The following is a 121,896-nucleotide window of genomic DNA, read 5'->3' on the forward strand; positions in this document are numbered from 1 at the left end:
ATATTTAAAAAATCTGTGTTTGTATTTATTTGCATACATATCTATGAATACAATATATTAATAATTTAGATTTCATAGTTTATATTTTTAACAAATTCTCAATGTTTGTACTTATTTGCATATCAATGAAAACATGATATGAATTATTTTATGGGATATATATATTATCTTTTCATATCTGCATTTGCATAAAGGCCAATGCTTTATGGGTTATTTACACTCAAGTGTTTGCAAATATTCATAAGTTATTGTCATTTCATGGCCATCCTTTGGTGCTTTAACTGAGTTTTACACATTTAGAGACGATAGACAAAGAACAGCCAGGCGAGCACATCATCAGTTCAGCCATGCAGAAACAGAGGAAAAACACTGTCGAAAGTTCAAAATGTTAAAGTAAGTACGGAGCTTGTGCTGTGCAGAGAGCAAGAAAAAAAAAACAAATTTGTGCTCGGCCGAACTTTGTTGGAGCTCAAGAAGTGTGGCGTATAAAATATGAACTAACTATGTGATTATTAATTGGGCCCCATTTTGATTTCTGTATTCTGGGCTGCATATTGTTCGCCGGCTCTCCACGGGGTCCGTCTGAGCGCGCGTGTGTCGAGGGGTTCGACCGAGCCGTGCGCCTCAGCCATTTAGAGAGCGCCTCACTGCACGCGCTGCAGAATACCAATGAGCGGGGTTAAAAAGGCACGGCTCCTCTCGGAGACGACTCTCCTTCTTCCGTCGGGTCTCCACGGACTAATTTTCAAAACCACCTCTTAATGCGGGCTTGTGTCAATCACCTGAACAGACAGCTTCATCCCCAGATATAGAATAGTTCTTACATTAGAGCAATGCACACCGGCTCCTGCACAATGGGGCCCTGTCTACAGGAAGAAAAGCCACTTTAATGCCAACCGGTTTTCAAATAATGTCTTATTCATGTGTTCATGCACACATTTACATTAGAATGATAAAAGAGAGTATCAAAACATGTAAGATACCAGTTTTTCATTTTTGTGGTTGAGCACACACATGCACGCACACTAAGAAGTACACATTTCAGAAAGCAAGGAACAATTTCTTTCCTCTCCCTTTCTCCCCACCCGCTCGTCTCTTTCAGATGAATGACCACTCTGTAAACTTTCATCTGTTCATGCCGCACGTCTGCTTTCTGACATCTCGCCGCTGTGGCACTACCGAATCAAACTTCAAAAGAATCGGCCGCAGATAAAAAAAATCAAATAATAATACTATGGGAACTCATTTGGCCCTGAAAGCTGTGTGTTGTAGTCATTTCACTCCAGACTTCATCACACGTGCTTTCAAAGGCAGAATGGTGAGGACAGGAGACAGAAGCGCTAGAAGAGAATCACGTTTATCGCAGTGTCTTGTTATTTTCAAGGGTCTGCGTTTAAAGAGAGTCATTTGTCTTGCATATTAGAGCTGGAATGATGCTTGATGTATCTCATGAGATAAATGATCATTTTTAGGGGATATAAACTGCACTTTTGATAGTACTTAGGTAGGTGAAGTCAGCTAAAATGGGCTATCAGGTAAAATGGGCAAAATAAGGTTGTAGCATCATATAAATACTTTATAGTCAGTCACAACAACACTTGCATTGTTGCTTCAACACTTGATAACATGTAACAATAATTTTGATTGCTCTGAGTTTCATAAGGCAGGCAGGGCAGAGTGTAAGTGAGCCTGACATAGTGAATTTCATTTATCACCAATACATTTTTTTTTATTAGTCGTGTTGTTTTTCTTGTTTCATGTGTCAAAGTAATGATCAATCTACAGGTTATTTAGTTCTTTAACACATCCTAAAGTTTGCATTTTCACATTTTTTTTTTATATAAAATTAAATCGAGTTTAAATGTCAGCAGTTCCTGTCGGGACGAAAGTAACAGTTGTTACTTTTGTCCCACTACAGTCACAAAAAGTATTTATTTTGTTCCGGTGCATGCTATATTGTGAATTTCTGTGTCTTGCATCATTTCTGACAAATGTTAATGTCATATTATACCAAATGAATATGTCTAAGTGAGGTTCAGAAAGACAGACAGAGGTCTGGTTTTATCCAGATGTTTTTGAGAGGGTGTTTCTGGACATAGAGGAACATCTCTGTCTGGGCAGCTGCTACGTAACATTTATATTTAGGTTTTAGCCTTTACACCTCCACCTGTAAATTTGCAGTGTTTCCAGATGTTTTAATGCACATTTTTAATTCATGCCTAAAAACAACTGGATGGAAACATAAATAGGCCTACTGTTACATTATGTTTAGAGGTTTTTTATTATGCTAATGTGATTAAATTTTTATATTGTGCATTCTGTATAATTTTTTTTATTATATATATAAAAAAAAATACAGTCAGGTTTTAAGACATCTGATGAAACTTAAACTTAAATTTAAAATGAAAATATGAAAATGTAATTTAATAATTTTTTTGCAAAGATAAAGGACAAAATATGTTTGCAGTTATTTATTAACAAGGTCACAATCAGGTAAACTTTATAAAAATAAGAGTAACAGAAAAAAATCTAGCTTATATTGTTGTGTTACTTTTGACCCACCTGTGTGTTACTTTCGTCCCAACCGATGGGGTCGAAAGTAACAATGTGCAACTTATGTTCAAAGTGAAATTATACTGAAGTCTTTCTACATTTCTACAAAAAACCACCTGGTATTGTTAGACCACACTTCTGAGTTACTGGCCACAGCAAAAATATATCTCTGTCTACAACAACATCTTCTAAAATTATGTTTTTCTGAAAAATGTTACTTTCGCCCCTGCTCTCCTCCTAATTTAAAAAATAATCTTCAGTTTTCATGAAAAACTGAATTTTAGGTAGAAATGGCCGGTTAAGCTAAAATGGGCCACAATTTTCAGCTAAAATGGGCTACACACACTTTTACACAGGAACTGAGATTGAAAATAGGTTTATAGGCCGAGATGTGTATGCATATAAATTCTAGTCTTGAAAAATAATACCAGTCAAAAGTTTTTGAACAGTGAGATAAAAAAAAATAATAATAATGTTGAAATGTATTTGCTATTTAAAATGCTTCATATTTGAATATATTTTAAAATGTTATTTATTCCTGTCATCAAAGCTACATTTCTAATATTCTGATTTGCTGTTCAAGAAACTTGTTTTATTCAGCTGAGTAAATTTTTTCAGGATTCTTTAATGAATAGAAAGATCCAAAGATCAGCATTTATATAAAATAAAGCTTTCCGTTCAAAAGCACGAGTCGATGTTAATTAGTAAACATATTTAAAAATATGTCTGTTTTGATATGGCACAATAAAGACAATAGTGTCAATTTACTGTTAAAAATAAAATGATTTCTGCTGAAATTACCTGTGTTGTTCTCTTCTTATCTTGGCCCATTTTACCTGAATGGTAAATATCTCAAGAAGGTACCTACGGATAATCTAACTCTCATAATTTGAAATCAGTTATACTTTTTGACATTTAAAAAATGTATAAATATTTATGAGACCCATGGTAATTTATAAAAATATCATTAGATCGCATGCATAGCTTATTTGATGGTATTATAAGTCATTTACCAAAACGTGGCCCATTTTAGCTGACTTCACCTACAAAGCAACATTCTGGAAAATTCTTATTCAGATAAATCATCCACCAAGCTATATAAAAGAAAATACAATATTAATATGAAAAATTATACATTTTCCAATTTATAAAGTCTGACATCTGTTAAAAATTTTTTACAAAATTAAAAAATATCCCAATCACCATCGAAATCAATCAACAACGTCCTCCTCCTTCTTTTCCGAGAAAGATACATATTCAGCCAGTCTGTAACTGTCAGGCAAATCGCTTTTTTTGTTTTCGGACAGCTTTCTTTCCTCTTGTCTTGTGACAAAATCTCTCAAGTCCATCAAAACTGTTTATGAATGTGTTGTCGGGAGGCTTTAAAAGATTCGGGAGAGGCAGTGAGGTATGACAGGGCTCTACTCATCAGCATGTGAGCGAATGAAAACATACAGAGGGACAGGAAGGCTTCACACACACACACACACACACACACACACTCTTGTAGGCAAGTTATGAAAAGAGTGGTCCAAGGATAAGTATATTTTTATAGAAATCACAGATGAGTATTTTCATTCACCTCAGTGTTAATGAAAATAGCATTTATCATGCCTTTCACATACAGTACGACAGTGCACACACACACACACACACACACACAAAGTGCATACAGTGTATATCAGATAGAATTGATTGTCCTTGTATGTGGTGCATTGCATACACAAACGTAAATTTAATTAAAATGCAATTCAATAGCAATTCAATGTTTTGCAGCACCAAAATCCGAATCATTTCTCTTTTGGGTTTTTAATTAATACAACATACAACCAGACAGATTTTCAAAAACCCAAGGTCTGCTCCTGCACCAATGGGCATTACTGAAGAAATTGCCTTGTCAAGGACTGAAATAAATACAGAAAAATATAAGAATCCATGAAGAGGAATTCTTGTGAGAATGTAAGCACCAAATACCAAAGCAACGTTAAATCCACTAACCAGTCAATGGGGATATGAAATAAAATGAAAATGAGAAAAGAAGAGGGAAGATATGTTAAAACTAGAACATAAAATACATGGTATGAATGGCCTGGAATGCTTCACAAAGTACTAATGCTGCTTTACTGTAAGTGCACTTGGTGAATGCCTGCTGATGGGTTAACCAGTAGATATTATTATATGTCATGTATTCAGGATGGCAAAATAAAATAAGCAACATTTAACCTGAAAAGATCCTTAATTCAACAAATAATAAATGCATTTGAAAAAGACTCTTCAGAAATGGGGTGCGCATTGGTATGTTTTTAAAGCTTAACTATTAACTTTCAAAGTCTAACAGAAAAAAATGACCTACTTTTCTTGCAGTGCTACATTTCAACTCATCCAATGTCTGTATCTCACATTAACATGGTGATTATGGCCTGTCCAAAACAAGGCTCTGTTCTTCTTGACTCCCATGCAGCAATTAAAATTAAAGTAAAATGATCAAACAAATATTTACTCTTTAATTGAATTTCCAAATAATAATCACAAAAGTGACTACCCTATATATACTACTATATATATATACATATATATATATATATATATATATATATATATATATATGTATATATATATATATATATATATATATATTAGGGCTGTCAAACGATTACAATTTTTAATCAAATTAATCAGAATTTTCAGTGGATTAATCATGATTAATCACTATTTGCAATTACACCTGAATCCTAACCATTTTTTTTTTCTGAAATGCATACCAAAAGATAAATAACAGGACACAGATACATAATTTTCATGTATTGATTCATCAGGTGGTTCTTTTTTTCTGAATTTCAAAAGTTTAACATTTACTTAGATCAAATTTACCTGAGTACTATCTCAAACCATGCCATTTAACTACAGATAGTGTAAGAGTTTTAGGTGAACCAGTGGTTAAATATAGCCACATATCTATGAAATTATGCATAGAGAAACTGGAAAGAATGAACTCAGAAACAAACATGCGCCACCATCACATAAGCAGCACTCTGGGCACTCTTGTTTTTGGGAGGTGTTCATTTGCTCTGCCACAATACTTTAGGATCGATATTCTCACGTTCTGAAGGCTTCAAGTGCCAGTAAAACCAAGTAAAAATGCATATGCTTTTCCAAACAGCTGTAATTTTCGCTGCATTGCATGTAGGCGTTCTGCACATACGCAGTGTGAAACACAGGACGCTATAACAGGAAGAAGCTCCAGCGTATCAACTACCAAAGTCGTCTCTGTTTATCGAGCTTGGCATGAATGTATTTGAGATTAACTGGGGTAAAACCTTAAGCTTCTCCGGTGTTTTTTATAGAATAACTTAAAAACATCAAACATTGAAACAATTTATATTTGTATGGATGAAAATAATTATTATTTTTTAAATGTTTATTTACGTTATTTAATAATTATTTCATATTTTATCTAGTTAGTTATATAGTTTGCTTTTATTTTTATATTACTTATAACAATATATTTATTATATTACTTTATTATTATATTATAAATCTCAGTGTTTGCATTCTTATCTATCTGAAAATTCTACATTTTATTTAATATTTTAATCTTATGTTTTTGTAAAAAATAATAACCATTATTATAATAAAGTTTACCATTAGCTACAAACCAATTATGTTTTATATGATTCAATTTTGATGTTAAATTAAATTTGATAGTATTATTTTATTTTATATTATATTTTATTTATTTCGAACACCCACAAGACATAAACCTAAAAAATAAATAAATAAGGTCATATAATATTTGGTTTGACCACCTGAGCTTGACGATCACACTTTCTCAAGGTTAAGCATCGAAGTTCACTGATCATTTGCTTAAAAAAGTTCAAATATATTTACCTTTTTAGGAGTTTTGTGTAAATTTCATAAAAAGAAACCACAAAACTTCACATTAGCCAAGCTCTGCCATACATTAAATACATTAAAAAGTGAAACTCATTCCCTTCCATATACTGCAGAGGTACCTACCCTCTTTCCAACCTCCTGGTTCTCCACTGGTAAATACAACTTCTCTTTGTCATGTGCACATAACTCATAATTATGTTTCTGACTCCACTTGAAGGCTGCATGAATGTGTGAGTGAGTCTCCGGTCCCTCCAGAACGTCCTTGTACTGTATCTTAAAGCGAGGGTTTAACAGAAGGGAGTGACTGTCAAAGTAAGGATTCCTCAAAGTGTCAGCACAAAACTGAATCATTGATTCAAATACAATACTGCTGAGGTGGTTCCAGTCCTCACAGCCTGAAATATACACACTGACGAATGAGACGTACGCTACGGTACGGTACGGGAGAGAGGCCCACCACAGGCCATTACAGACTCCATTTCATCTCAACCCCCTTTAAAAATAAGTGATTAATCTGTGATCGCCTCAGCCAACCTTAAAACTCTGTCATTATGGCTCTGTTCCAACACGCAGTTAGCTTATTACACAGGCTGCATTTTGAGGCATCATAAGTGCACCTTCAACACAAAGGATGTTCCAAAAGGAACCAGCAGCATGATTACTCCTCATTTTGAACAATGTATACTTAATAGAACGACAGACAGACAGAAGAACGACAGACAGGTAGAAGAATAACAGACAGACAGACAGATCAACATAAAATTTTACATAAAACATAAAAAAGTCAAGAAAAACACAACCTTGGAAGTCAGTCCAAAATAATCATGCTAATGATGTTAGGTGACCATGTTTAGCAATTTTGAGCATGCAACAGACGTGTATAGTGAATTATGCATTATTCAATTAAATTGAAAGTAAAAAAATAAAAAATAAAAAATAATAAATTTTATATATATATATATATATATATATATATATATATATATATATATATATATATATATATATATATATATATATATATATATATTATTTTTATTATTATTTCATGTTTATGTTTATTTCATGTTCACAGATAGAAAATAATAAATATAAAAAATAAATAAAATAAAAGATCTTTTTAAATTGTATTCAGACTGGGTTGCAAAAATTGCAAACCCCATGTCAAACAAATCTAAATTAAAACAGCTCATATAATAAATGTATTTAATTTAATACATTTATTGTAAAACTTATTTAAAAATATCATATTATTTTATTATATTTTAGATATTTCAAATACCCACTAAATACAAAATAAATCTAAAATAAATAAGCTCATATAATATTTAGTTTGATGATCATCTGATTATGAAGGTTAAGCACCCCTATTAACTGATAATTTTGTCAAAAACATTAAATAAAAATAAATACACTGACAATTGTGAAAAGAAAGTCATAAAGTAGTAAACTTCCCCTGCCAGTTTCTTGCTGGTAAATTACAATCTTGATGGCACAATGGTTTGTAAAGATTAACAGAATTCAGCTAAACAAATCAAGTTTAAAAGGCAATCGAGGATTGTTAGCACCACAGAAAACAAAGCAGACTTGTTAAATACAGTACGCTCTGCTGCATCACACTCTAGTGTTCTGTGTAAAGTGTTTCTGGCCTGAAATCTCAGAATGACACACTGAAGCTTAAACAAGCACGACGTCTGCCGTCTTTAGCAGTTCCCCGGACGCTCAGGGAAAACACGCGAGCTTGTGAAGTACTCATCCCTGCTGTGAGTCTGAACACAACTTATCTCCCTCACTCATTCCATCAAAATCACTCTTTTTCCTGTTTTCTCAGTCCGTAGTACTATAAAAACCCTTCATCCCACATACTGAGTTTGTTCTTTTCCCCCGTTATGGACAGAGATGACACACGGCACGAGAAGTGATGAGAAAACTGTGGGGAGGCTTCCAGTAGATTGATTCTCCCATCTCCTCATTCTTTTCTAGTTAGTCTTTTATTGACTACAGAGGTAGGGGCGAAGCGCGGGGAGAGGATGGGCCTGGCCCGTTTAATCCTGAGGGCATAGCAGGAAGGTGATCACTTCTTAAGGTCCTACAAGGAAATCAGCGGCATGGAGGAGCACTTAAGCTGCTTTAAAACACAGGATGGGAAGAGTTCAGCGCCGCTTCTCACCGGGGAGGACAAGAGACAGACAAAAACAATGAAGACGACTGAAGGAGAAAAAGAGACTGTAAGGTAAACTGGTTCAGTCAACACATTTCCCTTCCACAGTGTAGTATATTAAGAAGTCAAATGGGATATGAAAGGACATGGAAACCGGAATATAGTTGGAGAACATTGGTTTTCTATCTAGCAAAATCCCAGCGAAAAAATGTACAAAAGCCGTCACTTCTCAAAGTGGATCTTTCTCAAAAGGATCACCTTTGTACCTTAAGCATTCATATGTTCTTTAATTATTTCATTTCTTTAAAACTAAGTCTTAATAGTGTATATACAGTAGCTTTTATTCTCAAATAAAGGAAACAAAAAGAAAACGAAGACCTTGAAATGTCAGCGAACTATTCCAGCGGTTCACGGTGTTGTCGATGTAATTGTGGGCTCAGTGGATTTCAGGGATTTAGATACACAGATTAAACATCGGAGCCGCTGTCTAATACCAGTGCTTCAACTTTTACCAGTTTCCTCCCGCTCCACGTCCCTCTCCCCCCGGCCATGTCAAGCAGACAGCGGCGGTGATTACCCAGCGTCCTCTGGGAGAGAGAAGAGGACATGCGGTAAGCTCTCACCACATAGCTTAAACTCTATTGCACTTCAAGGCAGGTCAGTCGTGTTTATTCAGGGCTAAACCAAACGCTTTGCCAAATGTAATTCTTTCTTCTTTCTATATCTGACACACCGTGAAGAAATAGATATCACAGCCATAGTATTTTTGATATAAATCACATGCATCTTATATTACGTTCAGACACCAAAACTAGCACTCACTAGTTATTTTGTAGCAAACTGGCTTTGGAAAGTGATCGCTTATTTTTTTTTCACTCACCATTGGCAGCTGTGAGAGAAAGTACAATTTGGACCCTGCTTACATTTGCATGTCATGTTATCAGCTAACACAAAGTTAGCACAACGATGCTGGTTTATTTTCTGTTTCCACCGCCGTTTTTCAGGACTACTTGATCACAGGCCACACGTGTTCCTTTGAGCCTTTACTTTCACGCCGTCAAATGTGTGAACGCAATGCACAAAGCATCTACCGCATTAACCTGTTCACCTCCACGCATCTGCAGCACTCGTGAAGCAGGAAGATCCATCCCACACAACAAATCTCTCTGATAATGATGCTTTTTTTCTTCTGGAAAACCGCAACTTTGTAGCATCTATTACAGAGGAAATGAGTGCTGTTTAGCACTAAACTCTCCTAAATAGCCCCCTGTGAGACGTGTATCAACACACAGCTGAGCAATGATGATAAAACGCCCACCATACATTTGAGGGGATAAAATATGGAATTAAAGTGTGTAATAGATACGACTTCAGTGGAGTGGGAGAACAAAAAGTAAACTCTAGATAGAGCCGAAAGGTCAGCGGTCGCCGTCATGTTTGAAAATGATGAGCGACACGTGGAAAGCGTTGGTGGGCTCTCAGAGTCTTTGTCGAGGCCACGCTGAGACTGAGCAAAGAGCCGGCTGTCCCAACACATTTCCAAGTCTGAGAGAGCGACTTTAAAATTAATGAAGGGGGAACTCTGACTTTTAGCCAATGTAAAATTTTCATTAATGTTATTATTCCGTTGTCTGCATGGTGCTGAATTTATATCACTTCACATTCCGCGCTCGGAATTTTTATGCCCTGAAACATGAAAATTACTGGAGTCTCGGAGGTGGGAGTGAAAGAAAGAAACAAAACTTCTTTTCTACAGTTCTTTTCCTAGATTGTATCCTGAATATAAATGCATTTGGTCTTTCTGCACTGGCGGTGGTTTCTTTTACTGTTAGTGAAGTACTGTTAGTATTACAAATTTGTTATTTACTCACCCTAAAGTTGTTCCAAACCTGTATGCATTTCTTTCAGGGTTTGAACACAAAATAATTAAGCAGGCCTTCTTTGAGAATGTTTAAATCTACTTCTTAAGACAGCATATACATTTACATTTTACATTTATTCATTTAGCAGATGCATTTATCCAAAGCAACTACAAAAATGATGAATACAGCAATTGATTCATCATAAAGAGGCAAAGTGTTTGTAATACAAAGTTCAGAATATTAAATCACCATGCACATAAACCCAATTAATAAAACTCAACCACTATATTTTAATCCATTATAGTCACAGAGTAAACACAAAGTGCACACTCACACATACTGTCTACAAATCATCAGTCCCACTATCAGAGCTTCTTTCTGATGCTGTTCATTAAATCTGAGGTCTGTACGATTTTCCCTGCTTGATACAATTACATTTATTCCAGAACTCAGAAATTCTTTAAACTCAAACTTGAAACAAAAATATGCATTAAAGAGAGACAAAAAAAAAAGATCTCCCCAGCTGTACAGAATCAGTTCTCTCTGGTGTTTAGGGTGCTGATGGCTGTGACTGAAGAGGCCTGAGCTCTCGGGGAGAAAACCTTCTCTGTCAATAGCTCTGAAATGCTATCCTTGTCTCAAGTAGCGCTCCACTTCACGGAGGACTGCTCCATTCTGTGGAGCCTCTAATACCAACTCTCTTCAGATATGAGGAAAACAGTGCCTACTCCCCAAAAGAGCGCTAGCAGCTAAAAACCATCAATTTTTCATCAGAGGAGTAAAACTGGCAAGAGGAAACTTCAGAAATTAAATTTGAGTTTGTGTTAAGATTAGAATATACTGTAGATGGGTTGAAAAGAATGTCCATCTTTATGTAATCTGTGATTGGAATTACTGATATGATTTATAAAGGGATTGTTCACTGCTCAAAAAAAAATATTTACTCACCCTAAGGACATGATGTAGATGAGTTTGTTTGTTCATGGGAACAGATTTGGAGATCACTTCCTCAGCAATAGATGCTCTGCAGTGAATGGGTGCCGTCAGAATGAGAGTCCAAACAGCTGACAAAAACATCACAATAATCCACAGCACTCCAGTCCATCAGTTAATGTCTTGTGACTAGAAAAGGTACATGTTTGAAAGAAATAAATCCATCATTAAGGCATTTTAACTATAAACCATCGCTTCTGGCCAAAATAGTCTATAATCCATAATAATGCTTCCTCCAATGAATAAATCCATTCCAGTGATCCTCTCATGTCAAAATCAACTTACATATTTGGACTGTTTGTAGCCAGAAGCAACAGTTTTAAAACCTGTTAAAAATGTCTTAATGATGGATCTGTTTCTTCTTTTCTAACATGCATCTTTTCACTTCACAATATGTACTTATGGACTGGAGTAGTATGAATTACTTGTGATGTTTTTATCAGCTGTTTGGACTCTCATTCTGACGGCACCCATTCACTGCAGAGGATCCATTGGTGAGCTAGTGATGGAATGCTATATTTCTCCAAATCTGTTCTGATACAGAACTATTCCTCTAAATTCCACACACACAAAAAAAAAAAAAAGTGCTGCAAATGGTGTTTAATATTGACTCTGAAGAGAAAGACAGAATAAAATTGTTTGCAGACAGCAACGCTCCCCTGTTGCACAACAGCTGCATGTGTAAGACGGTACACAGATGGTGTTGCCATGTAAACAAAAGCAAAAAGCTCCAGAAATGCACTGAGCAATTACATGCCAGTAGACAAGTGAGCAAACACATACATTTAGAAAAAGGCTATGTTTAAAATAGCACACTACCATACTATACTTACAATTCCTGCAGTAAAGGGGGATGTATATTGTGTAGAATATACATACTGTCTGTATACTCTGGCAAATTAAGAAAAGTGTTGTTTTTGACAAGTGTTTACTTGATCCACCTGAAATATCTAATATTTTTCATACAAAACATAATTTTAAAATGTCAAATCAATAATTTAATTTCTCAGATAATAACTGGACATTACTACTAATGAGGTCATGATGCAACTGCATCATGAAGCAAACTGCAATTTTTCTATTAAAAAAACCGTTTTTTATACAATGAGCATAAAGTAAATAGTAAGTTTGCATTCCTATCTGAACATAGACAGTATCTCCTTTCCCGAAAAATCTTCACTTGCTTAGACAGTACCTTTAAAATGTTTGAATGAACAAACTCTCAAAGTAGACATGATTTCTTTCAATCGGATGGCCTGCAAACTCTGTGACCCTGAGGAATCAGCGTTCTACCAGCCATCCTGCTTCCTCTTTAATCTCAGGGATCAAAGTTTGGTCAATAAAATCATCTTAGCATTTGCTCAGAAGGAGAAAAGAGCATTTGCCTTTGCACTAATTGGGAAGCATCATATTTGTTCGCAAGAGTAAGCTCATTTAAATCCTAATAAGCTTTGTAGATTCTTGTTGGGGGATTTTGCAAGCACACAATTGTGTATCGTGTGTTGTTGGAAGTTTGTTAGTTCGGCCTAAATCAATGCTCACTTCATGGGTCTAATTTGTGGAATCTGTAGGGAAAGTAAAGCTGGGAAATTAAGTAGGTATTGAAGTTGTAATAGGCATGTCAATGTCCTGCTGTTTGTCTGAGCCTTATAAACACAGCTGCTCCAAGATCATGTTCATTAATTCAAATCCCGCCACAATCTGGGAACATGCTGAAACTGTGGGAGGAAATGTGCTTGAGAATGGCAGCATGCATACAGACCAGGTAAAGATGGCAGATGGGTTCAACCACAACTACTGGTAAAAAAAAAAAATGATTGTAAATTTGACAGTAAAAAAGACTGTGAAATTATACAACAGGTGCAAAACTATTCTATTATTTTTCTTAAGAAAATATAATAAATACTTAGTTACACTTATTTAGCAGATGCTTTTATGCAGAGCAACATACAAAAGAGAAATAAAAGTAATTTGTAAAAAAAAAAAAAAAAAAAAAATGAGCCAAATATGTGTTTTATTATACAATGGTATATTATTGGCATTGTATATCACAAATATTGCTGTCTCTTTGACAAATTCACATCACATCATAAAGGAGAAATAGCAAAACTGAATTTTGTATAACACTGCAATATAAAGATCTGGAACAAAAAGAAAAAATTTGGGGTGAACTATTCCTTTAACATGCATTGACTTTAACTAACTCACAAACACAGTTATACAGCACAACCACTAGCAGTCTGCTGACCAATCACCTCACAACTGAGTGAGTGCTCACGGTGTCAAAGGTTATCAGTCTGGAGAAAGAACCGCTGGGCACTGATATCCAAGGGGGTGCATTTTGATCTTGTCTGGCTCAATATTTGACAATTTAACAAAACGTGTCACATGTTAAATGCGTATGCCATACAACCCTTCGCATGTGATATGATGGATCACTCACCGCTCCAGGGGTTTGAGCAGAAGACAATGTGCCAGTGCATTTCATCCATAACCAAAAATGACCCTACAATCCCAGTGGACCACTGATTCAGGCAGTAAAACATGTCTTATAACTCATTTCTCTGGCAGGTAATGGGATTGAGGTTAAACCAATGGCTGCTTTACAGTTTACAAAACATATAAAGTGTTCACACACTTTTGATCAATGAACTCCCATGATTGTCTACACAACACAGGGACTCGACAAACAAAGTGGAAGGTCTGACAAAAGAGCAGAGTAGGATCTAAACTCAGCCAAAAACCAACCCAACTCAAAATACACCAATCCCAAAGCAAATACACACATTATTAAGAATCTAACTGGTTTCCTTCCTTAATTTAGGTCGCATTAAAAATGAACAAAGTCTATGTTCATAGACATAAGGTAAAAGCCTGATGTCAACTTTGCCTGATGTTATGTTTGGAGAGGATTTAGACATTTTTCTACCAACTATCAAAAATCGACTTGTCGGGCAAATCAAAAAAGACACATTCACAAAAGACATGCACATATTGAATAAATTGACTGAACACAGATAAAAGTGTTGTAGTGAAAGGGAAATTAATGTAAGTACAGTATGTCTGTTTAATCTACAGTAAAAATTGGACTTAAACTTGAGCTTTACATGTACATTACCTGCTTATTAGTCATAATCAGTGCTAGATTGTGAATTAAAAAGCTATCAATTGTAGGAAATTGAATACATTTTTTTATTAATTTGTAATTGCCGTGACTTTTTCAGGTTGGAAAAGCAGATGGGAGAGAATAATAAAGTAAAATTCCATAATATTTCATGGAACCATGTGCACTGAACAAAGAAATTTGATGAAAACCATAAATGAGAATCAATAATCTATTTCCAATCTGTTTCCTATACTTTAGTTTACAGTTGCTTTGTCGGGATACTTGGAATTAATTTTTCCTTGTAAGACACAAATGTACAAATCAGTAAATTTACAATATGTTTTAAGATTTACATGTATTTTACAGGTCTGACGCGGATGTAAGAGAAAAATGAAATTAAAAAAAAATCTATTTTGATATGTAATACCATTATATTTCAATGTTTTCCATGTCTGTGGGAGTTCTGTGTATGCTAAAACACAAATCGATATAAAAAACACATAAAACATCAAAGCCATAAATGAGAATCAATAATCTATTCCCCATATCTCATTCTAAGCTCACGGTTTTTGTTTTTGTTGGGATATGTGTGAAGAATTTTTTTACTTTCACAATGCCAGACGATCAGGTCATTTAAGAGACCCCAGCTAATGGCACACGGCCTGCTGAGAGCTTCTTTCTGAAAACGGATCCTGGCGGCGAACAAAACAATAACAGGTTTTTCTCATTCCCTTAAAAGCTGCATAAAGCTTTATTGATAAGAAACACTGCACGCTTCCATAAGCTATCAATTTCCTCTTTGGTCTTAATAGAGAATCTCTTTCAACGCTATTCTTTCAGAATTACACATTTGGCTATTAGAAAAAAGCCACGGAGGTTCAGACTCTTTCCACAGATGAATGCATTAGTGTGTGCAGGCCAAGCGTCTATTGTGATGTCCGGCTACACTATTGTGAGGCACAGTCATTCTCGACGAAGCCTAAAAGGTGCGGGCAACATAAGGTCAGGGCCGTTCTAACTGTGTCCATATCTGAGAAGAAATCAACAAATCTTGTATCTTTTCTCTCCGACTTCTCTCCTTCCGCGCTGAACACACAAGCAACCCAGGATTTTCCACGGCTGTATCAATAGGCCGATATGTACCAAGGTCAGAGTGTAATCTTCTTGAATGGAGCCGACATCAGAATAATGTCCAGAGAATGTTTACAAAGACAACTCTGCCGTCCGCCACGAGGCCGAGCGCCGCGATGGAGATCTTTAATGGAAATAAGTGTTAACACGGACACACCTGCACCAACACTTTGTGTTTTCCATCCGAGGAGCATCTGGACAGATGAAGTGAACTCTGATTCAATTAACTCGTCCTGTAACAAGGGCCACAGTGAGAAGAGTCGGATGCTGAGTACTATGGTTGGCTCTAGCCTTCATGCCCTCGTATTGAAAGGAGAAGCTCTGGGTAAACAAATATATGAGTGAATGCGCTCTGAACAGGCAGAGCAAAGGTAACTTACTGCAGCACTGGAAATAAACGCGTGATGAGAAATAAAAATGCAATTAAATTTCAAGTTTTATATTTTATTCTGTTAAAAATACTCTGTCCCACACCAACAACACTCTCAACCAATGGCGTGCGTTTGGGGCGGGAATAACTGTTATCTGACCAATGGCAGACCTGAAAGAGCATTCGGAAACCTGTTCGAACAGAATCATTGCACTAACTGATACACTACCGTACAAAAGTTTGGGGTCAGTATGATTTTAATAATAATAATAATAATGCATTAAATTGATCAAAATAGACATTAGGGACATTTATAATGTCACTAAAGATTTCTATTTCTATTTGTCAAAGAATCCTGAAAAAAAAAATGGTTTGAACATAAATATGATGCAACACAACTGTTTTCAACATTGATAATAAATAAGTTTCTTGAGCAGAAAATCTGAATATTAAAATGATTTCTAAGGGATCATGTGACACTGAAGACTGGAGGAATGATGCTGAAAATACAGCTGCGCATCACAGAAATAAATAACATTTCAAAATATATTCAAATGAAAACTAGTTTTTCTATAATGTTTTTTATAAAACATTTTATCAAATAAATGCAGCCTTGTTGAGCAAAAAAATACTTTTTTCAAAAAAAGAAAAATTCTAAATGATCAACTCATAATTCAGACTTTTTTGAGTTGTTGAGCTGTTAATTTCAAAATGTAGATTACATAATGTGTAACTGCGTATTTTCTTCCTTTTTCTTAGATTTCAGAGCTTAGGTCTTGAAATGAACAAATCGCAATTGCAAAATAAAATCTTAAAGTTCTGAGAAAAACGATCTGAATTGTGAGGAATAAACTCACAATTACCTTTTATAGGCTATATTTCCAGGAAATGGCAGAGATAAACTTCCACAGTTTATAAGCTTAGATAAGATGGCGTAAGTTAAAAAGTATTGCGTCAAAGAATATGAACTCAGTATTTAACATTTAACTGTGCATTGCTCGTTCTGCATCATGCAGCATTTCTGCTTTCAGTGTGTAGGCCTCCAGACAAATTACTTTGGGGCTGGAAACATGTCGTGTCTGGTTAGGCCACGGTGTAAGAATGAAACGCTGATAGTCCCCTATTGTGGTGTGACAAACCAGAGCGCCAGACCATAAATCAACTGGTGAAGGACACCAACACGAGACACCGCAGGCTCTGAGAGAAAGGGGCGGTAAAGACACAGCCAGCAGTGTGTTTGTAGCTCTCCATAACAGCGACGGCACGTTTCACACGTGTAGATCAGCTGTCATCTCACACTTCTCTCGCTGTGGATCTGGGGAGACGTTCAAAACACAAACCGTTTAATGGCGAGGAGGATTTTGGGGGGCCGCTGTTTGGCGGGGGGGGGGGGGGGGGGGGGGTTGGGGGAGAGAAGGGTCTTTTTTATCTGCGAACGACACTGTGTCACATCCTGTCTGGAACCTTTCATGTTTCACTTCACTGCACACTTCACAATCCCTCTCCTTCCCTCGGCTGCCACCGAATACATTAGTCTTGTTGTTCTGGCAGTTGTCATGTTTTGAAGACATTCAAGTAAAATACAGAATAATAACAATAGCTGTGATAAAAGCTAATGCAAGTGCAAAGAGAGGAGAAGCCTCCGCTTTATATATGTGCAATCCAAATAAAATACTATATATAGCTTAGCTTGGAATAAATACAGGCAAAAAGCCAAAACTGTAACCGTTTTCCATAGAAATATAAACATAATATATGATTGAAGAAAAAATACAAGAAATTAAACAGAACAAATAATAATTTAGGTGGTAAAAGAGGTAATTTGATATCTTAATATTTAACAGTGAAGTTATTTCTATGCACTCCTTTAAAAAAATATATAATAGCACTAACCTTCATCTTTCTACTTGTTAGTCTTTAAATGAAATTGGATCAACATGAAAAAAAAGGAGGGTGGGATTTTTTTCCTTCAGGAATTTATTTGTATTTATTTATTTATTAAGGTTTTGATAAGTTTCAGAGGCAGGGCAAGTAATTAAAAAAGATTATGAAGATAAACATGCTTTTTCTTTAGAATAACATGCACTAACACATTCACAATAAGTGTGAGTTATTAATTTTCATTTCAAACTGACTTCAAATCAAAATATTGAGATTGTATCATGTCATGCAGTATTTTACTCAAAGTGTAAAGAGACCAATTTTTGTGTTTTGTTTGTTGAAATATTATATTTCAATGATATATATTTCACATTCAAATTTTAATAATGTAATTAGCTTAGTAAGGTATAATGAGTGTCAATCCTTATAATATTACTTGAGAAAAATCTGCTTGTAAATCGTGGGGGTTTCAGTGAGAACTGTGGGAGTGTGTAAGTGTCTCTCTGATTCATGACATCTGTTCCTCCCTGGCAATCTGTGCAAAAATCTCTCAGACACACACACACACACACACACACACACACATACACATCATATACTTCAATTGATCTTATCTAAAGCCAATAAGCTAATTCTAGCTTATACACCCTAACCAAAAATAAATAAAAGATAAAAAAAATAAAGAAATAAAAAATAATAAAAAATACATAGATAACATATACACAAACATAAAATAAATAATTAAAAAATATATATCCTTCAGATCTTCTACCTACAATTTTCTTCTTAAACTACAACAAACACACACACACACACACACACACGTTTCAGAACAATGTGCCAAACTATTAATAATTTCTAGAGTTGTATTATTCGTTTCACTTATTTCCTAGCAGATTTAATGTAATCGGAAATAATTTTTGCATTCTTTTCATGAGATTGTTAATGTTGCCTGTGTGAAGATACTGACCGCACGTGGAGTGTTCAGCAGCAGTGATCTCACATCCTGTCTGGATCTGGCCTGCCCTCTAGTGGCCAACCTCACCTTCAACATGGACCAAATCATAACGAATTATAACAGATTCCAAATATGAAAACCGGATTAAAAACGAGATCAGAAACGAATTCATATGAGACTATTATTAAGAGTTCAATTAATAATGCTATCTGCTTATAAATATGCTACTTCTGTGTTACTGAGAACAAAATGTATGATATTTTGATAAAAATAAATAAATAAATAAAAACAAATATTAATGGTTCTGTTCCTTATTTCAAACAAATGACTATGATTTTATTTATTTTTTTCAGACTATTAGTTCATATTTGGGCTTGCCCTTCCAACATTTACACTTATTTTTTTATTTATTAAACAACTTATATATTTAAAAAATATTTAAAAGATGAATTTAAATATGTATGTGTGTGTGTGTGTTTCAAAGAAAAATATATGCATGTTAAGTTTTTTCTTGTATAAACAAATTAACAACAAATAATATATCATAGGCCTACATGCCTTTAGGCAATCTGACAGCTATACATTAATGCACACATTACTTGTTTACTTGTCAGTCTTCCAGTATCAGCAAAATCACATCTGAGTCTGCTAGATAACATTACCCTGTTGACAGATTTATATCAGCAGAATAATATCACCATAATAATGTTACAAATGCTGCAGAAACATGCAAACTGCCATGTCTCCTGTCAAACCCTTGATGATAATTAATAACACATCAGTATATATTTGTAATCTATACATAACCTAGTTGCTAAAGCAATCTATTATTGTGTGCTAAACAGCTTGAGAGGCAGCAGCGAGAGACGGAGAGATGGAGAGAGCGAGAGAGGCATCAGATGGCCACTGAGAGGTCAGCTCGATATCGAATTTCTTCGAATATTTCACTGAATACCTCCTGGCACTGTAAATATTTTTGACTACAGCCTGGTACTTTAGGGAAGCCGGTTCTCCCCGCACATCACTGCTGCACTTCTAGCCTGCCCAGAAAGAGAGAGAGAACAAACATCGCTTCAGGTTATTCATGGATTGACTCCTCAAATCCCAACATATGCTCCTCTGTTTCCATTCCCAAGCACCGGGAGAAATGGACCATTTCCTCTCTGCAGCCTCCTCTCTACCACCCTGTCCGCTGCTCGCGATGTAAATCAGAGAGAGAGCGATGTGAGCAAATGCAACCCAAGTGCATGTGGGGTGTGTGTGGGCTGCCTGAGTGAAGTTAAAGACCCCATCCAGCAGCCTGTCAGTCCATCGTGTGTGTGTGCGTGCATGCTATTCTTTAAATAACAGTTTCAGCTAAATCTGCTTCAGAAAGAAATTGCATTGTGTGTGAGAGAGTTTTTGATTATGCATAAATGAAATGCTGCATCAGAGATGCTTTTTATTACTCCAGTAAGTGCAAAAATGCAGAAGCTTCTAGATAAACCAAGGCTGATTTTGTGCATAAAAAGTACAGTACATTATCATATTCTCAGCATGCTTATAGCGTAATCTTACTGAAAAGATTTGTTAAATTAACTATTGAAATAGTCAAAAATGTATGCATTTTCAGTGAGGCTGCATGCTTGCAATGCATTAGCTGAGTATTAACGTCTGTATTTGTGTTCTTGTGTAAAATGGTTTTCTGCTCTTAGAATACGCAACATCAAAAAACATTAAAAGTATAAAGGCAGCATCTGTATGTACTGTAGTAAAATACACTGCTGGTCAAAAGTTTGGAATAACTAACATTTTTTTTTTTTTTTTTAAGAAATCTGCATGTATTAGATCTGAAATAGACTCAAATAGTATAGGTAAGGTAATTCTTAAATTTCTTTAAAAGCATCACAACAGCTAAATCCAAAAAGTAAAGAGCAATAAGTCTGAATGGAGGCTGTATGTTAAGTGTTGAATTATTTGCAGTAGTTTAATACTCAGCTTTTGAATAAACCCAATCCAGAACGTTTGAAGAATATCAATGCATGGCTGCCACACAAACACTGTAATCCTCTTCCAAATATTTTCATTTTGTGTACAGTTCTTTCATACGCTTCTCAATGCGTCTTCAGTTTACGTAGCTGATGTGTCACATTTAGAGATCACGTTAATAATAGTCTCTGAACTGACGATCAAACGCTGATGCAAGATAGCATGCGTCACTTTCGACAGATTTTCCAAGCTGTGTCAGAAGATCAAATCTAAAGGCATGTCAGGAAGTGGCATGTTATTTTTATTTATTTTTATTTTCTGCTGTCACACATCTCTCAGTTTGTTTTATTTATTTCTTTAGTTCTGTTCTTAAGATACTCTCAATCTTTTCTTGTTTGCAGTACAAGAGATGTGTGTGTGTGAGTGTGTGTGCTTTCTGCACCTTCCTGATCCAGCTGTGTCATTCCTTGTTCATTCTGCCTTTGATTGCCTGTAACAGCCATCCATCTTCTCTTTGCTTCAGTCTTCAGTAGAGTTTCAATTTGTTTTAAAGTCCAAACATCCTCACAAACTGCCAGACATTTTTCTAGGAGTAAACAGATATGCTTTTGGCAGAAATGTATATTTCCACTAAAAAAATCATTTTCACAAACACATACAGTACACACACACACACACACACACACACACTTACACACATATATATATACATATATATATCTTATATAATCCTGCCCCTAAATTACACATAAAGAAAAAAAAAACATAATAGGTTTATTTTAATGTCAATCAGAGTCGTTTTCCAGCTTTCCAAGTGGGTTGTGTAAGATGATGTTCTTCAAACCGGACCAGACTTTATGCTGCTAGTTAAACGTCTGGCTACATGATCTTCACTCAGTTTCATTGGAAGAGTTAATACATTTTTTTTAACAAATAAATAAATAATTCAACACCCACTCACATACACACTGTCAGACTAGACTAGTATAGAAGTCAGTGATATTTATTCAAGAAAACGCATGAACATTACATACTGAGCATAAAAAATATTGACCAGCAGCCCTTTCCTGTGTGTTACCACCCACTGCACGGTGCCACGTCTCAGGTGGTGAGAACTGACCTCTGGGTAAATAAAAAAAATGCATCCAATGCATGAGCTGTAGCTTTTTATTAAATTAGAAAAAAAATGCGGAAAGCAGTATGTTCCCCAGTAATCTCAGACACTGTACAAATCATTTGTTCAGCATCCATATTTCTTCAGTCCACAGGCTTGCGCCCCACACTTCACCTCAGAAGACACAACCTCTTTTCAAAGAACTAAATGCCACAAGCTTTTCTTCCATCCTATTTCTATTGGAGTCCCACTGGCAAATGCATAGGAAGCACTTTGAGTCAATTCCCCTCAGACATTGGTAAAAATAGAGCTTTTTTCCTTTGTCTTTTGAGACTTAATGACTCTATTGCAACTCCATGGAGAATCGCTCTCAGTAATTGATTATTAAAACTTGAAATTGCAAAGCACATCCATTATTTGATGAGTGAATGTGTTATCCTCGTAATTAACAAAGCAGGGTGCTCGCCGTCCTTCCACACCGAGACCTCGGGAATGAAAAAAAAAGACAGAAAATCCTGGGGTTAAGCAGACAAGAGAGAGTCTGCTCTGAAACACTGCAATTAGCTTCAACTACAATCTATCAGAACGAGGGAGAAAGAAAGAAAAAATAGAAAAAAACATGGCCACAAGCCTGTGTCCGTTTATTCCCTCGGCCTGAGAAAGAGAGACATTAAAAGCAAGAAAAAGTTTAAAGAGGAAGTATGTTCAGTGCAAATTGCATTTGTTTTAACTGTCTGAGTAACAAAGTCTCCGAGTACTGTGTTAATGGGCTGTGCTCTGTAAATAACTCTCGTCTTTAAAGAATAGTTTATCTCAAAAGGAAAATTCTGCCATTATTTAGTCACCCGCATGTCTTTAGGAAGGAGTTTTACACAGATATTATGCATACAACATTTGCATGACCACGGGAGTCAAGCTCTATAAATAGCATCATGAAAGTAGTTCATTTGACTCATGCTTAATATTCTAAGTCTTCATACGAAGTCAGATTATTTTACATGATAATCTGAAGCTCTGAAATCTAATTCATGTTCAGATTCAACATTCTGTGTCTAGTTTGAATGAACGTAGATAAATATCGACTGAATGATTCAGGGATATACTTTCGTGGTCTTGTACGGTGAACAAAACAACATTAGGGAGAGCAATAATGACAGATTTTTTATTTTTGGCAAAAAAAAAAAAAAGGCTTTAATTAAATTCCAATGTGACCAAATTATTTCCAAAATCTCAGTCTCATTGTGTGTTCAACAAATGAAAAAATCCTTTGAGATAATTAAAGATTAGAGCAACATAATTATCAGGTCACTGGCAGGCATCTGGTATTATGCTACATATTCTTAATAAGAAGCATGGATAGCACTTATAAACGTGATTGTTGATATTTTGCCAATATAGGCATGCAAATACTGTATTTATAGCAAATGAGACTTCAAAAATACTACTATTGAACAAATGCTTTTTTGAAAAGTACAGCATATATATAATTTTTTTTTACAGTTCACATAAAGTGTCTTGGTACCCTGTTTGCACTATACAGGCACATACTTTAAATCTAGCTTCATATCTGCAATTTTGAGTCTAAATATTAGATGATTAGTTGTAATGGCTAATGTATCATCAATCAGTGATTCATAATTAAGCAATATCATTCTCACGCTCAATAAACAAGAAATTAATACTATAATAATAATAATAATAATAATAATAATAATAATAATAATAATAATAATAATAATGCACAAAAATGATCTGTATGAAGAATTTCAGTCAGGTTCCATGCCGGACCACAGCACAGAAACAGCACTTGTTAAAAATACAAATGACCTGCTTCTTGCGTCAGATCAAGACTGCATCTCGTCTTAGTGCTGCGTTCCACACCATAGATCATGACATACTCATACTCTTCGTGTGATATTGATTAACTACATAAAATTATATAAATATATACATTTTCTAACCCCCATGTCTTGAATTTTGTGATCATTCACATGCATTCATAAATGCATTTGAATACACCGAATAATGCAGTGAAAGAATGCACTCAAATGCACACGCGCACTAGTATGACTTCATCATGTAACTTTACATTAGCCTAGATGCATGCACTTTGTAGGCACGATTTGTTTAGTTTTTGAATATACTTCCTACTGTTAAAAGGCACATCATTAAAACAAAAAATACGAATTCACATATCACACATAAACACGCTTGGAATACGTAGGCTAATTAGAACTAGCTACTAAATTAGTAAAAAATATCCATATACAGCTATGATTCGCTAACCCCGAACTGACTCAAATGATTCACGCTCCGAACTCCCAAACTGACTCAAATGATTCGCGAATCTGCTTTGAATTCCCGAACTGACTCAAATGATTCTCGAACCCGCTACGAACTCCCGAACTGATTCAAATGATTCGCGATCCCCAAACTGACTCAAATGATTCGCGAACCCGCTTTGAACTCCCGAACTGACTCAAATGATTCGCGAACCCACTACGAACTGCCGAACTGATTCAAATGATTTGCGATCCCCAAACGGACTCAAATGACTCGCGAACCCGTTTTGAACTCCCGAACTGACTCAAATGATTCGCGAACCCGCTACGAACTCCCGAACTGATTCAAATGATTTCGTGATACCCAAACTGACTCAAATGATTCGCGAACCCGCTTTGAACTCCCGAACTGACTCAAATGATTCGCGAACCCACTACGAACTGCCGAACTGATTCAAATGATTTGCGATCCCCAAACTGACTCAAATGATTCTCGAACCCGCTACGAACTCCCGAACTGATTCAAATGATTCGCGATCCCCAAACTGACTCAAATGATTCGCGAACCCGCTTTGAACTCCCGAACTGACTCAAATGATTCGCGAACCCACTACGAACTGCCGAACTGATTCAAATGATTTGCGATCCCCAAACGGACTCAAATGACTCGCGAACCCGTTTTGAACTCCCCAACTGACTCAAACGATTCGCGAACCCGCTACGAACTCCCGAACTGATTCAAATGATTCGCGATCCCCAAACTGACTCTAATGATTCACACCCCATACTCCGAACTCCCAAAATGACTCAAATGATTTGCACACCCACTTTGAACTCCCGAACTGACTCAAATGATTCACAATCTGAGGTTCCCATCCAAATCAAATGACACCCCCAGTGCTCAGAGGGGTTACCAGGATGTCATGTTTGGGGGGGCAACATAAACAACTGAAAAAATCGGCGCAAAATAATCTATAGCCTACTACACACAATCTGTTTTAGTGCATATCTTTTTCTAAGCCAGGAACCCATAGATAGGTACAGGGCTCCTATTAGACTATATGGCTGTCACATAAAAGTTAGTTAAACCCGGTCAACATAAATAATAATATGATGATGATATTATTATTATTATTCACAGATTAATATATAGAACAGATCACAGTGATTGCCTGATGATGAGTGACAGGTGTTTGCTTGTGAGAAGACTTGCTACACGAGTAGACTTTTTTAAAATGAATCTGAAGTCAGGTTTGTATAGACAAGAGGTAAATTAATTTGTTTCTTCTAAGCTGTTCCAGACCTAGGTGCTACCATAAAGTCGCCAGTTAGCCTCTAAGTTTCTTTGTGAATGCGGCCCCAGGTAAAAAAAAAAAATGCATATGCTCATTTGAACAGTATGAGAACAGTATTTGAATGGTATTCTCTGGTTGTAAGTGGCTTTGGATAAAAGTGTCTGCTAAATGAATAAATGTAAACATGTAGGCCTAGATAAAAGGCTACAGGGGGTAAGGAGACTTGATATAAAGAGAGAGGTGATATAAAAGATATTTTTGTGAAACTATAAGAATTTAATTTATGATCTCATTAGCAGAGGCAACATAACTATTTTTAAATATGGTTTTATTTTTATTTTATTTGTTTATTTAATTTTATTTATTATTAGTGGTGCTTGACATAGGCAAATGTTATTATTATTTTTCAGGGGTGTGGTGTATGGGTTTGTTCTCCCTCAGGGGGTGGGTGATATAATAAAAATCTAATAAGTCTTTTTTTTTTTTTTTTTTTAATTATGATTTTATCCTGATTTTTTATCATGTTGGTTTTTCTATTTTGCAAGCTGTTTGGGCATCACAGCCAAACTAATTTCCCTATTATAAAGCATTTTAAGGTAACAAAATATGAAAAAGTATGGCGGATATTTAGGCCAAAGTGCATGGGTGAAGATAAAAATCTTTGTCATTATTTTATCTTTGTTATTAAAAAAAGAGAAGAAAGATACACATTAAATATTATTATACAAATAAAGTGTTTTATTTTCAGGTACAAGAGATGTATTTAGCAGGAGCATTAAAAAAATTAATGAACAAATATAAAAATAAAACACTATATACACTGATTCCTATTAAAGCAACTGTATACATTTTTTTTTTTTTTCAGTCAAGAGTATTGAGTGATTTTTCTCTGTGGGTTTGGTGTTTTATAAACATTAAAGGAATAATTCACCCAAAAATTTTAAAAGTGAAGAAAAAAAACCTGAATGCGTTTCTTTCTTCTGCTAAACATAAGCATTATTTTGAAGAAAACCAAACAGTTGCTGGTTCACAGTGACTTCCAGAGTATGTTTTACTACTATCAAAGTCAATGTGAACCAGAAACCGTTTGGTTACACAGATTCTACAAAATATCTTCTTTTGTGTTCAGCACAAGAAAGAAGTTAATATAGGTTTTGGACAACATGTGAGTGTATAAACAATGACAGAAATTAAATTTTAAGGTGAACTATCCCTTTAATTAACACGGCAGCATGTACTGCCTACTGTCCCTTTAAGACCTGCATGCATACAGACATGCACCCTCTTTCAGTTGCTTACTTTCATTTTAGACATATCCCACTTAAGTCTATACATAAACCTTGTGTGTTTGACAGTATTAGCACAGAACATAACTTAGAAATCAGGCACAGTTTTCGTGCTGCACTTTGATTGTGCTTAGAAGAACCGAACGTCAGAAAAGCACACAAATGAAACTTTTAAATAAGCAGTAAGGATTTAAAGCAGATGCAAATATACAGTATTGTTCAAAATAATAGCAGTACAATGTGACTAACCAGAATAATCAAGGTTTTTAGTATATTTTTTATTGCTACGTGGCAAACAAGTTACCAGTAGGTTCAGTAGATTGTCAGAAAACAAACAAGACCCAGCATTCATGATATGCACGCTCTTAAGGCTGTGCAATTGGGCAATTAGTTGAAAGGGGTGTGTTCAAAAAAATAGCAGTGTCTACCTTTGACTGTACAAACTCAAAACTATTTTGTACAAACATTTTTTTTTCTGGGATTTAGCAATCCTGTGAATCACTAAACTAATATTTAGTTGTATGACCACAGTTTTTTAAAACTGCTTGACATCTGTGTGGCATGGAGTCAACCAACTTGTGGCACCTCTCAGCTGTTATTCCACTCCATGATTCTTTAACAACATTCCACAATTCATTCACATTTCTTGGTTTTGCTTCAGAAACAGCATTTTTGATATCACCCCACAAGTTCTCAATTGGATTAAGGTCTGGAGATTGGGCTGGCCACTCCATAACATTAATTTTGTTGGTTTGGAACCAAGACTTTGCCCGTTTACTAGTGTGTTTTGGGTCATTGTCTTGTTGAAACAACCATTTCAAGGGCATGTCCTCTTCAGCATAGGGCAACATGACCTCTTCAAGTATTTTAACATATGCAAACTGATCCATGATCCCTGGTATGCGATAAATAGGCCCAACACCATAGTAGGAGAAACATGCCCATATCATGATGCTTGCACCTCCATGCTTCACTGTCTTCACTGTGTACTGTGGCTTGAATTCAGAGTTTGGGGGTCGTCTCACAAACTGCCTGTGGCCCTTGGACCCAAAAAGAACAATTTTACTCTCATCAGTCCACAAAATGTTCCTCCATTTCTCTTTAGGCCAGTTGATGTGTTCTTTGGCAAATTGTAACCTCTTCTGCACATGCCTTTTTTTTAACAGAGCGACTTTGCGGGGGATTCTTGAAAATAGATTAGCTTCACACAGACGTCTTCTAACTGTCACAGTACTTACAGGTAACTCCAGACCGTCTTTGATCATCCTGGAGGTGATCATTGGCTGAGCCTTTGCCATTCTGGTTATTCTTCTATCCATTTTGATGGTTGTCTTCCATTTTCTTCCACGTCTCTCTGGTTTTGCTCTCCATTTTTAGGCATTGGAGATCATTTTAGCTGAACAGCCTATCATTTTTTGCACCTCTTTATAGGTTTTCCCCTCTCTAATCAACTTTTTAATCAAAGTACGCTGTTCTTCTTGAACGACCCATTTTCCTCAGCTTTCAAATGCATGTTCAACAAGTGTTGGCTTCATCCTTAAATAGGGGCCACCTGATTCACACCTGTTTCTTCACAAAATTGATGACCTCGGTGATTGAATGCCACACTGCTATTTTTTTGAACACACCCCTTTCAACTAATTCAACTAATTGCCCAATTGCACAGCCTTAAAAGCGTGCATATCATGAATGCTGGGTCTCATTTGTTTTCTGAGAATCTACTGAACCTACTGGTAACTTGTTTGCCACGTAGCAATAAAAAATATACGAAAAACCTTGATTATTCTGGTTAGTCACATTGTACTGCTATTATTTTGAACAATACTGTATATATACATATATATTTGTGAACAAGTGCAGTATCCTGTTTGAGTAACTCTACCGCTGAGATAACACTTATGTTAATGTATTATAATAGTTCCGTGGCGCCAGAACTGCAGCTGATAGAATGTGCGCTGCGGCACAATGCAAAAATATTTCTTCAAAAGCAGATCGTGGAGACATTTTTATCGTCCACAACCAAAAATATTAATATACTACCCTCGGCAGAAATTGAGGACAGGGGGCAGACCGGACCGCGAGGGCACTTTAGCGTTGGACTTCAAAGTCGTTGTCGCAAGTCGCAGAATTCTCTGACTTTCAAAAAACCCTGTTTCAGTCAAAATCACGATGTTCCGCTCTCAACGCACTTCGATCCCATACACTGTTTTGGGGTGGCAACTGGAGTTGCAAAGCTCATTTGTGCCACCCTTGTGGACACGCCACTGCTCTAAGGCTCTGCAAGGTAAACATTTCACTGGCGTTCTATTCTCACATGATGCACTTTTTCTGAGCCAGTAAGCCTGAAGCGCGCGCGCACTGTCAAACAGCGCCAAACTGAATTTTTGTTGGGTCAGACTCATCTGCAACTGATGGAAAAATATGCACAAAACAATCAACTTTTAAATGTTTATTTATCATCAGAGGGACAGTCCGTTTCTCGGGGAGGCATGGCTTATCCTAGGGGAGGCACTGCCTCCCCCAGCCTCCTATTGGCTTAGTTCTCTAATTTCATAACATTTACTGATTTTAACAAATGAAATATCAATATTTCCATTCCGAACTGCTTTCCACGTCAAAACATCCACGAACATAACCAGGTGAGCAGATCACTCTCTCACTATTTGATTGCTCTAGTCTTTATCCACTCATCATCATCATCCACCAATCAGAACACACGAGAACTCTTTGACCACAGCTGCTGTAGCCTACATGTAAAGCTCTTGCAGCAGCTCAACACTGGTTTTCTCTGAGGTGGTCGGATCACATCAGATTGTGGTTAATCTTGCAGATCATGACTTATATCTACTCTTCCTCTCCCTGCAGTTTGGTAATATAAAGATTCCTCCTTTGAACTCCCACCTCTTCTGTGGGTTTTATTGTTCTGGGTCTGAATTTGGGCTCCTGGGGTCTCAAAAAAGAAACATTTTCTATCTCCAAGATGAACGTTATGACAACACACTCTTGAAAGGGTTCATTAGGGTTCTATATAGAACCATAGGTTCTATAATGACAAGAAAGAACCCTTTTGGCACAAAGGTTCCTTAGGCTACAATATATAGTGATATTCTCAATGTTAACAGGATACAGGTTTAACTCTTTCGAAATACTTCTGCTTAATGTTACACTGTCAGACAGAAATCTAATGTATCTCTTGCTCTGGCTACTGTGTATAGACCTCAGGGCCGTGTACAGAATTCCTAAAAGAATTTGCAGGTTTCCTCTCAGACCTTCTGGTTACAGTTGATAAGGCGCTAATCATGGGAGATTTTAATATTCACGTTGATAATACAAATGATGCATCAGGACTTGCGTTTACTGACCTGATAAACTCTTTTGGAGTCAAGCAAAATGTCCCTGGGCCCACTCATCGTTTTAATCATACACTAGATTTAATTATATCGCATTGAATCGATCTTACTGCTATAGATATTGTACCTCAAAGTGATGATATTACAGACCACTAATACTCACTCTCTCAAGAAAGAAACTCGTAGTCTTGAACGTAAATGGAGAAAAACTAACTTGGAAGTTTTTAGAATTGCATGGAAAAACAGTATGTATGCTCATTTAAACTTATGTTTTACACACAATAATGCCAGCCATTTAACAAAAATGGTTCCAAACAAAGCAAGAACAAATCAACAATGTGTCTCACTCCCCCTAAACAGAGTGAATGATTCAAATGAATCCTTTATAAAGGCAGCTGAACAAACAGTGATTCTGAAAGAATCCGATGAGTAAATGATTCCATGACTCGCACAAATACAGCACATTCCTGAATTAATCAGAGTGCTTCACAACATACAATGACTCAATCATATAGATTATAGACATAACTTGACGCAACCTACTGGTGCAACAAAATGTAACTGGAAAAAAACCGCTGTAAAATACTGCTTTAATATTCTCTAAAATACTATATCTAATTAACTACTCCTAGGTAATGCTGTATGACGTCCTCAGCAACAGAATGAACCCTATGGTAGTGTCTCCTTCTGTTGTTATGTGTGTGTGTTTTACAGAAGCCCGACAGGATTGTTTACAGTAGAGTAAAGTCACTTGCCTCCTGTAATCCTTGCTTACTTTGCTGGCGGTTCACTACCTTTGGGGCTTTGCTGCCATTAGCACTGGCATTAATGGGAACTGGAGTTGTTCGTGCCTCGGGGCCCAGCTTGACTCCTTTCGAGGGAACACTTCCTGTGACACGCTCTGGTTATGTACCTTCACCTTCAGTCACAGCATGCTTCATCTCAGCTCCTGACCAGGTGCATCCAGCAGACAACAACCTGGGCACTACGGCTGATTTTCACTAAGTACTTTATTGTAAAAAAAAAAAATACAATTTGCATCATCATGCATTATTAAAAATGTGCCACTGAAGAGGCGTTTTTTGTGTATTAAACTATTGGTAATATTTCTATGAATTTTGTTAACTTTAGTTAACATGATCTAAGAATAAATAATACTTCTACAGCATCTAATAATCTTAGATAATTATGCATTTAATAATGCATTTTTAATATCAAATCATAATACAGTATATGATCTAACATGAACAATGAACAAAAGTAAGGTTAATAAATGCTATAAAATATGCATCACTCATTGTCAGTTCGTGTTTGTTTAATGCATTAACTAATGCTAACAAATGATAACTTATTGTAAAGTGCTATCAAAATGTTTTAGTAAAATAAAATATGTAAATATAGCCATTTATAACTTTGAATTGTTATTCTGGTGCATATGAAGGGGTGAAATGACCAGCTGAAGTGTGCATTTTTTTTATATTTATCAATATTTCTCTTGAATATAAATCATATGCAATGTATAAAATATCAGATAAATATGAAAATAGAAATCATATATATATGCAAACACACACACAGGAATACTATCACAAGGTTGAATAAAACATGCAAATAAGAAATAAATACTATTGTTTTGAGCTATATTGTGGAGCACTATGTATTGTAGGAAGCAGGCAGTCAGAGGAGGGCCCCAGACACTGGGCCCTTATAGCCAAGCAGATCACTGCTATCCACAGGCACTTTGGACTGCATTTAGCAGGATGAATTCATTAAGGAGCGCTTTCTCTCAAGTGCTCTCTCTCTGTAGAACCCTGCAGCCAAACACAGATCAATGGGGAAACACATCCACAGGAGCGTTTAACAGCAGACCTTGGAAGACGAGGAGTGTGTTTAAGACATCACTGCATCTATATCCTCCAGATCTGAGAAGTGAAAGTGTTCTGCCGCTCGGGGTGGGAGGAGAAGAGAGACGCGAGTTTAAACTCACAACAGGGATTAAGAGCGGTTCGACTATCACATGCACGTTATCTCATACGAACGGTGCACAGGATTTGTGATCACTACAGAGCTGCAGATTCTCACATGCCACCCAACGGGTCACTCAGCAGATGGCAGCCAGAGAAACATGCTAATTGTGCAGTGTGCACTGCAGATGCTGCCGAAGGCAAGGTCTCTGACAACCGATTTCTCAATCTTCCAATATCAAACTACTGTATCAGAATGATTGTGTTATTGTTCGGCACAAGATATTGCAAAATTATCAGTATGCACACACACAAACAGTGACATAAATGAGAAAAAGCACAAGCTATTTGCACCAAGTTAAGGTAGATGATCTTTTAGTAAACAGTGATGAATACAGTTTGGAAAAAGAATATTGTAAATAGCAACAGATAACATTTAGTTTACTCTGGTTTTTGATGGCAACATGCTGTGATACTATATTTGTACTAAGAGTAAAGTGTCTGACCAGTAGTGAGGGGTAAAAATAGCCTTTGCTATCAAGACTGGTTATTTGTACTTGGTGTTGAAAAATAAAATAAAATAAAATAATTTAATTATTAAATTAAATAAAATAAAATTAAATTAAAAGAATAAAACTGCACGTGGTGTTATTAAAGCATGAATAAAATTACTTAAAACTGTACTTGGTGTTATTAAATGACAAATTAAATAGATTAAAATTAACTAAATAGAAATATATAGAAATGCATGTAATATTTTCCTAGAAATAGAAATAGAAGTGAAGAAAAATATAATAAAAGTTGACAGTAGGGTTTCAGGAATTCTAATAAAAATGAGAATATGAATTATGCAATACTGTATACAATATACAATAAAATACAATCTATATTTATCTTATCAAATAATATTTTATATTACATACTACTTTTTAACTGTTAGTATGTATTATTTATTACAAACAATTGCATAGTATTAGAAAACATTCCTCTTTCTCTCCTTTTTTCATGAATTCAGACAATATTAAGAATCAAACAGACTGTTTAACATATACTTTTTGTATGTTGCCCTCAACTAATGTATCTGCTAAACAAAGTGTGTTTAAAAACGCAATGTCACCTTGTAGAAGTAGAACAGCACTTTCCGAAGATCATCCATCCAATTTACAAATGATTAGTCTGATTGGGTTTTGTTGCTAAATGCAGAAGAGAGAAGAACCAGTTTAACAATCATTTACTGTCATCTTGTGGAGAGAGGAATGTAACGCAGTCTCACAGTGCCCTGTCTGTGCAGTTTTACATATTTTAGATAGTTTCTTTCACTGTTCTGTTTATTTGTAAATCAGAGATGAGTAGTAACTGATTTCATGTAATATGGTTTACGTAATCCGATTACAGAAATCTAGTATTTGTAATTAGATTTAATTCTTTTTTCAATCGTAATCTGACTACAGTTACATTTTTATGGATAACATGGTTACATATTATTTACACAATATATATATAAATTATTCATAATTCCCAAATTCCTATTTATTCCTTTTTTAATGTTTCGGAATGCCAGCATTTTTTGTTTTTTACAGTAGTTCTTCTTCAATCATAAAAATAAAATAACATCCAAATTAAAAGTTTTAGAAAAAAAGTTCCATGCATGAACAATGTATACACAATGTTTTTGGGAACTAACAAACATTCTCTTAACATTACTTTTAACAAATAACCAATCAAACGTGTGGCTTACTTTCTGTAATATAAAAGTTGTTGGTTCTCTCACCATTGCAGAAGTTCCCTCAACTGTGTGGCTTTGCCCTATACCTTCTGTCCAGTTGGTCCTGAACTGACTCCATGGGGTTTGATTCTGGACACTGAGCTGGCCCTCCAGCATTTGAAGTAAAGGTTGTCCTGTCATAGCCCGGAGGTTTGTTTTGTGTCCTTTTCTTGCTGTAGGATGAACCCCTGACCCACTGTAGGTGAGTACCAGAGCGTTCAGCATTGTGTTGGAAGGATGTGCTTGTGTTTTTGCTTCAGGGTACCACTCACTTCGAGCGAATCACAGACTCTGGATCCAGCAAAGACCCCCGGAGCATCATGCATCCTCCTCCATGTTTGACTATTGGTGTCACACAATAAAAAACATCCTTTCACCTACACAAGACCCAAAAAAAAAAAAAACCTGTGCAATGGACCTTTCTTGCAATCATGAATAGATGGTTCTTCATGGGCTATTTTGTTATTCAGAAATTGCATGACTAAAACCTTTGACCTATTGATAAAAACTCAAAAGTTTGCACAAAAAAAGCATGATTATTTGGTTGAGCAAAAATAATCATGGTTTGCAAGACTTTGCATCTTACAGATGATTATATCATATTTGACTGCCTATTGTTGAAAACATAGGGAATATATATTTTTAGGGACTAATTCTAACTGCTTAGCATGCATATTAATAGCATATTTGCTGTGTATTAGTGCTTAATAAAGCACATATTTAAGCCTTATTCTGCATGACCATATTTTCGACCCCTTAATCTGACCCCATACCTAAAACTACATTTTAATAAGCAGCAAATTAAGAGTTTATGGAGGCAAAACTAATAGGCCTAAGCAAAATATGACCTAATATCATTTTCGATGGAACAAGGTTTTTTAAGTTTATTTGCTGTCAGTGTCATGAAACATACAGGAAATACAAATACAAAAATCTGTTTCATATTCATTATGAAAAACAACAACATGAGTTCAGTGCTGCACTGAAAATAACAAGGAGTTTACTGTAAATGAACAGGTTCACGGTTACGGAGGAGAAAACATTTGATCAGATATGATCTGATTGACATTCTGGAAATATGACACGTAGTATAATTAAAATGCTGTTTGATTAAACATAAAAACATAACATGTCCAAGCCAGATTTCACCTTAAAAATAAAAATCATCATAAGAAATTTCTATTTTAAGATAATTACAATAACAAAACTTTACCATTTAATCATTACTGCAATGCAGAAAATAATTTAAATGAGAAGTCTTGGGGAAAATGTGCTTAATCATATGTGTGTGTGTGGGTGTGGTATGACCCAGTTCTTAAAGTTTTGTGAGAAAATCATGAATTGAGAAGATACGCATACTGTACACATACTCCAGCATTCACACAGCTGTAAGAAAAAATATGTAGATGAATATGGCAGCAATAACAGAACTAAATATTAAAATAATAACAACAGTAATTAAAGCTGCAAGCAGCATTTTACCGGGGTTCAAGCACATTAAGGCCTCTGAGGTGGTCAGAGCCAACCTGGATGTATGGATGACAGTTAAACACATCCAAAATGGAGAACAGGCTAACAGACAGACATGCACACTGAAAGTAAATGATTAGACTAATATATGTATACTCTATAAGCATATGCACACACACACACACACACACACACACACACACACACACACACACACACACAAAGACACACAAAGATACACATATACATGCACAAACATTTTGTGGCAGATATAGGTATTTGATAAAAAGTGATAGGTGACAATAAGCTTATTGCAAGTCTTCTCTTTTTTTAGAGTTTAGATGTCATTTTCAGATTAAACTGTAATCATAATGTGGCAAAATTGTTAAAACTGATACATCTGTATGAACAAAATGGAAAACATCAATTCAATGAGATTCAAAATGTTATAACAGTTAATTTATTAATGTTTTGGCATGAATTCATAAAAACAGTACTAGCTGAAAGAGCCCATTAGTGGTCTTCCGCTGCCATCTAGTGGTTATAAATTGCATTTACTCAAACAACACTGTGTTTTTAAACATAACTGTTAAAGTGTTGTTGTTGGTTTTTTTTGCCCTATCTCTCTTAAATGTTGCATGCTTGTTTAGAATGAAATTATGCATTACTTTACACAGTTTTGATAATTTGTGGGATTTCTGTTTGTATTAATAGGTCTTTGTGCCTCTGGGGTGGTCTCGGCCAACCAGGATGTATGGATGACATTTAAATACATCCAAAAGACAGACACACACACACTGAAATTAAATGATTAAACTAGTTTTTAAGAGTTTAGATGTCATTCAGGTTTCACTGTAATCACAATGTGGCAAAATTGTAAAAAATGATGTGTCTGTATGAACAAAATGGAAAACATTGATTCAATAAGATGTAACATGTTATAACAGTTAATTTATTAATGTTTTGGCATGAATTCATGAATCCTTTCTACAGTACTGTTCATTGTAACTGAATGAGCCCATTAGTGGTCTTCCGCTGCCATCTAGTGGTTATAAATTGCATTTACTGAAACAACCCTGGTTTTAAACATAACTGTTATAGTGTTGTAATTTTTTTTTTGCCCAATCTCTCTTAAATTTTGCATGCTTGTTTAGAATGAAATCATGCATTATTTTACACAGTTTTGATCATTTGTGGGATTTCTGTTTGTATTAATAGGCCTTTGTGTACACTATGCAAATAACATAATATAAAATTACTGGTTTATAGTTGTCTAAATGCAATTGTTCAACATGTTTTTGATAATTATTGACCTTCAGAGTCTAGAGAATTGTACTTCAGTGGTTTTATTGATTTTCATCTTATACCCGATCACTAGTTTGCCAAAGTACCTTTTTAAAATAATCTTGAATGTTTAATTAACAGCTTTATTGACAACGTTGGTCCCAGAGGCAAAGTTGTTTAGAATGAGGATATTTATCAAATGATATAAAGATTTATTGTTTTTGAGTGAATATATGAGCATTTACAAACAATTTGAGGCCATTTACCATATAAATCTTGTGTTTTGAGACCTTTTCTACTGTTATAGCGCCACCTATGGTCTGATCTCCATGAAACTTTGCATGCTTGTTAAGAGTCACAAGTTAGATGATTTCACCGAGTTTCATAAAGTTTTGAGTTTTCGTTAAGGTTTTATAGGCTTTGGGGTATGTTTGGCCACACCCCTTTTTCTAAATTACCCCTTTACAGCTAACCAAAGGACAAAATTCAACATTTTTTTAATAATTATTGATCTAGAGAGTCCACAGAATATTACTGCAGTGGTTTGGTTCCGATCGGACAAAAAACCTAGGACTAGTTCGCAAAAGTAGGTTTTTAACATATTTGTGAATAACAATTGAACGATTTGATTGACAGCAATGGTTCTTGAGGCAAAGTTGTGCATTATGAGGAGATCTATCAAATGATATGCATACTGTGTTGATATGTGAAACACCACGTGATTACAGAGCCATAAAACTCGTTAGCGCCAACTAGTGGCCGATTTCTTTCAAAATTCTTACAGACCTTAAGGTTCATGAGTCGAACGTACCCAGCGAGTTTCGTTCCGATCAACATCCGTTAACCCTTTCAAATAGGTGCTTAAAATTGTTTGGCCAATGGCGGCCATGTTTTTTTTAGATATGCAAATGTCCTCATATGTACTTGTGCCCCTTCAGACCGAGACATTGCATACCAATTTTCAAGTCGATCGAGGCAACAGTTGCCTAGTTATAGCCATTTATGTGTTTTTTCTATCTTATAGCGCCCCCAAGTGGCAGAGATGCGCAATATTTTGGATTTGACCAAAGATTGAGCTTATACATATGTATACCGAGTTTGGTGAAGATATCTCATTCCGTTCAAGAGTTATAGTTAAAATAGCATTTGGCTAACGTTAGCATAGACGCTTTTTTGTGTACTGTTTCGCGTAAGAATTGAAATTTCAACTTTTTTTTGATAATTATTGATATTGAGTGTCCAGGGAATATTTATGAAGTGGTTTGGTTCTGATTGGTTGAAAATCCTAGGACTAGTTCGCAAAAGTAGGTTTCGGATTTAGCTCGATTTTGCGAGAAAACGGTTCGTCGTAGACCCCAAAAAGGCGCCGTACACTTTTGTTCGGGCTAACCCAAGGATTGCAACAATGCCATGTTTTTGAGTCTATGGCTAACGGTTTACACTTTACGGCCAAAATTGTCCAAAATTTTTGTTTTTTGCGCTGTAGCGCCCCCGTTAGGCCGATTGGGCCGGTTCTTTGTATCTGAGTAGCGAGCAAGACTACTACCATCTGACCAAGTTTCAGCTCTCTAGGCCTTACGGTTTGGGCTGCACGTTCAGTTTTAAGGCGGAAGAATAATAATAATAATAATAATTAAAGCTGCAAGCAGCATTTTACCGGGGTTCAAGCACATTAAGGCCTCTGAGGTGGTCAGAGCCAACCTGGATGTATGGATGACAGTTAAACACATCCAAAATGGAGAACAGGCTAACAGACAGACACGCACACTGAAAGTAAATGATTAGACTAATATATGTATACTCTATAAGCATATGCACAAACACACACACACACACACACACAAAGACACACAAAGATACACATATACATGCACAAACATTTTGTGGCAGATATAGGTGTTTGATAAAAAGTGATAGGTGACAATAAGCTTATTGCAAGTCTTCTCTTTTTTTAGAGTTTAGATGTCATTTTCAGATTAAACTGTAATCATAATGTGGCAAAATTGTTAAAACTGATACATCTGTATGAACAAAATGGAAAACATCAATTCAATGAGATACAAAATGTTATAACAGTTAATTTATTAATGTTTTGGCATGAATTCATAAAAACAGTACTAGCTGAAAGAGCCCATTAGTGGTCTTCCGCTGCCATCTAGTGGTTATAAATTGCATTTACTCAAACAACACTGTGTTTTTAAACATAACTGTTAAAGTGTTGTTGTTGGTTTTTTTTGCCCTATCTCTCTTAAATGTTGCATGCTTGTTTAGAATGAAATTATGCATTACTTTACACAGTTTTGATAATTTGTGGGATTTCTGTTTGTATTAATAGGTCTTTGTGCCTCTGGGGTGGTCTCGGCCAACCAGGATGTATGGATGACATTTAAATACATCCAAAAGACAGACACACACACACACTGAAATTAAATGATTAAACTAGTTTTTAAGAGTTTAGATGTCATTCAGGTTTCACTGTAATCACAATGTGGCAAAATTGTAAAAAATGATGTGTCTGTATGAACAAAATGGAAAACATTGATTCAATAAGATGTAACATGTTATAACAGTTAATTTATTAATGTTTTGGCATGAATTCATGAATCCTTTCTACAGTACTGTTCATTTTAACTGAATGAGCCCATTAGTGGTCTTCCGCTGCCATCTAGTGGTTATAAATTGCATTTACTGAAACAACACTGTGTTTCTAAACATAACTGTTATAGTGTTGTTATTTATTTTTATTTTTTTGCCCAATCTCTCTTAAATTTTGCATGCTTGTTTAGAATGAAATCATGCATTATTTTACACAGTTTTGATCATTTGTGGGATTTCTGTTTGTATTAATAGGCCTTTGTGTACACTATGCAAATAACATAATATAAAATGACTGGTTTATAGTTGTCTAAATGCAATTGTTCAACATGTTTTTGATAATTATTGACCTTCAGAGTCTAGAGAATTGTACTTCAGTGGTTTTATTGATTTTCATCTTATACCCGATCACTAGTTTGCCAAAGTACCTTTTTAAAATAATCTTGAATGTTTAATTAACAGCTTTATTGACAACGTTGGTCCCAGAGGCAAAGTTGTTCAGAATGAGGATATTTATCAAATGATATAAAGATTTAGTGTTTTTGAGTGAATATATGAGCATTTACAAACAATTTGAGGCCATTTACCATATAAATCTTGTGTTTTGAGACCTTTTCTACTGTTATAGCGCCACCTATGGTCTGATCTCCATGAAACTTTGCATGCTTGTTAAGAGTCACCTGTTACATGATTTCACCAAGGCTCATAAAGTTTTGAGTTTCCGTTTAGGTTTTATAGGCTTTGGGGTATGTTTGGCCACACCCCTTTTTCTAAATTACCCCTTTACAGCTGACCAAAGGACAAAATTCAACATTTTTTAAATAATTATTGATCTAGAGAGTCCACAGAATATTACTGCAGTGGTTTGGTTCCGATCGGACAAAAAACCTAGGACTAGTTCGCAAAAGTAGGTTTTTAACATATTTGTGAATAACAATTGAATGATTTGATTGACAGCAATGGTTCTTGAGGCAAAGTTGTGCATTATGAGGAGATCTATCAAATGATATGCATACTGTGTTGATATGTGAAACACCACGTGATTACAGAGCCATAAAACTCGTTAGCGCCAACTAGTGGCCGATTTCTTTCAAAATTCTTACAGACCTTAAGGTTCATGAGTCGAACGTACCCAGCGAGTTTCGTTCCGATCAACATCCGTTAACCCTTTCAAATAGGTGCTTAAAATTGTTTGGCCAATGGCGGCCATGTTTTTTTTAGATATGCAAATGTCCTCATATGTACTTGTGCCCCTTCAGACCGAGACATTGCATACCAATTTTCAAGTCGATCGAGGCAACAGTTGCCTAGTTATAGCCATTTATGTGTTTTTTCTATCTTATAGCGCCCCCAAGTGGCAGAGATGCGCAATATTTTTGATTTGACCAAAGATTGAGCTTATACATATGTATACCGAGTTTGGTGAAGATATCTCATTCCGTTCAAGAGTTATAGTTAAAATAGCATTTGGCTAACGTTAGCATAGACGCTTTTTGGTGTACTGTTTCGCGTATGAATTGAAATTTCAACTTTTTTTTGATAATTATTGATATTGAGTGTCCAGGGAATATTTATGAAGTGGTTTGGTTCTGATTGGTTGAAAATCCTAGGACTAGTTCGCAAAAGTAGGTTTCGGATTTAGCTCGATTTTGCGAGAAAACGGTGCGTCGTAGACCCCAAAAAGGCGCCGTGCACTTTTGTTCGGGCTAACCCAAGGATTGCAACAATGCCATGTTTTTGAGTCTATGGCTAACGGTTTACACTTTACGGCCAAAATTGTCCAAAATTTTTGTTTTTTGCGCTGTAGCGCCCCCGTTAGGCCGATTGGGCCGGTTCTTTGTATCTGAGTAGCGAGCAAGACTACTACCATCTGACCAAGTTTCAGCTCTCTAGGCCTTACGGTTTGGGCTGCACGTTCAGTTTTAAGGCGGAAGAATAATAATAATAATAATAATAATAATAATAAAAATCCTAACAAATACAATAGGGTTTCAGCACTGCGTGCTTGAACCCCTAATAATTAAAGCTGCAAGCAGCATTTACCGGGGTTCAAGCACATTAAGGCCTCTGAGGTGGTCTGAGCCAACCTGGATGCATGGATGACAGTTAAACACATCCAAAATGGAGAACAGGCTAACAGACAGACACACACACTGAAAGTAAATGATTAGACTAATATATGTATACTCTATAAGCATATGCACACACACACACACACACACAGAAAGACACACATATACATGCACAAACATTTTGTTGCAGATATAGGTATTTGAAATAAGTGATAGGTGACAATAAACTTATTGCAAGTCTTCTCTTTTTAAGAGTTTAGATGTCATTTTCAGGTTAAACTGTAATCACAATGTGGCAAAATAGTAAAAACTGATATATCTGTAAGAACAAAATGGAAAACATTGACTCAATGAGATTTAAAATGTTATAACAGTTACATTTTTAATGTTTTGGGATGAATTCATGAATCCTTTCAACAGTACTGTTCAACTTAACTGAATGAGCCCATTAGTGGTCTTCCACTGCCATCTAGAGGTTATAAATTGCATTTACTCAAGCAACACTGTTTTTAAACATAACTGTTATAGTGTTTTTTTTTTTTTTTTTTGCCCAATCTCTCTTAAATTTTGCATGCTTGTTTAGAATGAAATTATGCATTGTTTTACACAGTTTTGATAATGTGTGGGCTTTCTGTTTGTATTAATAGGCCTTTGTGTACACTATGAAAAGAACATACTATAAAATTACTGGTTTATAGTTGTCCAAATGCAATTGTTCAACATGTTTTTGATAATTATTGACCTTCAGAGTCTAGAGAATTGTACTTCAGTGGTTTTATTGATTTTCATCTTAAACCTTATCGCAAGTATGCCAAAGTAACTTTTTAAAATAATCTTGAATATTTAATTAACAGCTTTATTGACAACATTGGTCCCAGAGGCAAAGTTGTTCAGAATGAGGAGATCTATCATATGATATGAAGATTTAGTGTTTTTGAGTGAATATATGAGCATTTTCAAACAATTTGGGGCCATTTACCATATAAATCTTGTGTTTTGAGACCTTTTCTACTGTTATAGCGCCACCTATGGTCTTATCTCCATGAAACTTTGCATGCTTGTTAAGAGTCACCTGTTACATGATTTCACCAAGGCTCATAAAGTTTTAAGTTTTCCTTTAGGTTTTATAGGCTTTGGGGTATGTTTGGACACACCCCTTTTTTTAATTACCCGGTTACAGCTAACCAAAGGACAAAATTCAACATTTTTTTAATAATTATTGATCTAGAGAGTCCACAGAATATTACTGCAGTGGTTTGGTTCCGATCGGACAAAAAACCTAGGACTAGTTCGCAAAAGTAGGTTTTTAACATATTTGTGAATAACAATTGAACGATTTGATTGACAGCAATGGTTCTTGAGGCAAAGTTGTGCATTACGAGGAGATCTATCAAATGATATGCATATTGTGTTGATAAGTGAAACACCGCGTGATTACAGAGCCAATAAACTCGTTAGCGCCAACTAGTGGCCGATTTCTTTCAAAATTCTTACAGTCCTTTAGGGCTATGAGTCAAACATGCCCACCGAGTTTCGTTCCGATTGACATCCGTTAACCTTGTTAAATAGGTGCTCAAACTTCTTTGGCCAATGGCGGCCATGTTTTTTGAGATACGCGAATGTCCTCATAGATACTTGTGCCACTTCTGACAAAGACATGACATGCCAATTTTCAAGTCGATCGGACCAACGGTTGCTTAGTTATAGCCATTTATGTGTTTTTTCTGTCTTATAGCGCCCCCAAGTGGCAGAGGTGTGCAATTTTTTTTATTTGACCAAAGTTTTTGCTCTTACAAATGTCCAGCAAGTTTGGTTAAGATATCTCATTTAATTCACAAGTTATAGCCTGTTGCGTAAAATTGGTCCTCGACTTTCGAACGTTTTGGCAGCCCATTACAACAGTAAGTCGAAATTTCAACTTTTTTTTGATAATTATTGATATTCACTGTCCAGAGAAAACTTCTGCAGTAGTTTGGTTCCGATTGGGTGAAAAACCTAGGACTAGTTCGCAAAAGTAGGTTTTGGACATACTTCAAGTTTGCGAAAAAACGAGGCCTCCTAGACCCCAAATCAGAGTGACCGTTTTTAATTTCGCTTGACCCAAGGATTCCAGAAATGTTAAATTTTTGAGTCTACGACAAGCGGTTTAGGAGCTATTAGCAAAAACGCATTTTTGATCGCTGTAGCGCCCCCCACTGGCCGAATGGGCTGGATCTTTGTATCTGAGTAGCGAGCAAGACTACTACCTTTTGACCAAGTTTCAGCTCTCTAGGCCTTACGGTTTGGGCTGCCCGTTCAGTTTTAAGGCGGAAGAATAATAATAATAATAATAAAAATCCTAACAATTACAATAGGGTTTCAGCACTGCGTGCTTGAACCCCTAATAATTAAAGCTGCAAGCAGCATTTACCGGGGTTCAAGCACATTAAGGACTCTGAGGTGGTCTGAGCCAACCTGGATGCATGGATGACATTTAAACATCCAAAATGGAGAACAGGCTAACAGACAGACACACACACTGAAAGTAAATGATTAGACTAATATATGTATACTCTATAAGCATATGCACACACACACACACAGAAAGACACACATATACATGCACAAACATTTTGTTGCAGATATAGGTATTTGAAATAAGTGATAGGTGACAATAAACTTATTGCAAGTCTTCTCTTTTTAAGAGTTTAGATGTCATTTTCAGGTTAAACTGTAATCACAATGTGGCAAAATAGTAAAAACTGATATATCTGTAAGAACAAAATGGAAAACATTGACTCAATGAGATTTAAAATGTTATAACAGTTACATTTTTAATGTTTTGGGATGAATTCATGAATCCTTTCAACAGTACTGTTCAACTTAACTGAATGAGCCCATTAATGGTCTTCCACTGCCATCTAGTGGTTATAAATTGTATTTACTCAAGCAACACTGTTTTTAAACATAACTGTTATAGTGTTTTTTTTTTTTTTTTGCCCAATCTCTCTTAAATTTTGCATGCTTGTTTAGAATGAAATTATGCATTGTTTTACACAGTTTTGATAATGTGTGGGCTTTCTGTTTGTATTAATAGGCCTTTGTGTACACTATGAAAAGAACATATTATAAAATTACTGGTTTATAGTTGTCCAAATGCAATTGTTCAACATGTTTTTGATAATTATTGACCTTCAGAGTCTACAGAATTGTACTTCAGTGGTTTTATTGATTTTCATCTTAAACCGTATCACAAGTATGCCAAAGTAACTTTTTAAAATAATCTTGAATATTTAATTAACAGCTTTATTGACAACATTGGTCCCAGAGGCAAAGTTGTTCAGAATGAGGAGATCTATCATATGATATGAAGATTTAGTGTTTTTGAGTGAATATATGAGCATTTTCAAACAATTTGGGGCCATTTACCATATAAATCTTGTGTTTTGAGACCTTTTCTACTGTTATAGCGCCACCTATGGTCTGATCTCCATGAAACTTTGCATGCTTGTTAAGAGTCACCTGATACATGATTTCACTGAGTTTCATAAATTTTTGAGTTTTCGTTTAGGTTTTATAGGCTTTGGGGTATGTTTGGCCACACCCCTTTTTCTAAATTACCCCTTTACAGCTAACCAAAGGACAAAATTCAATATTTTTTTAATAATTATTGATCTACAGAGTCCACAGAATATTACTGCAGTGGTTTGGTTCCGATCGGACAAAAAACCTAGGACTAGTTCGCAAAAGTAGGTTTTTAACATATTTGTGAATAACAATTGAACGATTTGATTGACAGCAATGGTTCTTGAGGCAAAGTTGTGCATTATGAGGAGATCTATCAAATGATATGCATATTGTGTTGATATGTGAAACACCACGTGATTACAGAGCCATAAAACTCGTTAGCGCCAACTAGTGGCCGATTTCTTTCAAAATTCTTACAGACCTTAAGGTTCATGAGTCGAATGTACCCAGCGAGTTTCGTTCTGATCAACATCCGTTAACCCTTTCAAATAGGTGCTTAAAATTGTTTGGCCAATGGCGGCCATGTTTTTTTGAGATATGCAAATGTCCTCATAAGTACTTGTGCCCCTTCAGACCAAGACACTGCATACCGATTTTCAAATTGATCGAGCCAACGGTTGCCTAGTTATAGCAATTTATGTGTTTTTTCTATCTTATAGCGCCCCCAAGTGGCAGAGATGCGCAATATTTTTGATTTGACCAAAGATTGAGCTTATACATATGTATACCGAGTTTGGTGAAGATATCTCATTCCGTTCAAGAGTTATAGTTAAAATAGCATTTGGCTAACGTTAGCATAGACGCTTTTTGGTGTACTGTTTCGCGTAAGAATTGAAATTTCAACTTTTTTTTGATAAATATTGATATTGAGTGTCCAGGGAATATTTATGAAGTAGTTTGGTTCTGATTGGTTGAAAATCCTAGGACTAGTTCGCAAAAGTAGGTTTCGGATTTAGCTCGATTTTGCGAGAAAACGGTGCGTCGTAGACCCCAAAAAGGCGCCGTGCACTTTTGTTCGGGCTAACCCAAGGATTGCAACAATGCCATGTTTTTGAGTCTATGGCTAACGGTTTACACTTTACGGCCAAAATTGTCCAAAATTTTTGTTTTTTGCGCTGTAGCGCCCCCGTTAGGCCGATTGGGCCGGTTCTTTGTATCTGAGTAGCGAGCAAGACTACTATCATCTGACCAAGTTTCAGCTCTCTAGGCCTTACGGTTTGGGCTGCACGTTCAGTTTTAAGGCGGAAGAATAATAATAATAATAATAATAATAATAATAATAAAAATCCTAACAAATACAATAGGGTTTCAGCACTGCGTGCTTGAACCCCTAATAATTAAAGCTGCAAGCAGCATTTTACCGGGGTTCAAGCACATTAAGGCCTCTGAGGTGGTCAGAGCCAACCTGGATGTATGGATGACAGTTAAACACATCCAAAATGGAGAACAGGCTAACAGACAGACACGCACACTGAAAGTAAATGATTAGACTAATATATGTATACTCTATAAGCATATGCACACACACACACACACACACACACAAAGACACACAAAGATACACATATACATGCACAAACATTTTGTGGCAGATATAGGTATTTGATAAAAAGTGATAGGTGACAATAAGCTTATTGCAAGTCTTCTCTTTTTTTAGAGTTTAGATGTCATTTTCAGATTAAACTGTAATCATAATGTGGCAAAATTGTTAAAACTGATACATCTGTATGAACAAAATGGAAAACATCAATTCAATGAGATACAAAATGTTATAACAGTTAATTTATTAATGTTTTGGCATGAATTCATAAAAACAGTACTAGCTGAAAGAGCCCATTAGTGGTCTTCCGCTGCCATCTAGTGGTTATAAATTGCATTTACTCAAACAACACTGTGTTTTTAAACATAACTGTTAAAGTGTTGTTGTTGGGTTTTTTGCCCTATCTCTCTTAAATGTTGCATGCTTGTTTAGAATGAAATTATGCATTACTTTACACAGTTTTGATAATTTGTGGGATTTCTGTTTGTATTAATAGGTCTTTGTGCCTCTGGGGTGGTCTCGGCCAACCAGGATGTATGGATGACATTTAAATACATCCAAAAGACAGACACACACACACTGAAATTAAATGATTAAACTAGTTTTTAAGAGTTTAGATGTCATTCAGGTTTCACTGTAATCACAATGTGGCAAAATTGTAAAAAATGATGTGTCTGTATGAACAAAATGGAAAACATTGATTCAATAAGATGTAACATGTTATAACAGTTAATTTATTAATGTTTTGGCATGAATTCATGAATCCTTTCTACAGTACTGTTCATTTTAACTGAATGAGCCCATTAGTGGTCTTCCGCTGCCATCTAGTGGTTATAAATTGCATTTACTGAAACAACACTGTGTTTCTAAACATAACTGTTATAGTGTTGTTATTTTTTTTAATTTTGCCCAATCTCTCTTAAATTTTGCATGCTTGTTTAGAATGAAATCATGCATTATTTTACACAGTTTTGATCATTTGTGGGATTTCTGTTTGTATTAATAGGCCTTTGTGTACACTATGCAAATAACATAATATAAAATTACTGGTTTATAGTTGTCTAAATGCAATTGTTCAACATGTTTTTGATAATTATTGACCTTCAGAGTCTAGAGAATTGTACTTCAGTGGTTTTATTGATTTTCATCTTATACCCGATCACTAGTTTGCCAAAGTACCTTTTTAAAATAATCTTGAATGTTTAATTAACAGCTTTATTGACAACATTGGTGCCAGAGGCAAAGTTGTTCAGAATGAGGATATTTATCAAATGATATAAAGATTTAGTGTTTTTGAGTGAATATATGAGCATTTACAAACAATTTGAGGCCATTTACCATATAAATCTTGTGTTTTGAGACCTTTTCTACTGTTATAGCGCCACCTATGGTCTGATCTCCATGAAACTTTGCATGCTTGTTAAGAGTCACAAGTTAGATGATTTCACCGAGTTTCATAAAGTTTTGAGTTTTCGTTAAGGTTTTATAGGCTTTGGGGTATGTTTGGCCACACCCCTTTTTCTAAATTACCCCTTTACAGCTGACCAAAGGACAAAATTCAACATTTTTTTAATAATTATTGATCTAGAGAGTCCACAGAATATTACTGCAGTGGTTTGGTTCCGATCGGACAAAAAACCTAGGACTAGTTCGCAAAAGTAGGTTTTTAACATATTTGTGAATAACAATTGAATGATTTGATTGACAGCAATGGTTCTTGAGGCAAAGTTGTGCATTATGAGGAGATCTATCAAATGATATGCATATTGTGTTGATATGTGAAACACCACGTGATTACAGAGCCATAAAACTCGTTAGCGCCAACTAGTGGCCGATTTCTTTCAAAATTCTTACAGACCTTAAGGTTCATGAGTCGAACGTACCCAGCGAGTTTCGTTCCGATCAACATCCGTTAACCCTTTCAAATAGGTGCTTAAAATTGTTTGGCCAATGGCGGCCATGTTTTTTTTAGATATGCAAATGTCCTCATATGTACTTGTGCCCCTTCAGACCGAGACATTGCATACCAATTTTCAAGTCGATCGAGGCAACAGTTGCCTAGTTATAGCCATTTATGTGTTTTTCTATCTTATAGCGCCCCCAAATGGCAGAGATGCGCAATATTTTTGATTTGACCAAAGATTGAGCTTATACATATGTATACCGAGTTTGGTGAAGATATCTCATTCCGTTCAAGAGTTATAGTTAAAATGGCATTTGGCTAACGTTAGCATAGACGCTTTTTGGTGTACTGTTTCGCGTAAGAATTGAAATTTCAACTTTTTTTTGATAATTATTGATATTGAGTGTCCAGGGAATATTCATGAAGTGGTTTGGTTCTGATTGGTTGAAAATCCTAGGACTAGTTCGCAAAAGTAGGTTTCGGATTTAGCTCGATTTTGCGAGAAAACGGTGCGTCGTAGACCCCAAAAAGGCGCCGTGCACTTTTGTTCGGGCTAACCCAAGGATTGCAACAATGCCATGTTTTTGAGTCTATGGCTAACGGTTTACACTTTACGGCCAAAATTGTCCAAAATTTTTGTTTTTTGTGCTGTAGCGCCCCCGTTAGGCCGATTGGGCCGGTTCTTTGTATCTGAGTAGCGAGCAAGACTACTACCATCTGACCAAGTTTCAGCTCTCTAGGCCTTACGGTTTGGGCTGCACGTTCAGTTTTAAGGCGGAAGAATAATAATAATAATAATAATAATAATAATAATAAAAATCCTAACAAATACAATAGGGTTTCAGCACTGCGTGCTTGAACCCCTAATAATAAAAATCCTAACAAATACAATAGGGTTTCAGCACTGCGTGCTTGAACCCCTAATAAAACTAACAGTCAGAAAAAAGGAAATCTTATCATATATTGGATCAGAAATCAAGTTGCCAGTGTTCAAACTACAGTGCAATCATGACCTTTGCCATCAGAAAGTCTTTAAAATGCTTTTCTTTATTGTATTTTTGTTTTAATACACAGCTGTAAAACTATTTATAATCTTATTTTCATTTTAAATGTCATTCTACAAGAAACATACACATAAAATATCAGAGAGAATGCAGATAGTTTGTTTCTTCAACAGAAATCGCAGCCCATGACGTTGATTTGGACAGTTTTATCCAGTCTATAGCTTAGTTATTTGACAAATATACTGGCTATTCAAAACGGATCATTGGTTATTAGTTTTTACATGAGCTCTGCCGGATCTGTGTCATCAGGTCTGTTTTCATAAAAAAACTGGAAAAGATGTCACTTTTGATCGTTTTACTATTAAAAATGTTCCAAATCAGGTGCATGACATGCTTTACCTGAATTCTGCCACATGTCTATAAAAATCAATTTCAAATGAACAACAGTTGTTAGATCTGTCATCCGTGTTGACGTGATTTCTCTCACCCATGCATGCAGTTCTTGAATGTAAACCGTGTTGGCCATCATTGGCTGTCATCGGGAGGAGGTGATACAGCAGAGGATCATCTCAAGTGTTCGTGTTATGTGCGTTGGTGACAGATCGTCGTCTACGGCATGCAAAGAAACAGATTCTCTTCAGCAAACACGTCGTTTATAAAATACCTGAATTTTTCTGACGCATGATAAATAGAATAAAAACAGCAACAGTTTGAGCTTATTAAGTGTTCAGATTATGGCTATCCCATACCATTTCAAGCCGAGTGCACATGGGACCGTTTTTTCTCATCAGACTGTGCAATAAAGGTCAACTTTAGGTCAGACTGTACATCTCATACATCTCAGCTTAAACTTGAGTCATGACTAACAGCTTTAACTGGATATTTTATTTTTTATTTATTTATAACAGTAGCTCTAATATTGCCCAAATGGATGCTGGCAAATATTTTATTTTTTATAAAAATGTATGCATGTTTTATTAATTAATAATTAAAATCTGGTTCCAGTTGAGTGCTGTTACTGATATATGTTTGACCATAAACTAAAATGAAATTATGAGTTTTATTAATATTTTTTTTTGTAATACATTTTATTTAATTAGGTAAATTAAATAATGTTTGTAAAATAATATATAATAATAATGATAATGATGATAATAAAAATTATTATTATTATGAAACTGTCATGAATCTATTGGGGGTACAAAAACAAAAATTTTGTACTTATTCATGCATAAAGAAAAAGGAAAAAATTAATAAGGTATTTTTCCATCAACAATGAATGTAAAATAAAATGAAAACATGAGTGCCGATCATGATCTCCTATACTAAAATAAAAAATAATAAGTAGAATATTTTTATTAAATGAGAATTGTATCTTTTTTTCTTTAATTAAAATGTAAAAAAATAAATAATAATAATGAAAATTATTATTATTTATAATTATATTACTATTTAATATAAATATAATTGTATATTCAGTGTTCCTGTAGCTCAACTGGTAGAGCACTGCTTTAGCAAGCAAGCAAGTGCAAGGTTGGGGGTTCGATTCCCCGGGAACACATGATATGTAAAAATTGATAGCCTGAATGCACTGTAAGTCGCTTTGGATAAAAGCGTCTGCTAAATGCATAAATTTAATTAAATTTAATTTTAATTTAATATTCCCGAGATTAAACTGTGAAATGACAGTAAATCGTTGCATGTGCACCCGGCTTGACTTTGTTCACAGCGTACAGAGACCCAGGACGGTCTGCCGTTAAACATCAGTTTTGTTTGATAGCTTAATAAGGTGGTCTCATCCACACTGAGAGTCTTTGTATAAGTACATTATACATTCCCATCTACACTGCTGCACCACAGATGATCATCCCTCGCTGAAGTCCAGTCTCTTTAGTGATGCTCGCCCATCTCAAAGTCTTAGAGTTCAGACCCTAATGCTCATCAGGGAGTGGACAGTGAAACGGTTTCCTGTCCAAGGCACAAGCTGATGTCCAGAAGGTCCCGCAGCGGTTCAGAGGGCGATGCGGGCACAGTGATGTTTCAGCTTGCAGGGCAGAATGCCTCTGTTCAGCTGGTAAAACTCAACTAGCTGCAGCAGGTCAGTGAAACGCGTGTGTCCGTCGTCCAGACTGTAGAAGAGCTCTCCGTCCTCTTCAACCTGACAGTCCCACACACACACACAAACACGCATGGAAACAAGGTTGTTTGGTGACACTTTAGTTTAAGGTCCAATTCTCACTTTTAACTAACTGCTTATTACATGCATATTACTAGTATATACACACATTCTGTATGACCGTATTCTACATCCCTTAATCCTGTCCAATACCTGAACTAAACAACAACTTTACTAACTATTAATAAGCAGCAAATTAGGAGGCAAACGTCTGGATTAGACCTTAAAGTAAAGTGTGATTGGTTGTTTCAAATATCTTCCTCTCAAATTTGTGGAACTGATACTTTAAAGGTAGTAAAAAAAGTACAATTATTAGCTAATTTTGATAGTAATAAACAAATTATATTAAATATTTAGCCATGTCGCAAATTATACGACTCCTTAAAACTGTGACACCCATGCATTTATATGCATATTTTACACACACACTATAAATTTTTTTATTAATTTAAGGATAATACAAGCTTAAATATAATCACTAACTAGCCACTTTAAACCAGCACTATCCTAGTTAGCTCCTACTGAGGGACAAACATCTTAGTATACTAGTTGTTATTTGCAACACATTTTTTCTGAATAAATTATACATTTATTATAATATATATACTATTATAATATAGTTTTGATGAATATTAATAATTTTTTAGTTTAATAAAATTTTTCTGTAACATTTTTTTCTAATTTTTTCAATTAAATAAAAAAAAATATTATTTTTATTTAGAAATAATAGTAATAAATTGTAATTAATTTATTGAAAAATCATATTTTGTACCGTACTCATGGAAAGTGCTACGGTTCATTCGTGTTGGGTCAGACTTACAGGAACAATCTGAAAGTGTTTGATTTTCTGCGTGTGGCACAGTGACAGGACAAATGTCCTCGGGTTACTTTGACTGTCCCTCACCAGAAACACCCTGAGAAAAGAGAAAGAAATGACTCAGATTTAGATTCAGAAAACCAGAAGCTTCAGTTTATTACATCTTCACAATCAAGTGCTTCGAAAATGACATCATTGTGTAACTAATCAATAAGAATAACAACATCTAAAAATAATCAAATAACATTTTTAAATGAATATACCCATCGATGAGGCCCTGCTGACTTATTAGTTTCTGAGCCTCGTCCCGGGACAGTTTGCAGTGAAACCACGGCTGAGCCACATGGATAGCTAGAGGAGAGAATGACATCCTTATGTCAGACAGACGGAGGGAGGGAGGAAGGGATCATCAAGTTTTTACTCTGTTTGGTTGACGTGTGTTTGTGCGCTGACCTATGCTGGACAAAGAGCTCTGAGAGGCGGACGGACTCCCATGAGAGCTCAGCCTGTGGCAGCTTTTCCTCTAGAGAAGATGAGAACACATACAAGTATATATAAAGTATTACATTTCTTTATATAATATTTCAATATTTTCTTTTAGCAAATAATGCATCCACAAACAGAGATACAACAAAAGAAATAACTGCAGTTAACTGTTCACTTTGGAAGAGTGAACAATTAGTGGAAACAACACTAACACTATTTATGTTTTTGTTTTTGTTTAGTTAAGTTTAATGCACAGAGGCTATTAAAGGGGACATAACATGGATATTTTATGATATATATTTTTAATATTATAAATGTATTATCTTTTCCTTGAGGTTCACTGATAATGTTAAGAGTTATTTTTCACACACACACACACACACACACACACACAAATATATATATATATATATATATATATATATATATATATATATATATATATATATTAATGTAGAAAAAAAACAGGGTCATTCTGACCATCTTTTTACAATGCTCCATTTTCAAGGGGCATTTCTGATAAAGGGGCATAACACACAGTTTCTGCCAGTCTCATGTTAATCTTGAGAACCTATTCTCAAGTAGAATTACATCCTTCATATCTCTGAAGAGTCTTCATTTTTATTAGATTTAAAAAAGGCAGATACATCTTTATGCTTCTCATTGAAAACAGTTGAGCTACTAGAGACTTGTAATGGGCGGAGCTAAAGAGTCCCAAGCACAAGAAGCTTTTGCACAGCGATTGTCTGCAAGCTGTGACATTGACATAAATAAAACGGGGGCAAAATTATTTTTCGATAATTTTTTTCAGTAAAATATTTGTAACGGGAACAAACAAACACTTAAACAAAACTCTGTTGCTGCCCCGGAGAAACAAACTACTAGGAAACTTTCAGGACGCTTTAATGGTACAAAGACCTCTTATGTGACAAATTTGATTTCTTATCTCATGCCCCCTGTCAGATCATTAGCTGGAGTGCCCATGAACTTCAGTAGAGGGCACTCCACTCAGGACCATTCCACCCATCAACCACCAGATGTCACCATATCATCACTTGGACACTAGCACCTCTCATCTGTTGCACCACACCCAAACTACATCTCCCATGAGTCACTGCATCACTATCACCTTGCCACACCTGCACCTCATTCATCAGCTAATCTCCTTGCCACACCTGCACCTCATTTACACACACTTAAAAGCAGCACTCACACACAGCCACATTGTGAAGTCTTGTTTAGCCTGTCTGACATTTCAGTGTGGTTTTCCCCTTTGTTTGTTGTTCGTGTGTTTGACCTTTAGACTGTGTATTCGACTCTGATTTCTCTGCTGCCTGCCCCGATCTCTGCTTGTTTCTGGTTTCGATTCTGGTTATCCCTGACACACCTGACACCATTCCTGATTTCTGCCTGTCTGACCATTCCCTAAATAAATACTGCATTTGGATCTGAACGCCTCTGACTCTCTTCATAACACCCCTTTCTGTGCAAAAATCTGACACAATCTAGTATGCAGTGTGTGTTACCCTCCACGACAGGCCCTCCTCCACAGCCACTGACAGCACCTCTGACGGGTTCTCGATCACCCGACTCTTGTGTCCTGAGAAGTCCATGGCCACCAGCGAGTTCTCCGAGATGCTCCTCTGAAAACACATGCAAAGACGCGATAGTAAATCTCACGAAAAACATGACCATTTCGCCCCCCAAAAATGTACATTTCTGAATTCAGTTTCATATTTGATACATTAGCTTACATATTCATTTTATGGCTCATAAATCTCATACTCGAGGAGGAAAAAATATGCAATTTGGTGCATTTTTGCTATAATAATTTATATGGTCAAAAAGTAAGATGCTGGGTAGTTAGATATTGAAAATTTAAAGGCAGAGTAGGTGATTTGGTTGAAAAACATTTTTGTTATGCTAGTTAAAAGTCAGATCCCTTAAAGCAATCACTTATTTAATGCTCTATATGTATTAATATTGTTTTTGGAAGGTGTAGGACTATAACTTGTTCTTCCAATCATATTCTGCGGTCCGAGGGCTATGATAGGCTGTCCTCTCTGCCTGTAAAACGTATGTATTTGCATACCTCCATGCACCCTGTTCGCTCAGACGTGATCTGTCATCAGCTCATTCTATTACATTACTGAAGACCGAGCGAGAATGGAAGGTGTTATTATTGTAATATTATGTGCTTTGTAAGGTAATGTTTTCACCAGTGAATGAGACATGAGCTAATCTTACAGCGTTGCATTCAACCCTCATCCAATTTCATCGTGTCGCTGGTTAGCCTCTGGTCTGCCTGAACGCTTTTGTGTGTTTTGGAGGAGGCGTGGCTTTGGAGAGTAATGTGCAGGGAGTGTGAGATCTTATGCTTTCAAAGCTAGCTTGCTATTGCCTCTCCTATTCCTTTAATAATATCAATATTTAAATTTAGCTTAAGTTTTAGTTTTAGTTAACTATAATAACCCTGACTGCACAATGCATAAATTATAAATAAATTCAATTGCTTCTTTAAAGCAGCTCTACAGAAGATATTAGTGTTATTAGATCATCTATGAATTCTATGGATCTACGAATAGCCATTTGAACTCATCTATGAATTCAGTCTCACTGGTCTTAGTCTGAGATGGATTGTTCTTTTTCTACATGAACACTGGTTACTTTGTTCAGGCGCCTCTGAAGAATGCTGAGTTGAGAAGGGCTTACAGCTGTGCTGGTTTTCAAGAGCAGACTCACTTATCAAACAAAAGAAGGACTTCCTTCCACAGCGATGCCTATAGCGAGGGAAGCAGTGTTTATGACTTCTGAAAGGTCCTTAATCTCAGCCATGTGCTCGTATCCATACAACCGCACTAATACATGAGCACTGAGAGTTTATGACAATGGATGACACATTAGCTTCACCTCATTCTGCATCAACTGCTTCTTTGTGTTTGAGGAACAAAGTGAAATAAAGCTAATCCAGACACACAAATGGGACCTATAATACACCCGGAGCAATGTGACGCAAGGCAAAGCATACGTGTGTTTGTTAGTTTCAGTCCGGGAACATTGTTCACATTGTCCCGTTCCAGTGCCACATCGTTTAATTAGCAAATGCATTTGCGCTCATTTGTGCGCCCATGGGCGTGCTGGTCAAAAAAATAGGTGTGTTCAGGCGTATTGCTGGCGCGTTACTATTTTAAGGAGCTGAAAATAGACTGCGCCATAGACCAACTCAAACCTGGTCTAAAGTCTGCCGCAATGTTTTTTCTTTGTATTTAAAGAATGTGTTAGTATAGGCGGGTCCACAACACACATATATATAATTTTATGAGGAAATATATGGAGGCCATAAGAGACCGTGCATTATAATTTTTTTCTGTCTTGTTCTCTCATGATCAAAACATTATTTTATAGCAATACTGAAATAAGAAGAAGTTTTCTTGCAATCTTGATTTCATTTTCTCATAGCAGTTCACCATTTTTCAAGTCATCTGCAAACCATTTAATCATCATTTGTCAAACATCATTCTATAAGCATGCAGACGTTTTGGTCTCGTTGGCGATGAAACGGACCGCACTGACGCTATAGTGTCTGAGACGATCGTGTTGCTGCCTTCATCTCAAGTGTCAGACTGCTTCAGAAGTCTGACTATCACTTACATCAAACTAAAACCCAATTCACTCATTCATGATGCAGTTTAGAAATGACTTCTGTTTCCACAAGACCAAGAAAACAAGAGAAAACTAATTTTAAGAAACCTTTGTTAAATCTAGATTACATCTTGAACTTTTAACCTTGAACCTTTGAGTCTATTTAAAACGATAAAGTGCTTTCGAATGAAAACAAGAAACCTGCCAAGGATATTCCGAGCAGAAATGACAGTATTTTAGTGCAGGTTTCCACTGTACGACTGTACCGTGTTTATGGTTATTGTGGAGCTTCTCGTGGTTTAAACATTCTGCTGTGCTAAACATACATGACAGATTATGGATTAGAGTCTTCTCACCATTGGAGAACTCTTCTGCTTCTGATAGGGCTGGGTGAAGTTCTGGTAAAGCTGCATACCGTACTGTGAACAAACAAACACACACACACACATCACAGCTCTGTTCCACAGCCTTCATAGACAGCTGCCTTCTGAGGGAGCATCCTAACTGAGATATAACCTTAAAAGGCTCTGATTTAGAATAATACAAATGACTCTGTAGTTAAACTAAACTCCCAGGTAAAAAGGCTATTTATTTAAAATAAATAACTACATTGAAGCTTTTTAATGTAGCCAATATATATATATTTTTTTCAAACTAAAAAAATTAAATAAATATAAATATATATACATTATTAACAAAAAAATTCTAAACCAATTCTGTTATTTTGAACATTCTATTCATCAGAGAAACCTGAAAAATAAAACCATTTTCCACAAAAATATGAAACTGTTTCCAACAATGATAAAAATCAGGTTCTTGAGCAGCAAATCAGCATATTAGAGTGATTTCCGATGGATCATGTGACACTGAAGACTGGAGTAATGATGCTGAAAATACAGCTGCGCATCACAGGAATAAATTACATTTTAAAATATATTCTAATAGAAAATATTGAAAAAATCTCAACGACCCTAAACTTTAGAATGGTGGTATACATTTATTCTAAATACAGCTTCTAAACTGGATAACACATGAGATATAACTCTCAGTGATGCATATGCATTACACTAACACAAATAACTATATTACTTTGCCACTCATCTCGGCGGAAATCGTCAAATCTAAGTGAAAACGAATGACTTCTGGCTGCTTTGTTTTTGCAGTTTATTATGTCAGGAGTGCATTTGAACAGAGCCTCAGTTTGAGTTTCGTCACAGTTGAGGATTGAGCTGTCGCTGAGAGATGTGATGGGGACAAACCTTACAGTGAGCCCGTCCTCACCTTGAAGAGGCGCATGGCTGTAACCCAACATGTCCTGGTCTGCTCATCATCTGCACAGAGCAGCTTCAGGTCACGTGCAGAACTGGACTTGCTCGCCTGGATGCAAGGACACATCTACACTTTAGAGCTCAGTTTTCCTTTCAGATAAGATCTTTCATTAATTGACATGAATGAATGGTCCTAAAAAATGTTTAGTTTCATTTTAATATATACACTTTTTTTCTTTTTGATTCATCCATTTTTGTTATTAATTAATTTATAAAATTTATTTTTATTTCTTGTTGCATTTATGCATTTTTATGATCACTATTTTCATGTTAAGTGCGTTGAATTGTGTGCACTTAATAAACTTTAAGTGCACATATAAATAAACTTTGTCTTGTTTAATATTTTTCATGATGCTAAAGTGTATAATTAAAAGCTTCATAAAAGCTTTTAGAAAGTTACAATTGTGTTTTTACTTGGTAAGATACAGTCATGCTCCTGAAACAGCGACACATCTTTTAACTAATACAATACAATACATAGATTTTACAATGCATTTTTCTAATATTCCCTGTCACACGACAGAGCAGAGATCAATGTTTTAACACTTGAGAAACATTACAAAGTTCACGAAAGATAAGGAGCCAGACAGATTGTTTGATGGCAGTTTTATAGAACCCACAATAAACAATAAATCTGAGACATAATGAGGCTTTATTATATCATAAAACCACTTTTAACACTGACCTCGACTGCTGCAATTGTTTATAATCCAGTCTTACAGTGAGATCATTTATAAAGCATGATTTGAAGACAGAAAGTGTCTGGAAGTCTCTGCACTGAATTACCTTCACACAGAAGCCGTAGTCTGTCGGGGCGCTGTAAACTTTTTTGGCAGATAATAACGTGTAGACGTCACTGTCACCGAACTCTGCAATGAACTGCAAGTGTCTGGGTTCCTTTAGAAAATAGAAAATAATAATAATTCAACATTAAAATAGGAATTCCACTTACAAAACCAACTTAACTGCTATTTATTCCTAAATTAACCATTAAATTGACATGCAAACTATCTACAAAACAAATAAATAAAAGAAAAAAAGTTCTCTGTTATCCAGTTGAGTTTGTGATCAGTTTATCAATATAAGTTATCTACAAATATTTACATAATTTTTATATAATACAAAATAGAAATTAAAGGAGTGAGAAAAGTATCTGATGTTCACCGAGACTCATTTTTAAAATAAACAATGGAGTAAATTATAATATTGTGAAATATTATCACAATTTATAGCAACTGTTTTCTATTTGATATATTTTAAAATGTAATCAATTCATTAATGCAGACTTCTGTGTAATATGAAATCATTCTAATATGCTGATTTGTTGCTCAAAAAACATTTCTTATTTCGATCAATGCTGAAGTTGTGCTTCTTCATATTTTTGTGGAAACCGTGATAAAGGATTATTTGACGAATAGAAAGAACAGCATTTATTTGCAACATAAAACTTTTGTAACATTGTAAATGTTTTCAATGTCACTTTTGATCAATGTGTCCTTGTTAAAAAAGTGTGTAAAAAATCAGTCATTGAAAAATATTGAACTATTCTAATTATGATTTTTTTTGTTTTTGAAAGTAAATCTACAATTATGCTCACAAAGTAAAATACAGTAATATAGTGAAATATTATTGTAATATAAAATAATCATTTTTTATTTGAATATATTATACAATGTAATTTATTTCTGTGATCAAAGCTGTATTTTCAGCATCATTCCTCCAGTCTGCAGTGTCACATGATCTTCAGAAATCATTTCTAATATGCTGATCTGCTGCTCAAGAAACATTACTAATTTATTAATTAAAAATATTAACTAACAATTAATATACAATATAAACTCCTTCTTAAAAGTCTTCAATCATTACAGTCAAAGGTGTGAGTGTGTATGTGAGTGCATTTGCATCGTTCCAGCGGTAAACTGCTGTACCGAGAAATAAATCCAAACATGTGAGATATGAACGACATCTAACGGCCAGTCAGGATACGAGGACACGTGTGGAATTTGTAATGTAATATAGAGAAGAGAATGTGTGACCCATCACAGACTAGAGACACAAGACTTGACTGGTGCACATGAGGAGGGATTGTTAACCTGTTAACCTGCACCAGAACGCCCTCGACCTCAATTAAAGAAATACTGACAGCCAGACAGTGTTTCCTGCAGCAGTTTTCTGAAATTCAGTTTACTTTCTCTCAGCGGCTGCACTACTGCTGCTCATTTACACTCTCACATGCTTTCAAATTGGTTAACAAAAGTACACGAGTATCTAAAGTGGATTTGAAGAACATTTTCTCACATCTTTAAACCTTGTAGGATTTGTTGTTTTACATGAAGTCAATGCCGCAAGCTCAAAATGAGAGTAAGGCTGTTGTCTTCAGTTACACTGATCTGTAATATGCACATCCACGGTGAGAGATAGCATGGAAGCCTGTTACAATGGCAGGAGCTTTATCTCAGCAACACTGCAAGTGAGGCGAGCCAAACAAAAAAGACTCAAATAAAAAAAACACAAATCCAGGCCTTGTCTCACCTTTTTCTCTTCCACTCTTTCTCTTTCCACCTTTGACACTAAAATATAACAGCCAAAAAATACTGAATCTGGTCTGATTGCTTGGCTGAATTAATTCACTTATGTGTTTCTTCAAAACTCGCACTTATGTTTTCATTCATTTTAAAGACTAATATATATATATATATATATATATATATATATATATATATATATATACACAGACGTAAAAATTTATTTTTGTTATATCAAGGTCACATTTAACACATTGGAAAATGTTCCACAATACCTTTATTTAGCTACTTTTCAAACGTTTTAATGCAAAATGTTAAACTACGATATTAAAATGCGTAAGAAAAAACAGTATTGCACTTTCTAATAAAAATTAGAAACTAAACCATGTGAAACATTATACAGATGTAGATTTGACTGTGTATAATAAATGGCATCATTTCCATCATGACCAACATTTTGGTTCCTATTTTTATTTATTTATTTATTTACATTACGAGAGTATCAGTGAAGACCTTGAGAGAATATTAAATATTAATTTTGAAAATTTTTAATTTAACATTGCTATTATTCTTATTTTGATGTGGTGCTGTATCCACACCAGTGACAAAGCAAAGGTGTCACCAATTTAATTCCCAAAATGTGCAAAATGTAATTTATATTCCAGTGTTTGTGGACGAATAAAGTAATGAGCAAGCATATGAAGTGTATATAGTGTTTTATGAGGTTTTTTTTTAAGTACCCATAGAAACAGCCCAATATCATGAAGTGGAGAGCGAGCTCCTGAACAAAAGCACTATTGTTGTAAAAAGAACAAAAAAGGGAAAGTAAAAGAGCGAGGGCAGAGCAGGTTGGCACAGTAGTGTACGAGTACACAGCTCACCTGTTGTGTGACTTTGAAGGGGGTTCAGCTCTTGGCATACCAGGAGTGTTACACAAAATCTGGCTCGACCAGTTTGACTAAGTAAGCCCCATAAAGCTGCACTGTTATATCTGACTATATCTCATCTAGTAACGAGGCTGCATCAGATAAGAGTCCGAACCACAGCACCTGAATGAACCTCTACATTTCTGAGATGCATTTCAGACAAGCAGCTCACATTTGAGGGATTCTTAGTAAGAGCAAGTGGTATTGTGAACAATTAAAGCAGATCCCTGCAGACTCTGTGAAACTGAGACCACAGGTGGAGAGATTTAGTGAGGAACCGCCAGCAGAACGTGCCGATCTAGACCCACCTTTGATGTGCCCTTGTTGGAGAAGTACAGTCCTGATCTTCGTAACACAAAGTAGAACTTCTTCCAGGATTTCCTGCCGTGCTCTTTGGCGTGAAGGAACCCGTGAATCTCAGGACAAGAGCTGGAACTGAGAAAGGTCTGAAGAAGGAACATCAGACACAACACGCTAAAACACACTCCATCTCAGTCTTTAACCAATTAAAGATGAACAATGTCAAAAACATATTTTACTTTATTTTTTAAAGTAAAAAAGTACAGTAAACAGACAATTATTATTATTATCATCATTAAAATTCCTTGATATTAAACAAACTTTAACTGATAATGCATATATATATATATATATATATATATATATATATATATATATGTGTGTGTGTGTGTGTATGCATATGCACTGAACGTTTCGGCAAAACAGCAATCATTTGAAAATCAAATGGCTTTTCTTCTCTGCCATTGACACTCACTGTTCAGTGCAAAATGCATTCAGGGAAACCTCAAGTATTGATGTCTTGATGCATCCTTGATAAAAGGGGCGTATGAAGAACACATTTGGGGATTTGAACTGTACTTGGCTAGAAGTGAACTTTAAATTGCAACAGTACTTGGGCAATGACTGATGACAAGTCCACAAGTACAGACAAAAGAGCATATTGAGAAAGCGCTAATGACTCTGTGTGCCTTTATTAATAATAATAGCATAAGAAGGTTGTCACCTGTATAAGTTGTGAGTGGTTCATGATTCCATTGCTTTCACTGGAGACTGACACCATTTGCTCTGGGAAAAAGTCCTGCAATGACCCACAGAACAATTGTTTTCAACATTGATAATCAGAAATGTTTCTTGAGATGTAAATCAGCATAAGTTTTTTATTATTATGAAAGTCTGTAGCTCACTGGCTCTGAATACACATACGGATAAATCATGGTCACAGGAGGGGATGCTCTCGATCTAATTATTTAGGCTATGCATCAACATTCACAAACCACTGTCCACTGTTATTATTAACAGTAAAGAATGCAACAAGCTCGTAATCATGACTTTATTAGGTTAAGTTGGAAATAGGAAGTTTCTGATAGCACATGAAGACAGCAGAGAAGCTGTCTCGCTCAACACAGTGGAGTGCATTGTTTTGTTCACTTTATGGTTTATTATTTTGAGTTGTATGGGACACAGTAACACATGGCCCTCTCACAATATAATGCTTTACAGATCTATCACTTTTGCTGCTCATAAATATTCACACAATCATGCAGCACGCATCAGAAGATCTGTGTTCCAGTGCGGTTAGTGCTCTCACTCACTGATCTATATATAACTGAACCACGCTCTTGCCCACCTCTTCCAACCGAACCAGGGACTGCTGAACAGAGTCAAACCAACCGTTGATAATAACCGTTGCCCAGCACTAATATATATATCAAAATAATCACATGGTGTTCCTTTGCAGCCTGAAATGAAGATGGACAGTCTTTGTTTTATTCAGCTGTATTACCATCCAAGGAAAAGATGTCAGAGAGAAAAAAAAAAAACTGAATTACAGTTGGAAAAGGGATCACCCTTTCTATCGATATTTTGTTAAGGCACCTTTTGTTTTAATTACAGCCTTTAGTCTGTTGGGATTTTTTTCTAGTAACATTGCAGTATGTGCCAGCTCTTCTTTGCAGAACTGCTCAAGTTCAGTTCAATTTGGTGATGACCGTTTGTAGACTGCAGTCTTTTTCAGATTTTCAGTGGGATTTAAGTCTGGGCTCTAACTAGGCCTTGCAAGGACATTCAGCTTTTTCTTCTTCAACCTCTGTGTGCTCAGTTCAGCTGTGTGCTGTGGGTGATTGTCGTGTTGGAAGGTAAACCTTCTTCCCAGCAACAGCTTTCTAGCAGATGGCAGCAGATTTTCCTCAAGAAGACGGTATTTTGCCCCATCCATTTGTCCTTCTATCCTGACAAGTGCTCCAGTCCCTGCTGCAGAGAAACCCCCCAGAACAGGACATCACCACCTCCATGCTTTACTGGAGGAATGCTGTTATTTGGCTGATGAGCTGGATTGGATTTATGCCAGATATATCATTTGAAGTTGATGCCAAATAATTCAACCTTAGTCTCATCTGCCTAAAATCTTTAAGATGTGTTTTGAAGCTCAGTCTGACTGCATGTGGCCAATCTTTTATTTATTTTTTTGGAGTGGCTTTTTTCTTGCAACCCTCCCATACAAACCACATTTGTGATATTGTTGTCACATGCACACAATAATCACTGTTTGTAATAAATTCCTGCAGCTGCTTCAGAGTTGCTGACCAGTTTTCTCCAGCTCTTTCATCCAGTTTGAAACAACGTCCTGATCCAGGCAGACTCTCTGTCGAACCAAAGACCTTCCACTTCTTAATAACAGATAAAGCCTTTGAAATGCTTTTGTATCTATCTCCTGACTTGTGCCTGTCCACAGCTTTATCCCAGAGATTTTTTGACAGTGCCTTGCCATTTTTAAGAGGGGGGTGATCCTTTTTCCATCTCAGTAAATACAGATGAATTAAAAAACTAAAACTGTGTCATATATATAGGTTTACTTGTCATAGAGACTTGCAATTTCATCTATGTGACACCTATTACAATGACATCTGTGAGGTATTAGGAGCATTTTATATCAACTATAAAAGAAAGCACCTAAAGGCTCTTTGTTAAATCTGGTATTAGGATCTGTGACCTTGAAATTCACAGAGTTAGTGATCCGTACTTTATTATTTAGGCATTAGCTTGAATTCGTAACCGGTTCAATTAAAGAGCCCTATTGTGTGCCTCTGTTTCAAACTTTAATGACCTTGAACAGGTAACCTGGATGTTAGGTTAAGCCTCAGCAAATCAATTATACATTAGCATGGCAGCCTTTGTCACGACACACACACACACACACACACACACACACTTACAAGAGGTTTTTTGAAGAACTCGTATTTGGCATAATTCTTCCTGAAGTACAGACAGCAGTGTGAGTCCATTCCCCAGCTGGACTGAACCTCTATAACCGACTCATGGTCTTCTATAGTTCTCTCTGCAAATCACAAACAAGAGATAGTTTGGTACATGCTTATGAATTTATGAACCATACATGTGCACTAAAGCAAAAAATGTGCATTCAAGAACATAAAAAATTCAATGTGTAACCTATTTGACTAATGTAAGGTGATCAAAAGTGGATATTTAACCAGAAGAAAATGTAGGTTGGGACTTTGTAACGTGAACAGTGAAGTATAAAATTTTGATAAAAGATTATGAGGACAAAGACAGGATGCATTAAATTAATCAAAAGTAACAATCAAGACAGAGTTTTACAAAGTCTGATGGTTTGAATTTCTCTTTCAAATCAATGCATTTAAACTTTCTATTCATCAAAGAAATCCTGAAATGAAGTATCACAGTTTCTACAAAAATATGAAGCAGCACAATTGTTTTCAACATTGATAACAATAATAAATGCTTGAAAATAAATGATTTCTGAAGGATCGTGTGACACTGAAGACTGCAGTAATGATGCTGAAAATACAGCTTTGATCAGAGGAATAAATTACATTTTAAAATATATTACAGTAGAAAACATAACATTTCACAATATTAGTGTTTTTTTTTTTCTTCCCTGTATCTTTGATCAAATAAATGAAACTTTAGTAAGCAAGAGACTTATATAGTGTTAATGTTTTCCAAGTTATGCACAGTAGCAACTTCTGTCTAACATTTATTTATCTTGTCTAGCATTTCATAGCATTAAACACATCTTATCCGTTTAATTGTATGAGATTGTACTGCTCTCGTTGGTTTCCAGCTCTGAGTTTTACCATTATACTGCACCGTGGGCTTGACAGATTAATTATTAGCACTCTTTTTAAATATTATGCCTTGATAATGAGCAACCTTCAACAGTCATGAGAGTTATGTGTGGGGGAGCTCGTTATTGCACTTTATCTTTTAATATTATTCAGCTCCTGCAATCCTAAATGCATGTTTAATGACTGAATGGACTGTTTAGAAGCAGCCATCTGGATGAGTCTGACTACTGTTATCTCATACTAATGAATTCCCATAGCATTACTGCAGTGCACGGACAGATCTTCACTGCAATACTGCAATAACGCTGTTTGCATTGGTTATGACCAAACATCATCTCCATGCTGTTGATGATCTCTCTTCAATTCATGGTTTCACTTCATCTCTATGTTTTCAGCCTTTTGAAAACACTCAATATATGTCAATATTTATGTATTTGATGATATTTAGAAAATATGTAAATATTTATATAATGGTTTAAAAGACAATCGTTTCAAGTTAACCATCATTTTAGTCATAAAAAGTATCAAAAAGTTGCAATTTTACCTATCACTTTTTCTTCGTATATTGCTGCTAGTAATTCTTTGTTGATAACTGAATGACAACAAAATGTAGCAACTATGTGCATCACTGTTATTTTTATATCACTGAGATACAATAGTGTTTCTTAATATTTCAAATTACACTTTATTTTCATATTTTCTGCTTCTGCTTTTTGTCATTTTTTTTTAAATATGTCTATATATATATACACTGTTAAAAATCGCTGTAAAAAAACGGCCAAATTTCGACAGTAAAATACTGTTTTTCATTAAAACAGTGCATTCTGGGTAATATTCATCGTTTTCGAGAAGTAGCCTGCTGCTATATATCGTAAATTAACAACGTTCAAAGTCGATACTCAGCGGCTGTGTTTCAAATCACACCCTACTCCCTCATTCACTATTCCCTACATGAGTTTACTAATATAGTCCACCTAACAGAGAGAATGAACACTAATGAGTGAATTCAGACAATGATCAACAGCTGCTGTTAATGAGTAGAATCACTGAAGAAAAAAAAAAACATAACAAGACAAACACATGAAATACAACTGACTTCAGCCACAGCCTTAGATGAAATCAACTGAAGATTTAAACGATCAACAAACAGCTTCACCAACTTCACACATTACTAACCAGACTGACTTTATTTCTGTCAGATCAGAGAACAGAGATCAAAAGATCTTATTGAGAATTAAAGAGATTTAGATGATAATGTTACTGTTTCGTTTAGCGTCACCATTGTGGAGATCAGTGTTTGCTTTAGTTGGGCTCCTGACCATTGACTTTTACACTTTACATTTTGTTTTATTGCTGTATTTGTATCTTTATGGTACATCTTTTACAGCAGTATTAATTTTGATAGTCAAGTGATTATGGTTGTTTCTAACAGGCATGGTCTACTAGACTGACTTAAAGTGTTGCTATAATAATCAAATATTAATTTGGTGTTGAAATATTTGAGTGAATGACACTTCAATTTAGTAAGATTGAAAAGTAGTGTGATAACCAGTATTTATGGATTTAACGACTAGTTTTAGTTAAAAAGTATTTCGGGCAGCAGTCCCCACAACACTCAAAGAGAGAAATCAGCATATGAATCTCAACAATGGTGACAATCAAAAGGTTCATGATGCAATGCATGCTGGGTACCAGCACAGGATAAAACTCATCCATGATTCCCAGCATGCATTGCGGCATGAATAAATTATGCCCCTGAATTGTTCACTTATTTTCTTGAATTCTTATGTGCTTATAATTTTGCATTTGTTTTAAGTTTTAGTAGCATGTGTTGTGATGTTCAGAACTGATCTGTTCATTTATTTTGTGGATTGTCACCATTGTTGTGATTCATACGCTGATTCTTGATATTTCTGTCTAAATTTCAGCAAAGGTTTTTTTTTATTTATTATGAGTGACATTTTCTTAACAGTCTTTCATAACTTATGGCTCAGCAGTGTTCCTTCTCATGCTGTAGTATCAATATTCAATAAGAGAAGAGATACGGGATTAGATCAGAAATAATAGTATTTGTTCTTGTCAATCTATAAACAACAATATCAGATTTTTTTTCTTCTGTGTACTTTTGTTTTGCTATAACAGGTTCCAAAGGCGCATTGTTACAGCATGAAAAAAAAAAAAAAAAAAAAAAAAACCTTAGTTGTTGAAAAGTAACGTTCAAGAGCCCAACTAAAGTAAACACTGATCTCCATCATGGTAGTGAAAAAAACACCTAAACCTATTTAACTCTCCATAAGTTCTTCTGTAGACATCTGACAGAAATAAAGTCAGTCTGGTTAGTAATGTGAATCTGGTGAAGCTGTTTTAGTAGTTGTTTAATCAGATCTTGAGAGATTTGATGTATTCTTTTATTCAGTTGATTTCATCTAAGGCTGTGGCTGAAGTCATTTGTAGATCTTGTGTTTCTCTTTCCTTCAGTGATTCTGCAGGTGTTTATCACTAATGCTCAATCATCAATTAATCACCGAATTATCTCATTAACTTCACTGATTCAGTGTTACTCTAACACTCTGTAGTGTGCACACATTATAAGTGTTCATTTAAAACTGAGGATTTTCTTGTGGGGTTTAAAGGGTTAAAGATTTAAGATGAAGAAAAAACAGAATGAAACATAATTTAACAGTAATAAACTGTAATTAATTTACAGGAAACAAACTGTAGAAAAACAGTTATTTACTGGCACCCCTGCTGCCAGTAAATAACTGTTTTTTCTACAGTTTTTTGCCGTCAAGTCAAGGAAAAACAGTAATATACTGTAAAATGTAAACGTCAGATTTACCAAATGAAAAATAAGTTAATTTAACTAAAATATTTGTGAACATCCATAGAAAAAAAATTAGGCAAAGTAATACACTGATAATGAGAGTAAATACTGAACTTGACTGTATTAATGTGTGTTTGCACAAGAGAGATAGTTTAGTTTAATGTAGTTTTGTTGTTCACCATTGTGCTGTAGAGTAGAGCCGATGCTTCAGTCAATGATGAGCCACAAATTCTGGTTTTCTGCTGCTTTATATAAAGGCAGTAAATGTGGAGTCGCTGATACAGTGGTGATCTCTGTGTTAAGTACTTCAGCACATACATGTGTAATACAGCTGACAATGAGCTGCAGTGATTTGAGTAAAAGTCATGTATTTAGTTACTTTATTACTGCACATTAAGTGTAAGAAATATTCCTTCTCAGTGGACTCAAATGAAATAAGTTCATAGTACTAACATCGTAGGAATGCTAGTTTAAAAACTCGAACTGTTTGAAGCAGTGGGAGTGGAGTTAATTTCTATGGTAGAATTTACGGTAAAATACTGTTAAAAAATAAAAGTGGTAAATTAATGGTTAAGAGCTGTAAATTAACAGTACTTTACTGGCGCCCCTGCTGCCAGAAAATTACTGTTATTTAACGGCAAAATTTTTTACAGTGTAGTATCTATATAAGTTTGTTATTTCAGTACTTTAAATACAAACTATAAACTAAATGAAAATGTCGAAGTCAAGTAACAAATTATTATTATTTTATTCTTTTTAATGGTTTTATGTTTTTAAAGTCAGAGATATCAAAGTAGGAATATCCCACATCTGATTTAATTAACAGTCATTTTAGTTAAAAAACTTAATTAAAAGTACGCTACAAATGTCCACCTACTTCTACCAACTTAAAAATGTGTGTATATATATATATATATATATATTTAAAATTTGTCATATTTCATACGTTTTTAAGTTTTTCATCTAATATATATATAGTTCAAGTACTACAATCACTAAAACAAGAAAGGAAATAAACATCAATTCAAATAGAAATTAATATAACAATGAGGTAATAATAAACAATGAATAAAAACGACAAATGCTTAAAGTCAAATTTCTAAAAGTTTTAATTAAAGATATACAAATTATTCAAAATATTAATACTGAAATTACTTTTTTAGTATATAAATAATACTAAAATAACACTGGGTTGGATGACAATTTTTTTAAAGAAAAGCATGCTTCAGAAAACCTATAGCCTACATAAATACTGTTTCTGTAGAATGCACATCCTCCTTATAATAATCAGTTTAAATTGATTATTACATTTTTTCATATACTCTTTATATGTGACTGTATTGTATTCGGTGACGATGCACCAAAAGTATTCTGTGTTCCCATTTGTTGTGGTTTTTCACTGTATTTTGGGCTTGCTTACCTATACTCAGATGTGGGATCTGCTCAAACAGGGTCCAGCTGTTGTCATCAATGCAGTGGTTCTTCAGGATGAACAGCTGGCATATGTCCCGGGCGGTGATGTCACTGGGCACCTCCACTGCACGGCTGGTGTTGTCTTCACTGTACACTTTGATTACCTGCAACACAGTAAGGAATAAATGAGACCAGAAAGAGGCTTTGGCTGCATTCAGAATTGAAAACTATCAAACTGCCTACTTACTAACTAACTAGCTTAATACATACAAACAGAAAAAAAAAATAATAAAGCTGATAAAGTTTTCTAAATCTTTTTGAAAGAAAGTCTCTTCTGCTAACCAAGGCTGCATTTATAAAAAAAAAAAAAAAAAAATAAAAAAATAAAAAAATGGAAAATCAGTAATCTTTTAAAAAAATTTTACAATTTCAAATAAATGTTTTCTATTTAAATATATATATTTTTATGTAATTTATTCCTGTGATGCGCAGCTGTACTTTCAGCATCATTACTCCAGTCTTCAGTGTCACATGATCTTCAGAAATCATTCTAATATGCAGAATTGCCGCTCAAGAAACATTTCTTATCATATTTTTCTGAAACTGTGATGACTCTTTTTTTTAAAGAACAGCATGTAACTTCAACACAAATGGCTTATGACAAAATATATGTCTTTACTGTTAAACTTTGTAACTGTAATATATATATAAGCAGGATGCTGCTTAAAAATGCTGACATTACTTAGGGTTCATTCATCAAATGGAAAACAGAAGCTCAAATCAAGTGCACTGCATTGTGGGTTACAGTAACACACTGTTGAAAACTGAACATTTTAGTACTGTATGTCTAGTACTGTAGGTCTGAAAAAAAATCACGTATTATGTACAGTATACGCATTACATACTGCAGCAACAGTAAAAGCAGAATGCTATGCTATATTGAACACAATCACATTTTTTACATGCAAATGAAGAATCAAGTTTATATCAGATACAGTGACACTCCTTTTACGTCCCATAAGAACCAAATTTCACTTCATGTCCTATATACAGTATGCATCAACCCGTTCATTCAAAGTGCAGACAGCCTGTGCAGCAGAGAAGTCATGAATGTTGCCTTTCATGCTACACCTCATATGCAGAAAACCTACAGGCTGGAGAACTCAATATCATCTCTGAAACCTTGTTTTAAGGCTGTTAGAGTTTCATTTATCTGCTCAAACCGCTCTCGAGCAGCCAACAGATCGCATCGATCTCACTCGCACTCATACAAGAAAAGCACTCATAAACTGGTATTTCAAAGCTACTTACCCCGGTTCTAGGCGGCAGACAGGGCTGTGATTTGGGACAAGCTCGGGAGCTTATATAGGGCTGAGTGCACAGCATTTCTCAAGAGTTGAGTGAACATAAAACATAAATGCAATAATCTGCCGGGGAGCAGTGAGCTTCCTCTCTCTCTGTCTGCAGCCGAGCTCAAATGAGGTAATTAGAGAGCGGCTCAGTGCAGCCTCCGCTGCTGCATGTCACCATGGTTCTGTCCAATCACCTGTCACTGTTTACACGGCGGGGGTGAGTCCCGCTCGTCTGCCCCCTGCACACACACACCAGAGGGGGAGGGAGGGAGAAAAGTCACAAGATTTGCCCCTCCTACCTATTCACACAGTCTTAACAGGCCCCTGCCCTTCACATAAATCCCAGCCAGAAACCGCTGGCTAAACACAAGACCCGACGGGTCAACCCCGACTGAAAGGTGAAAGGAAACAGAGAGCAAGAAAGTTAATGTCACTTCTGATATGCAGTAAATGTTCACGTGTCCTCACCATGTATGTAATGAAATCGTATTCGTTTGTTCAATTTAATCCCAACATTACAGGTACAGTGCATACAACAAATAAATTATTTAATTATTTACTCACCCCTGTGTCATTTCAAACCTGTACGCTGTACATTGCTATTTTAATATTAATTATATACATTATAATATTATGTAATACTCTGAACTAGCTTTAATTTATTTCTATTTCCAGTTGTATTTATATTTTTCTGAAAAAAAAGTTGTGATCATATTTAGATGTTCATATTTTAAAATGGCATTTCAAACCTGTATGCTGTTGAAAGGAATTTTCGCCCCCTTTGTTTTGAAGTGTTATTTTAGTATTATTTATATATTAGGCTAATAATATTTATTACTATCCTGAAATAGCTTAAATTTTAACTGATTTCAGTTTTAGTAATTTTGCTATGTACTTTTGTCTATTTTTCTATTTAGCTTTATTTGTATTTTTACTTGTAATTTTGGCACAAAATAAGTCACATTTTTGTCATTTTTTTTACATGATAATCTATTCATATTTTACTTTATTTCAGCTTTATTTCAGTTACCGAAAACATTTTTGAATGGTTTTAGGTTAACTTAATGATAACAAAACTGTTGCTGTAGCTCTTCATTAAGATGTTTAGATAAAAAAAAAAATTAATAAATGCATGTATTGCAACAAAGAGGAGAAGGTTTTCAGTTATTAATTTCTAAAGTCTTCATTTAAATTAATTTTAAAAAGACTTGGAATAAAGCACACAAGCCACATTTTAAGGTGCTTCTTTGTCTTTTTTGGAGTCCCAATCAATGCAGAGCTGCAGAAAAAAAAAACATACAGGTTTGGATCTACATAAAGGTAAATAAATATTAACAGAACTGGATGTACACTGAACACAGGGATTCATTTTTCCCTTTCCCCACTTTCCATCCTGTCAGCCAATTGTAAAAATCATTTTAACTAACAGACGCCAGTTCCTAAATGACATAATTTCCCAAGAAATGACATCATTCTGGTGGGAAAACAACAGTAAAACCATCAATAAGATACTCCACCCTGTCTGATCAAATTATACAAATCCTCTTGATAATTTCGAAATATCAGAAGCTAGGTAAAAGCTTTAGTTCTTAATCAGCATTCTGATAATTGTCTTGTCATTATGTAAACAATAGTCACATTTCATAAAGTCTCATTTATCCTCCTTAAATTACCAGACAAGCATATGCATTTCTTCAAAGTTACATTGTTAAAAGGGTCTGCAGAGCAGGAATGACCCTGTAAGGTATATGGGCCGAGCGAGACGGGGGTTGATGGAGTGTGTGTGAAAGGCAGGCTGCTATAGGAAGAACACGCCAGTCCTCTTTCAAAGAGGAAAAGGAGGTCAGTGCTCCCCAGCAGGGCCGGGGTTAGCAAGCCTTTCAGCCAATCACAGCCTCCCACAGTGACATCATCTTCAAATGACCTAAACGGTTCACTCTTTAATCAGTAAAAGGGACCTACAAGACACAAAAAAGACAGAGGAGGAGGAAACCCGCTCGCTAGGACCAGCTCTATAAATCCCCCAGACAAGCATTTACTAGACCTAACCTGTAGTAAAATGAACAGGATTCTCGCTGCTCCCTTATCAGAGTAAATAAACAGTCCTTAAAGTTATAATGAATAGTAAAGTTGAAGAGTGGCCAGAACAGTGCATTACTAGAGGAAATGTGATTTAAATACACTGGAAAAATCTGCTGGATATTTTGAAAGTGACATGATATACAGCCATGTACTGTGAGCCATACTCATAATTCGTGCTCTGCATTTAACCCATGCAAAGTGCACACACACAGCAGTGAACACACACACACTGTGAACACACACCCGGAGCAGTGGGCAGCCATTTATTCTGGGGGTTCGTTGCCTGTCCATTCACTCCCCCCACCCACAATTCCTGCCGACCCAAGACTCGAACTCACAAACTTTGGATTACAAGCCCAAATCTCTAACCATTAGGCCACAACTTCCCCATATTTTAAAAGAAACTCAGACCCATTTAAAGGAATAGTTCACCCCAAAATTAACATCTGCTAAGAATTCACTCACCCTCAGGCCATCCGAGATGTAGATGAGTTTGTTTCTGCATCAGAACAGATTTGTAGAAAAGTAGCATTCCATCACTTGCTCATCAATGAGAGTCCAAACAGCTTATTAAAATATTACAATAATCCAGAGGTAATCCACATCACTCCAGTCCATCAGTTAATGTCTTGTGAAGTGAAAAGCTGCATGTTTGGAATAAACAAATTAGTTAAGATGTTTTTAACTTAAAACCATTGCTTCTGGACAAAATAGCAGTCCATAATTCATAATGACTGAAAAACCACACACACATGTGTGTTGAGAACTGTTTAGGATGGTTTTTGCTTGTAAATAGTGCTTTATTTGCGCAGAAATCCCCCGCTGATTCAGATGAGATAACTTTTTCCACCGGAGGAAGGGTTATTATGGTTTATGTATTTTATCCGTAAATAATGGTTTGAAGTTAAAAAACATCTTAATGATGGATTTGTTTCCTATAAACATGCAGCTTTTCACATCACAAGACTATAACTGATGGTGTCTCTAGCTGGAGTACCTGTGAGCTTCAGTAGAGGGCAATCCACTCACGACTCACTCGGGACTCATTCAAACTCCATTTCCCATCCTGCCTCATTCCTGGGACTGATTGCACACACACACACCTGCATCTGATTACACACCTGTAGCTAATACACACACACACCCATATAAGCAGCACACTCACGCCAACTCTTTGCGAAGTCTTGTTTAGCCTCGTCTAGCATTTCCAAGCATTTTCCCTTTGTTTGTTCTTCCGTGTCTGACCTATGGCTTGTGTATTCTGACTCTGATTCTGTGCTGCCTGCCCTGACCTCTGCTTGTACTGTTTATGATTTGTGTTATCCCTGACGCCATTCCTGATTTCTGCCTGTCTGATCATTCTCTAAATAAATACGGCAATTGGATCCGAACGTCTCTGACCCTCCATCGTAACAGATGGACTGGAGTGATGTGGATTACTTGTGGATTATTGTGATGTTTTTATCAGCTGTTTGGACTCTCATTCTGACGGCACCCATTCACAGCAGAGAGATCCATATGCTCAGATCTGTGTCAGTTCACTTTCCATTAATCTAGCACAATATTTTTATTATTGTTATTGACTATTCACAATAATATTATATTAAATTATATTCACAATAATACTGTAACACAGAACACATTATAAACAAGACACCACAGACTCAAAGTTGCGAATTCTTCTTGAACTATTTTTAAGTTGACTCAAGTGGTAGACAATGCAAAAGATGCAAGACACAAGTGCAGCACTTGAAGAGGTCCAACTAATGCATGTTTACATAAAAAAAAAAACTAAAAGCAGCACCGTATAATGCAAAAATGCATTATAAGGCTAGGAAGGGAGTCATTTTTGATGTTGAAGTGAACTCTTTTCACACCTGTTTGGTTTGCTTTAAAGAGGTCTGCATTCATTCACTGTAAAAGCATTTGAACTATCCATCAGAATGATGACAGAAGGCATGTAGTAGATTGTGTACAACAGGTTTTCAGGACAGTTTTGATCATGTTGATTTAGAGACCTTAGAAATTTGCATTTTAAATATGATGTAACCTTTCCTGGGTTTACCTCATAATTAAACATGCGTTTCATCCTAGCAATTGTGACTGTGAGGTGATTCATGTGCCCTTAACTCATAAATATTGTGACACAACTTAAGACAGCACAAGACTCAAGGACGGGAACATAAAGACCGCTTCACCAACCTTGAACTGTTCTTCCACAGCTGCAGCACTATCAGAAACACAGTGTTTTACATCTACCTCGTGTTCCTTCCATCCATCATCCATCATCCATCCATGCCAGTTTATCTCATTAGTATCAGTTAATTCACACATTTACTAAGCTTTTCCTTTCCTGGTGGATTTACAGGTAAATATATTAGATTTTCACTATACTCATGTATTTACAATCTAAATCACTTTATATCAAAAACTACAACTACTAAAAAAAAGACCACAAACCCAAATGAAATTACTAAAAATGTAACTAAACTTAAATAAAAAACTAAATAAAAATGAAATTAAAATATTAATGAATAATATAACAGTATGTAAATTATACTAAAATAACACTGATGCATATATAGTTTGCAAGGTGTATTGACACCGGTTGCAGTGAAAAAAGTACCAGAAATAATTAAAAAAAAATAATTATTAGACAGTTTGCTATTAAGGCAACATAAGTGATAGCGATCTTTGGAAATGCAACAAAGTTAAGCAGAGTTCAAATATATGCAAGTGAGCTGCTTGATTTTTACTGTACATATCTGCCATAAGGACAATGCTATTCCTAAAAATAATGAAGGAATTTTTATTTTCTACAAAGCTGTTTTGCAACGATTTGTATCGTGAAAAGCACAACACAAATAAATGTGAATCGAGTTGAGAATTGAATCAAGAGAGTGTTTAAAAGTCAGCATGACAAAAATAATTCATCTTTTAAAAATGAAACTGAAAGTCACAGAGTATTGTCCATATACTGCCATCCCGACTCCAACCAATCAGACCTCAAGATCCCATCAACATGCCACTGTAACCAATGACAAAATATAACAATTTTTATATCGAAATGTCTTTAAATAAAGGGTAACCTCGCTCATGGGATGTAAAGTGTGCACGTACATTTGTCTTGTTTAAAGAACAAGGCAAAATTTAAATTTGTTGGAAATGTACTTACCGTCAGGCCATTCAAGATGTAGCATTACATCACTTGCTCACCAATGGATCCTCTGCAGTGAATGGGTGCCATCAGAATGAGAGTCCTACTACTGATAAAAACACTACAAAAATCCACACCACTCCAGTCCATCAATTAACATCTTGTGAAGCCAAAATCTGTTTTTGTAAGAAACAAGTCCATTAAGACGTTCCTATCTTCAAAATGTTGTGTCTGGCCAAAATACCATTTCATAATCCATAATAACACTTCTTCCAGTGAAAGTCCACCCCATGTTGTCCTCTCACATCGGTGCTTGATCGGTACAAATTTGTTTCCTGGGAAATTTTTAAGTATTTTAGCAGCAAATAATGGTTTGAAGTTTAAGACGTCTTAATGAATTGGTTTCTTACAAACACCGCAGCTTTTCATGTAACGAAACATTCATTTATGGACTAGAGTCTTGTGGATTATTGTGATGTTTTTATCAGCTGTGTGGACTCATTTTGATGGCACCCATTCACTATAGAGCATCCACTGATGTGACATTCAGCCAAGTATGGTGAGCTATACTCAGAATTCATGCTCTTCATTTAACCCATCCAAAGTGTGCACATGCACACACGCACACACACACACACACACTTAGCAGCCCATGGGAGCAGTTGGGGGTTCGACGCCTTGCCCAAGGGCACCTAAGTCGTGTTGTTGCCGGCCCGAGATACGAACCCACAACCCTAGAGTTAAGAGTCAAACACTCTAACCTCTAGGCCGTGACTTCCCCACTTGCTGAGCAAGTGATGAAATGTTACATTTCTCCAAATCTGAATAAACAAACTCATCCACATCTTGGATGGCCAGAGGACAATATTCAGCAAATTTCCAATTTTTTGCTGTACTATTCTTTGTTTGCGTACACATTTGGACGGTGTCTTTCCACACAGTGATGTAGTCATGTGGGGGAATCTTTAAACGAGGCGTTTCAGGAGGGTGTGGACGAGTCTTACATTTTATAAAGAATATCTATCTGAGTTTAAGACTTTAGTCTTTGCAACTTTAGGAATCTTATCTATTCACAAACAGCTTGTATCACTCCAAAGAGAAAGGAAAACTTGAAATTGCATCATAAGACCCCTTTAAACCTTTTAAGGAGGTTAAAATTTTGAGGAGTTAAAATGTAAACCCTTTCATTTGTGCTAGAAGTGCATTTAAACACAAATCCCTAAGTAACATACTTGGCAAGTATCACGTGAGCTACCAAACTATTCCACTCCACAATCATGCATATGAAGACTTTCAGAGAGCTGCTCACAGCAGGTTAATAAACCTCCAGCATTGTGCTTGACCTTTCCTCAGCTCTCGCACAAATGTCATTTTATCATCACAGCTTTTCCAAAAGCACTTCCAGACAAGTTTTTCCACAAGCTGTCAGATTTGCAGGATTTAGGGCAGCACACTACAGTTAGGCCATTGTTTAACTCAAATCAGTGGAGTATTAGCCCGTCTGAATGAGTGCCGATAGTGTGTCTTTTGGCAGTGGAAACAGTGATGACAACATTGACGAGGAGATCAGAATTCCCTGCCAGTGACATTCACAGGTGTTTAGAATTGCTTGAACGCTGCTCTGTTTCACATGAAAAAGAGAAATAAATTGTGTTCATATAAAACAAACTATTTTCTGCAAAAGTGATTTGCTAAAGAATGTTGCCACACTAACACTAAGATAGACAGCAAAAGCTTTGTAAATAAATGCAACGTAATCAAAAACCAAGTCTGAACAGCTGAATGAATTAGCAGGGGAAATACATAACCAATCTAAAGTTTGGACATACCTGCTTGTTCTTTATTATGACAGTTCTCCACGTATTATAACAATATTACATTTTTAAAACTGTGAAGAATCCAATATGGAAAACTGGGAATTAGGTAGTGACCGAAACATAATACAATGAAAATGTCTTTCTATCCGAGCTGCTACTTTGTATAGATTCCAGCTTCACACAAGCTGGACATTCTTCAATCAACTTTATGATCTCAATTTTATTAAATATATATATATATAAAAAATGAAACATTAATTAATTTTTGAAACAATAATATTATTAATTACATTTCTATTATATATAAAATATGATCACACACAAATGATGGACATTAATATTAATACTACTATTAATTCTACATACAAATGATCACTTACACATAAAATATCAAAAATAAATATATTCTATAAATACATAAATTATTATATTATATTATATTCTATATTATATTAAAATAAATGTAATTTACTTTTGAACAAAATGAGAAAGACATACTTTCAAATGTTTACAAACTTTTTTCACTTGAAATGTTCAGCTATTCATATGCAACAGGAAATTATAACTGATGATCAGATGACCAACTGAGATTTTGTTTTGCTTTATTCCCCCTTCACAGCTCCAAGAGAGGACGAAATAAAGCCAGAAAAGAGACAAACAGTTGCTCTATTGGAATTTGCAGTCGCACAACTGAGAAAACAGAGTATGTTAATGTTCAGCCAAGTCAAAAATCTCTAAAACCTCTCCCATAACCATTAAAAGTTATGTTTTTGTTAAAAATAAAACATAAATATTAAACGTTCATACCCTTTTTGACAGGCAGAGAGGTGTGATAGTAGGCAACGTGACTCTTCTAGCGTGGAAATTCATACTGTTGTCCTCAGCCCGGATCTCTTCTGTACACCTTCAGATCTGCCGTTTCTATGAGTGACGTTTGTTGCTAATAAACAGCTGTAGCCGAGAAGTTATCAAACGTTAATGTCTGCTCTTTTAAATCTATGATAAGACTCTGGAGTCTGTCTTCCTTCCAGGGACGACGTCCGTGTGAGACTCGGCGTGAGATGCGTCCTCCTCTAGACTCATCCTTCTATGGCCTTGGGAACTCGATCAGTGTTTTTTTTTTCCTGCAAAAAAAAAGCTCCCTATTCTAATAAAAACTCCTGATAAAATATCCATTTAAAGAAGTATAGTTAGAACATCAGGGAGGTCAGGGAAAAACTAACATTATCTCACAGCAAACCCTTAGACTTCCCTCGAAAAGTGAATGATGTGATCTGTACTGCAGACCGTCTCTCATTAAAGAGCTGAGAATGGCAAAAACTATTTTTGGCTTTGTGAATATTTAGTTATTTGGTCACATTACAACCCTAGTTTTGCAGGGTTAACTGAGGGCCTTCAGGGCAGCATGCTTTTAGAGCGCAGAAATCCCCCGCTGAGAGGACGCATTGATTCACACTCCTAATCAGACGCCAAACACAACTTCTTTCACATAAATATCCTCATCAGGACATGGAAGATGTTTTTCTTCTTTCTGTGAACTAAATTTTAATAAACTGATTTCATGACACGGGTCAAATTCAGATCCAGATCAAAGTACAGCAAACAAACTAGCAACTGGAGCTAATTTGAAACACTAGTAAGTAAATAAATAAATGAGAATCTAATTAAAACAATTGGCGCTAATCTGAAAGTCTAGTAAACAAACAAACAAATGAGAATTAAATTAAAACAACTGGAGCTAATTTGAAAGACTAGTAAGTAACTAAGCAACTAAGTGAAACAAATAAATCTATTTAAAACTAATAAGGCTACTTTGAAAGACTAATAAATAAATCTGTGTTAGAGAACACTTCTTTGCTGAGATAATCCTCACAGGTGTGACATATCAAGACGCTGATCAGACAGCATTATTATTGCACAGGAGCCTGTACCATGATGGTAGCTGAACAAATTCAGAGTTACAGGATTAGTTTTGAGTTGACAAAACCAAACCTCTCCAATCCGGCTTTGATGGTACCATGATGTTGTTAAACAACTTTCTTTGTCAACTCAGGCTTTGATCCTGAGCTTGTGGAGCAGGTGCACGTGAATGTGTGACATCACTGGCGAACAGCCAATCACGAGCCTTGCAACACAGAGCAAGTTTGATTTACTTCTTGCGAGAGACCAACGAGACTCAAAACAAAAAGTTAAAGGTTTTTCTAAAGGTTAAAAGATTGAATAATATAACAAACTTAAACGTTATATGAAACATGGAGGAGGACAAATAAAATAAATTATCTTGCTCTATCAGTGCAGTGACAAGTGAAACTTGTTACGTTAGTTTATACATTTGAAAATATATAGTGATAGAGACTCGAACATGTAAGGTCAGATTATTTTTTTTTAAACAGTGCAATCTATTGATACCACATTTTATTTATATTATATGATCTGTATACATTAATATTTATTTAAAATAAATGATTTATAATAACTGTTAAACTAAAATTGCTTGTGTGTAATAGATAAATAATAATAATAATATGAATCATAATAATTATATAAATCATTGTGTCAGACATGTGTCACTTTCCTCACATCTGATTGGTCCACCTTCAGTTTGAGATCTTTAAACCAGAACATAACCTGCCCCGGAGCAGGTTAGCAGTTGAGTGTAAGTTACTATGGCAATGAATGCTGCTAAAAGCCAAGCCACTTACATGGCACCTAAAACCCAGGATTGGTGCAAATCGACCTGAAATTTACCTGGCCAGCCAGCTAATCCAGCTTCATGGTACAGGCCACAGGTGTGCCTTAGGCTGGCCACTAGGGCTGGATGATATATCAAACAATATGATCATGTGCATCTTGTCAGTAAAGCTGGTTCTGTGATTAGTGGTAAACCCCCATCACCTGCTTTCAAATGGTTTTCAAATGGGGCAGCAGTTAATACACAGAGCCGTAGCTCACTGACAAGCTACGCTATTTCGAGTTCATCATTGAAGCTGAATCTCACCTTTTCTTTCTACCTGAAGGAATGAAAGGTTTAAAGAGCCCGTAAGATGAAAATTCTAATCTTCCTATTACTGTTTATAAGTCCTGTACAATAGGTTTAAATCCATCCAAGGTTAAAAAAACATTGTCATTTTGTCAAAATATCATTTTAAAATTACCTCAATTCTCAGAGATCCCCAAACGGTTCGCGCAAAGCTGTTCAAAAGATTCAGTTTCCTTAAACCCCACCTTTCGGTAGCATACTGTGTTCTGATTGGTCAACTAACATAGTTTTGCTTGGTTGTTCCGTATCCAAGCCGCGCGCTTCAGTTTGAATCTGAATAGCGCGTTCAGCGCGGGGGCGTGGTCACATTAGATATAATGAAGGGAGAAGTGAAAAACGGACATTTAGTTTAAAAGTAGACATGTCAAGCTTTCTATAGATATCTCTCTCATGTCTATTCGTTGAGTATTCACGGAGTTACACTTCATTTTAAAGACGTTTTTGTAAATGAAGATCAGCGCAGACAGGCTGTAGACAGCACACATACTGATAAGACGCTCGGGAGAAGACAAACATAACTTCATAATCATACTTGTTGTGATTCGGAGATGCTTTTTGGTCTAAATAAAGTTGGTAATGAACCATCTTTTATGGCCAAACGCTTTGAAAATCCCGCTGTACTCACCGAGATTAGAAAAGCAGTCATCAGTGAAATGTTGTGAACACAACAGAAGGGATTTGTTGTACTGCTCTGGTATTGTGGTAAAAATGAATTTTAGCCATTGGTTCTTCTGATCTTCATTCTTTGGCAATGAAAATAAAACAAACTTGCCTTTACAATTAAAAACTGTTTTGGTGATGCTATCACACCAAACAGAGCGTCTGTGTGAGGGGGTGGGGCAGGTCAGAGTTCCGTTTCTCCAAACACAGTCGGCGGAGATTATTATGCAAAGTGTTCCTAGTGACGTACATAGAGATGGGCAAAAGATTTGAAATCTATAACGACTCGTTTCAGCGATTCAGAGTCGACTCCTTGCTTTAGAAGCCAATAACTTTATAAATCGTGTACTTTTTGGTTTAATTACTTTGCACATTGTTTACACTGATGGACAGCTACATCATACACTGCAATACAGGTAATTTTTGATTTCCCATCTGTGTGGCTCTTTAAATCATGTTTTACATATAGGAGTGTTATATAAACCGCTATCTGTGGATGAATTAGATGTTTAAGTAATAATAAAGAAGTTTCACTGGAATTAAAAAAAAAAAAAAACAAGAAAAAAAAAAAGATATCCGTCTCTTGCTTTAATCCATTTTCGTTTAGCTGACAGCATCGAGAGGCTCATGATCAGTCAGCTTTCTTGCAACACACAAGCTAAAGGTGAGCCAAAGGTCATCAGGGAATATTAGTGCAGATAATCGCAAACGCTTAAGAAATCACATCAACTTTCCAGGGTGGGAAAGTCTGATGGAATTCATGTGTTGATAGAAATGTCTGTCATGCACTTTCCAGCCTCATATGAAGTTGTGCACGGCACCTTCTGTCTGAAATCTGATCTGTGTAAAACTTTGATATTTCTGTAGGTGGAAAGGATCTCATTGTGAAGGAAGCGGATTTCTCATGTAACGATCAGTCCACTGAAGGCGAGCGTAGATGAACCCAAGTGCAGTTTATTTACAGTGAAATCCAAAACATACTAGGGGTGTCACGATTTCGATTTTAAATCGAAATCGATCGAAATTAAGTCACAGTCTCGAACTTCGAATTAAAAAATGGAATCGTCGATGCTGCCACGCCCCCATGTTGTATGACGGCAAATCAATGACAAAAATAACCGAGCATTCAACTGATGCTGGCGCGCGCGCTATATGGCTTCCGCGAGAGGAAAACTGAATCGGATGCGAAGAAACGGGAGCCCGCGAGCTCATTTCAAACTCTCGTGCGCGCGTGACATGTACTCTGCGCAATAAAAGCCCTCGCGCGCGTGCGCATTCCCCACATCCTCGCGCTCGATCATCTCACCTCTGCTCGCGCGAACAATTTTATTCTTGTCAGTCGTGGGGCGGGGCTTGCTGTTTTAGTTGTTATCTCAAATGTCATTGGTTATTCCCCTTTTCCTAAAGTCAGTATTCGACGCCTGTTAGAAAATGAGTAATAATTCACTTGACTTGACCCATGACTTCATCAGTGGACCACATACATGCGAGTAATCATTTCTTTTGCTTGTTTAATTTATTTTTGTCTTTAATGTAATTTAATGCATTGTTTATAGAGTAGATCTTTTGTAGATACTTGATTAACTGGAATTCTTCTGATTGCTAGTGATTGCAGTCTTGTAATAAGAGATACACATATTTTACAGACTGTAATGATGCACACACAAACACACACAAACACACACATATATATATATATATTTATATTTATATTTATATATATATATATAAATAAATAAATCTAAATGGATGACAGTGAAGTGTTTAACAAGTATTTTATCTTTAATCTTTTAAATAGATACATCGTAATATTTGAAGGTTAGTTTAGTCATTTTTTATTGTTTTAGTTTGTTTTGTTATGAACTTGAATGTCATCTTTTGTGACTGCACTTACAAAAGAGAAACTGGATGGCAGTTTATTTTAAGTTTTCAATTGACTAAAGATATAAGTTATTGTTACATTATGTTGTTAATAAAAGTTTTAAATTTGACAGTGTAATGTGGTACATTGTAAACAAAGGTCAGATAATATATTACATAAAAGTCTAGTTTGAAAAATGACACTCTGTGCTTTAAAGAGAATAAATTTAAAAATCGAGAATAGAATCGAACTGTGACCTTAGAATCGAAAATGCAATCGAATCGAGGATTTGGACAATCGTGACACCCCTAAAACATACAAACCAGAACCACGGACTTGACTTGAACGGACTTGACTTGAACGGACTTGACTTGAACGGACTTGACTTACCGACAGCAGGTTACATACATTAATACACGACAAGGTACAAATGGCAAAAACATGACTACTTATACAACAATAAGGGTCACATGACAAGAACAAACCAATGGGGAACAAGGCACATGACTAAAACAACCAATGAACTAACAGAACTGATAAATCACAATACAAGACAATAGCCAATGAGAACATGACACATGCACAAGACAGAGATACATGAGGGCAAGGGAAGCATGACACAAACGGCATGAATCAAACTACAAAATAAGAGACATGAAAACAGTGAACAAGAAACAAATCCCAAAACATGAAACAAAAGCCAAAACATACATTACAGCTGACAAGAACACAAAACTCACTGTTGGAGAAGGAAAGAGGGAGGTCTCAGATAACATGAGCATACACGACTAATAAAACACTGGAAACCTGGAGCGTTTATGAGGCCTGTGTTGTATGAATTAGGAGTGCACTGATATTGACAGTCTGGCTGAAACTGATAATCAATAAATACATTTATTTATTTACAATCATTAATATGGCTAATATTATAATCTACACTATTTAGCAAAAAAAGGAAAATTAAAAAAACACTAACATAAATTATTTTTATGCTTAAATATGGCCCATCTGCCAAACTACCCACTTAAAGGGATAGTTCACCCAAATGGTTTAACTCGAGAAAGAGTCAGTCTATTGTTCGTTGTCTGGCTCGGTGTTCATCTTCAGTTCTCTCTTCACAGCAGTTCAGTCAGTGTACTGTTTGAGTACATGAATTACTCCGGGATATTGGTTTGTTTTAACTCAGAGGGAGTGTCAGCCTTGTAAAAAAAGTAATTTGTGGATTAATGCTTATTGGAGACGCGAGCCTTTTCAAACAGTTCAGTTCGATTTGGTGAACTTGTTCAAGAAGAACCGTTAAATCAGATGATTCTTTCGCGAACCTGATATCACTAAATTGCAGTGTTTTGAACTCTCTCACAACAGACATGGAAGAGAAGACAATGCTGAATAAAGTCGTAATTTTTGTTATTTTTGGACCAAAATGTATTTTCGATGCTTCAAAAAATTCTAACTGACCCTCTGATGTCACATGGACTACTTTGATGATGTTTTTCTTACCTTTCTAGACATGGACAGTATACCGTACACACAGCTTCAATGGAGGGACTGAGAGCTCTCGGACTAAATCTATAATATCTTAAACTGTGTTCAGAACATAAATGGAGGTCTTACGGGTTTGGAACGACATGAGGGTGAGTCATAAATGACATAATTTTCATTTTTGGCTTAACTAACCGTTTAAAATCCATCATAAGCACCACTTTAATTCCTGTTAGCCACAAATAAAATAACATTTAATATTTATAAAATATGAGCACAAACATGGACCACATATCTTTAAAACAAATAAAATCAAATAAAAATATTTATGGGAGGACAAAATGCCTTTCCTATCTTTTGTTTGTGACAAATATCCAATCACACTCTGAAGTAGTGTAGTTGTGTGACATGCCCTCAACGCTCAAATACCATGCACAAAATTACTAAGAAAAACAACCACAATAACCCAGATTATGGTTTATTCGGGTACACTTGAAGGGAAAATAAACATGGTTTGTGCCAATCACAATGTGTTTTGTATGGTGAATTATTCGCTGTCAAGAGCATTTTGAAATTTCATTTCATCCGACTCAAATGAAGGTGTAGAACCATCTCAAGGATGATCAGAAGAAATGGACAGTACCTGAGTTAAATATATGAGTGTCACAGCAAAGGGTCTGAATACTTAGGATCATGTGATATTTCAGTTTTTCTTTTTTTAATAAATCTGCAAAAATGTGTTTTTCTGTCAATATGGGGTGCTGTGTGTAGATTAATGAGAAAAAAAATAACTTAAATGATTTTAGCAAATGGCTGCAATATAACAAAGAGTGAAAGGTTTAATGGGGTCTGAATACTATACGTACCCACTGTGTGTGTATATATATATATATATATATATATATATACACACGTAGATGTATGTATCAGCAGCTACAGCACACTGCTCTGTTGTTTGGCTCTCAGGGACGGTCAAGGCCACTGTGTCTGAGTTGGTCAGTGTTTTGAGAATCGAAGAGACTCTGTTATCAGTTGCTTCAGTCATTTCAATTATTATTATTACTTTTTTTCTCCATTTCTGTGATAAGTTGTAGCGCCTGCTTGTCTGTGCTACCACTGCCCACTGCTGATAGAGACAGCAAGCCTCTCGCTCTCTCAGGTCAGTTTGGACGAGAGGACGATGGAATTCTGCTCTGATCTTAACAGCATGTGTGGACAGAGTCTGACTGCAGGTTTGCTTGATAAGTGAGAGCAGGATGAGAAAACTGAGTGTATGTGTGTGTGTTTATTTGGGTATAGGGATGTGTGTGTGTGTGTGTGTGTATGGTGGATGGTATGAGATTACATCACTGCTTTTCAAATGGTTTTGCTTCAGGACTCAGATTTCATATTGGACATCAAGTTGTGATAGAAGCAGAAGTGTGAAGTTCAATGGTTTCATGTACAGTAGGGCTACAACTGATGATTATATTGATTATTATTATTTTCAGTGTTTTAGTAAAAAATCATGTTATTTTGCATCCCTATATAAGAAAAGACGTGCTGAAGCAGTGAATTCTTTGATGACTTGTTTGCTGTTAGGATGAGCTTTTTTGCAAAACGAAAATATTTATTATATTCAATATTTCAACTCACTTATGGCATATTTTGCCGTCAATACTGTTGACGGTGTCCTTTATCACCTGGTCACCGGCCTTAGAATCAGCAGCGCGGGATTTGCGCTGAACGCGGAGACTTCCGCCACTTAATATGTTTGTTTGGAAACTCGAAAATGTACTTTTGTTCTCCACACAAAATATTGCATTCCGTCATTCGGTACACACGTGCACCGTACCAAAAGCCCTGTACTGAAACGGTCCGGTACGAATACACGTACCGTTACACCCCTAATATATAAATATATACACACATTATTATGAAATATACATCTTTACTATCATTTTTTAAATCAATTTAACATCCTGTATAAAGTATTAATTTCTTCTAAAAAAACATACTAACCTTAAACTTTTGAACAGAATATTTCTATTTTGAATAAAAGCTGTTTTTTTTTTTTACTTTTTATTCATTAAAGAATCATAAGAATCACACACAATCATGCATTTTACTGCAAGTCTTTCTCTTCAAATGCTATTGAACTTTAAATTTGCGTTTGAGCCCATGTGAAAGAGTAGCATAATTTGCATAAGATTTACAGATTATTTTAATAAATATCAAACATTTAATTCAACTGGGCATTATAGCTGACACCTACATGAACAATTACAGTTTTTTTTATGACTATAAGTCATTCTCCTCAAATGCTACTGACGTTAGAAAAGTGTAAACCAATATCGCATGTAACTTTAGAGACGGTCCCTAAATTTGAGACTCGTCCAACGTCAAGCCAACTTTATGTCTGTTTTTTTTTTTTTACTTTTAGTTTTCTTTTGTCTTCGCTGATAGGATTCATCCATCAATTATGAATATTCAGCGGGAAAAAATATGAGGTGCGAGCGGTCGCGAGCGCGGATGGGAGAACGGAGGAAGTTTTTTTTTTTTTTTTGGAGCAACTGGGATGGTCCCAGTTGGTGCCCTAGGCAGATTGAGTCAGTTCGGGAGTTTGGAGCAGGATCGCGAATCATTTGAGTCAGTTAGGGAGTTCAAAGCGGGTTCGCGAATCATTTGAGTCAGTTTGGGGATCGCAAATAATTTGAATCAGTTCGGGAGTTCGGAGCGGGATCGCGAATCATTTTAGTCAGTTATGGGGAACGCAAATCATTTGAGTCAGTTAGGGAGTTCAAAGCTGGTTCGCGAATCATTTGAGTCAGTTTGGGGATCGCAAATAATTTGAATCAGTTCGGGAGTTCGGAGCGGAATCGCGAATAATTTGAGTCAATTATGGGGATTGCGAATCATTTGAGTCAGTTCGGGAATTCGGAGCGGGTTCACGAATCATTTGAGTCAGTTTGGGGATCGCAAATCATTTGAATCAGTTCAGGAGTTCGGAGCGGGATCACGAATCACGGAAGATTTGCGCTCATAAATTTTCAAATTGGCCATAACCTTTAATTCGTTGCTGTAAACTGGGGTGGCAGCAGGGGTGGCAAGGCTTTCTTTTAGGGTGGCATTTGCCACCCCGGTAGATCCGCCCCTGCTTGCAAACACAGTAGGAAGGAGGTAAAATACTGAGAGCCAAATCTGGGGCAGATTCCAGCTGAGATTCTGAAGGCCCTGTTCTGGATGGGAGTTTTGGGATCATGTATCATGGCTCCAGACATGTGTAGAACAGACCGGGGAGCCAGAGCAGGACACAGATAGCCCTTCTGCAGCAGACATACTCTATGAGTCATGAGCCTAAAGCCAAAAGCAGCACGTCTGCAGGCCATGTGTCTGTCTGCAGACAATCCAAAGACTCTCTAGACAAGTCTTTTTCTCTCTTTTCTGGGATCTTGTTTCCCTCCCTCCGTTCTTAAAGATGGCTAGAGTTGCTGTGGGGTTCCATTTAAAGTGAAAACCATTGATTGTGGTACACAAAGCTTATTTAGTTGCTTCTTTGCATCCGTTGAGCTCTAAATAGTTGCATTTATAAATAAAATCAAATCTAACTCTAACTCAAACAAAACTAAGTTCTAGGTAAATGGTTCATAAAATCAATCTTTAAAATGATTTTATGGATGTTTTACACAGATATTTACACAGTCAGTCATGAATGAGTCTTACTCTGTGCAATTAAACAAGTGTTTTCTCACTGCGTGCATTGTTTTTTTCACGCTACAGCAAAATGTCTCATTTACATGTGAACGTTCCTCTCCTAGATGTGCGACGTGAGAAAAGGGGAAGTAAAGAGCTGGAACATGCCTGGCCCGGAAGACACATCACCGTCTGTTTGTGTTTAAAGCGCATGAAAGGAGAGCTGGGAATTCGCAAATCTTGGTAAGATAAATTTAGCCAGCTCAGCAAACACAGCAAGGCCAAACAGTGGTGAGGAGAACGAGGGAGCGATAGCATTTATGGCTAATAATACCTTGTCCATTGCCTTGAAATACAGCAGCATGTTCCAAGTCAGTGTCAGGGGAACGTGTAACCCACCGGTCCTTGAACTGTAATGGGCAGTGTTGAGTTGTGCTGAATGAAGCTGTAATTTGCTCAGCTGTGGTCAAGCTAACATAATCACTATCCAATGCCCGCTGAAGTGCCTTCTTAACTATTATAGTGTTGAGAGAGATGAGTGACGAGACACTGAGATAAGACTTCTGATGGACAAATTGTTTGTGGTCTATAATGCATGTGCAATTATTTATTTGACAATCTCATAAATATATGCAACATTTCGGCATTATTTACTCCCCTTCATGTCATTCCAAAAGCAGTATTGCTTTCTGTCAAGTGTGAAACACAAAACATTGTGTTAGTCTTGTCATAGTTAACTAAAACTAAGACCATACAAATGTTGTTACTTAAAATAAACCTTAACTGAAATAAAATAAATATTTTAAAAAATGTTATTACAGTTAGTTGCCAAAGCAACATTTCTCATTATTTTTTACACTACATTTCATAAAAATAGATTATTTGCCATTATTTAAAAGTAAGGAGACACAATGTCAAATTCGTAACTGATTCATTCTTTTGAGTCGATTCTTTTCAGTGAACAGGTTCATAATTTGCACTGAATTCTTCATTTAACAACTCATTGTTGACTGTTCACCGATTCAATGATCTGGTGAGAGTGAATCTCCTGTTAACAACTCACTGAGTCAAAGATCTGGTGGGAGTGAATCTCCAGTGCATTGAAGTGATGTTGTCCAACTCAAAAGGAGCCAAAGACTGGGAGTAATGTGATTTTCAGAGCTCCAATGCTTTCATTTAGTGTCTTACAGAGGCAAGAAATCAATACATGGGTTGAAACAACATAAGAAATGTAATGCTGAATAGAAAAGTAAACTTAAAGGACTCTCTTTCTTTAAGTATATGCTTTTGTATTCACATGTTTTTTTCAGTAAGTTCTCAGTGTTGTGTGACACAGAAAACCATCATGCAGTGGAAGACCTGTCAAATCACTGTGGGGTATAAAACAGTTTCACTGCATATGGATCTAGTCCAGTGTGAAAACGGATGAGGGCTGGTGTCTGGAAGAGGTTAGAGAGGCTGACGGACCCAGAGGGCTCTGAAACAGCACTTCTAACTCTGTGGGCCTTTGTCATGTAAATGCACCATGACACTACAAGCACAGAAGTGCTTTCTCATGACTAAAATAGCTTTTAAAGACCACGTAAAACAAAGCGGTGGCAACAGCCAGGGCCTCTGGGCTCAGCTGGTAATATAAAAATCATGTGACAAGGCACTGTTTTACATCAGCATGATTAGTTTGTGGTGGACGCTTTTCTTGCAGAGCGCCAACAAACCGTGTGTTTTGAAGCGAAGGTCTCATGGGTTTGATATCGGTAAAATGCTGCCCTCTTCATGCCATTGAACAGACACACACCGACTGGCATGTCTTTGCTTCATAAAAATTATATTGCATTTCCAAATCTAAGGTGGCAATTTCATTCGCAATAGTTTGGCATGTTGTCTGAAATATCCTCAGTTACTGTTTTGACGAGCAAAATTCAAAAATGCCTATTATAATAATGGCAAGATGCTCGAGAGAGAGATGGGGAGATTCAACAAAGCAAATATTTATTTAAAATAAATATATTCAAAATAAATATTATCAAACACATTTGTGATTTATTTTCCTATGGGCAGAGCCAAACTTAAAAAAAAAAAAGAACTTCTAAAGTATTAATAAAGCTTAGATTCAAAATCTATTGATTCAAAACGTTTAATGCAAGAACTAAAATACTCAAGGTGAAATACATTGTTTTTGACAACATAAACACAATAAATGACATTTATGTTTTACTGTCACAGACATATTTTGAAAATGGCATGTAAGATTGCCATAAACATTCCGAAGGATGACATCAGATTGTTGAATCAGAGTTCTGAGAATTGATTCAAATAATAATTTTAAATAATTCCAAATAATCATGACATCGAATAAGCAACAAAGGAAGATCTCTCACAGTTACCTTCAGTGTCTCTAAATCTAAAAACCAATACTCCAACACAGACAAGAGGGAGTCATTAGCGTTGTGGGGTGAAGGGGCGACTGGGACAGTGATGCAACACTTTACTCCAGCTCACCACATCTATTCATCTGAGCTGGGGGCAGGGCAGGGCAGGGTGATGATGTCATTGCTTTCTGCATGCTGACCGTGTGACTCAGATGTGCTGTCAGACAAACAGCTGTGTGCACAAGCATTCTCCTTTTGTCCCGCTTGGAGCAACGTCTCAAAAAGGGCCTGCCAATCAAAGACCTGCGCAGGAACTGACCTTTTGCTAAACCCCACCCCTTCGATTACTACTGCAAAGACAAGCTTTACCGACATTGTATAGGAATGAATTCAGTAAAATATGCTTATTAAGGGAATGGTATTATTCTTTTCACATTGCAAAACATTTAATCTGCCAATTTTCTTTAAAGTTTATTTTAACTGTTGAATTTCACAGTAACATACATATACAACATAACATAAACATTTTTTAGAACAATTTATTGAACCTATGAAGTTCGATATTTAATGTTTTTATGGCTCATTTAATATGATATAGTGAAAATGGATGACACAGGTATTACAATATGAATTTGGTTTATGAGGACAACACATGGTCCCCATAATTCAAAAGGCTTAAAATTTTACTTACTTAAATTTTACCAACATGTACATGTGTGTGTGTGTTTTCCATAACAGACTTACATTTTTGAAAGTAATAAAAGAACATAAGGCATCAGCTGTGCTATGTTATGGTCAGCAGTAACATTTTAAAGGCAGGGCTTAGTGAAGGGTCAGTTACACCAACAAGAGCTCAAGAGAGAAGGTCACTAAAGAGGCGTTTCACTGTCACAGCTGAACCTTAAGTACCCCTGCTCCCCTAAATCATCCAAAACAAAAGCAAATCCCCATTATCCCATCGACTTACTCAAACAATGACAGGCTAGGCATTTGAGAATTACAATCAGCAACTAAATCGGTCAAGTGCAGCCTGAGGCGTGTATATAAAAGAATCAGGTAACAAGACCTGGACTGTATCTGGAGAGGACACTTCACTCCCCAAAAAGAGCAGACATGCCTAGTCAAACTCTTTAGACATCACATTAAGAACAAAACACATCCCGGTAATCTGCAATATCTGTGAATAGCACAATTATGAAAACAGTGTAAAAAAAACCAACTGAAATAAAACAATAATAAATAAATAAACAAATAGATAAATTATATAGATTTGTATATATTTATTATTTAATTTAATATTTTTTTATGAATAAATAGTAATAATACTTTTATATTATATTTAACGGTGTGTATATAAAAATATTTTATTTATAAGAAATAATACAAATTTGAAATTATATATATATATGTAAATATATATAAATTACTGCCTTAATTTGGCGTGGCATGGAGGTGATCAGTTTGTGGCTCTGGTGAGGTGGTCTGGAAGCCCAGGTTTCTTTGAATGTGGCCTTCAGCTCATCTGCATTGTTTGCTCTCTTGTTTCTCATCTTCCTCTTGACAATACTCCATAGATTCTCTCTGGGGTTCAGGTCTGGTGAGTTTGCTGGCCAGTCAAGCACACCAACACCATGGTCATTTAACCAACTTTTGGTGCTTTGGCAGTGTGGGCAGGTGCCAAATATTGATGGAAAATGAAATCAGCATCTTCAAAAAGCTGGTCAGCAGAACGAAGCATGAAGTGCTCCAAGATTTCTTGGTAAACGGGTGCAGTGACTTTTGTTTTCAAAAAACACAATTGACCAACACCAGCAGATGACATTACACCCCAAATCATCACAGACTGAGGAAACGTAACACTGGACTTCAAGCAACTTGGGCTATGAGCTTCTCCACCCTTCCTCCAGACTCTAGGACCTTGGTTTCCAAATGAAATACAAAACTTGCTCTCATTTGAAAAAAGGACTTTGGACCACTGGGCAACAGTCCAGTTGTTCTCCTAGCTCAGGTAAGATGCCTCAGACATTGTCTGTGGTTCAGGAGTGGCTTAACAAGAGGAATACAATAACTGTAGCCAAATTCCTTGACACTTGTGTGTGTGGTGGCTTTTGATGCCTTAACACCAGCCTCGATTTTGCTTGACAATCCTCATAAGGCTGTGGTTCTCTCAGTTGGTTGTGCATCTCTTTCTTCCACACTTTTTCATTCCACTCAACTGTTAACATGCTTGGATAAGCACTCTGTAAACAGCCAGCTTATTGGCAATGAATTTTTGTGACTAACACTTGTGAAGGGTGTCAATAGGCATTTCTCAATGTCAAGGATACTTCCTTGGTAGGACTGATCCTTCCAAGTCACTTCCTTCAGAGGCTAGGTGAGACTCCTCTTTAGCATACGGAGAACACGTAAATGGAACAGGCTAGCAAGAGCGTCAGTGAAAAGGTCCGTTTGAATAACATTGTGAATGGAATCATTAAATTACTTTGGACAACTTAACTAGTTATTTATAAAAGAAATGCCGATGACGCAACCAATTGTTAAATGAGAGGTCCGGTTCAGTTAACCATTTGTATTTGTATAATTTACAATATCAATACGGTAGTAATTTGTACTGGCATTTAAATGTCAAACTTTACTTATATTTACTACAGTTATAACAAATGTTTGGTAACGTAAATAAAAACCGTTAATGCTCCGACTACGTTAACGTTCAACATTTTTGAACTAACGTTAGATAGCAAAGCTGCGCGCATAGGATTGTGGGTGATTTGAGAGCGCAAAGAGCGCGAAGGATACACATATGCATCCTTTCCTGTGTATGGGATATTCTTCTAATGAAGGACTCAGTCCTTGGTTGAAATTCCGAGGATTCTCGACATTGGAACAGTCCTTTGACGGATGTCGATGACGTAGCATCCTCGAAATACTGGCTTCCGAGGATCCTTCCTTGACATTGAGAAACACCTACTGATTGTCAGAGACCATTTTGAAGGCTCAGGAAACCTCTGCAGGTGTTTTGAGTTGATTAGCTGATTGGCATGTCATCGCATTCTAAGTGGTTGAGAAAGTGAATTGGTGGATTTTTGTTAAATGTGAGCTAAAATCATCACAATTAAAAGAACCAAAGACTTAGACTACTTCAGTCTATTTGCATTTAATTTATTTAATACATGAGTTTCACAATTTGAGTTGAATTACTGAAACAAATGAACTTTTCCTTTACATTCTAATTTATTGAGAAGCACCTGTATGTGTATATATATATATATATATAAAATAGCCTAATAATAATAATACTAATAAAGAAAAAAATTAACATTTCATATATATTAATAATTATATTTTGAGATACATATTGATATATAATATTGAATGAATTGAACTCTCTTGATTTTGATTGCATGCTATAGTATATTGACAATTTTGAGTAACAGCAACCTAATGGCGCCACATATTGGCCCACTCTGTGATCGATGGTCTGTAATTTCTGCCTGTGGAGTAAGCAAGCCTTACTGACTTGCATACGCGCAAAATCCGATGTAATTAGCGCCACCGCCACCGCCCAGCCCAAGACCATCTTTTACATCAGACAGTCTGGGTCATCGTCTATCCTCAGCAAACTGCAAAAACTAGCAGAGCAAAATGTTTTCGTGACACTTCTACCCCATCCCCCTCTGGTTTCCCTCTGTTTCACTCATATAATGTGGCCATAATTGCTATCCTCAGATATAATATGAGAGGGATCATTACTGCCAGCCTCAAATATAATGAAGGCCCCCATAATGGCAAACTGCAAAGCCACATTATGACGGCACAGTTCAATATGCTGTAATTTGCAGACTTTGCTGCAGGTCAAAACTGTTCCGAATGGCCATTCATAACATATATTATGTCATATAATAAGATCCACAGGGGTCTTGCTTTTCCCAAATCAGCAATGTAAGCAGATTGCATTGACCACATAAGTTCTGGAGCAAACTTGCTCTGAGGATGCATCTGATATAAAGCTCTCAGCTTTCATTATGCATAATGCACCAAAATAATCTCATACAAAAAACTAAAGCTCTTCACAATTATTGCTAAAATACAAAGACAACATTATAACAACTCACAAAGTATTTCGATATTTACATACTTTTTTCTGAAATTAGTAACTATCATTACAACCAAACAGTTTAATTACATTAAAATTTTTTAATGCACAATACAAAATATCCAATAATATTTTTGTTAAAACACTGTTAATTACTAAATAAACATTTAACGTTGAAAAATCTGAACTTTGGCGAAATTTCATGCCGCATTAACCAATCAGGAGCTTGCTCTGACATGATTATGACGTAGTGAGCAGAAGTACAATCCGAAACAACAATGTAGGACAAAGTCATCATCTCTGTATGTGGATACCCGGAGCTGTATGATACTTCTTCATACTTTTACAGAAACAGGAATTAAAAAGGATCTTGCTTGGAAGAAATAGATTAATTGAATAAAGACCAAAGATTACCTGTTAGATTTACCCAAAACTAATTATATTTTATGTTTAACCACTAAAGAGACATCAGAGCCAGCGGCAAATGTCAGAAGGACTAGCCGAGTTGAGAGTGCTCTCGTCGATAGCATGAGCACTGAGCTACCACTGATTGAATAAACTCAAAATCTTCAAGCATCCAACTACGCGCGAATAGAGCAATTTATTTGTGCAAGTCACGTCTGGTGTGAACGCACAGTAAGACTGCATCTGAAGACTTCCATACTTAATAAGAGGTAAAAAAAAACAGAATTGTAAAAAGAAGTACGTCTGAATTCATACTATTCATAAAACAGAAGGCGAAAAGTCGAGTAGACACATTATTATCCCATGTAACCCAGCGAGAGGATTCACTTGTTTCTCTTCATCTTCATCTCTGTCATCTTTGTTTTAGGTACTGTTTAAATCAGAGACACTATAAAACATCTCACAAGACAAGATTGTAAAACTATTCTATAGATATAGCGGTTTAAGGAATTAACAGCTAAATAAAAAACACATTTTTACATGAATATTCACTATTTTACCAGTAAAAAAAAAAAAAAAAAAAAACGACAAATGTACTTGACGTACATTCCTTCTCTAATCATAAGTGCTGTTAAAATTTCTACATTGCCCTTTGCCATGCTTTTCCTTTGCTGTCATACTAGATTAGAAATTACATCCAAAAATGGATGGATTCAGAGGGCTGATGCAGCAATTTCATTCCCCATCCCAGTTCATTTCCATTCCAGCTAAACTGGTTGAACATCTTTCTGTTTCAGTGTACGTTATTAACGCTTTATGGAAGTTTAAACATTCTGCCTGTTTATCAGTCAGCATATGTTTGTATGCTGTATTGTTAGATTTAATCTCACAAGAAGTGGATTTAAATTGAAATATCTGAACTTTCTACTGTAGTTACTGACTGGGGATGAAACTAAGATTGTCGAAAGCAATGAAAGTTTGTTTTGGCTTCTGGTCTTTTAACCAAATGAGAACAAGAAGACCAGGGACAATCAATCAATCAGTCAACCAACCAATCAATCCATGTCAATCCAAATGATATGCTTCCATATGATACACCAAGGCTTTGTTCCAAAATTGTGAGATGCCTATGTAGATACAAAAGCTGTTGTAGCCTCTTAAGAAAATGTCCTTTCATCCTTTGGCCACATTCTAATGCAGCATTCCATCAGTTTTCCAAAGAAAAGCCAATAGCATAATGTTCCCTATGTAGGCAGTAGACAGCTCTTCTGAACAGCAGTGGCTTGAAGAAATCACGTGTCTCACCTGAGTCGCACTGGTTTTGGTCCAGGGTAACAGACATTCAGACACTAATGACACAGTGGACGGCAGCAACTCTGGGAAGGGATTCGGGACGGGTCTCATCTCTGCTTCATCCACCTCTCTACTTTTCCTGAGGAAAGAGAAACCAATGATAAGAAACATGAATAAAAACAATGGAAGACTGGCATTATTCACACAGGATTGGGGGATGGTTGTCTAAGCTGAAAATATCATGTCACCAATAAATGTATTTGAAGTTAATAAACGTCTTAAAAAATATGAGCTACTGCTGAAAAATCATACATTTAATTAAATTGTTTTTGGGAAAAAAGTTGCATTTGGGCCTCATAATGGTGTAGTTTGGTTTCTAGATTTGACCTTAAGATACAAATGCATTTGCTATGGAAATCAGTGTTATTTTAGTATCACTGATATATACAGTGAGTGTGTGTGTGAGTGTGTGCGCGTGTGTGTGTGCGTGTGTGTGTGAGTGAGTGTGAGTGTGTGTTTTTGTCATTTTAATAGGTTTTTTATATACATATATATATATATATATATATATATATATATATATATATATATATATATATATATATATATATATATACACACACACACATACAGTTTTTAAGTTGAAGTTCTAATTCAGTTATTTTAATACATCAAGTTCAACAAATTTAAGAGAAATCTGATATAAAAAAAAAATATATTTTTTTTAGGTTAAATTCAGTTAATGTTTAATTTCAAATAACGAATCTTGTTTTTAAGGTTTTAATTTTAGTTTCCGTTTTAGGCTATGTTTACATGAAAACAGTGTAGTCAAATACGTTTTTAAAAAGTTTCACATATACACAATCATTTTTTAAAAACGATTTGTGTTTACATATATCCGCGAAAAACAGCCAGAAAAACTGTATTACAGATGCCAGGCCGGTAGTTGGCACTGTCACCTTTTTAGTAAACAATACCTGTAGGTAAGTGATGATTATTTGATGTATATGATGTCTCTCTGCTGTTGATTGTAATATTGGTGAAATAAATCCAGACTTTACTGAAGAAGCTTTAGCAAACTTTTGAGCACGAACAACAGTACCATGTACTCCATCATTGTTGTGTATGTTTGTTTGTGCTTGCCTTTAAAATTGACAACTGCGCATGTCTACATACCTAACACATACTAAGCATGTGCATGACGTCACCATTTTCAAAGATTCCTGTATTCGGTGTTTACATGGTCGTTTCCAAAAACTTGCACTTTGAATCCCGTTTTCAAAAATATTTGTTTTCAGTCCCCAAACCGCCATTGTCGTGTAAACGAACAGCCAAAATGCATAAAAAGTTTCACTTGAGGAAATGAGGAATGTCTCCAAGTAACTGAAATAAAATAAGTGTTTTTTTTTTCAATTAAAATTTACGTAATGAAATGTTTTTATGGTTTTAGTTCATAATAATAACCCTCACTGAAATGACAAAGTATATATTTGAAACTCAAATTGGCCTCCGCAGAGATAACTTGCATCATCTAAATAGTATCTGAGATGTGAATGATATTTCATAAACCAGACGTTCTGCATTCTCAGCGCAGCAGACAGCAGCTGTGTGAGGCAGCGGCTGATGTCATATGATGACAGATCGGATGACTGAAGTCCCGTCTCCCAGGCAACAGTCGGTCTTCAGCCAGAGATGACTTCATCAGCAGTACCTGAACGATCCCCGGAGGCCCGGTGTAAAGCAAAGAACCGCAGTCAGATGCTGTGTGATCATGTGCTTATTTATAATCCGTTTAGAGAGTTCTGTTGATGGGTAAATCTCAAGAAAATGCACAGGTCATATTTCACCCACATTGTTTGCTTAAAGAAAATAAAGCTTGCTTTTAGGAGCTTTAAGAAATGTTGGATTATTTTCATCCTAAAGCTAGTAATTACTGAACTGGAATTAAATATAAATATAATTTTGTTACAATTCTTTTCAATGCATTACCGGTTCATAGTTCTAAAATAGACTTTCCATTATGTAAAATCTATTTTTTATATGTAATGAAAATAATACAATGTGTATAAAGAGTAACTTGCAGTGGCTGCAACTCATTTGGTCTATCTGTGTGTGTTTTGCTCTATTTCAGCTGGCACACCCAACTATGAAAAGGAATAAATACTTGAGAAGACTGAAGAGAGAGAGAGAGAGCGAAAGAGAGAGACTGATTCATTTTCCTGAAACTTATTCTATATATATATATATATATATATATATATATATATATATATATATATAGAAATGTGGCTTTTCATAATGTGGAAAGAAAACAATCCAAAATATAATATTTTCAATGCACTTTATCTATTTGCATCTGTAGATTTGAATTAAAATGCATATCTTTAAAGATTTTTTTCTCAAAATGAGCCTGAAATCTCTTATTTAGTAGCACTTACACCAAACTGCACAGTTGTATTACAATCTATATCTATATTCTGAAGTTTTTTACAGAGGGGTATGTTCAAAATCCCTTTGACTTTAAGATTTCAGTAAAAAGAAATAGTAATTTTGAACCTGCCTTTAACCAGCATTCATATTTCTGTTCTGTAAATGCATGCAAATCAATGCATATTTAATTAGATAATACCTCAATTTAATAATTAAACATAACATTTCAGAATACTTGTATTGCAAAAAAAAAATTAGATTCTTAATCAGTCAACTGGGGAAGTATGGTGAAATCTATTTTACCTTATTCACCTAGAGTGTCTCCACCTTTCAAAACGACAAGCATACCTGCATATAAAAAACCGTTCAGTCTAATCTAAGGACACTGGAACGCAGCAGGGTGAATTTAAGTTTGTGTGTCTGTATATCAATGAGCTCAGTTGTTTGTTGGTTATGGCACAAATAAACACTTAAGAGTCGTCTTTCGAGGGCCACATTTGAGCCATGCCGTAATGATCTCACAGCTACCGTATCGCACGTGGAAGACGTGACATAAAGTCCCTCGTGATTCCTCACAATTCCTCCCAAGAGCTGGAAAGTAACAGGTGCTTGATTTGCTTCCAGCTTTGTTGCTTTTAACCTGTCTCTTCACAGGTACAAAGTCTACAGTGTTTTGACATAGGCATTGCAGAGAGCACAAAGGCTGCTCTGTTGCTTGTCCCATTGGACACGTTAACGATTAACCGGTGAGAAATGAGGTATGGTGTTGATGTAAGGAACCAGATAGTTGTTTATTATACAGTGTGTACACATAGTGGATGTTTGCATGCATAAAAATGAGTTGCAGTAGAAAGCGTGTCCTACCTATTTCCTTTGAGGAGCGTGGGGACAGCAGCACTGGGTGGCTGCAAAGGCGAGTGTAATGGGATGAAGGCCGACCCAGTGATGTTCCCACTGCCACTTGTTCCCTGAAATATAGCGGCTTTCTCCCCGAGGCTGGGCGTCTCATCCAGGGAGTCATTCATAGCACTCATGGAGCCAGGTTACATCCAGCAGCTCATCTGGAGCACAAGACAGGACAGACAACATCAGGACAGGCCCAGGAAAGAATGTGTTTGTGTGTGAAGTCAACGCACTCCTGCTGCTACCACAAAAACACACATGCACATACACAAACGCATACACACACACTCAGCATGTGCTGCCCCAGCCTGGGAAGTAGATCCCTCCTTCCAAAACATGATCTGCTATAAAGTTATTTTTAACTCTATGACTCCTGAATGAGCTTGGCTTGCTCTTGCACACAGCCTCAAAAACTCTTTTCCTCGCAGACCTGCTTAGACAGACTAAAGTTTTCTTGGTTGTTGGTATGCAACATAGCTCGGTAATGAGAGCTGGAGGTCGGCCAGACAGTAAAACCTACTGTTCCTTTGTCATGGACTTTCCTCTTCTGTCCTGCACCCACAGCTGCTCTGAAGACATGCGTGGAGGTTGAGCTCCTCAGATAAGATGCAGACTAATGAAGAGACCTGTACTCTTAACTAGAGCACTTTATTACTAAATAAAAGACAACTGTGACTTTATCCCACATTTCACACATTGTTTCTTGCAATTCTGATATAAACTCAAAATTCTTACTTTTTTTTTTGCAATCTTTGCAATCCATTTACATATTTGCATTTTGCAGTTCTGACTTTTTTCCTCAGAATTATATTATTCTATTCTATAATATTCTATATCTCACAACTTCTTATTCAGTCCAAATAACATTAGATACTATTTCTATTTAGTTGTTATTATCCCCTCAGTATGCAGATAGTAACTTTTTGTGTCTGTTTATATATATATATATATATATATATATATATATATATATATATATATATATATATATATATATATATATATATATATATATATATATAATTTTAGAGTGTTTGTGTGCTTATGCAGTTTATTTTGTACATAAAAATATGTGGGTCAGATTGACCACTAATACAATAAAAACAGATGGAAATTATTACATTGCATTTTTACAGCAGTCTTTAGTTTTTATACATTGTGTTGATTTTTGCCAGATTGCATGGAAACCAGTATCCAAACGAACATTCAAAACATAATCTTTTGTGTTCAGCAAAAGAAAGAAAGTCATACAGGTTTGGAACAGAAATTATGACTGAATTTTCATATGAAAACCTAAGCACCTTAACTAACTTAACCAGACCTAGTAGAAAGAGCATGCTGGTTTATCTACCAGATCGACCAACACCAAACCAGTATAAATTAACATGATCATTTCAAATAACGTGAACAACACTGCAGGACGGAAAAAGGACTGAAACATTAAAAAAAGTGTCAGGTTTGGAATGACATGGGTGAGTGTTTTTGTCATATACCGTATTTTCGGACTATAAGTCACACCTGAGTATAAGTCGCATCAGTCCAAAAATACATCATGATGAGGAACAAAACATATATAAGTCGCGCTGGACTATAAGACGCATTTATTTAGAACCAAGAATCAAAAGAAAACATTACCATCTACAGCCGCGAGAGGGCGGCTGTAGATTTATAAAATGAATGATTTACAGTAGTATACTGATGACTTAATTCTGAATTACATCATTACAGTACCATGTAGGTATACTGTGAAACTGAAATTAATCTTAAAGTAATCAATTACTGTAAAAAAAAAAAAAAAAACACCTTTGAAATGTACTTTATTCACACGTTTTATGCAATATTTTAATTCTGCGCATAAGCTTTATTTGCAACTTTGGATGGAAACAAATAGCTAATGGTGCTAGAAACTATGCTGAAATGAATGTCTTCCCTTTGTTCTGTCACTTTAGATTACAAATACCACACAACCAGCCCAGAGAATAAAATACAGTAGATAAGAAAGATAAGAGATCTGAACCCTGCTATCAGATGCAAACATCTGTCTTCATTACAAATTCACCTTTAAGATCAAGTATTAATGTTCTGCTCTTTGGTCAAAGTCCCTCCAGCCAGAGTTTCATAGCAAGATGTAATAAACACAAAGTATACTGCCCTAAATTATTTGTGCCAGTCATGTTTATGGCACAGCTCTCAGTTAGAGTATTTTGGAGGACTTTTACAATACAGTTTTAAACTTTAGTGCTTTTCCACATTTACTGCACTGACTTTTTGTCCACCCACACAAGTGCCACACAGCTCTGAGGTGATTATCCATCATTATGAGATGCCTGAATGTACATATACTTCACAAATTATGGATCCACTGATACCGATACAGGCATCATCATGGGTCTCATACTGTGCTCTTGTACTCATTTGTCTGTTGCATTAACGTTGCATCACAAATAAAGACAGAACAAGACTTTTGAATATTTGTAAAACAAACTGGAACATAGTGAAAGGGAAAATGCAGTATTATGTATTTCAACTTTCCAACATGAAACATTTGTTACTGTTAGATATGCAATGCAAAACATCAGATGGTTTAATGCTCAATGCATTGGTTGATGCAATGAGCTGTGATGCATGTCTTTCTATTTACATTGTTTTATTTATTTTTGACTGGGTAGGAATAAAGACAGAACAGGAATGGTTGATAAAGATTTGAATCTGGCATGGGACCATTTCCTGTCATCTCTCTATTACGTCTCTCTCTCTCTACCCTCGCCATGGGAATAAAAGATGTTATAACTCAGGCATAAAATGTCCGATCTTCCCCAAACTTCACACGTGTGATAAGAGTCCTGGCCTGAACAGATCTGCAGGCCAATATTCCACCGGGTGTGGCAGAATGGCTCTATAGCGCCACCTATACACTTTCAACGGAGTGCGCCTCGAGCTATGTTTCACGTACATGTACAAAAATTGGTACACACATGTAACACTCCAATACCTACAAAAAAGTCTCTTGGTACAAAATCCGGATCCCAACAGGAAGTTGGTTATTTTGAATTTTCCCTTCAAAATTGGTGTTGTTTTTGCCATTTTCAGGGGTTGTACTTTAACGAACTCCTCCTAGAGATTTATTCAGATCAATACCAAACTTGGTCAGTGTAATCTAAAGCCATTTGTGATGTTAAATTGCGAAGGACTTGAGGTTTCGTTAAAGGGCGTGTCCATGGCGGTCTGACAAATTTCGATGTTTCGCCGTGAAAAAGGAAGTTGCTGTAACTCAGACATACAATGTCCAATCTGCCCCAAACTTCACATGTTGGATGAGACTCTTGACCTGAACAGATCTACATGCCCATATTCAGTTATAGTCATAGCGCCACCTATTGGCAACAGGAAGTGACATATTTTACACTGTGACAGACTATTTCTAGAAATTGTATGACATCAATGTCTTTTTTGTGGTCAGTCTAATCTAAAGACCTGTGTGATGTTTAGTTGTGAAGATCTTGAGTTTTTGTTAAAAGGTGTGTCCATGGCGCCGTGATGAAGTTCGATGTCTCGCCATGGGAATAAAAGATGTTATAACTCAGGCATAAAATGTCCGATCTTGCCCAAACTTCACTTGTGTGATAAGGGACCTGGCCTAAATAGATCTGAAGGCCAATATTCCATCGAGTGTGGCAAAATGGCTCGATAGCGCCACCTATACACTTTCAACGGAGTGCGTATACACTTTAAACGGAGTGCGCCTCGAGCTATGTTTCACGTAAATGTACAAAAATCGGAACACACATGTAACACACCAATATCTACGAAAAAGTCTCTTGGTACGAAGTCCGAATCCCAACAGGAAGTCAGTTATTTCGAATTTTCTCTGCAAAATTAGTGTTGTTTTGGCCATTTTCAGGGGTTGTACTTTAACAAACTCCTCCTAGATATTTATTCAGATCAACACCAAATTTGGTCAGTGTAATCTAAAGCCTTTTGCGATCTTAAATTGCGAAGATCTTGAGGTTTCGTTAAAGGGCGTGTCCATGGCGGCCTGACAAATTTCATTGTTTCGCCATGTAATAGGATGTTGTTGTAACTCAGGCATAAAATGTCCAATCCTCCCCAAACCTCACATGTTCGATAAAAGTCCTGCCCTGAACACATCTGAAGGCCAATATTCCATTATAATGATAGCGCCACCTGCTGGCAACAGGAAGATTGGCACATATATGGAATAAACATTGATATATTCTACTTATATTTATGAGTTTAAACGCATATTTCTCACCGTTCACCTATTAACTAAAGCCACTCGCTGCAGGTGAGCCCGGGTGCGAGGGCCCGTTCATCGCTGCTTGCAGCTTTAATTTATAGATTATAATTTGAATTTTTATTTGACTTCTATTTTCTGTACAGCACTTGTTCAAGGCTGGGTTCTTTTTAAATGTGCAAATAAATAATGATTATATATATATATATATATATATATATATATATATATATATATATATATATATATATATATATATAATTGAAAGTACTATGAATATATATATATATATATATATATATATATATATATATATATATATATATATATTAGGGGTGTAACGATACGCGTATTCGTATTGAACCGTTCGGTACGAGGCTTTCGGTTCGGTACGCGGTACGCATTATGTACCGAACGGTTCGTTGGACTAATTAATTAAATTTGGAAAATAAAAAAGGTGTGTGAAATATAATGTTATGCGTTCAACAAGGTAGCCCAATTACCCAAACAATGTAACAGGCAATGCCCCTGACACCCCCGAAGAAAAAAAAACACCAACTTATATGTTTATGTTAGGCTACTCAGCAGGCGCTCGCTCACTCAGTACACGCTGAAGGCTCGGTACGGAGCCCCGCACGTCACCTGTAGGAGAGAAAAAACATCAATCCGTGGCGACGGTTTTGCAATCCGTCCCCTCAGTTTATAAACCGTGCTCATGAATTAATAAACTGTTCACTCGGTTTAACAAATCGTACCCAGGATTAACAAACCGTGCCCACGAATTCCCAGTCCGTGCGTTTAGATTGTGTAAACCGTACCCTCGGTTTTTGAATCCGTACCCACGAATTCATAATCCGTGCGCACGCTTTCGCAATCCGTTCCCTCGGATTTGAAAACTGACACGCATTTTACACTTAACAGTGAAACATGCATCTAACTCCGGCAGGTGGGGTGAGGTGGGTGGAGCTTAGTATAATAAAATCACAAAAATAAGTCTTCATGTTAAGAAAGAATTGTACACAAGCATTTCCAAAACTGTCCAAAGGTTATTTAAAAATAAAGCAATTCACAAATTATTTTATGACAAATATTTTTACTGTCTTGTACTCATTTATTTAGCCTACAAATTAAAATTATAAAAAATAACTTTATTTTTATTTGTATCATTATTATATATTATTAAACAGGTTATGCATAAGAATCTTTTATCCAAAATAACTTACAAAAGAGGAAAAAATTACTCCAGAGTCAGTCACAATGCCAGGTTTATTGCACAATAATAATCAAGTGCTATTATAGATTATCAGCAATTGAACAAGATTTTAATGCGCATCTTTCTTATTAAATCTTTGTATTCCACCTCGTACTACACTTGATAGAGAATCACTTAAGACACTTGCTGTAAACCTATTCCACATAATAATATTCAATAAAACTGTATGTTAACACGTAGGAGTTTGCTGCATGAATCCGTGAGTACGGTTTACAAATCCGAGGGAACGGATTGCGAAAGCGTGCGCACGGATTATGAATTCGTGGGTACGGATTCAAAAACCGAGGGTACGGTTTACAAAATCTAAGTGCACGGATTGGAAATTCGTGGGCACGGTTTGTTAATCCGTGGGCACGATTTGTTAAATCGAGTGAACAGTTTATGAATTCGTGAGTACGGTTTATAAACTGAGGGGACGGATTGCAAAACCGTCGCCACGGATTGCTTTTTTTTCTCCTACAGGTGACGTTCCGGGCTCCGTATACGGACATCACCGCAGCGAATGGTGCATTTACGTTATAGCCGCGGATATGAGACCTTACTCTGTAGTGGAAAACGCAGGTTTTAAGAACATGCTTAATGTATGTGGTGGCCCAAGCCACACAGGATGACCAATTGGCAAGGAAGGGTAATACCAGCACCCAAGTTATGTTTTAGGTACATAGGTTAAGTATTTTTTTGCAATAGCCACACCCCAAACAATTCATGATTTAGAAACATTGATAATATAGTTTATTTCAGTTATCATATAATATTATTTGTCTTAGCAACACACTGTTTAAATGAAGTGCACACATTTTCACATTGTAGGGCTATGTAAATATTTTCTGTTTATTAATCATTGTTTCTTTGTTACCATGTTGGAGAGAGCTCTGTCCTGGGGGGGGGAGAAAGGTGTGGCCAAGGGTGGAGGACTGTGATATCCTGTGACCTGCCAATTAAGCCATACCATGTGCTGCCATGTTAGAGGGGGGTTTGGGTTTAGTTTGTTGGCTCTGTAATTGTTTGTACTTGTCTCCCATTTTTTATTTTCCCCTTTTTGTGTAAATTGGTTTTGTCAAGTCACTATATATGTTCCCTGGTGTCTCATTCTGGGAGGTGAGGTTGTTAAGTTCATATTCTGTTTTGTTGTATGCTGTTTTGAGTATAGTTATATTTTGTTGACCTCTTTTATAGGCCTAGTTGTTAATTTTTTGGTTTCTATTGTTCAGTATTTTTTTGGGGTGTAATAAAATAACCCATTTTCTAAAGAAACTTCTGTTTTCCTCATGGCCGGACTGTTTGGCCCGTGACAATTGGTGGCAGCGGTGGGATATCCAGTTGAGGAAATTTTTTCTTTTTTTTGAAGAAAAAATGATAAAAGGAAAAGGGGAATCGATTAATATAATATCCCATGTTGTACAGATGAGAGAGCAGCTGGAAAGGATGAGCGAACTCGCCCAATCACATATGAAGGAGGCCCAGCAACAGCAGAAGTCCTGGTATGACCGGTCAGCCCGGCAGAGATCTTTCAACCCGGGACAGAAGGTGCTGGTGCTCCTCCCCAGTGACGACAACAAACTTCTGGCAAAGTGGCAGGGGCCATTCACGGTTCTAAAGAAACTTGGGCCTACCACATATCAGGTAGCAACCCCTAGGCGGCCTCGGTTGAGCAGGACACTTCATATAAATCTCCTGAAGGAGTGGGTGCAGCGACCTGAACAAAAAGAGGTGATGCTTATCAGAGGTGTGAGAGAGGAAGAGGAAGTGGATGAACAGTACTTGCCTTCAGCTGGGGTTCTAGGGGGCCACAACCTCAACCACCTCTCTGAAGAAAAGCAGCTTCAGGTGAGAGAAATCTGTGGTTATGGGGTATTCCAGGAGAATCCTGGGAGGACCGATATGGTTGAACATGACATTGTTGTTAAGGAGGGGTCGTCAGTAAGGAGGCTTAGTTACAGGATTCCGGAACGGCTGCTGACCTCACTGAAGAAGGAGACTGACCTGATGCTGTCCCTGGGGATCATTGAGCCTTCTAGAAGTGAGTGGTGTAACCCAGTGGTCCTGGTGCCAAAGAAGGACGGAAGCATAAGATTCTGCATCGACTTCAGGTACCTGAATTCTATTTCTCAGTTTGATTCATATCCCACCCCAAGAATTGATGAACTGTTGGAACGATTGGGGAAGGCAAAGTTCTTGACCACAATAGATCTGTGTAAAGGTTACTGGCAGGTTCCACTAACTGAGCGGTCCAGGGGGTTGACAGCCTTCAGGACTCCATGGGGTCTCTTCCAGTTTACAGTCATGCCATTTGGTTTACATGGGGCTCCAGCCACCTTCCAGAGGCTTATGGACCAGGTACTGGGTGGTTTTTACTGATTTTGCAGCTGCATATCTGGATGACATTGTCATTTATAGTACCACCTGGGAAGAACACTTGGAACATCTGCGTGCTGTCTTGGAGCGTCTCCATTCTACCGGGCTGACCATAAATGCATCAAAGTGTGTCTTCGCTGCTGCAGAGACAGAGTACCTTGGTCACATTATTGGAAATGGGGTGATACGGCCACAGGTCAACAAGATTCAGGCCATAGAGTCCTCTCCGCTGCCACAGACAAGGAAGCAACTACGGTCTTTCTTGGGTATGGCAGGCTTTTATCACCGCTTCATCCCACAGTTCTCCAATAGAGCAGCTCTCCTCACAGACATGACAGGATCTAGGTGTCCCAACCAGATCCAGTGGACAGAAGAGGCAGTGGCAGCTTTCCACGACATTCAGCAATCACTAAGTAAGGAACCAGTTCTGTATAGTCCAAACTTTAATGATGATTTCATTCTGCAAACAGATGCTTCCGATAGAGGTCTAGGAGCAGTGCTTCTCCAGGGGCCACCAGAGGACCGCCATCCAGTTGCTTACATTAGCCGTAAAATGTTCTCCAGAGAGTTGAGGTATTCAACGGTGGAAAAGGAGGCACTGGCTATAAAGTGGGCTCTCGACTCCCTTCGTTACTACCTCCTGGGCAGAGAATTTACTCTTGAGACCGATCACAAAGCTCTTCAGTGGCTGAAGCGAATGAAGGATACTAATGGCCGGATTACTCGCTGGTATCTGGCATTACAGCCTTTTCGCTTCATAATCCAGCACATCCCTGGCAAAGTAAACGTTACTGCAGACTACCTCTCTCGCAGTACCAGCGAGAGTCCTGAAGAGGGGGGGTATGTGGTGGCCCAAGCCACACAGGATGACCAATTGGCAAGGAAGGGTAATACCAGCACCCAAGTTATGTTTTAGGTACATAGGTTAAGTATTTTTTTGCAATAGCCACACCCCAAACAATTCATGATTTAGAAACATTGATAATATAGTTTATTTCAGTTATCATATAATATTATTTGTCTTAGCAACACACTGTTTAAATGAAGTGCACACATTTTCACATTGTAGGGCTATGTAAATATTTTCTGTTTATTAATCATTGTTTCTTTGTTACCATGTTGGAGAGAGCTCTGTCCTGGGGGGGGGAGAAAGGTGTGGCCAAGGGTGGAGGACTGTGATATCCTGTGACCTGCCAATTAAGCCATACCATGTGCTGCCATGTTAGAGGGGGGTTTGGGTTTAGTTTGTTGGCTCTGTAATTGTTTGTACTTGTCTCCCATTTTTTATTTTCCCCTTTTTGTGTAAATTGGTTTTGTCAAGTCACTATATATGTTCCCTGGTGTCTCATTCTGGGAGGTGAGGTTGTTAAGTTCATATTCTGTTTTGTTGTATGCTGTTTTGAGTATAGTTATATTTTGTTGACCTCTTTTATAGGCCTAGTTGTTAATTTTTTGGTTTCTATTGTTCAGTATTTTTTTGGGGTGTAATAAAATAACCCATTTTCTAAAGAAACTTCTGTTTTCCTCATGGCCGGACTGTTTGGCCCGTGACAATGTAATTGAGCCCCATTACAATATTCCTTCACGAGCCCATTTCAGACAGACCGTAATTCCTGCTTTGTTCCAAAAAACATAAACCCAAATAGAGAACCAATTGAGTAAAAACACACTAAATATAAAGAGTTATAGAGTTCCATATAAAAAGAGTTACATCTTTGTATTTATTCATAACCACTACAACAATATTACATTTAATTTAAAAAAAAAATTTATAAGGAGCTATTTTTGTTTTATACAGTATGCTGCTAAGAAAACACCATAGAAGATGGGTAAAGAATAGCTCCATCATTGTTCAATGTAAAAAAAAACACATACTTTGTTAGTTTTAATAAATAAAACATTTTTTAAAAAATCAAGGAAATTTATCTGCCAATTTTTTCTTTTTGCTGTATCTAAAACGTACCGAACCGTACCGAACCGAACCGTGACATCAGTGTATTGAACCGAACCGAACCGTGAATTTTGTGAACCGTTACACCCCTAATATATATATTCATAATACTTTCAATTAAAACTAGAAAAATGCACATCTCTATTGGCAAGTATTTTTCTTGTGTTTCATGTAAACACACGTCTTTGTAAACATAACAAGAGTGTTTACATGAGTCTCATCAACAAAACTTCTGCTGGGTTTAACACAAGAGCACCAGACAGCCGGACAGCATGACGCTCCCAAAATAGTTGGTGGGTTGAAACACATTCTTGTGTTATCAGTCAATGCAAACGCATTCTAATTACATTAGCGGGGCGTGAGAGGCACAGCTATTTCAGTCCAGTCCAGATTCTCTCACATGACAGCAACAGCCACAGGACAATACAAAAAGTGAGCTTTAAAAGCTGACTAAAAGGAGAAAAAATGAGTGAGTGACAGAGACGTGCTGAATGAACTGTGTGCAAAAAAAAATAAATAAAATAATAATAAATAAACAACCGTTTAAGTTCATTCGCGCTGATAATCTTACTGTTCCATATCTCAGTGGTTATGAATAAACAAATCTCTCGCAGCACTCACAGCCAATGTTCAGTGCCATTTTTGTTCTTGCTAAGCAAAATCGACTTTTGTGCATTGACTGGTGTTCACTGTACCATTATTTACTGAGCAATTACTGTAAAATGTATTACAAAAACAAATATACATAATATACACATAATGTACAGAAAATATATATACAGATGCCGATATAGTCATATTTAAGTACTTATTAGATACTGTTAGGTTTTTCTTAATAGTTTTATTTATTTATTTATTATTTTTCTGTTTTTTTATTTAAATTTTTTGTTATTTTTGTCATTATTATTTGTTTGTTTTTTAAATATGTATATACAGTTTTAATATTTTTTTATTTATTTCAGTTTTAGTTATTTTACATCAAGTTAACACTAAATAAAAGTGGGAACTAGCTGAACTAATAATTTCATAATAAAGTTATATATAATTGCATCCCAATTTGCATACTTATGCACTATTCTATAAAGTTTTGTACTACAAATTGTGCGAGTAGTGTGTTCACACTGAAAAACTTTAAAAAGTAACAGTGCCTTTATTAGGTCATTTGGAATATTGTCTTTCATGCAGCGTGTATGTGAATGTAAACAATCTGCAAAGTTGTCTTACAAAAGAAAGAATAGGCTCTGAACAGCCTAAATGAGTCCTTGATGGCTACATGTCATGGGGTAACATATTTGCATAATACCCTCCTACGCTTTACATTGAAAAGTTGTTTTCTTTTCACTTCTTAGATGAGGCTGCAAAAGTGTTTAATGGTCGGCTCTCATCTAACGTAGGGTGTTTGGCGTCACGTCATACTTGTTTCCAGGCGGAACATTAAAAACCAATCCGATGTTGACTACGGAACAAATCTTAGAACTGCTTCAAATGAATCATTTGAGAATCGTTGAAAAATGAGGTGATATTAAAAGCATATTTTGAGAAAACAAAGATGTTTTTTTGACCTTGCATGCATGTAAACCTACTGTAGGAAACTCCGAAAACAATATTAGGAATATATTAGGAAGGCATAATAGGGGCACTTTAAATACACCCCCCCCCCCCCCCCCAAAAAAAAAAAAACGAATGTTGGATGCCTCATGCACTTAACTGTCGCAGTTTCAATTACTTAGTAATGGGAGAGGGGCTATTAGACTCTGATTATGAATGAATAAATGAGGCATTTATATAACACTTTATTGTGTATCGCTGTACACCCAAATTATGAATGACAAAATAACCCTATATAATAATTCCTACACCACATGTTTGAGTGCATAGTGAATAAGTACACTAAGTACATAATTAGTGCATAGTGTACAGTGCGTCATTTGGGTAACAGATGTAGTTTAATTATATATATATAAATATAGTTAGTTATATTTTTTGGTTTATTGACCAGGGAATGCATGAACTGAATGAATGCATGATACCTTCAATGCAAGGTTTCACATTTTTACTTTAAAAATCCCACTTCTCTGCCAGATCTCAACTGTTTCTCCTAGACTGCAATGAGCTGTTGCCAGCTTCTCAGATGTTTCTCCTGAAAAAAAAATGCAAAAAAAAAAAAAAAGATAATTTTGAGATTCAGAAGATATCAGGTATGTCTGTTTTTAGCAAGGTTATTAATTTATTTAGATTTTGAATTGAAATATTTTATTTTTATATTTTGTTTTCATTTCAATTTACATTAACTTTACTTTTTTCATGTAATTTTTTTTTTTTTTTTTTTTTATATGTCTCTATAGTTTTTATTCATTTTTATTTCAGTTTCAGTTTTAGATAATCAAGACAGCCCTACTGAAAATTAAAAATGTTGCCTTGGCAACTAGCTGCTGAAATTAAATATATAACTAGCTGAAATAAAAAAAAAACATTAAGTTTTAGTTAACTATAATAACCCTGGTGTTGAGAATAGCATACCAACATCTTACTATCGCTGCAGTACATAGTATGTACATTTTCCATAGTATGTTTATTTTATATATGCATTGAATATACAACCCAGATTTTCTACTTTATCTTGCCAAGAGCATACTACATAACATGTACATCATAATGCATTGCATTTGACTTGACTTTTCAATTCCAGTGAGATTTAACCTGGAATAATATAAATTGTGCTTTCTTGACTAACAAAACAATATTATTTACAGTTGCAATTACTTGCAATACAGTTGATTACTTGCAATATTGTTTCCCAGTATTATAACTGGATGTCACTCACATGCAAAATAATGAGGTCATGTGACAATAATGTAGCATACTACAGTTTACATAATGCATTCTGGCACACTTACTAGGGTTAGAAAACAGTATGCAAAACATACTGCACGGTAGTAGTTTTATTGCTGGTCTTCTGTTGTGAATGAAGCCCATCTGAAATGACTTGCCAAAATATTAAAATCTGCAAGTATTAAATTCCTCAAAAGTGCCATTTATAATGTTACAAAATATTTCTATTTCAAATAAAATAAGTTATTTTGACCTTTCGATTCATCAAAGAAACCTGAAAAAAAATATATATATCAAGGTTTCCACAAAAATATTTAGCAGCACAACAATTTTTTAACAATGATAATAATAATTATCAATATTTTTAAGCAGCAAATCAGCATATTACGTAGAATGATTTCTGAAGGATCATGTGACACTGAAGACTGAAAATTCAGCTGCGCATCACAGCAATAAATTACATTTTAAAATATATTCAAATAGTAAAACAGTTATTTTAAATTGTAATAGTATTTCACAATGTTAATGTTTTTACTGTCTTTTTGATCAAATTAATAGAGCCTCAGTAAGCATAATAGCATAAAAACGTATTCTGTCAAAAAAAAAAAAAAAACTCCAAACCATTTAAACAGTAGTGTACATTTTTGACAAAAACTGTGTGAGCTAAAATAAGCGATGCACATTCATTTAATTCATCTGACGTTCATCAGACGACCACGTTGTCTGCAGTAATTATCAGATTAACGAGATCCCACAGAGGAACGAACATCATCTCTGCTTTACAGCTCAGCATTCAGGCATCTGTGGTGTGAAGGACGGTCCGAAACGCTTATTCTTAGAACGTCATGTATGAGCATAATTGCACGTTAGAGAGAAGACACGTACTCTTTAACCACTTTTTTGAGTCATTTGACCTTAAAAACATTTTTGGGATTAAACGGGTTAAGACTTCATGACATTTATGATGTCTACTGTACTCACATTGACATAGCTATGCTGGCTACTTAAATTGAATTATTATTATTATTTTTTTTATATAAGAAGCAATTTTCAACTTTAAAATTGTATGAAAACATGTAAATTGCACAAAATGTAGAACTGTAATAACTTTATTAAATTAATTTCTAAATTATAAAAATTATATTTGTTATTGAAATATATTCATTTTGCCTACCCATGGCCTCTCATAACTCGTTTCATAACTGATTTATTTAAACATGAATTAATTAAGACATCACTAAACGGTAAAGTAAAATATATTGAGCATATAGCGTAGTCTAATACTTAGCTAAATGCTCTTCTCTAGACTTAATTTATAGCGCACTAATGCACAGTGGACACTGATGACTTCCCGAGGTAAATGAAATGCTACATGACATTTTGTTTACAATCTGTTTAATTGAGGTCTTCCATGGTTGAAACACTGATTGAGTGATTGCATGAGCTGTTCATTCATGTTTGTTTCACGTTAGAACTATTCGTAAAGAGGAGCTGAATCGCGCCCCGTGCTGCCGTTTGAACTGAGGCGTTTATATACTGATTTGTTGAGCCACATCAAAAAACACCAAAACAGAATTCATTGTTTTAATTTCCTGAAAAAAGTGCATAATTTGAAAGATAAAACTTACCGAACCGAAAGACCCATACCGATGATTCTCGATACAAATTTGTGTATCGTTACACCCCTAGGATCTGTTATGTTAAATATATAAAGTTTTGCTATGTACAGATCCGTCTTTTGAATTAAAGTGGGCAGTGAACTCTGTTGACAGTATTTTTCACATTTACATAAAATAAATATATAGTATATAGCAAATCTAAAAAAAGCAGTATTGCACGTCTATATATAAAGTTTGATATTATATCCAACTTTATTTACATTCATGCAGTACACATGCAGTTGAAAATGGGTGTATAAGTTGGATATATAAGTATTTCCAACTTTATTTATTTTATAACAAATCTTAACTGCTTGATAGCTTGTATTGTCATAAAGTGTAAACAATATATATCATAACAGATATTATAAAAATTTACATGAAACAATGTGTATTGTGAAAAGCGCTATACAAATTAATTAATCTTGAAAAAATGTAATAATTGAAATACTATATTAATACAGTATCCTATAAGTATCAGTGTATTTTGACACATTTTTCCTTAAAAAAATAATATGAAAAAGTGACTTTAAATGACTTTCTGTAAATATGGATTAACTTAAATGTGCCATGTGTAAAAATTGAGGTAAAAATATTTAAAAAATGACCTACACGCATCAAAAGAATGAGAAGAAATAAGGGCGATGATGTCATTAAAAAAATGTCAAGTTATAGTGCTGCAGAGATATCAACCTTAATTAGCATTAGCATTACTAGCCCCGGCCCGACAGGTGTCGTAATACCAGTTTCAGCCATGGGAGGCGGTATGCGGGCAACATAACCACCAGCCAACCTGCAATACACTAATAACTCGCACGGCTTGTGGGCGTACTTGAACCTGATGTCAATCGTGTGGAAAGTACAACCCACTACTTCATTTCAGTTCAGGGAAGAGAGCGGAAGGATGACTGAAGCCCTTGGCAAGAGACCCCTACCACAACCACCCGCTACAGAGAAACAACCGCGCTCGGAATCACAAATCAAATCCGATAAGAAAAGGAGCCGAACCAGAGTAAACATCGGCACTGCTTTCAATCGCTGGAGACAACTGATGGACCTAAAACAAATGAGGTTTTTAAATGGTAAATGTTCATAAATATAATTAAGTTGATAATTTTATTTTGACAGGCATATTGCTAAAACAACTTTACAGTGCATTTTGGTTTGATTATAAGTTGGAATTTTAGGAAAAATTTAAAAAGAATTGTAAATAATGTGTAATTAATTTAACTGTAATTTTCTATTCTAGTTCAGAAACAAGCTGGAATTTTGGGGGGAAAAATAACACCAAAATGAAACCATATTTGATGCACCTTCTTGCTCTTATTGAATGAATGAATGAATGAATGACCTCCATATCTTGCTCTGCCAAGTCAATTAAAAACAGAAAATGTGTTGTCCCATCTTGATTTCTCTTATTTATGCATTTATTTTGTACCTGGGATTGACCCTAAACGATGTTTTCAAATATAGCCATTGAACACCACTTTTGTACAGTACAGTGAGCAGTCGATCTCACAATGTTGGAGAACATCCTGGGACAAAAACAGGTTTCTGGAATGCTGCTGTTCTGTCCCACTCTAATCACTGCCACTGTAAATCACTCACACGTTTGTTAAAGAACTGTCCCAGCATGCATACTTCACATGTTTCACTTCATCTCCGTGTAATCTTTAATTGCTTGCATTTCTTTAAAGTTTTGGTTTGCAGAATCAGTAAAAGCAGTGCACGCCTGTTAGCTTATTCAGAAAAGAAATGTACTGCTTCATAAATGAGAACTATTGTGGGATATAGCCAAAACAGCATTACTTTACAACATTTTCCATTATAATTCTATATAATTTGTTTAATTTCTAATGTAACTGTAGTAGTGATGATAAGCTGGAATTTTTTTTTTTTTTGGGGGGGGGGGGGTAAAAAAGCATTTTAATGGCAAAATGACACTAATGACACATCTATGGCATCAAAAAACACTTGTGAATTAATCACAGCAATATCTCTGAACAAATGCATAGCCTGCAGTATTTGGATATATATGGAAGGGTAAATATTGATGCAATCTAAATATTGCTTCCTTTTGTCTGAGTTCCTTGCTTATCTTTTTAATGGCTGAATGATAAGACAGTCTGTTTAATAAAGCAGGTTACATAACCTTTAATGCATTCATTCTCTAAAATCATATCATTCAATCACGGCATTATAAATCACACTCTTTTATCAGGAGACAAACAGCAGGCCTTTGAATATTTAACTAAGCATGCAACCATCTAAAAAATTCATGAAATGCTGATACTGATCATTTGCAAAGACGTGCAGATAACTAGTTCACTAAACCAACTAAAGAGAGAAATCCTATAGAATGTGTTTAGCAATGTAATCCTGCTTTAAAACTCGATAAGCTTTTTACACTCATTCATGTTGTATTGTATGTATATGTAAATTGTAAAAATTTATATAATAAAGAAATAGTATTTCAGTATCTTCATTATATTATTTTTTACAATTTCAATAATAATAGCTATTATTAATATTATTATTACAATATGATTTTCATCTTTAAAAACGGTGTTTTTAATATTTTATGCAATATACTGTAGTAAAACACGACAAGGCTATGAAAACATAATAGGAATGACCAAACACCACTGGAGCGACGGCTCATTAAAAGTCAAAAGCTGACTTTCCAAAATATTAATTGTTCTGTTTTGTTTTATATATTCATGAAATGCATAGCAAATTTACTGTAAATCACATAGAGGTTATTTGTGCAAAGCGGGGCTCATTGAAGCTAGTTGCCTGTGTAAATGCTTTGCAGGAACCGGTTGAGAAGTGACTATCACATGGTCTTTTCATTGAAGCGCATGAAGCAGGGCAACACAAAAGAGTCGCAGATCATTAAAGCCAGTAGCAGAAGCTCAGACTACATGTGCTCCATCACTACAACCACTGCATTCACACACACTGCCCTCATAATGTGGCATTAACATGCAATCTTGCTACTAACACACAGCAAGGGCGATGTAGAGCCACGCAGAGGAACAGACGATGGGTGTAAATCAAACTGAGGCTGCTGTCACTGCTACATACTAATATTTTTGCACCCTCTTGATTAAAACAAAACGTAAACACTTCATTCTTTATCAGAAGCACGGGATCTGGAACTACAGAATTACTTTTTCATGTTTATGAAAGTTTTTAATTACATATTTAGTGTTTGCAAAGCACCAAGGCATATTAACATTCTGGTTAGTGTAACAAACATGCTCCAAAATAAACAGCTAATGAAAGAAAAGAAGAAAAAACATGTTTTATCAACATTTAAAATGACTATATAATAATAATAAATTATCATAATTAGTAGAGTAGTAGTAACAGTAGCAGTAATTATCATTATTTATTAATTTATCATCATTCACTTAATTAATAAAAAAATAAAAGAAATTCAATACTATTATTATACTGTAAAATCAATTTACTATTATCATTTAACATATGAAAAAATAAATAAACATCACTTTTGCAATAATAATAATAATATTATAGTGTGTTTAATGTAATTATTATTATTATTTAAAATATAAAAATAAACAAATCTAATACTATTGCAATAATGCTGTTCTATAAAATAATACTATTACTATTGTGATCCAAGGAATATTAGACCATACTAAAAATATTAAGAACAGTATGATAAATTCAGCCTTTCTAGTGTACGGTGGCCAAGAGAGCTCATCGCCAAAAACACCAGCAGTTTACAAAATATCTTTATCAATTTGACAACACATGTGCTGCAAAAACTCACAATGCGACCAAACACTGAAATGCTGCAAATATGCACAAACCACATCAGAAATGTTTCGGGGAACCGCAACATGTGACGAACCTGGCTGGGACACACTTATCAATGTCTGCTCTGAAAGGTGGATTTTTGTTTATATTAACTTGACCATATGATTCTTTAGGTTATTTTTTATTTATTTATATATATGTATAGCCTAAATAACCTGACAAAATACACAATTACTGTAACTGTGAAACTTTATATTAGCTGGCTAACTTACTTTTTCAACCTCCCTTATGAAAATGAACCATGGTTTTACTATTGAAAAAAAACATTGTAGTTAAACCATGGCAACCACAAATAAACCATGGTTTTCTGCACTAACCATAGTTTATATATATTTTAACACTCTTTTGCTGCTTTACAACACTGTTAATCATTTATATTCTTCAGAAACTGGTATGAATGATAAATGACAGAAATAGCAGATCACATGATATGATCACATCATACTAACACAAAAAGAGAGTGGATTGTTCATTAAAAGTCAAAAGCTGACTTTCCAAAATATTAATTGTTCTGTTTTGTTTTATATATTCATGAAATGCATAGCAAATTTACTGTAAATCACATAGAGGTTATTTGTGCAAAGCGGGGCTCATTGAAGCTAGTTGCCTGTGTAAATGCTTTGCAGGAACCGGTTGAGAAGTGACTATCACATGGTCTTTTCATTGAAGCGCATGAAGCAGGGCAACACAAAAGAGTCGCAGATCATTAAAGCCAGTAGCAGAAGCTCAGACTACATGTGCTCCATCACTACAACCACTGCATTCACACACACTGCCCTCATAATGTGGCATTAACATGCAATCTTGCTACTAACACACAGCAAGGGCGATGTAGAGCCACGCAGAGGAACAGACGATGGGTGTAAATCAAACTGAGGCTGCTGTCACTGCTACATACTAATATTTTTGCACCCTCTTGATTAAAACAAAACGTAAACACTTCATTCTTTATCAGAAGCACGGGATCTGGAACTACAGAATTACTTTTTCATGTTTATGAAAGTTTTTAATTACATATTTAGTGTTTGCAAAGCACCAAGGCATATTAACATTCTGGTTAGTGTAACAAACATGCTCCAAAATAAACAGCTAATGAAAGAAAAGAAGAAAAAACATGTTTTATCAACATTTAAAATGACTATATAATAATAATAAATTATCATAATTAGTAGAGTAGTAGTAACAGTAGCAGTAATTATCATTATTTATTAATTTATCATCATTCACTTAATTAATAAAAAAATAAAAGAAATTCAATACTATTATTATACTGTAAAATCAATTTACTATTATCATTTAACATATGAAAAAATAAATAAACATCACTTTTGCAATAATAATAATAATATTATAGTGTGTTTAATGTAATTATTATTATTATTTAAAATATAAAAATAAACAAATCTAATACTATTGCAATAATGCTGTTCTATAAAATAATACTATTACTATTGTGATCCAAGGAATATTAGACCATACTAAAAATATTAAGAACAGTATGATAAATTCAGCCTTTCTAGTGTACGGTGGCCAAGAGAGCTCATCGCCAAAAACACCAGCAGTTTACAAAATATCTTTATCAATTTGACAACACATGTGCTGCAAAAACTCACAATGCGACCAAACACTGAAATGCTGCAAATATGCACAAACCACATCAGAAATGTTTCGGGGAACCGCAACATGTGACGAACCTGGCTGGGACACACTTATCAATGTCTGCTCTGAAAGGTGGATTTTTGTTTATATTAACTTGACCATATGATTCTTTAGGTTATTTTTTATTTATTTATATATATGTATAGCCTAAATAACCTGACAAAATACACAATTACTGTAACTGTGAAACTTTATATTAGCTGGCTAACTTACTTTTTCAACCTCCCTTATGAAAATGAACCATGGTTTTACTATTGAAAAAAAACATTGTAGTTAAACCATGGCAACCACAAATAAACCATGGTTTTCTGCACTAACCATAGTTTATATATATTTTAACACTCTTTTGCTGCTTTACAACACTGTTAATCATTTATATTCTTCAGAAACTGGTATGAATGATAAATGACAGAAATAGCAGATCACATGATATGATCACATCATACTAACACAAAAAGAGAGTGGATTGTTCTATTTGAGGCCAATAACAACTTTAAAACCAAAGAGCTGATTAAAATATTTGGCATGAGTTGTCATCAGCCGAGATTAACGCGTCACTTGCACTTCTCTTCCTCACCAGTAGGAGGCATGAGCACTTTAGCAGCCACTTCTCCACTTCTGACTCAGATACATTTATTTTCTAACAAAACTAAAAACTACATCAGTGTTTTAAATAAATGTGTATTTTATATAAAAATAAATAACTAAATATTAAATGCAAAATGTATGACACAAACTGATAATGCTTGACAGAGTACCTTAATTGATTCGACAGACAGAAACAATCCTGAACTCCTGCAATTTGTTTATAAAACAAACGTATGCCACATTTAATTGCATCACACAATCATGGAGTTAATAAAGTAACGTGAAATGACACCAGCCACTTCTCGCTCTGAACGCCAGCAGTTGTTTTGCTGACATATGCATATTTCAGACAGTACAGTAGGCTACACTGTTACTGTACCGCGTTAAAGAGTGTCCCTGCGAGCCGAAAGATTGTACTTCAGTGTCGCATTAGAATGCGTTTGGGTGTACGGTCATGTGATGTGTTACCTGCTTCTGCTCGGTGCTCCTGCTCTCTCCACCATCGCTCAACGCTGCCGGTAACCGTGTGCACGCGCCGCTCCTGCTGCTGCTCACAGCGCGACGTCACGACACCGAGCCGCGCGCGCGGACGCGATGTGCTGTGATGTTCAAGACTGAAGAAAGAATGAAAGAAAGAAAAGAACTACAAGACGGCAAGAGGTAGACACCCGAGAAAGATGAAGGAAATGCGAGAAAAAAGTCAGAAGAAAATAAAAAAATGACCATGCAGAATGAAACCATGGTGAAGATGGAAGACATATGAAAATAAAGCAAGAACATAAATGTAAAGAGTTAATGATGAAGAAACAGCAAGAAATAGAAAATACAAAGAAAAGAAAATGCTAGAAAATAAAAATAAAACTGCAAGATGGACAAAATGCAGAAGAAAATAAAGATGAAATAAAGATGACAAAAGTAAGAAAAAGATGAAGAAAATACAAGAGAGATGAAAAGCGAAAATTGGAAAGAGATTAAGAAAAAGCTGAAAATAAAAATGCCTCTAAAAGAATTAAATAAGGAAAAAATTAAATGAAAAATGAACATGCAGCTAAAATAATTCAAGAAAGATAAAGAAAAAGAATATGTGAGAAACGGAAGAAAATACAAAGAAAAATTAAACCCAAGAACATGACTGAAAGATGAAAAAATAAACAAGCGTTTCTTCCTATGTGCAAGTCTGAAAAAAGAAGAAAAAAAAGAAAACTGAATTCAAACACACAGAGAAAAAGCATTAAAATCAAACTAAAATGAAAACAAAAATATCAAGAAAAGAAAAGAATATAATTTA

The 121,896-nt window shown here is 35.7% G+C and overlaps 1 protein-coding gene across 4 annotated transcripts; it reads right to left on the reverse strand.

Annotated features, from left to right (window-relative positions):
- Positions 1–50,850: 50,850 nt before the first annotated feature.
- LOC113052935 (growth factor receptor-bound protein 14-like) lies at positions 50,851–121,383 on the reverse strand. Of its 4 annotated transcripts, XM_026217425.1 has the most exons (15): positions 121,077–121,383; positions 100,150–100,346; positions 96,868–96,994; positions 69,580–69,736; positions 64,442–64,563; positions 62,233–62,307; positions 61,517–61,654; positions 58,544–58,654; positions 57,711–57,806; positions 56,786–56,848; positions 54,314–54,430; positions 52,755–52,824; positions 52,565–52,652; positions 52,305–52,398; positions 50,851–51,466 (listed from the first exon to the last, which is right to left on the reverse strand). In XM_026217425.1, exons 2-15 carry the CDS (start codon positions 100,317–100,319, stop codon positions 51,320–51,322), a joined length of 1,575 nt encoding a protein of 524 aa, XP_026073210.1. In that variant the 5' UTR covers positions 100,320–100,346; positions 121,077–121,383; the 3' UTR covers positions 50,851–51,319. The 4 variants fall into 4 exon arrangements, with proteins under 4 accessions (XP_026073210.1, XP_026073209.1, XP_026073212.1 ...); XM_026217424.1 differs by lacking the exon at positions 121,077–121,383 and having other exon boundaries at positions 100,150–100,487; XM_026217427.1 differs by lacking the exons at positions 96,868–96,994; positions 100,150–100,346; positions 121,077–121,383 and adding an exon at positions 78,788–79,117.
- Between the last annotated feature and the right edge of the window lie 513 nt (positions 121,384–121,896).

This window comes from Carassius auratus, chromosome 34 (assembly GCF_003368295.1).
Source record: "Carassius auratus strain Wakin chromosome 34, ASM336829v1, whole genome shotgun sequence".
Lineage (NCBI taxonomy): Eukaryota > Metazoa > Chordata > Actinopteri > Cypriniformes > Cyprinidae > Carassius > Carassius auratus.

Bases quoted from the DNA above. Each gene is read 5' to 3' on its own strand.
- LOC113052935 (XM_026217425.1), bottom strand. From the start codon at position 100,319: ATGAGTGCTATGAATGACTCCCTGGATGAGACGCCCAGCCTCGGGGAG. The intron at 56,849-57,710 runs GTGAGGACGGGC...GTTTGTTCACAG, and splicing joins CAGCCATGCGCCTCTTCAAG to TACGGTATGCAGCTTTACCA. The intron at 52,825-54,313 runs GTAACACACACT...CATCTTCTCTAG, and splicing joins AGGAGGGCCTGTCGTGGAGG to AGGAAAAGCTGCCACAGGCT.